The sequence below is a fragment of the Camellia sinensis genome, chromosome 2, assembly GCF_055761805.1.
Source record: "Camellia sinensis isolate YWXY chromosome 2, ASM5576180v1, whole genome shotgun sequence".
Taxonomy (NCBI): Eukaryota; Viridiplantae; Streptophyta; class Magnoliopsida; order Ericales; family Theaceae; genus Camellia; species Camellia sinensis.
The window spans coordinates 27,407,493-27,551,427 of NC_138962.1; the positions used below are offsets into that span (position 1 = coordinate 27,407,493).

The 143,935-nt window shown below is 36.9% G+C and overlaps 3 protein-coding genes and 1 long non-coding RNA gene across 5 annotated transcripts; 3 read left to right on the top strand and 1 right to left on the bottom strand.

The window, feature by feature from the left end:
- The first annotated feature begins 48,150 nt into the window (after positions 1-48,150).
- CSTF77 (Tetratricopeptide repeat (TPR)-like superfamily protein) lies at positions 48,151-65,266 on the top strand. Its single transcript, XM_028237895.2, has 23 exons — positions 48,151-48,251; positions 48,392-48,469; positions 48,569-48,631; positions 49,642-49,751; positions 50,763-50,863; positions 51,868-51,929; positions 52,030-52,170; positions 52,587-52,715; positions 53,164-53,210; positions 53,853-53,916; positions 54,468-54,588; positions 54,814-54,872; positions 54,959-55,027; positions 56,442-56,582; positions 56,787-56,851; positions 60,403-60,499; positions 61,604-61,663; positions 62,014-62,166; positions 63,115-63,181; positions 63,274-63,375; positions 63,501-63,656; positions 64,083-64,295; positions 64,794-65,266. The coding sequence occupies exons 2-23, from the start codon at positions 48,416-48,418 to the stop codon at positions 64,949-64,951; spliced, it is 2,232 nt and encodes a 743-aa protein (XP_028093696.1). The 5' UTR covers positions 48,151-48,251; positions 48,392-48,415; the 3' UTR covers positions 64,952-65,266.
- A 2,875-nt stretch (positions 65,267-68,141) lies between these two features.
- LOC114293772 (LOW protein: PPR containing-like protein) lies at positions 68,142-78,452 on the top strand. The gene is made up of 8 exons (XM_082913973.1): positions 68,142-69,942; positions 74,667-74,725; positions 75,098-75,195; positions 76,210-76,261; positions 76,373-76,436; positions 77,251-77,346; positions 77,630-77,702; positions 77,981-78,452. Exons 1-8 carry the CDS (start codon positions 68,422-68,424, stop codon positions 78,133-78,135), a joined length of 2,118 nt encoding a protein of 705 aa, XP_082770099.1. The 5' UTR covers positions 68,142-68,421; the 3' UTR covers positions 78,136-78,452.
- Positions 78,453-81,762: 3,310 nt separating this feature from the next.
- Positions 81,763-84,312, top strand: LOC114293767 (arabinosyltransferase RRA3). The gene is made up of 2 exons (XM_028237885.2): positions 81,763-82,297; positions 83,066-84,312. Exons 1-2 carry the CDS (start codon positions 82,115-82,117, stop codon positions 84,182-84,184), a joined length of 1,302 nt encoding a protein of 433 aa, XP_028093686.1. The 5' UTR covers positions 81,763-82,114; the 3' UTR covers positions 84,185-84,312.
- Positions 84,313-98,044: 13,732 nt separating this feature from the next.
- Positions 98,045-112,867, bottom strand: LOC114293782 (uncharacterized). Of its 2 annotated transcripts, XR_014360726.1 has the most exons (5): positions 112,597-112,867; positions 99,379-99,463; positions 99,206-99,296; positions 98,820-98,989; positions 98,045-98,415 (listed from the first exon to the last, which is right to left on the bottom strand). It is a non-coding gene; the product is annotated as an uncharacterized LOC114293782 (long non-coding RNA). The 2 variants fall into 2 exon arrangements; XR_014360725.1 differs by lacking the exon at positions 98,045-98,415 and having other exon boundaries at positions 98,434-98,989.
- Between the last annotated feature and the right edge of the window lie 31,068 nt (positions 112,868-143,935).

A 143,935-nucleotide genomic window follows, 5' to 3' on the forward strand; every position in this document is an offset into this window, starting at 1 on the left:
ACGAATCTTAGGGAAAAACTGAAACAAACTTCACTTTACATTGCAAAAAATTTTTACCCCAGCACTTGTTTAGGTTTTGCCGAGGTCTTCTGAGCCTTTACAGAACACTTTATTTCCAATTATACACCTTCCCCCTTGGCCAACGCCATGGGTATGTGGAAACATTGGGTAGATACCCCAACCAAGTTGGGATATTTTAGGCAGGAGTTTTCCATCTCCGCCGACGTCCATCTGAGGTTGGCTGGGGAGGATGACTCCATCATGCCCACAACTGATTCTATGCCCTTTCCCGTTGTAGCTTTTATTAAGTGTGGAATTAGGCTCCCACTCGACGTCCTCTTCCGTGAGATACTCCATTACTATAAATTGAACCCAATGCAGCTCGCCATCAATTCCTACGGAGTCATCAATGGTATAATAGCCTTAGCCAAACAAGAGAATGCTAGGGTTACCTTAGCTGACATTCAATACTATTACACCATGTGTGGCCTCAAATTAGAGAAAGGCTACATTTACTATCTCAAACCGAGGTCTATAGAGTACAAAATTGTTGCCGACCTCCCAGACTCCAACAAGGGAGCTAGAGATGATTACTTCATTATCTCAGGGAACTGGGAGTTCGCTCCAGATGAGGACCTCCACATCTACCCTCTTCCTTGAACAGTTTTTGTCGAGGGTAATGGTAAGAGCCCAGTGTTTATACTTACTTGTTTTTAAAGTCTTCAATACTTCGTTTGTTCTAATGTCTGTTTTTCTTGCAGCTCTTTCTCAACTAGCAAAAGACTTCCATAAGTTCTTTTTCCCTAGCAAGGGCTTGAAGAAGTTGTTGGATCTACCCATTTCGAGGCGGAGAGCTCCTTTGCTACTCAACTTCATTCCTACCTATAAGTCGGCTCTTCCCGACATGCCGAAGAAGAAGAAGAGTCAGTCTCCTCCGTCCGCCACTATTCCTCCCACAACCTCATCATCTCGGCCAGATCAGGGACCAACCTCTAATCCAGCAGAGCAGCCATCTATCTCTGCTCCATAACTGATCCCATCATCTCAACGCCGTTGACGACGCTGAACTGTTTTTGCTGCTGAGATGGGCCGTAAAAAAGCAGTTGCTGAAGATCTCTTGGCCGACATCCCTGACTTAGTTGACGCTCAACCAGCACAAACCCAGCCTCAACCAAAGCCAAAGCCAAAACGTCTGAAGAAGGCTCAGCCCAAGGCAACAGTGACTCAGATTGACACTGAGGACACCTTGCCAATTTCAAAGTTGGCTGAGAGTGAAAAGACCCCTTCTGCTGCTGAGAAGAGGCCCGCCAAGGCCTAATCATCCGAATCTACTAGATCAAAAAGGCCGAGGTCGTCCTCTGCGACCACCTCGGGGCCATTAAAACATGACTCCCCCTGGGCCTCATCAATCACCATCGACGACAAGCCAGTTAAGGCTAGTGATAGTGCAAACGACATTGAGGTCGGCGTTGCCCTATCCACCGCCTTGCTTTTACCCGAAGATCTTAAGCGTAACGCTAAGATGAGCGAATATGAAAATTTTGCTCTGATGCTGCAGCATTCTGTTCAAGTAAGTTCTTCACACTTGGTATCCTTCTTTCTTTTTCTTTCTATACTTAGAGAATTTTCTAGTAACTTCTGCTCTGTCCATTTCCTTCAGGCGATCCAATACGCCCACTCCTTCTCAATGCAAGCTTTCGAAATGAGGAAGGAGTTGGTCAACAAAGTCAGGGAGGTTGGTGGTTTATAGAAGGCCATCAAAAGGGCTGAGGAAAAAATAAAAACCTTGGTAGACCAGGCCGAGGCTGCTGTTAAAGCTAAGGATGAGGCCGAAGAAAAAGTGGATGTCGCTGAGGCCATTAACAAGGTTCTTGAGGTCCAGAAGAAAGAGGCCGAAGAAAAGATGGTCGAGGCCCAGAAAGAACTGCAGGATGCCTTGGCCACAAAAGAGGCCGAAATCAAGGCCGCTGATGAAAAGGCATATGCTGAGGGGGTGGCCGATGTCACGGCGGACTACAAAAGTCAGGTGAAGCAGGCATGCAACAAGAGTTTCACCCTTGGTTGGATGGTTGCCCTGAAAAAGCTCGATGTCCGCGAGGACTCCCCCCTCAGGAACGCCGACGTCCTTGCCCTGCTATTCCCCCTTACTCCAAGCCAATCCAAAGACGATTCTGGGTCTGAGGAGGAGGCTTTGGTGAGGAAATCAAAGGAAGCTACTGGGGCCAAGTCCCCTACTCCAAATGAGCAAGTCGTGGACTTGTCTCAAGATGATGATGAAATCTCCAAAGATGCCACCTCCTAGAAGACAGACTCTGAGGTGCCAATTGCCAAGAAAAGCCTTGATCAAACTCTTCAGGAGATTGATGATGAGCTTGCGGCTGAGAAGGCTGTTGAGAAGCTTTTCCAACTATCTTCTGGGGGAGAGACATAACCTGCAGCTGACGCCGAGTAGATTATTTATATGTTTCCCTTTTGTTTCTTGTACTTTGTACTTTGTTTTACTTTTTGAATCAGTGTAAGCTTGGATCTAGCCGAAGTGCCACTTTTGTAATTTTTGAACTACTCTTTTGGTAGGCTGAAGTGCCCTCTTCTTTTTGAACTGATTCTTCTGTATACAAGTACAATTTCCTTTGTATGACTCTTGTATGATTCTATACTTAGAAACATTTTGCATGCTTTCAAACATACGCCTTATCTGTGCAATTTCCTCGGGGTAATATACCTCAGTTATTCAAACCAACGCTTTTATCTCGGCAAGTACGCAAGTACTTCTTTTGTTTCAATCTTGGCTTTAACTTGTAAATTTAAGATTTCAACAAGTGTTTAAACCAATCTTCCTTTAACACAACCTTAGTTTAACTTCAACTTGTAAATTTTTCACAAATTTCAACAAGTGTTAAACGTAACCTCAGTTCATCTTCAATTTGTAAATTTTTCACAAATTTCAACGAGTGTTAAACATAACCTTGGTTTAACTTCAACTTGTAAATTTTTCACAAATTTCAACAAATGTTAAACATAACCTCGGTTTAACGTCAACTTGTAACTTTAACTTGTAAATTTTTCACAAGTTTCTACAAGTGTTAAACATGACCTCGGTTTAACTTCAACTTGTAAACTTAAGTTTCAACAAGCGTTAAACTAATTTTAGTTTGTAATTTCTACCTTTCCAGGAACAATTTTCCAACTCTCTGCCCCCTAATGTGAACTTAAGTTCCACTTGGGTTCTCATTATGCATGTATTCCAGAAACATCGTCAAGTATTATATCAATCACGAGTGTAAAAAAATCAAGCTAAAAACTTTATTTATTACTTCATCTAATAACAAAGAACAAGAAAGTCTAATGATAGAAAAATTTCAGATTGCAAGTATTCCAGGGCCTTGGCAACTCTTTGCCTTCATTATCTTCAAGCCGATATGTCCCTTTGCCCAATACCGAGATGATTCTATAGGGTCCTTTCTAATTTGGGCCAAGCTTGCCTTCTCTGGGATCTTTCTTGTTGCCGACAACCTTTCTCAGGACGAGGTCACCAACTTGGAAGTCTCGTGGGTTCACCTTTTTATTATAAGCCTTGGCAAGCTGCTGCTGGTATGTCCCCAGCTGAATTACTGCTTTCTCGCTTCTCTCTTCTAGAAGATCTAGATCTCGGGCTAAAAATACATCATTAGTTCCATTCTCCACTGCCTGCGTTCTGATCCCTAGGATGCCGACCTCCAACGAAATGATTGCTTCTGTGCCATAAGCCATGAAAAACGGGGATTTTCCAGTTGATCTTCTCAGCGTAGTCCGATATGCCCATAGTACACTGGGCAATTCATCTACCTATTTTTCCTTTTCTGCTTGTAACCTCTTCTTAATCCCACCCAGGATAACTTTGTTGGATGTTTCTGCTTGTCAATTGCTTTGAGGAAAACTTGGGGTGGAAAAATAATTCTTGATTTTGAACTTGGCACAGAAGCTCTTTATTAGCTTACTGTCAAACTCTGTGCCGTTGTCAACTATTATTGCTCTTGGGATTCCAAACCTGGTGATGATGTTCTTCTATATGAAGTTCTTCACATCCATATCCCGAATCTTGGCAAGGGGTTCAGCTTCTACCCACTTAATGAAGTAATCTGTTGCTACCAGCGGGTACTTCCTTTGTCCAGTTGCTTGAGGTAGTTTTTCGACAAGATCCATGCCCCGTTGGGCAAATGGCCAAGGACTGCATACTGGGTTCAAGTCGGCTACTGGCTGATGTATCAAAAGTGCAAACCTTTGGCACTTCTCACACTTCTTCACATAAGCTTCGGCATTTTTCTGCATATAGGGCTACAAGTACCCCTAAGTGATGGCCCTATGGGCAACTGACCTACCCCTAGCGTGGCGTCCATATATTCCTTCATGTATTTCGTACAGAAAATCTTCAACCTGTGCAGGATGCACATACCTCAGAAGGGGTCTAGTAAATGATCTTCTTTAGAGGTGTCCTTCTGGGGTCAAACTAAATCTTGCCGACTTCAGTCTGATCTTGTGCGCTTCTTTTCGGTCATCGGGCAGCTTCCTGTCTTTAAGGAATGCTATTATTGCATCTATCCAACTTGGTCTCATCTCCACACACATTGTTTCACGCTCTGTGTTCAGTGGTTCTATGCTTGGACCGGGCAAGTAGTCAACCATTATCGTCCTTGCCTTTCCAGGTTGTATTGCACTAGCCAGGTTGGCCAGGGCATCGGCGTGAGTGTTATCATCTCAGCTAACCTGCTGTAGTCAGCAATTCTGAAACAAGGCCACCAGTCTGCCGACCTCCTTTACATAGGCCGACATCCTTTCGTTTTGGGCTGCAAACTCGCCTGTTGTCTGGTTGACTATAAGCTGAGAGTCACAGAAGACTATTACCTCATTTGCTTCTACTGCTACTGTCAGTTTCAGTCCTACAATCAGTGATTCATATTCTGTTTCATTGTTTGAGGCCTTGAACCCCAAACGAATGGATTATTCCGGTATCTGTCTATCTGGAGATACCCGTACTACTCCTGCCCCCGCTCCTTATCGGTTTGCACTCCCATCAACAAACATTCGAAAGGAGTCACCGATGTAAATGCTGTAGGGCTTGAGTTTTTCTTCCTTCATTTGTTCCGTTGCCCTCGGCTGGGCTCCTTTTTGTTCGCTTGGACACCGTTCACCTTGGCTCAACGGAGCCTGATGTACGATGGCTCCTAGTGTGAACTCAGCCACGAAGTCGGCCAAAACTTGGCTTTTGATTGCTGTTCTAGGTCTATATTCTAGGTCAAACTGGCCCAAGGCCACTGCCCATCCGGTTATTCTGCCTGTCAGATCTCCCTGCTACAATAGGGATTGGTTTTTGCATCAGCCAGGGTTTTGCTTACGTAGTAAACAGCCATTTGTTCTCCTTTTTCTTCTCGGATTACCACTGCACTTACCGCCTGTTCCGAAACTGCTAAGTACAGGAATAGCTCCTCTTCAGGTTCTGGATTTGAGAGAACTGGAGCCGTTGTCAAATACTTCTTCAGGTCGGCCAAGACGACTTCGCACTCTTCTATCCATAAGAAGTCTGTGGCCTTCTTCACTAAGCTGAAAAAGGGTTTGCATTTATCAGAACTTCTACTTATGAACCTATTCAGGGCTGCAGCCCTTCCAATCAACATCTGTACTTGCTTCGTCGATGTTAGGCTTTTCCGTTCTAGAATGGCCTTGATCTGATCTGGGCTGGCCTCAATGCCCCTTCTGGTCACCAAGCATCGCAAGAACTTACCAGATCCAACTCCAAATGCACACTTCGATGCATTGTGTCGGAGCCGATATGTTTTGAGGATGTCAAAGACTACCTTTAAGTCCTCCAGATGGTCCTTAGGTTCCCTGGTCTTCACGACCATGTCATCGATGTATACCTCCATTGTTCGGCTAATTAGATGTCTGAACATCTTGGTTACCAATCTCTAGTAAGTTGTTCCTGCATTTTCAACCCAAAAGGCATCACTCTGTAGCAATACAGCCCTTTTGGGGTGATAAACGCAGTTTTCTCCTCATCTAGGAGGTACGTGGCTATCTGATGGTACCCCTTGTAGGCATCTAGGAAGCTCATCCTTCCATGCCCTGAAGTGGCATCCACCAGTTGGTCAATCTTGGGTAATGGGAAACTGTCTTTGGGACAGGCCTTGTTTACACTGGTAAAGTCCACGCAGACCCTCCATTTACCATTCTTTTTCTTCACCACCACTGTATTCGATAGCCATGTCAGGTAATTTACCTCTCAAATGGCTCTGGCCTCCAGAAGTCTGTCTACTTCCTCTTCCACTACCTCAACATGCATCAACGTCGGTCTTCTTGCCCGTTGGATTACAGGTTTGGCCGACCTGTCTATGTTCAGTTTATAGCAAGTGACCTCGGGGTCAATGCCAAGCATTTCGTAAGGTGTCCAGGCAAACACCTCAATGTTTGCTCTCAAGAAAGCCTCCAGTTCTTTTTTCTCTTCTTCGGCTAAGCCCGAGCCGAGAAGGAAGAAGCATTCCTCACCCCTTGCTGGACAAGGATTTTCTTCAGGGCTTCTTCACTCTTCTCGGCTGGCTCTTTGTCGACGTCATCTAGGACTTCCACGTCCTCGCCTTCGATCACTACTGTCTCTAGTTCTCGTATGCTGCAGGTGGATTTTATTGCTGCCATGGAGCAGTTCTTTGCCTGCAACTGATCCCCTCTGACCTCCTCTATCCCATGCTCTGTTGGGAATCGCAATAGCTGATGTAACGTTGAGGGAACAGCCTCCATTGCATGCAGCCATGGCTTTCCCAAGATAACATTGTAGGGAAGGGTGTGTCAATTATGGTGAATTATGTTTTTATCTTTTTGGTGCCAGCCTGCATCTCCAAGCTTGTTGCTCCCGGTGGCCATGTCGGCGTTCCATTGAACTCTACCATTAGACTGTTGGACTGCTCCATATCGTCTGGGTGAAGACCAAGCTCCTTGTAGCACCTGACATACATGATGTCACAAGAGTTGCCTTGGTCAATTAGGATGCGCTTTACTTGGCACTTCCCAACCTGGAGGGATACTACCAAGGCATCGTTATGTGGATGCTGCACCATCTCAAGGTCGGCTTTAGTAAATGACACTACTGGTCCCTGGCACTCCTCGGCCCGAGGTCTTTTATCCCGGACCTGGTACACATGCTGAAGTGCTTTAACTTCTGGGTCTCTCCCCGTATTTCATTTTCGTTATTCTTCAAGTGAATTACATTAATTACCCGAGGTCCGCCTACTTGCAGTTGCTGTGCTGGGAAGGTGGAGCTGCTGGTGCCTGAGCCAGTCTCGCCTGCTCTTCCCTTGTCCTGGCTTCATCTACAAGGTCCCTTAAATGGCCTTGCCTTACCAGGTCTTCCAGGTGTGCTTCCAGGGCTCTGTAACTCTGAGTTAGATGCCCATCTTCATTGTGGTAAGCACAATGCTTGCCAAGGCTTCTTCCCATAAACTTTCTTGGTACCCTTACTGGTGCTCTGAAATAGGGCTGGGTTCGGATCTTCTCCAAGACTTTGTAAACCGGAATTCGGAATACGATTGTGACTGCCTGTGCAGCCCTCAGTTTTATCTCTTGTTTGTTGGATCCATTGTTACCTCGGCCTTATTTCTCAATTCTGGCCATGAGCTCTTCCATGCTTTTTGGCAATGTCTTTGCCAGTGACTTTTGTAGTGGACAGTCATCTTTTAAGCCATTCTTGAAAGACATGACCGTCACCTCTTGGTTGCACTCGGGTATTCGGTTGAATACCTCATAATACCTTTCGGCATAAGCTCTCAGGCTTTCGTCCTTGCCAATTTCAGAGCCATCAGGGCATCTACCCTTAACGGCTGTAGTTTGTTTGTTACGAACCTGGCCACAAACATCTCGGCCAAGCCTTCCCAGGTCTTCACAGTTCCTTTCGGCAGTTTGTGAAACCAATCCGATGCGATTTCCCCGAAGGATGAGAGGAACACCTTGCAAAGCAACGGCTCATTCCTAGTGCACAATGCCATCGAGTTCAAGTATAAACTGACGTGAAAGTTGGGATCCGACTTACCATCGTATATCTGGAACCTCGGCATACTAAATCTTTTCGGGGCCTCAAATTTGTCCAACTCCACCAAGAATGTTGTTCTTGGTTTAATCGGGGAAGTTACCTCGGCATTTTGTTGCTTCCTCTTGAGGTAATCTCTCAAGTCCTCTTTGGTCCCCCCAGGAGCTCGGCTATCTCCTGATTTCAGTCTTTTAGGTGCACTACTTTCAGTTTCGTCGTGAGCCCTTTTCGACCTTTCTTCATTAGTTGCGTCAAAGCACAAGTCCTGCCTTTGAACATGCCGATGTTCTTTGGGGTCTGCTTCCTTGGTGCGATGTGTCCTTCGAGATTCTTCATTTCTCGACTCTCCTCGCCCGACCTCCTTTAAAAGCCGGTGAGAGTGTTTTTCGCTCCTGGTGTGCTGGGGGGCTACAGGGATTATTTTCTACCCTCCCTTCTGGCATTGGCCGCTGGAATCGGTGTGTCTTGCGGCAGGAACGGTGGCTACATGACGTTGTTTTGCATCATGAAATTGACGACCGATTGTAGGTCTGCCAATTTGTTCGCCATCCCCTTCATCTCTTCATCCCTCCGTAGGCATCTATCCTTCCATACCTGGAAGTTATCCTCGTTATAGTACTCATTTCGGTCTGATTTTTTCTGTACGTCGCCCTCCAGGCCAACGTTCTTTCCTTTGTGATTCTTATCACGAGTCTCTTCGTTGCAGTTGTCTCCTTCGACGTTAAGGTTAATAGGTTTTCCACTCCCAATAGGAGTGTCGTCTCTAACCTTCTCTCTCTGTCCGTCGTTGGCCATCTATTCTCCTTTCTTTCCCACAGACGACGCCAAATTGTGTGTGTGAATTTCTAACCACACTACCAAATTAGTACTTAGCTGGAGAGCACAGACATAATAGATTAAGCCCGAACGACCTGTAACAGAAAGAAGAGATTCCGGCAGTGGTTCGTCTACCTGGGGGCACTCCGACGATCAAGTCAGTTATCTCTCAAAGATAGAAAATGTACTTAACTCACTATTCAGAATATAAATTGCGTACCTTAGACCCATGAGGGCGCCTCTCTTTTATAGCCAACACAAACCTAGTCCCAATAGAAGCCTAGCTTCAATGGACTTAGGATTACTGGTAATCTTGGACTCCCAGTAGGATTGGGATAAACTCTCCAAGAGTCTTATCTTTATCCAAACTGAAGTCCTCTCCTATTCTAGGACTCTTGTCCCTTATCCGCTTATCCTGGATTCCGTTATTCTCGCAGATAACCTCGGCCTATCTGAGATCACCTCGGCGTCATGATCAGGACACATGACACCTCGGTTGACACTTCGGCGTCACCTTGACCACGTGTTGGCACTCAAAAATTATGTCCCCACAATACACTACCAAATTAATAATACAATAAATAGTATTAATATATAAAATCAATATTTTTCAATTTCAAGTATTTTTTTAATATTATAATTATTTTTTTTATTCTTAAAAATCATTTCAAAATTTATTAATCACCTCTTCAAATTTCTAATCCTAAACCTCCTATAGCTTTATTAGTCATACACATTGGGGATCACCAGTCTATATATAACTGTTGCATTATTGCTGCCACGTTTTCAAATCTTTATAGTTGACTATTCTCTTCTGAGCACAAGAAAACAAGCAAGACTTCCATTTTTTCTCTGTGTTCTAATCTTTTTATCCTTCTCCACCATAATGTGAGTTGAATCCAACTTCTAGGTTATCTTTTCTCTCTCTCTCTCTCTCTCTCTCTCTCTCTCTCTCTCTCTAATCAACTCTACTATTTAACTCCCTTAAAAAATTTATTCTTGTAAATCATAGAATCTTGAATTTATGAGCGCAAGAAAACAAGCAAGACTTTATTTTTCTATGTGTTTTATTCTTTTTATCCTTCTCCGCCATAATGTGAGTTGAATCCAACTTCTACGTTATCTTTTCTCTCTCTCTCTCTCTCTCTCTTCTAATCTCCTCTACAATTTAACTCCCTTAAAAAAATTATTCTTGTAAATCATAGAATCTTGAATTTATGAAAAAAAGGATAAAAATTTCTGAGATTAGTTTAGTAATTAGAATCTCGTGTACTTAATGAAGAGATAAAGTTTTTTGAAATCGTGTTTGGGAAGCCATGGTTTGGCTTCTTTTGGTTGAAATTTACAAAAAATCAAAATAAGTTAAAATAGTAAATAAGATAAAATATCACATCAAATTCATAATCATTTCATTTTTTTCCTCACAAATATCACATCTAATTATAAAAAAAATCCAACCTTCTTTTCAAATACAAAGGCTCTGTTTGGAACGATTCTGAAAATCGTTTTCTACGATTGAGTTCGCATATGGCGTTTGGATAAAGTTGTGAAATTAATTTTGCACAACTCTGCAGAAAACTCTATCAAACAGAGCGCGATTTTCAATTTTTTTTTTCTCGAAATTTGGCCTAACCGGTTGTCCGGCCGATTGACCGAAACAATGATTTTTTTTTATTTTTTGCAATTAATATGTTAATTTTTATATATTCGAAACAAATATTTTCTGAATATTTTTAAAAAATTTATGTGCTTTAAAATAATTTTAAGTTATATGTTTGGTTATGAGCTGTAAGTTTTTGTATCAAATATCAAATGTCACATCAAAATTCCCCACTCAATTCAAAACTCTTTTCAAAACTATTTTCAAAACTCTTTCACCAAACAAATTTTCCACACTCAAATCATAATTCCAAACCTCACAAACTCAAAATACAATTCATACTCTCAAATCATAGTTACAAAGCTCTACCAAACGCAACCAAATATTTTAGCATACTAAAATAGTTAAAAATTAAAATAACCTACTAAAATAGCTAACTTCCCAAATGAGGCCTAAATATCAAATTAAAGTTTTATTTTATTATTATTATTTTTTAATTTGGAGCCTTTAGTAATGAGAATATCTTTTAAATTTATTAGTAGCTTTAGACGATGAGTTAAATGACCTAATAATTGAACTAATTTAGCTAGATGAGACATCATCAAATTCTTAGGTTTTTGTACCTTTTTTATATAGTAAAAATATGAAATATAGCATTTCAGTAAAACAGTCTTAAAATAATAGGCAAACTTCACTTTACCTCCCTTTGGTTTAGGCCATGTGCAGATTACTCTCCTGACATTCGAATATCACCACATAACCCCTTTGTGGTTGATGGAGTAACATGCACAGTTAACACCGTTAACATCAGAAGTAAAAAGACTATTTTACCCTTATATATATAACCTTTGTGTTAGCATTTCCCATTCAACAATAGTGCATTTGAGAAGAGTAAGAGAGAGAACTTAGGGTTTCACTATTTGAAATTAGGGTTTTGATTTAACAAATTAATTTAAACAATATAATTTTTATCAAAAATTAATTAATGTTCAATTTGCCTTCAAATTTAAAGTTTAAACCAATTATTCACTTTTTTTTCTTAGTTGTAATTTAGTGAGTATTACATGTCAGCGGCGATGTTACAGCTGAGACTAAGAGGCTTTTGTCCTCGAGCTTGGTTAGGGTTTGTCAACGAGGGGACTTTCCAGAATTCGACGAGACTTCGATTCATGGGTTCAAACACCATTTTGAAAAGATCAAAGATTTGCTCTTCAAGACACCTGATACTGATAGTATCAGCACGATTAGCATTGTAGGGATGGGCGGTTCAGGTAAAACTACTCTTGCTCAAATGGTGTTCAATAGCTCTCAAGTCCATAACAGTTTCTCCCCAATTTTATGGGTTAAATTACCTCAATCTCTGATTAAACCCAACTGAGAGGGAGATTCATAATCTGGCTTTGGGCCGTGGTAATGGCCGGGCTAAAAGAGGTTCGAGCGTGTTTGGGTCGAGCTGGCCTGGGCCGATCCAGGGTTGGTTTGTTCGGTTAAAGTCCAGGGCCCATTTGGCTGAGATGATTCTCTGTTATCTCGGGCTCTATTGTTCGCTCGTTTAGCTTGGCGCACAAGGCCCTCCGCAGACCAGCCTAACCTGGAAGGAGTGTAATAACCCTCACCACTGCCTACCGATAAACATTGATTACCGTTAAACTGAATTGATCATGACTGATACTTGAACTGATTAAAGTACTGAACTGACTGACTGAAAACTGGAACTGAATTGACCGAGTATGTATGTTAATCTGTAGTCTATCTGTTTGATTGTTTATTTGATCTGTTCATGTTTTATGTTTAAACTGCTAATTGAAGGCCTTATCGGCGACCGAACTGGGAATTGATTAATTTTTCTCGATCATCATGATTTATGTGATTTTATGGTATATTTATCTGAAAACTGATTAGGTATGATTAAATTAGTTTATATATTGATGGATTGCAAGTTTTGGACTTAATTACGAAACTAACCCTTAGTGGACCACTATCTCACACACATTTGAGCCTTACACCTGATCACATATCACATTTGCTCAGCCATTTCTCTTGAGTGTATAGCCGACTAGAGAAGGGAAATAGGGAGTTAGAGTGAATTCATCTTGAATTGCTTGGAAACTTGATGAATTGCTTGGTAATTGAAGTGTAGATTGCTTAATTGAGCTCCTAGTCTTCCAATTTAAGCCCTAAGGTAGAGTAATTACCCTCTTGTTTGTGAATTGAGCTTGTTCTTACATGATTCATGTCAAATTTAGTGAATTGAGCCATGGATTAGTTCTAGCATGTTGAAATAGAGCATATTTTATGCATGCATGTTAGTATTGTTGGATTTTGAGTTGAGTTCATGGCAAATTGTCACATGCATGTCCATGTTTTGAGTGTAGGCCATGTTTTCATCTTGTTTTGGAATCAATTGGCTCATTAGAGCATGTCTTGAAGCTTGAAAGTTATTTGAAGATCATACATGTCATGTTTGAGGTTTGTCCTTGGAAAATGGTTTGAAATTGGGTTTGAATTAAACACCCTTGGGCTTTGATTTCTCAAATTGAGTTTTGAATCATATTTAACTATGAGTTTATAAGAGTTTTCCAGAAAATGAGCCCAAGAGGATCAGTTTTGATGCTTTTGAACTTGAGTTTGAGCATGGAGGTGCAATCTGGAATTTCCAGATTTTGCACTCCCGCTCGAGCGGGGAGAGTGACGCTCGAGCGTGGAATCCGAGCATCCAGTATCTCTGCACTGTTTTACAATCCGCTCGAGCGGAGGACTGGGCGCTTGAGCGGAGTCTTGTGTCTCAAGCTCTAGCGGGCGTCGAGCGTCCGTCTAGCGGAGATTTCACCCATCCAGTACTTTTGCAGTACGCTCGAGCGGGGGAATTTGTCGCTCGAGCGGGTACCTCTGTCTGCATGACCGCTCGAGCGGATTGATCTATGCTCGAGCGTGAACCCTGTTTTCTGAAAATCTGAAAATGCTTTTAACAGTGCATCTTTGCATCCTCATCCCATTCTAGGCATTCTTAGGCCTAGCTTAAGACATTTTATTGAGGATATAGATGTAGAACACACCGAGGCAATTAGGGATTAAGTTATTATCTTTCCCAGCTGTGTAGCTTAGTGTGTTCAATCTGTTAACTGTGTAGGGTTGGCGACTGGGGAGGCACGCTCTAGCTTACTGTAGCCCAGAACTCTGTAAGTAACGATTGTGTAAAGATATGTTCAAAAATGATTATTTTCTGAACAACTGAACTGTGCTGCTTCTGAATTGAATACTGTCAATTGAATGAATGTATGTCCTATATTCTGAATTGTATTGTGGCATCCTTAGCACCCACTGTTTACTGTTACTATTACAGAGATCTCTATCGGTTCCCTCGTTGGAACCACTACTGTCACTGACTGATGGCCATCATTTACTGCTCGGTCTTTTAAGACCTACTGTTTACTGTACTGACTGAACGACTGAAATACTGATTTAATGAACTGTTTTCATTACTGTAAGGACATTCATTCTTAACCCCTTTACGCATTATGTTATTCACTGGGCTTTAGCTCACTGCTCATATATATATGTAGGTGTCCAGGCACCAGACCGCAGCTAGGAGCGTCGAGGCTAACTCCAGTTTTGTCAAGCCAACCTATGTGTCTCACTGCGAGGTTCCGAGCCTGCCATGCTATGGCTTAGGGGTCTTTTATTTTCCCCTTCTGTCTCTGTATCTGTTTTGTGAATTGTATAGACTGAATGTTTACTGTTCTACTCTAAGGGATTGAGTCTCTATTCTGAATGAATGTAAATAATGTGCATACTGTCATGTACTGGTTATGTATATATATGTGAAAAATCTTTTTGCATACAGACTGTCACAGCTCATTGGACACTGTTTAATTACTGTATTGGCTTCCGCCAGGCCATGTACTCTGTTTTACTGTCTTACTGTTAAGCAGGCCTTCGGTAATCTTGGATTACTGGCCGGTTATAGTGCTAAACCCATAGGGCCGGGTTTGGGTCGTGACAAGGAGCTCGGTCATGATGGAGTGCTACTGAGTGACACGGTCGTAGGAGGCCGGGGTAGTGCCGTCGAGCTGCCCGTTCGCGCCAATGCCGTTTGGTGGTTTTATTAGGTGGTGTTTAGCTGAATTTGCGCTAACACATGGGAGAGCGTGATAGGAGAGTAATTCCACGTGTCAATAGGCGAATGGATGCAAATATGAGCGCAGAAAGTATATAAACGTGACTGCTCCCCCCATGCTGGGGATGGAACATCTTCTAGTGAGAGAAACATCATCATATTGTTTTCTCTCTCTCTTTCTTTGAGTGTGTACTGATTTAACCGTCGGAGGGGTTTTCCGGCAACACACTACCAGGTAGCTCACCGCCGTAGTGTTCGCAGGTTAGTCAGAACGAAGCGGAGCTTGGAGGCGAGGAGTACGGGCGGTAACGGATATCTGCTCCCCGTACAATTGGCGCCGTCTGTGGAAAAATCTTGAGAAGACACAACCTTGCCCCCCAAGCTCATCGGATCACCCACTATGGCAAACAACAACAAAGTGCCACTGTCTGCCATTGACGGCATTACCCCAGAGTCAGTCTGACGGAGAGACGGACTTCCTACCGTTCCGAACATGGCGGGCCTTGAGACTTCCCCAGGAGGTCTTCCTAGAGATGCACGAGATAAACGTGCCAGGAGCTTTGGTCATTCGCGAAGTCCAGACGGACACAAGCGGCGGAGAGAGTCTCACGCTCGACGCTTGGAGCATAAGTCAAGGGACCAAGACGCCGTCATCCAGAGAATGGCAGCAGAGATGAAAGCTCTCAAACGGCAAGTCAAAGGGAAGGGTGTTGCTGGAGTGGGAGACCACAGTGAGCGCACACAACCCCACCGCTCAAGCAGCCAGAACCAGCAGCACACGTCCTCCCTCTCTATCACTAGAAGCTATGGGCCTGGAGACTCAAAGCCGCTTACAGAGAAGTCTAGCACGCAAGATAGTAGCTACCACCCCTCACGTCCGCCGATGACATCGAGATATTCTTACTCCGCTTGTTTGGAGGACTTGAGGGACGTCTTGAAGGAACGAACTCGCCGACGGGAGGTTCAACGGGTGACGGCGCTCCAGCGGTTATCCTACGGAGGTCACGCTAGTGAGAAGGTCATAATGCCGCCACCCTGTTCAGCCGTGCCTGTCCCTCAAGATGAAGATTTGGCAAGGCTGAATGCCACCCCCTTCTCCCTTGAGATAAAGACCACACCACTCCCAGCAGGCTTTCACCAGCCCAAGTTTACACTTTATGACGAGAAAAGCGATCCGTACATGCATGTGAGCCACTTCTGCCAGGTCATGGTTGGACACAGGCGCAATGATGCTCTCATGTGCCTTATTTCCCCATCGAGTTTGGGCGAGTTGGGCTTGAAATGGTTTGAGAGGCTTCCAGAGGAAAGCATCAAAATGTGGCAACAGTTGGCGGAAGCATTCGTGACTCGATTCAAAACCAACACCAAAACGCCAAAGGAGGTGGACCACCTCCTGAGCGTCAAGATGGAGTCGAGCGACTCCCTCAAAGCATACAACGCAAGTTACTAGGAAACCTTCAATGAGATCCTAGATTGCCTTACTAACCTGGCAATCACCCAATATAAGCACGGTCTCTCGGTCGGACATAGGCTGAGGGACTCGCTCACGATGAACCAACCGACTTCCATGGGGCAGTTGATGCAACGCATCAATGAGCACATCCGAGTAGAGGATGATGCGGTGGTGTCCACCGTGAAGACAAATCCAATGGCAACAGACAAAAGGGTGGCTGGAAAAGTGCACATGGTCTGACATGAGGCAAACCGTCCAAATGACCGCGCAAGGGAATCCGACTGTGGTCCGGATTGTAGAAATCGGGGTAAAGGTCGCCGTAATGACCGAGCTGATTATCCCTGTAATGACGCAGCAGATGCGAATAGAAAATTGAACACTCAGATGGGCATTACCACGGTTTTTAAAATTCCAATCTATCACATACTTAATGAAATCCGTGACGAGGTTTACGTCCAGTTTCCCGCCAAGTTAGGCGATGCGCAGAAGGGCTTCAATCCGCGGTACCGCTGCATGTTTCATAGGAAGCGAGGGCACTGGACAGAGGATTGTTTGCCCCTGAAGCAGCACTTAGAGAAGTTAGTCGCCGCCGGACATTTGCACCGTTACATAGATGGGGGAGTCAGGGCCGCGCATCATGCACCTACTAAGCCAAGTGATTTGGTCGACCTGGAAGCACCCCCCCCCAGGGAGTGGTCAATGTGATCCACGGAATAGTAGAACCCGCGCGAGTTTGCAAGCTCCGAGGGATGATAAAAAAGGCGGAACATATGAGGGAAGTTTTGTCAGTCCAGCCGGCGATTAAAAGGGGCAAGACCGAGGAAAAGAATGTGTTCGGCATCTCAAGCAGGGATCTTGAGCGCATTCAAACGCTGCACAATGACGCTCTGGTGGTCACCCTTCGCGTCAAGAACTTTGTTGTTAAACGTATTTTCATCGACCAAGGCAGCTCGGTCGAGATCATGTACTATGATGCCTTCAAGCAGCTCAAGCTCAATGATACGAACTTGGCTCTGGCAACTTCGCCACTGGTTGGTTTTAACTCACAACCGGAGTGGCCCTTGGAAAAGATAATCCTGCCTGTCAAAGCCGGATCCGTGGTGAAACAGGTGGAGTTCTGGGTGTTAAAGGTACCATCCACATACAATTTGATCCTCGGTAGAGGGTGGCTTCACACCATGCAGGCAATAGCGTTAACTCACCACCAGGTCATGAGGTTCCCCTCGGATAAAGGGGAAGTTGAGGAGATTTGGGGCGATCAAGTCATGGCGAAGCAGTGTTTTGTGGCTGTAAATGGGAGCCGAGCAGCCAAAGGCTTCATGCAAATGGTCGAAGGTCCGGAAGACCAAGGTGTCCTAGATGATGTGGGCACAAGGGCCGAGGAAAAGGCTGTTGAGGAGTTGGTGGAGGTGCGGATCGACACGGAAAGGCCTGACAAGTTCTTTTTGCTGGGATCTAGCCTGACCGCCCAGGAAAAGACCGAGATGGTGGAGTTCTTAGTGGTGAATATCGAAGTCTTTTCATGGACGCCATACGACATGCCTAGCATTGATCCAAGCTTTATTTCCACCAACTTAATGTTTTTCCAGATGCGCATCCTGTCATTCAAAGAACGAGGAGATCCGCCATTCACTACGCCGAGGTAGTTGCAGAGGAAGTCAAGAACCTACTGGAAACTAGGGCAATCCAGGAGGTGCACTACCCTCGGTGGGTTTCGAACACGGTCGTAGTACCCAAGAAGAATGAGAAGTGGCGAGTTTGTGTTGATTACAAGTCGGTCAACCGAGCTTGCCCTAAAGACAGCTTCTTCCTGCCCAGAATAGACCAGATAGTGGACCTTACAGCCGGGCATAACCGGCTCAGTTTCTTAGATACCTATCGCGGCTGTCATCAGATCGCCTTACATGCACCCGATCGCGAGATAACCTCTTTCACAACTCCAAGGGGATTGTTCTGCTATAGAGTCGTGCCTTTTGGTTTGAAGAACATAAGGGCAACTTTCCAGAGGATGGTGACCAAGATGTTTGCCTCACTGCTAGGCCGCACGATGGAGGCTTACATCGACGACATGGTGGTCAAGAACAAGCAGCAGGCCGACCGCTTGTTCGACCTAGCCAAGATGTTTGCCATTCTTAAGCAACACAAGCTTCGCCTGAATGCGTCGAAGTGTGCCTTCGGTGTGGGGTCAGGGAAATTCCTTGGCTTCCTAGTCACCAACCGGGGCATTGAAGCGGACCCCTCACAAATCAAAGCCATACAAGAATTAAAGCAGCCCAACTCGGTAAAGGACATGTAACATTTTGCCAGTACGGCAGCCGCGCTTAACAGATTCATAAACCCGTCATCAGATCGTTGTCGCCCTTTCTTTCGAGCCTTAAAGTCCAAGTTTTCATGGGACGAGGAATGTGACAGGGCTTTAGCCGAGCTCAAGACGTATTTGTCTTCCGCCCCACTCTTGGTGACACCCAAGCTCAGCGAAGAACTCTACCTTTATCTGACAGTTTCTCAACATGCAGTTTAGTGCAGTGCTTGTTCGGTCAGAAGGCATCCAACATCTCCCTATCTTTTATGTGAGCAAAACCTTGCTACCAGCAGAGTTGAGGTACTTGCCGCTGGAAAAACTTGCTTTGGCACTAATGATGGCCTCTAGGAAATTGGCGCACTACTTTCATGCTCACACAATCGTGGTGTTGACCGAATTCCCTTTGAAAGCCTTATTTGAGCGGACGGATTTCTCCGACTAGATTCTGAAGTGGGCAGTCGAACTAGGGCAATTCGACGTCAAGTTTCAACCCGAACCGCCATCAAATCCCAGGCCTTGGCCGACTTTGTTGCTAAATTCTCGCCTGGTATTCACCCGGTACGCCCGGTGGATCTTACTACGGCAGCCGGGGTGGCGAATGTAATCCCAACGGGAATTGCACAACAGAGTGATGTTGGCGACGCAGAACTTACGCGCCTGTCCACAGAACCTTTAGTCGGAAGTGTACTTCAGCCGGCAATGCGACGATGGACATCGAAATAACAGATCAATCTGTTAGGTCCGGCGCAGCATCGCCGATGGTGGATGAAGACGTGTTTGTTACAATAGTCAACAGCGAGCCTGTAGCCTAGCAGCCAAGCGACCGTGATCCCATCAACCTTCAAGCCTCCTAGGACCCATCAGAGTGTTAGAAACTCTTCGTTGGTGAAATGTAGAAACTTTTTGTAGATGGCGCCTCAAATCGGCACGGCGCCAGGCTAAGCATAGTTTTGATCTCGCCGGACGATTTAACCATCGAACACTTTATCACGCTCGGATTCCCAGCGTCAAACAACAAGGCTGAGTACAAAGCACTACTTACCGGACTTAAAAGCGCGCTCTAGTTGCAAGCATCTGAGCTGATGGTTTACAGCGACTCTCAACTCGTTGTTAACCAGGTGTCTGGAGTGTACGAAGCCAATGATGACAGAATGGCCAAGTACCAAGCGCTAGTGAGAGAACACATCAAGGGATTCCAAGCAATAAGGGTCCAACAAATCGGTCGTGAAGAAAACGGCCGAGCAGATGAGTTGGCCGGTCTAGCTTCCATGTTCGACAGTTCAACTCCCAGTCCTCTCCTGATCGAATTTCTTACAAGGCCTAGTTTTGAAGACTCCGAGCAGACGAAAGTACTCTGCACCGAGCTTGCCCCCTCTTGGATGGACCCGATCACCATTTTCCTAAAAGAACGGACCCTTTCGGTTGATAAAAAGGAAGCACATAAAGTTTGGGTGAAATCCGAGCGGTTTTGGCTCTCTCCATCTGGCGCTTTATTCAAGAAGTCATTCACCAGTCCGTACCTTAAGTGCGTCCATCCAAACCGCGTGAAAGCTTTCCCTTATGAGATCCACGAAGGCATGTGTGGATGTCACATCGGGGGGAGATCGTTAGCTTACCGCACTATTTTGCAAAGATACTGGTGGCCGTGCATGCAAGCAGATGCACAGAAATATTTTAGAAAATGCAAAAAATGTCAAAAGTTAGCTCACCAAATTCGCCGACCGGCCAGAGAACTCCTCCCCCTCACAAGTCCTTGGCCTTTCACAATGTAGGGGCTAGACATAGTGGGACCATTCCCAATAGCGTCAAGGAACCGAAAGTTCTTCATTGTGGTGACCGATTACTTTACCAAATAGGTTGAAGCCGAGCCTTTAGCGACCATCAAAGAGAAAGATGTCAAACGGTTTGTTTGGCAGAATGTGATAACGCGGTTCGGCGTCCCTAAGCCTTTGATATCTGATAATGGCACCCAGTTTGACGTGCGGCGATTCAGAGGATTTTGTGAGGAATTAAAGATAGAATTTTGTAATTCCACCCCGGCTTACCCCCAGTCCAACAACCAAGCTGAAGCTTCGAACAAGACCATTCTAGATGGGTTGAATAAGAGGTTAGAGAAGGCTAAAGGCAAATGGGCAAATGAGCTCCCTAGCGTCCTCTGAGCGTATCGGACAACCCCAAGACGCTTGACTGGGGAGACCACTTTGCCCTGACATATAGCATAGAGGCTGTCATTCCATTACAAATCGGAATGCCCACCATTCACAGCGAGAATTTTGAGCCGGAGCTGAACTCTGAAGCCATCGCCCTGGAATTGGAACTAGCTGACGAGCGTCGAGAAAAGACGCTAATCCACGTGGCCGCATATCAACAAGAATTGTCCAAAAAAATACAACAAAACAGTGCACCCCAGACCGTTTAAAGTTGGGAACTAGGTCTTAAGGAAGGCGATGGGCAACACCCTGGTGTCGGTCTGGCAAGCAAGGGGGCATACCTGTGATACCCCTGTTCCGTAATGTGTTAATTGGTCCTTAATATTTGTATGATTATGTGTTTAATATGATTTTGTGTGCAATTATGTGAAAATATGTGGTTTTGAATTTCTATCTGTCTACCGTAGGAATATCTGTTTGATCATCTGCTTTCGAAATTAAATTGAGAGCCTTATCGGCCACCGAAACCAAAATTGATTACGCCATTGTGATTGGCATACTTTTTAGAGCCTACGATGAATTTTAATTGAAAATTTGATTTAGACTAGATTAAGTTGATTAAATTAATGAATTAGTGCCCAATTGTTATTATTATTATAATGAAATTAGTGGAGAGTGTTGTAAAAAGGCACTACACCTCAATTCTTCTCCTTAGTTGCATTTTGGCTGATCTTGGACTCAAAATTAGAGATAGGGCCGGCTATAGAGAGGGAGAAGGAATGATTGTGCCATTTTGGTCTTGAGGCTTGGAAATTTGAAGTCTAACTCAAGATTTGATCATAAATTGGGGAGAGTAAGGCTCCTAGGTGAGTAAATTTGTGCATCTTAGTTTGTAATCTTTGTGAATTCAAGTTGAATGTTGATAAGGAACATAAAATGAATTGATCATGATGAAATCAAGTTGGTTTGTTGATTTGGTAGTCTATATGCACATGCATGTGAGAAAGTACCTTGAAATTGCATGTTTGAAAATAAAAATGTATAATCCATGTGCAATTTTAATTGAAACTCATGTTTTGGCCACCTCTTCACCAATTAAGTTGTGAATGATGAGCATCTCCCACATGTATGTACAAATCATGGGGGTGTAAGGCTTGAATGTTTGAATTTGAGCATATTGGTGTTGAGTTGAGGTAATTTGAGTCTTGCATGTGATTAAATATTGAAATTGAGCTCCATTGTATTGTAATTGGGTGTTGGTATCATGTTAGTATATGATTATGTAAAGTTTGAGCCAAAAACATGCATTTGGAGCTTTTGAACATCGTATTAAAGCTCAAGAACTTGATCTAGAAAACCCAAAAATTTGATGTCCGCTCGAGCGGGGAAACCGCCGCTCGAGCGTGAATTTCGTGCTCCCAGTATTTTCTGCCGACCATGATGTCCACTCGAGCGGGGAGCTATGTAAGATGGACTTCCGCTTGAGCGTCCAAGTTCCACGCTCGAGCGTAAAAATGACATAACCAGTACTTTTGCAGACCTCATGGGTCTGCTCGAGCGGGGACCCTACTTTCTGAAATTTTGAGAGTATATTCTGTGTTTCGTTTTCTGTTCTCTTTCACTTCCAAGCACTCTTAGGCATGCATTAAGCATTGTAATTGAGTTCAAGAGATAAGAATGGAGCCTAAAGAGGAATATGTGAATTAAAGAACGGATTGAATTGGTTGTGACCCTTATTTGCTATATGATGTGTAGGATTAAGCTCCAGGGCAAATCTACAAGCCGATCACTGTGAGTAATATCGATATTTGAAACTTGTCATTTGTCCAATTGCTTATTTCCTTATAAGCCTTATGAGTCTGCCAGTTTGAATTATGGACAAATGTTTGATATGAATGGATGGGCCAAAGGCCGTTTTGACACGAATGGATGGGCCGAAGGCCGTTTTGACACGAATGGATGTGCCAAAGGCCGTTTTGACATAACTGACTGGGCCAGAGGCCATTTTGACATGAATGAATTGGCCAAAGGTCGTTTTGACACGAATATATGGGCCAAAGGCCGTTTTGACACGAATAAATGGGCCAGAGGCCATTTTGACATGAATGGATCGGCCAGAGGCCGTTTTGACATGAATGAATAGGCCAGAGGCCGTTTTGACATAAATGAGTGGGCCAGAGGTCGTTTTGACAGGAATGAAAGATAAATGGGCCAAAGGTCAGTATGTTTGAAACCACAGTCACTTGACTTAAATTGCGTCTATAAATGTTAAATAAAAATGTGAATTAGGCCCAAGGCCGTTCGGAGTATGTTGTTCTACATATTGTTTGTATCCTCTTACTTGATATTATTCACTGGGCTATCGCTCACGCTCATTCATGTGTTTGTAAGTGAGCCAAGAGAGGTCCAGACCCAGCCCCAGTGAAGTCTGTGTGGAACAACCGAGTTTTGGAGAGTCAGCCCTCACGTCTCACGCATGAGACCCGTCCTCGATCTTTTGTCGTCTTGTTTATTTTGTCATATTGGCGAGGACTTTGTGTATACCTGTATATACTTTTGATGGGTTGACTTAGACTTATATGATCCTGCCTATACAGAACTTTATGGTACTATTTTCCGTTATGAGTTATTAATGTTTATATGTTTGGTTTATTTGGTGTGCCATGTAAGCACAGCTCCATGGACAAAGTTTTAAATTTTGCTTCTGTTTGGCCCCTTTACTCTGATGAGTAATGTCTGTTTTGGTTTGAGGCCGTAGGTAATCCCAGGATTACTGGCCAGTTATGTCCTTAACTTGTAGGGGCGGGTTCGGGTCATGACAGAGTGGTATCAGAGCACGAGTTAATAACTCACACATTTGTCCAAAAAAGCAATGAGCGTCTAGAAAAGATCTAGGATGCATTCATGTGATAAATATGAACTCGGAAGCATTGAGAATATGCTTAACTGTTTTGATATGTATGACTATGTGTTATAAGTTTGTGAACTGCTTGCATTTCAAATTATTCGATGATGTATGCTCCTTAGTATGTGTATACCTGTGTATCTTTTGTATAAAGTATAATGCAAGTTTAATCAGATGGTGAGAACAAGAGGTGATGAGATAGAGGAATCTTCTACTGCCAGACTGGATAGAATGGAAAGACTGATTTAGGAAATGGCAGAGACATTGAGGCAGCAATAGGAGTGGCAACAACAGTGGCAGCAACCGTATCCGTCACCTCCACCTCCACCTCCACCTCCACCTCCACCTCCACCTCCGGCACCACCCGTGCCAGATAATCAGAATGATGATCGGATAATAGCTCTCACCAAAGAATTCAAGAAAATGAAACCACCACAGTTTCATGGTGGATTAGATCTGTTGAAAGCCGAAGCATGGGTTCTCGGCATTGAGAAATTGTTTGAAGTGTTCCCCTGCTCGAAGACACAGAAAGTGCTTCTAGCCACTTTTATGCTAGAAGACGAGGCAAGAAGATGGTGGATGTTAATGAGAGAAAATCATAGAGATGTTGATTAGGTGAAATTTCTAGAAATTTTCTATGACAAGTACTTCCCGCAGTGTGTTCGGGATAGGAAAGTAGCTGAGTTCATGGAACTAAAGCAATGCAGTATGACTTTAGCTGAGTATGAGGCCAAATTCACCGAATTGGCCAGGTTTGCACCTCATGTAATTGATACTGACTATAAGAAGGCGAGACACTTTGAAGGTGGGCTCCGAAGTGACATCCTAGAGAGAGTGAATGTCTTGAAGCTGGAAACCTACATTGGGGTGCTAGACAGGGCCATCATATCAGAGGCTAACATAGTTAGACAAGCTAAGCCAACAACAGAATGGAAGAGTAACAAAAGGCAAGGCTTCTTCTCAAAGAAGAAATTTTTGAAAAAGCAAAACACGGGCTCCTCGAATACTTCAACTCCTTCCCGAGACGCAGCTCCCATGTGCAACATTTGTAGCAGAAAGCACCGTGGAGTTTGCTACCGTGTGTCAGGAGCCTGTTTCAAATGTCGGAAACAAGGGCATATGGCCCGAGATTGTAATCAGAATGGGGGAAAATAGCTTCTAGTTCCACTGCATCGATCCCGAAACCGGGAAATACTTTGAGATCCGCTACCACCGGGGATACCGTGAGACAGGGGAGAGTTTTTGTGCTTGTTCCGGGCGATACACGGAATGCTAACGCAGTTGTCTCAGGTACTATTTTTATATGTAATAAGGATGCTTTTGTATTAATTGATTCCGGATCCACACACTCTTTTGTGACATATGCATTTGCATCTAGACTGAATAGACCTTTAGAATTACTGCCATATTTGCTATGTGTGTCGGCTTCATCTGGAGAATCTGTATTGTGTGAATCTATATACCGGTTTTGTGATATACGTGTTGAGGATGCTATCGTATATGTAGATTTGATGCCCTTGAACTTTAGGTATTTTGATGTAATTTTGGGCATGAATTGGTTGACCAAGTATTATGCCACCATCGATTGTGTGACAAAACGAGTTGTATTTAAACTACCAGAACATAAAGAGATTGTGTTTGTGGGTAATGGGATAGTGCCTCCACCTTATTTGATATCTGCAATGAAAGCATGTAAACTGATCAAGGAGGGGTGCCAGGGTTATTTGTGCTATGTGTTATCTAAACAATCTGTGAATGTTGAATTGAATGATATCCCTATTGTTAGAGAATTTCCAGATGTGTTTCCAAATGAATTACCAGGGGAATTGGCAGACAGGGAGATAGAGTTCACTATTGAGACTGTGCCAGGAACCCAACCCATTTCTAAAACTTCCTATAGAATGGCTACTGCTGAAATGAATGAACTAAAAGAACAGTTGCAAGACCTACTTGACAAGGGGTTTATTCAACCTAGCCCTTCACCTTGGGGTGCGCCGGTACTGTTTGTGAAAAAGAAAGATGGAGCCCTACGCTTGTGCATCGATTATCGGGAATTGAACAAGGTAACAATAAAGAAAAAATATCCCCTACCCCGTATTGATGACTTATTTGACCAGTTGCAGGGATCACAGGTGTTTTCTAAGATCGATTTGAGATCCGGGTATTATCAGCTGAAAGTTAAGGCAGAGGATGTTGAGAAAACCGCATTCAAAACGAGGTATGGACATTTTGAGTTTCTTGTTATGCCATTTGGAGTGACTAATGCTTCGGCAGCATTTATGGACCTAATGAACCGAATTTTTAAAACCTACCTTGACGAATTTGTTGTGGTTTTTATTGATGATATTTTGATATATTCTAAAGATAGACTTGAACATGAACATTATTTGAGAACGGTCTTACAAATACTTCGGGAAAGGAAATTATTTGCTAAACTAAAGAAATATGGGTTTTGGTTGGATGAAGTTGTTTTCTTAGGGCATTGTGATCAACAAGGAGAGAATTTCAGTAGATTCGCAGAAAATAGAGGTTGTTGTGAATTGGCCTACACCGACAAATGTAACAGAGGTTCGCAGTTTCATGGGCTTAGCCGGGTACTACAGGAGGTGTGTGAAAAACTTTTCCAAGATAGCTGTACCTCTTACCTAGCTGACTCGCAAGGGGCAATTATTTGAATGGAATGACGAAAGAGAAGCTGCCTTTCATGAATTGAAAACGAGATTGGCCATTGCACCAATGTTGACACTACCGTCAGGTATGGAAAATTTTGTAATTTTCAGTGATGCATCTTATAAAGGTTTGGATTGTGTGCTAATGCAGAACGGAAAGGTTATTGCTTATGCCTCCCGACAATTGAGACTGCATGAGAAAAACTACCCAACACATGATTTAGAATTGGCCGCAGTCGTTTTTGCTTTGAAAATCTGGCGGCATTATCTGTATGGGGCAAAGTGTGAAGTCTACACGGATCACAAGAGTCTGAAATACTTCTTTACACAGAAAGAGCTGAATATGCGACAGAGAAGATGGCTTGAACTGATAAAAGACAATGATCTTGAGATTCAGTACCACCCTGGGAAAGCTAACACAGTTACTGATGCCTTAAGCAGAAAATCAACGGGAAGTATGGCTTGTTTGCTCACTGAACAGAGAGAGATCTTGCAAGATTTTGAGAAATCTGAAATTGAAGTGGTAATATGTGAACAGGGCGGATTGATAGCCGCTATTATAGCCGAGCCGGCAATCATTGATGACATTAAGCAAAAACAGAAAGAGGATGAATTCCTGAAGAAAGTGATTAATGAATTCGAGACAAGTCCGAAAGGAGAGTTCAGTATTGTAAATGAAGTGTTGAGATTTCGAAACCGAATGTACGTCCCAGACATTCCGGAACTAAAGAAGAAGGTTTTAGATGAAGCCCACAGATCCGTGTTTTCTATGCATCCGGGCAACAATAAAATGTATCGGGATTTGAAACAAACTTATTGGTGGCCTAAAATGAAGAAAAAGATTACAGAATATGTGTCCAAGTGTCTTCAGTGTCAGCAAGTTAAGGCTGAACATCAAAAACCAGGCGGTCTACTTCAACCTCTCTCTATTCCTGAATGGAAGTGGAAACATGTGACTATGGATTTCGTTGTTGGCCTACCTCGAACTTCTCGAGGTATGGATTCTATTTGGGTTGTAATTGATAGACTGACTAAATCTGCACAATTTCTACCAGTTAGAACTACGTTTAATGTTTATAGATTGGCTACTATTTATGTTGATGAGATTGTCCGTTTACACGGAGTTCCGGTATCTATTATGTCGGATAGAGATCCGAAATTTGTATCTAGATTGTGAAAGAGTTTGTAGGAAGCTATGGGGACAGAACTAAGATTCAATACTGCATTCCACCCACAAACAGATGGGCAATCAGAACGAACAATACAGACTTTGGCGAATATGCTTCGGATGTGTGCTTTGGATTTTCAGGGAAGTTGGGAAGACTATTTGCCACTTGCAGAATTTGCTTATAATAACAGCTTCCAGTCTAGCATCGGTATGGCACCATACGAGGCTTTGTATGGCAGAAGGTGTAGATCACCAAATTGCTGGACAAAAGTCGGGGATAGGGCTTTACTTGGGCCCGAAATTGTGCAAAACACTTCCGAGAAAATCAAGACTATTCGACAAAGGCTCAAAACAGCTCAGGACCGACAAAAAAATTATGCAGATATTCGGAGAAGACCTCTTGAGTATGAGGTTGGTGACCATGTGTTCATCTGTGTTTCTCCGATGAAAGGCCAAGTCAGGTTTGGAAAGAAGGGCAAGTTGTCACCCCGTTCCATTGGGCCATTTCAGATACTAGAAAGGCTTGGCCCGGTGGCCTATAGAGTTACTTTGCCACCTAGATTTGAGCAAATCCATAATGTGTTTCATGTGTCGATGTTGAAGGGCTACCTCCGAGACCCGCTTCATGTGATTGACTATCACCAGGTAGCTATAGATAAAAATATGGAATACGCCGAATGGCCAGAACGAATTGTTGATCGGCAAGTGAAACAATTGAGAAGCAAGTCCATCCCAATGGTGAAAGTAGAATGGAAAGAACACTATGGGACAAATGCCACATGGGAGAAAGAGGATGAAATGCGCCTGCGATATCTATATTTGTTTCCTGACGAAGGTAAAATAAGTTTGAGGGACCAAACTTCCTAAAGGGGGGAAGACTGTGATACCCTGTTCCGTAATGTGTTAATTGGTCCTTAATATGAGTATGATTATGGGTTTAATATGATTTTGTGTGCAATTATGTGAAAATATGTGGTTTTGAATTTATATCTGTCTGCCGTAGGAATATCTGTTTGATCATCTACTTTCGAAATTAAATTGAGGGTCTTATCGGCCACCGAAACCAAAATTGATTGCGCCATTGTGATTGGCATAATTTTTAGAGCCTACGATGAATTTTAATTGAAAAATTGATTCAGACCAGATTAAGTTGATTAAATTACTGAATTAGTGCCCAATTGTTATTATTATTATAATGAAATTAGTGGAGAGTGTTGTAAAAAGGCACCACACCTCAATTCTTCTCCTTAGTTGCATTTTGGCTGATCTTGGACTCAAAATTAGAGAGGGCCGGCTATAGAGAGGGAGAATGAAGGATTGTGCCATTTTGGTCTTGAGGCTTGGAAATTTGAAGTCTAACTCAAGATTTGATCATAAATTGGGGAGAGTAAGGATCCTAGGTGAGTAAATTTGTGCATCTTAGTTTGTAATCTTTGTGAATTCAAGTTGAATGTTGATAAGGAACATAAAATGAATTGATCATGATGAAATCAAGTTGGTTTGTTGATTTGGTAGTCTATATGCACATGCATGTGAGAAAGTACCTTGAAATTGCATGTTTGAACATAAAAATGTATAATCCATGTGCAATTTTAATTGAAACTCATGTTTTGGTCACCTCTTCACCAATTAAGTTGTGAATGATGAGCATCTCCCACATGCATGTACAAATCATGGGGGTGTAAGGCTTGAACGTTTGAATTTGAGCATGTTGGTGTTGAGTTGAGGTAATTTGAGTCTTGTATGTGATTAAATTGTGAAATTGAGCTCCATTGTATTATAATTGGGTGTTGGTATCATGTTAGTATATGATTATGTAAAGTTTGAGCCAAAAACATGCATTTGGAGCCTTTGAACATCGTATTGAAGCTCAAGAACTTGATCTGGAAAACCCAGAAATTTGATGTCTGCTCGAGCGGGGAAACCACCGCTCCAGCGTGAATTTCGTGCTCCCAGCATTTTCTGCAGATCATGATGTCCACTCGAGCGGGGAGCTATGTAAGATGGACTTCCGCTCGAGCGTCCAAGTTCCACGCTCGAGCGTAAAAATGACATAACCAGTACTGCAGACCTCATGGGTCCGCTCGAGCGGGAAAGTCCACACTCGAGCGGGGACCCTGCTTTCTGAAATTTTGAGAGTGTATTATGTGTTTCGTTTTCCATTCTCTTTCACTTGCAAGCACTCTTAGGCATGCATTAAGCATTGTAATTGAGTTCAAGAGATAAGAATAGAGCCTAAAGAGGAATATGTGAATTAAAGAACGGATTGAATCGGTTGTGACCCTTATTTGCTATATGATGTGTAGGATCAAGCTCCAGGGTAAATCCACAAGCCGATCACTATGAGTAATATCGATATTTGAAATTTGTCATTTGTCCAATTGCTTATTTCCTTATAAGCCTTATGAGCCTGCCAGTTTGAATTATGGACAAATGTTTGATATGAATGAATGGATAGGCCAAAGGCTGTTTTGACACGAATGGATGGGCCAAAGGCCGTTTTGACACGAGTGGATAGGCCAGAGGCCGTTTTGACACGAATGAATAAGGCAGAGGCTGTTTTGACATGAATGAATGGGCCAGAGGCCGTTTTGACACGAATGAATGGGCCAGAGGCCGTTTTGACACGAATGAGTAGGCCAGAGGCCGTCTTGACAGGAATGAAAGATAAATGGGCCAAAGGCCAGTATGTTTGAAACCATAGTCACTTGACTTAAATTGCGTCTATAAATGTTAAATAAAAATGTGAATTAGGCCCAAGGCCGTTCGGAGTATGTTATTCTATATATTGTTTGTATCCTCTTACTTGATATTATTCACTAGGCTATCGCTCACGCTCATTCATGTGTTTGTAGGTGAGCCAAGAGAGGTCTAGACCCAGCCCTAGTGAAGTCTGTGTGGAACAACCGAGTTTTGGAGAGTCAGCCCTCACGTCTCACACATGAGACCCGCCCTCGCTCTTTTGTTGTCATGTTTATTTTGTCATATTGGCGAGGATTTTGTGTATACCTGTATATAGTTTTGATGGGTTGACTTAGAATTATATGATCTTGTCTATACAGAACTTTATGGTACTATTTTCTGTTGTGAGTTATTAATGTTTGTATGTTTGGTTTATTTGGTGTGCCATGTAAGCACAACTCTATAGACAAAGTTTTAAATTTTGCTTCCGTTTGGCCCCTTTACTCTGATGAGTTATGTCTGTTTTGGTTTGAGGCAGTAGGTAATCTCAGGATTACTGGCCGGTTATGTCCTTAACCCATAGGGGCGGGTTTGGGTCATGACAATACCATTTAGAAGATTTGGATGGCAAAATCGTGCCCTGGCCGTGGAACATGGCTAACCCCAAACTGTACTATTTTTAGTTTGTCTTTTATATGTAATTTTTTGTGAAGGTACATGTTTCCCGCTTTATCTCTGAATGTAATACTCCATTTGTCAATGTAATAGAAATGAATTATTTCTACTTAGGAAGTTTGTTGTGTTCGAAGTAATGTAGTATGAGTAAACACCCCTAAAGCCGAGATGATTTACCTCGGCTGAACGAGTTGATTTGTTCAACTATGAATTTCGAGCCGAGATGATTTACCCCAGCTAAAAGAGTTGATGATTTGTTCAACTATGAATTTCTAGCCGAGATGACGTACCCCGGCTAAAAGAGTTGATGATTTGTTCAACTATGAATTTTCAGCCGAGATGATTTACCCCAGTAAAAAGAGTTGATGATTTGATTAACTCTGAATCTTCAGCCGAGATGATTTACCCGGCTAGAAGGGTTGACGATTTGCTCAACTCTGAATTTTCAACCTAGATGTTTTATCTCGGCCAATTGAGTTGATGCTTTGTTCAACTCCAGCATTTTTGCCGAGATGTTTTATCTCGGCCAATTGAGTTGACGCTTTGTTCAACTCTAGCATTTTTGCCGAGATGTATTACCTCGGCCAAATGGGTTGGTGATTTATCTCGGCTAAAGGAGTTAATGGTTTATTTTATAACATTTTTTGCCAAGATGTTTTATCTCAGCTAGTGGGTTGATGGGTTGTTCAACTCCAGCCATTGTTGTCAAGAAATGAAAAGTTCAGGATTTTGACCGAGATGCTTCTCTCGCTGGGCAGAAATAGTACGGTTGTAGAATTAACAACAATAAAACATTGCAAGAGTACAAGCAAAATAAAAACTTTTCATTGATAAAAAAAAGGTACATGTAGTGGGGCTTGTAGCCCGATTACAAAAATTCAAAAAAAAAAAAATCGAACTAAACTAAGGGGGAAAGATCAGCGAAATCGTCACCAATGCCGTCCGCAGTAGCCTCCAAATCAACCGTGGAGGAGATTTCTTGGGCGCCCGGCTCCACCTGGTTGGCCTCCTTTGGGCGCTTTCTTCCTCGGCATCATCCTCGGCGTCATGCCCGACCTCTTCATCGGCCTCCGCTTACAACGCATTGAAGACTTCGTTCGCGTATGGCACCATGTAGGCCGGAAGGAAGGTAGTGGGGGGAGAGGTAAACACCTCGATTCCCGATCCTTGGTCAAGCTGGTCACAAGCAGCCTTCCAACCGAACTCAAAGAATATGTCCTTAGTGGCCTCAACTTGCTTGGTGTAGTTGTCTTCGGCCTCCTTGAAACCAAGATTGTTTGCCGCGTCCACTTCGTCTTTCCTTGATCGCTTTAATGCGTCCAGCTTGGCCCGGATAGCGTCTATTTCCTTCTCGGCGGATCCAAGTTAGCCGAGCAATTTAGAGTTGTCCGCGTTTGCAATCTCCAACGAAGCCTTTGACCGCCCTAGCTCGGTTTCCAGATGCTTAACCTGACTGGCGGCGTCGGTCACTTTTTGCCGGAGTTTATAAATCCGGTCCAACACAAGATGTTGTTTCTGGATGGCCTGTAAGAGGGCGTGTTAGAGTTCAAGTAAAAGGATTAGCCGTGCAAACACTTGAAGAAATTTGAGTAAGCGTGCAGAGTTCTTACCCGGGTCATCGACTTAACCGAGGACTTCACGAGCCGGGTGTCGGGCACGTGGTCACTGTCGGTCACATCGCTCGGCAGAAGTAGTGCTTTCGTCAAGTCAAAAGCCAAGAGATGTTCTTTTTCGCCCTTGACCGAGGCATTGGCCGAGATTTTTTTACCCCAGTGTTTTAGCTGTGGTTGCCATGGGGGTGTTAGGTCAGATCCCTCCCCGGTTGCTCGGTTCTCAGTTCGGCCAGAAGCTCGGCAATTTGGTCAGCAGATCGAGGCCTTTTTCCTACTCGGCGACTTTCCTTGCTGGCCTGTGCCGTAGTGGTTGATGCTAAGGCAATCGCAGTCCCAGATGTTTGACCCGCAGTTAACGCCCGGGAGGGATGTTGGGCAGCTCAGTGGATGTGGCGTTGATGAGGTTCTTGATACGGCTCTGTTTGGCCATTTCTTCTTCCTCGGTTAGCCAGATTAGGGAGACGTTCGGTAGTGTTAGATCAGGCGGTGGTGATGGTGCCCGTAAAAAGTCTGTGACTTTGCTTCTGCGTGGAGCTGTGTATTGATAGCTCGGTACGTAACCGAGAAGGTCGTGACAATCTCGGTGACGGTAACGCAATATAACTCTGATGGCAGCCTTGTTTGGGTTGAAATAATTTGCTTACAAGGCTTCGATAGCTGGAAGGAAATGAGCAATTAGTACAACATAGTAAAGGAAAATAATTTGACCGGTTAATGAGCACAGCTTACATGTTGAACCGATGTTCTTACTGGTGTACCAGCCGGGCACATCAGCTGTCTCGTAATTCCCTGATACCCAAAAGAAGTCTTCATCGTGCATATCTTTATCCGGGGTGCTGGTTACAAGCTTTTCCTTGTCCGGTCTAATCTTCAAGTAGTAATTAAGCCCGTCGCCTGTATGGCCGAGGGTGTATTGGCGTAAAATCTCGGCCAATCCTAGGTTCAGGCCAAGCCGATTGTTCAGCTCGGCTACCTCATTTATTATTCTGAAGGTGTTTGTTGAAACTTGTATCGGCGCTAGCCCGGTGCGCCTCAAGAACTCACACATTAGGGGCTGAACCGGGAAACGTAGGCCGCCTTTGATTATGGAAAGCACAGTGAAAGGGCATTGGTCTAGTTTGCCCCATGGGGTAGTGTCCTCTACACCAAGCTCAAGATGTACATCTGCAGGGACGCCATAATCCTCCCGGAACACGACAAGTGCGCCTGGCGTGTCAACTAGGAAGTGGTAACGCCCCATGTGAAGCCGGCCTGTTTTAGCACGACGGTTTTGGTTTGGCAAAGTTTCGTGCGAAGGCTGCTCGACCTGTGAGAGCCCTGGTGTTGGTGTCTGGTTCCCTAGGGCTCTGCAGTAAAAGTCAAGTATAAGTGATAGCGCGGTCGCACAAATGAGCTTGACTTTAGCTCCGTCACATGAAATGCAACAGCATCTCGATCAGTGGTATACCAAAAGCTCGGTCACTCGAGCGACCAGATATTAGCCCAGTCTAGCGGTCAAGCATTTTGTTAGCTCGGTTCCCACCCAAGTCACAAACTTACAGCTTGCCCGATTTTAGTATTTTTGGGATCAAATGAGGACCTGGAGCCCGGTCCGCCCCAGATCCTCGCATGTTCATCACAGAAGATGATGAACAGTTGAGGAAAGAAGGGCAGATAAGGTTTTTGGGGGCTACATCCTAAGTTTACTTTGTGCGAGGTCCTAAGACCTACAGTTCTCATATCCTAAACTCATCTATAGGAGTTGAATTTAGGAACATTGCTTGCCTAGAAACAGAAATAATGACAGAAGACATACGAAGAACTTACAGGTTTGGAGGCGAGAATCAGATCTTCGAGCACGAAGATACTCTTGTGCGACAACAACGAAGCCAAATCCGCCAAATGGATGCTATGATATGAGCGAGAATGGTGTTGGCTGGAGGGGGTTGCACTGTAGCTCCTGGGTTACTAGGTTGTCTGAGAAGGAGGATGAACAATAAGGAAGAAAAGTGAAGGGGCAAACGACGTGCATATAAGAGAAAAAGAAGCGCCAAAATTCAAACGTGAAAAGGCGGCTAGGTTGGTAGTTCGAGGCCAATGAATAAATGACGCGTGTCTGTAATGACGGCGGCATTAGCACTGAAGGGACAGGTTGGCGAGTCGAGGTGCCGACCGAGCAAGTCAAGAGACCGAGCATGGGATTAGCGCGGTTAATGTCTTGTGGAGTAAGGCTGGGCAGAGGATCGACCCCGGTCGGATCATGTAATCCCAGTCACGCTAGCGTGGACGGAATTAAGGAGCAATTAAGAGGGAGATTCATAATCTAGCTTTGGGCCGTGGTAATGGTCGGGCTGAAAGTGGTCCAAGCGTGTTTGAGCCGAGCTGGACTGGACCGATCCAGGGTTGGTTTGCTCGGTTGAAGTCCAGGGCCCGTTTGGCTAAAATGATTCTCTGTCATCCCAGGCTCTATTGTTCACTTGTTTAGCTCGGCGTACAAGGCCTTCCGCAGACCAGGCTAACCTAGCAGGAGCTAGGTCATGATAGAGTGCTACTGAACTCGGTTGTAATGGAGCTCGGCGAAGAGCATTGTTTGTCTCGATGAGTGACACGATCGTAGGAGGCCGGAGTAGTGCCGCCGGCCTGCCCGTTCGCACCAATGCCGTTTGGCAGTTTGATTAGGTGGTGCTTAGCTGAATTGGCGCTAACACGTGAGAGAGCGTGATAGGAGAGCAGCTCCACGGGTCAATAGGCGAATGGATGCAGAAGTGAGCGCATAAAGTATATAAACAAGACTGCACCCCCCATGTTAGGGATGGATCATCTTCTGGTGAGAGAAATATCATCATATTGTTTTCTCTCTCTCTTTCTTTGAGTCTTTACTGATTTGAACGTCGGAGGGGTTTTTCGGCAACACACCGCCGGATAGCTCATCGCCGTAGTGTTCGTAGGTTTGCCAGAACGAAGCAGAGCTTGGACGCGAAGAGTGCAGGCGGTAACGGATATCTGCTCCCCATACACCAACTTAATTGTTTTCGCCATTCTCAAAAGCTTGGTAAGTGATTTTTCTGGGTGTGGCAGTGTTTTTGATCTAAATGAGCTTTTGCACAACATGCACTGTTGTTTGCTTAACAAGAAGTATTTGATTGTGTTGGGCAACATGTGGCATGTGAGTGATTGGTACTTTGATTTGGATTCTAACTCCAAGCTGCAGATGGAAGGCAATATATATGTACATATATATGCAGTTGTGTAATTTGAAACAAACCAATTAATTAATCAATTCGTCAATCAAACAAATCAATTAAATTAGCATACAAACCAATTAAATTTCCCCCTTTCTGGGTAGAGGTTTCCATATCTAGATTTTAAAAAATGAAAAAGAAACGTTGCTTTCAAAATTGTTAATGAAGATGAGGGCATTTTAGTCATTTAATTCGAATGAAAAATCATTTTTTCATGCCCAATTGCACATTACTCGCGTGTATTACACACCCTGTTAGAATAGATGAAAAAGTTAACTATGCACTTTACTCCATCAACCATAAGAGGGTTATGTGGTGATATTCGAACGTCAAGGGATAATCCGCACATGACGTAAACCATAGGGGTAAAGTGAAGTTTACCCTAAAATAATTGCACTATGCACCCACATAGATCAAACATGCATTTGCATAAACATGATATTATTTTATTATCAATGTCTAACTAATTTGAGATATCTACTAATATATATACCTCTCCTTGAATATGTAAAATTAAGTAAATTTTATAATTGAAAAGTTTAAATTGTAAAGTAATATTGATTTATATAATGGGAGTCGTTTGGTATTGGCAAATATAGCCAACATTTTATTCTGAGACTTTTTTAGTCTCGTTTGGTTTTTGTTTTGAGACTTTTTTGACTTATGTGAGAGAAAGAGTGTAATGATTTTAGGTAAAAAATAATATTTTATTTTATTAACTTATATAACTTATTTTATTTTTTTATACTTTTTTAATCTCAAAATCTTAACCAAACGAGCACTGTGAGAGATTGGTGAGTAATTAATCCATCCTATAAAATGCTTAAAAAATATTAAAAGACTATGGATACTCATACTGAGTGAGACGTGTCATAAATCTATATTATCTTCTATATCACTATATTAAGTGAAAGTTATTTGGGTCCAAGCCTTTTGCTTCTCTTTATGTCACGCGCCTCTTAAAGTGAGATTTAAACCTTAAACCTTGAATCTTGAGTCTACAAACAACACTCTTACTACTTAAGTAACATATAAAATACAATAAATAATTTATTTTATTTTTATTTATTTAAATTATATAAATATCACTCATGCTAACGGCTAATATATTTAACAAATGCATCAGCTTGAACTAAAAACCAATCACTTTGTTTGGTTTGGATTTTCTAAAATCTCTTTTCAAAAAATTCTACCTTATTATTTTCCGTATTTTTTTGTTTTTATTGAATTTTTTTAATATTTTAAGAAACTTTTTTAATTTTTAGACACACCTAACATAAATATACTTTAAAAGTATAATTTTCGTGAAATTGTTTTTTAAAAAAATGCACTAAATACCAAAAATACAAAAAAAAAATTCAGTATATTTTTCATATTTTTGTGTATTTATTAATTTTTAAAATATTTTTTTATAAATATTTTATTTTTTAGATATATCTAAGTAAAGTGCATCTAAAAAGTAAAAAAATGCTTAAAATTTTAAAAATATTTACTAAAACGAAAAAAATATAAGAAACAAAAAATTTAATTTTCAAAAAATTTAATTTAAAAAGCTGAAATCAAACGCACTGATATATATTCTTAGATATTTAGAAATTATAACAATTAGTCAGTTGTACATGTACTAGTGTTACTAGCTGAATTGAGAATCTCCTTGATTTTAAGTCAAACATTACAAATTATCTATGATACCAAAACATTATTCTTTCTTCTTTCTCCGACACATTTCCCTATGACTTATAAAAATTTTAAAAATTAAATATTTTAATCTCTAAAAGTAAAAATTTTGTTACAAAAAATATTTAGAGATCAATTTCTATCGTCACGAGGATAGTTGCTAAAAGATCGTCCTGAAAAGTCAAAAATAAGGTTTTTAACGACAAAATTTGAAAATGTCACTAATGAATAGACTTTTAGGGACAAAATAATTTGGTTTCAAAATGGTTTATTTTTTTAGACAAAAAAATTGGTCCCAAAAGGACAATAATTCATCACTAATGTCTAATTTTTGTCGCTAAAAATATAATAACGACACTTTTCGCAACAAAAATTTTTAGTGCCAAAAAAATAATCTTATTCCTAAATTTTGGCCTCTAAAATTTTAATTTTTTATATTTTTTTATTTTTGTAGTGTTTTGTAGTTAGTTTTGAGAAAAAAAATTAATCAATTGAGAATGAGAAATGATACATACATCTCCTATATTAATATATAGCCCCGTCAGTTTGGCTCTAGAGTTTATAAGATGGGGGATTAAGGACGTATTTGATTGACAGGATTAGAGTATGGAATTGAAATTATCAATTCGTAGGCCTATAATTTTGTATTTGTTTTGAAATTTTGTTTCAGGATATTTATCTAATGGATAATTAATCTAACAAATTTGTAGGATTATTAGTAATGAGATAGGGGTGGGATTATATATTCTGAGCTGAGAAATAAAATAAAAAGACTCTTTTACCTTTGACTAAAAATTAAAACACTTATTATTTTTATATAATTTTATAATTTAAGAGGCTAAAAATAATTTATAAAAATTTTAAAATATTTTTTTGATATTTATTTTACCAAATTAATTTATATTTTTTAAAAAAATTAAAAAACAAACCAAACATGGCCTTTGTATTTTTTATTTTTCTTTTATTTATTTATTTATAATTTTTTTCAAAATCACGTTTATGAAATTTTTTTGATAAAGTAAAGATTGTAAAAAAATATTAATGGAGGATAAGATTGAAAAAGAAGATAAATATAGTTGTAATCTTATATTCATATATTTTCTTATCCAATACAAATCAAACAATGGACAATAAGATAATTTATCCTACTAATCCAATTGGATAGTGAATACCATGCTAATTTAATAGGATTATTAGTCTTGCAAATCAAACATGGCCTAAGAGTACAGTGGGATTAAGTGAGGAGATTATTAGTGTGGTGGTATTAAGTTGGAGATGTAGGATAACGAGTGTTTGTTTGTACACTACTAGATTAGTAATACAATAAATAGTATTAATATAAAAAATCAATAATTTTCAATTTTACATATTTTTTTAATATTATAATTATTATTATTATTATTATTATTATTATTATTATTTTGTTCATAAAAATATAACTTTTGCTTAAAAATCATTTCAAAATTCACTAATCTCCTCACTCAATTTCTAATCCCAACCATCTTATAGCTTTGTTAGTCATACCACATGGGACGATTACTAGTCCAAAGGATAGTTAATCCCCTCACTTGTGTTTCCAAACAAACACTCTCTAAGTAAATCTCGTGGACTATTAGAACTTGTGCTTCCTTTCCCAAAGAGCCAAATAAACATGGCTTATATGTATTGCGAGTCAGTTCTTTGTATATAGTTTGGTAATAGATAGCACGTGATAGAACTTAATAATGAAACAAAATCATCAAAACATAAAATTGTATCAAATACACTCCTTGATTACAAAATTCGTACAAATATATTTATTTTGGAGATGGTTTAGAGAAGTTGTAGGGTTAAAAGTGATACAGTTTTGTAATTGATGAACTTAAAAGGTAAGAAGTTTATAAATAATAAAGTAAAGTAATATTTCATAATAATTGAGTGGGTGTTGGTGTAAATAACCTTATCATTTCAACTCAAATTTGTTGGGTTTTGAATGGTTGGGCCAACCGGAAGTAGTGTCAAATCTAAATAAAGCCCAAATTATGGGTTCTTCTAGTTCAGCCCTGATTACCAGGGGTGGTTTGAAAATTTTATTTTACTTTTTTGTTGAGCTTTTTAATTTTTTATGAACGTTTTTTAAAAAATTGAAATTTTTTCACTTTTAAATCTTACTAAACTATAAAATTCTAAAATAAAATTTTAAAAATATAAATTTGTCTTTAGTAAACTAAAAAAAAAAAAAAATCAAAACAATTTATTTTTTAGACACTTCTAAATTAGAATATCTAAAAAATAATTAAATAAATAGATTACATGTTTAAAAAAACCACAAGAGGCAAAAGAAATGTGATTTTTTTTAGAATTTGTAAAAATAGAGTCTAAGGCTTCGTTTGGGAAGCCTTGGTTGGGGCTTTTTTGGCTATTTTAGCCACAAAAATAAAGTGCTATTTTGGGAAGTTGGCTTTTAACAACTTTTTTGGGTTTGTAGCAAAAACCAAAAGTTGGCTTTTTTGCATTTGGGAAGTTGGTTTTAGCTATTGGTAAAATTACAATTCTACCCCTCATGAGTCAAAATGTGCTACATGATTGAAATTGTAAATATTTTAAATTCATGGGGGTAGTTTGATCATTTTATTATAATTTGACATCATAAACAAATATTAACCAAAAAAGCCCAAAAATAACTTTTTACCAACTTCCCAAATCATTTGGCTAAAAAAGTCAAAAGCTTGGTTAAGAGCAAAAAAGCTACTTTTTACCATTTTCGTTTTTTAGCCTAATAAGACAAAACATCACATCCAACCCATAATTATGACATTATTTCTCTCACAAAAAAGTCAAAAAAGCCAAAAGCCCTTCCCAAACCAACTTTTTTAGCCCCAGGTTAAAATAGTTTAAAAAAACCAAAAAACCAACTCACTTCCCAAACGGAGGCTAAGTTCTTTGTCAGTATTTCATTTGGGATCTCACATTGTGATAACTTTACCAGTATGTTTGGGAGCCTAAGAGAGAAAATAAAAGAAATGATTACTTAAGCTATAAGAGAAAAGAAAAGAAATTATTGTAATTCTCTCATTATTGTTTGGATAAGTAAGAAATAAAAGAAATGAAATGAAATAAATGTGATTTATCTCCTTCTTGTTTGGTTAAATTTCATAAGAGAAAAGAAAAGAAATTATTTTATATTATATTATCAAAATAATATTTTTATATTTTGTCAATCATTTTATTTCTTTTATTTTTACGAGGACAAAATTGGTACAGTGTGTTTGGTTTGGGTTTTTTGAATTAAGTTTTTTGAAAATCGAGTTTTTTGGTTTTCGTGTTTTTTTGTTTTTAGTGAATATTTTTAAAATTTTAAATATTTTTTTTACGTTTTTAGATGCATCTTACTTAGATGTATCTAAAAAGTAAAAAAAAAAATTTGAAAAAATATTTTTAAAAATTAATAAATACATAAAAATATAAAAAATGTACTGAATTCTCGTATTTTTTTTTATATTTTTGGTATTTAGTGAATTTTTAAAAGGTTTTTTTCAATTTTTTTTTACTTTTTAGGTATATTTATGTTAGATATGTCTAAAAATTAAAAAAAAATTGCTCAAAATATTAAAAACATTCAGTAAAAACAAAAAAAAAACACAAAAAATAAGAAAGTAGAATTTTCTAAAAAGTATTTTTGAAAAATGATAACCAAGCATAGTGATATTTGGTTTTTTTTCTCTTCCAATCTATTCACTTTTGGGAAGATTGAAAATGAGAGTTATAAGAGAAATGAGTTTCTCTCAATTTCTCTCAATTTCTCTCCACTTAAATTATCCAAATAAGTAAGAGAAATGCATATATCTCAATTTCTTTTCTTTTCTCTCCAAATCTCTCAATCCAAACATAGTTTACATGTTTCATTACTTTCAATTTGGCTTGCTCTTTGACACCGCCAACCCCACAACACTTAAGTCCAACCTCTACAAGCTACAATTTGGCTCCAAGTCAAGGTATCTACTTTCTTCTTCTTCTTTCCCTCCCATCTTGATCTCCTCATCCACCTTTATTGCCCCATCATTCTCCTTCTTACATCTCTTATCCCCTCCACCACTTGACTCCACAAAAAAGAAAAATAAAAAAAAAAACAAAACAAAAAAACTCAATACCTGTAGACTGCCCGGAACTCCGCTCCGCGCGCGAGGGCGCGAATCGTTGTTCTTAGCTACTACAGTTCGGACTCATGTCACGGTTCTGAATCTAATCTCACAAAGTGCAATGTAAGACTGATAAATCACCAAAGAGTCTAAAATCTGGCAAATCGATTTTGAAAAATCAATTTTGAATTAAAAGCGCCAAACATGGACTGTTTTGCCAGATTTCAAAGTCGCCACCTAAATATTTTATTTTTGAAAAATTTAGGAAACCCTGACTCGTGCCTAAGGCCACGTGTCCGTCATCACCAAAGTTGTCTCGACTCGGAAACTTGGGTACGAGAGGGAAATGTCATGCAATGAGCACCCCCGCTCGCCCGATCAAAGGATCGACCTCTACTAACATGATATGTTGTTTTTGAAAACACATGTGTTCTTATTCTGATTTATTAGCTAGCTTACTATATGATGCGCATAGCACACAAGTATAGACTCAATCGCAAGAATTGGAACAAAACATCTCGTGTTTGTTTCTCGAAAATGGTTTGGAAGTGCTACTCGCAAGTAGGCTAAGACGCGGATTTGCCACCCTCAAGTGGGCTTAGAAAACAACATGATTTTGCCACTCCACAAAATGGGCTTAAAATGCACATTTTGATGAATTGTTTCAATTCAAGTAATGAAGCCTTCATCCACAGGCATTCATACAGTTAAAACACTTAAGTAGTTAGCCTCATGGCAAGCATGCTATCATGGCAGTCACTCATACACATGCAAGGATGCTAAAGCATAAACACTTACAGTGTACTCCGAGCCAAAACAAGAAACTAGTTAGAAAACCATACATACTCCCAATTATGTCAAGAATGCCTAATGCAACACATGCAAAATGCAACTAAGATAGGCTCGGCTATTCTAAGATGTCATGTGAATGCAACTAGATAACATGTATTCAAATTGGTATTGAAATACAATGCAGTTTGTATGATGCGATGAGCCTGGTGCATGCAAGACAGATGAATGATACACGCATGCGAAGCATAAGGTATGCTAATCGAAATATGCCCTAAACTAACCATCAAAAGCAGTTAAGTAAAAGGGAGAAAGATGTGGGGTTGGAAGACATTCACACACACACGCATGCTTATTACAACAGTTGTGCCCTCTGACGGAGGGTCCGAATAATAAGCTAAATAGTTAATCTAAGCCAATTAAACTAATTATTACAAAACGAAGCTAATTAACTAATCCTAGTTAACTAATTAGTTATTACAACACAAATTGATTCGTTAAGCACATCAACTACTTAAGTATAGAACCAAATAGCTAACTAAGCAAAGGAGCAAAGTTAAAGCAGTAAAAGAGGAGCCTCGGGGCGAGAAGTGCATGCATGCTTAGTCGCCTCGTTTGGAAATCCATTGCTATGCCCCAACTTGCCTCTATTTGCAATTGTTCTCAAGACACTGCACAAAGCTCCAGATAGCTTCTACTCCACCATGGGAACCTCCAAAAGCATTGCCGACCACTTACACATGCTGCAGACCAGAAAAAGTGGTCGGCCAACCACTTTTACTGGTCTGCCGACTAGAAAATTCTGCACACTTCTAGTTTGCTGCAACAGAGAACAAGAAAGGGCATGGTAATGTATTTGCAAGATATATGTGCATAACCATCCTCCCTATTATTTCATGATCTCAAGGGAGTGCGGTTCTCGACTCTCGGGCCACCAATCGAGCATCGCAATGCACGATGGCCGAAAAGCTAAGATTGCATGATTCAATATCAATGAATGCACAAACAACACGTAAGGGACCTTAACCTCTATCATGATTGATCAAGAGGGTCGGCGACCGAGAATTGAGGCACATTTCATCACTTGAAGTATGAAACGCCCCTCGTTCCTCGTGTTTGGATTGATGTCCAATCCAAACACAATGCAATGCATGCACAAGATTCCAAACATAATGCAAGGCATGCACACACAATTCAATGCAACATGAGCATGCAACAACATGCAAACACTATGCAATGTAACAACACACAAACAACATGCAATGCAAGGGCTATGTAATGCAATACTCAATGGACCAAACTAACCTCAAACAAACCTCATGCATGCCAAGACAATGACCAAAACATGTTGAAAATGAAGTCTGAAAGCAATATAAGTATGCATACACATTGGCCCATCAACTAAGCATAAGAGCACAACTTTCAAACATGATTAAGAAGTGACAAACATGGAAGTGTGACCACACTATATGCTCTGAAATCAGGTTTGAAATGATGCCAAATCATTCAAATACACACAAGTATAGCATGCAAGAAGGCCTAAGGCACAAGGCCACCAAGAGGGACTACACAAGAATCATGTAATACATGGCACAAATGACTGAACTAGCCATGGACAGAGCTCAATTAGGTCAAAACATGGACCAAAATATGCTGAGATGGGAGCTCACAAGTCTAGACATGCAAGCATATACATTGGTTCCCCAAACAAGGCAATAATGCACAACCCTTGAAAGCATTCAAAGAATGAAAAAATGGGAACATGGCAATGCTATATGCTCTGAAATATCATGGTAGATGATGCCAAATCATGCACATGTCACAAATAAAGCATGCTAGAAGACTCAAAGCTTGAAACTAGCATAGGCACTTACACTATAGCTATGCAGTACATGAAGCATATGACCAATGCAACCCAAAATAGTCCTATAACATGTTAAATCAAGGCTAAAACATGTACGGAGTGTAGCCAAAACAAGCTAGCATGAAGAGCCAAAACAACAAGCATGCAAGGCCAACATGGAGGATTACACTACACCTATCAAAACCAAGCATGAGATGACTTAACCAACAAAAATTAGAGTTGCATCATGGCAAAATAGGACCAAATACACACTGAAATAGTGGCCCAAAAGCCTAGGCAAGATGGCATACACATGGGCTCATATTTAAGGCATAAAGCACAAACCCTCCAATGCATTGAATGAGTGAAAGATGCGAGGGCATGACCACACTACATGCACTGAAATCACATATCAAATGATGCCAAATTATGTGAATAGCTCAAGCAATGCATGCTAGTGGCTTGGAAACTCAAAGCTAGTGAGCACGAGTGAACTATAGCTATACAAAGCAAGGCATGCATGGCCCAAAACACTTAAATCAAAGCTTAAGCATGGTAAAACATGAACAAAAGCTTCTTGGAGTTGAGCCAAAACATGCTAAAATGATGGTCCAAAAGCATGATGCATGTTAGGCTAGCACGCAAGATTACACTACAAGTGTAGAATGCATGCAAGTGGTGACTCAACCAAGCTAAAATAGAGGTATGCCATGTCAAAATAACACCAAAAACAAGTTGAGAACAAGCCAACACATGCTAGAAAACCATACTCAAACATGAGGTTAATAAGGCAACCATTCAAGATACATGGAGAGGGGATGACCCCCTCCTATTTAGGACCTCAAAACACACTTTCCACCATTGAAATTCCTCTAAGTTTCAGTGGTGAGAAGGCCCAAAAGAGGTGGTCCCAATAGCTTAAAAGGAGAGCACAAAAACAAGGCCAAACAAAGCACAAGAGGTGGTAGACCACCTCCAACACCAACAAGGCCTTAAACAAACATTTAGAACACTTGAAATTAGAACTTTTTGTAGTTAAAAGTTAGGCCTAAATCAGCATGCAAATAAGGCCAAAAGCTTAAACAAAAACCAAGGTTTAAGGGGTTAGAAACTCACCCTTGAAGAACAACTTCAAAGCTGCAACTCCAGCAGCTTTTATGAGCTCAAACCAATCCAAAAACACCAAAACCAGCTTCTAGGTGCCTCAGCTCCAAGAGTATGGTGTTTCACTATGTGTTTGTGTGAAAAAGTGTGAATAAATTACACTTTCAAGCACAAATATAGAAGGAAAGGAAGAAGTATAGATATAGATGATATATATAGCCCTCAGCCAAATTTCTCAACTTAGAGAAGGGAGAGAGGAGCTCCATTTTATAGAAAAACAAGCCTCAAGCTTGTTGAACAAGCTTGAAGCTAGATGGAATCCCTCCATACACGTGTATGGCGGATGGTTTCGGTCCTCACCAGCTGTCACAGCTGGCAATAAAATATCTGTAGAAAGATGCAGGAAAGCTGCCGACCAGTTGAAGTGGTCGGCCAGCTACTTGCACTGGACGGCCAGCCACTTTTTTTGGTCTGCAAGGAGACCAAGTGGTCGGCAAGGGGGGAGAGGTGGTCTGCACCAAGAAAGCAAGGTGGTGGCATGGCTGCCGACCATTTTTGGTGGTCTAAAGGCCACCAAGACCAGTTGGCCAACCAGAAAACTAGCTGGCGGGGAAGAAAAGTGGTTTTCAAGGAGAGAAACTAGTCTCCAACCCTCATTTCACCCTCCAAGCAAGGAAAACAAAGTTTGTGCCAAAAACAAACCAAAAAGGATGCAAGACAAGAGTCTGGGGGTCGAGGCGCGCAGCCGAAAGCCTTGAAAACTAGTCTACGAGCACTAAAAGTGGTCTACGAGGGAAAAGTGGTCTACGACTACAAAAAGTGGTCTCCAAGACCTCCGTGTCCCTCTAGACCAAGGCAACAAGGCATGGTTCAAAAACCAGGCCAAAAGGAGAACAGTAAGCGGTCCTAAGACAAGGCGCGCGGCTGAAAGGTCCGGAAACCGAAAACTAGTCTCCAAGAGGGAAAAGTGATCTACAGACCTCTCTCTCTCTCTCTCTCCAGGGAAGGTCAACAGGCTTGGTCCATAAACCGAGCCAAAACACAAATAGTTCAGAAGCCCGGAGGCAAGGCACTTAGCCGAAAACTCCGAAAACTCGAAACGAGCACAAACATCCGCGATCACCGAACGCTCAATCGATGACGTCTGAGTCTTAAGGTCGGTCAAAAATGGGGTGTCTACAATACCCAATGGAAAAGAAAACTTTGTAATATTTTAAATTTAAATTATAAAAAGGAGAATTCACTACTACAAAAACAGATAAAGATCACACTTTTTTTGTGTGATGTATGTTATTTAATCACACCTTTTAAGTTTTATTAAAGTGTGATATTTGGGAGTGTGATTAATAACATTTATTAAAGTGTGATATTTGGGAGTGTGATTAATAACATTTAGATCACACATTTAAAGTGTAATTAAAAATATTTAGATCACACTTTTTAAGTGCAATTAATAACATTTAGATGTGAAAAAAAAAATATTACACTCACTAGCTTCTCATTTGAGATTATGGAGATTTGAACCATCAACCCTCTTACATCATAAACCTTATGCAACATACTCTTTCCACTGCAACTCTATAACACCATATGATTATATATGCAACATATATTATTTATATAGTATATAGACTCGTATTAATATAAAAGTATATATATAAAGATAATTATTTTTTATTGAACATAATTTATGTAAAAATAAATTATTTACTAGAAAAAAAAAGACCACTTTTGGCGACTAAACATAATTTTAGTCGCCAATTCTATACTTTTGGTTACTAATTATTTTTTAGTCGTTAAAAAATTTAATTCTCAGGCTAAAATTTCTACTTTTGGCGACTAAATTTCTTTTTAATCGCCAAAAAGCCTCACTTTTGGCTACTAAACATCTTTTTAGTCTCCCAATGCCTCAGTTTTGGCTACTAAATTTTTTTTAGTCGCCAAAAAATCTCACTTTCGGCTACTAAAATTTTTTTAGTCGGTAAAAGCCTCACTTTTGGCGACCAAACATCTTTTTAGTCACCCAATACCTTACTTTTGGCTACTATTTTTTTTTTAGTCGCCAAAAAGCCTTACTTTTGGCTACTAAAAATTTTTTAGTCGGTAAAAGGCATATATGGGCAACCAAATAGATTTTCAGTCGCCAAAACCTATACTTTTGGCTACTAAATTTTTTTAGTCGCAAAAAATCTTTTCTATTGGCTACTAATGCTTTTTTAGTCGCCAAAGTCTATACTTTCAGCGACCAAATGTGCTTTTTTAGTCGCCAAAGATGCTTTTTCTTGTAGTGGAGTGTGATTAAATATATATATATATATATATATATAATTACACTTATTTAAAAAGTGTGATTAAAAAGTAGTAATGTATATATAATCACACTTTAATTAGAATGTGTGATTAAAAAATATATAAATAGTCACACTTTAATTAGAATGTGTGATTAAAAAATATATATATAATCACACTTATTTAAAAAGTGTGATTGAAAAGTAGTAATGTATATATAATCACACTTTAATTAGAATGTGTGATTAAAAAATATATATCTAATCACATTTATTTAAAAAGTGTGATTAAAAAGTAGTAGTGTATATATAATTATACTTTAATTAGAATGTGTGATTAAAAAAATATATATATAATCACACTTAATTGAAAAGTGACATAAAAAATAAATATTATCACACTCAATCAAATTAAGTGTGATTAAAATATCAATTTAATTTTTTTTTATCACACTTTCAATAAAAGTGGGATTTTTTTTTTGTCAAAGTGTGATCTTTAACTATTTTTGTAGTAGTGATTCTATTATGCACACCTACATAACATATGCACCCTTAATTATTTTTTTTCTTCTTTAATTATTATCAATTTTATTATTTAATTATGATATTATTTTGAGATATTTGACTTTTTTGTGTTGGGTTATAATTTTTTTCTTAATTATGATTGAGAAAGTATAAAATTATACTATTTTTTTTTCTATAATTATAAGGTATATATGGTACATAGTCTTTCCCTTACAATAAATTTGAAAAAAAAAAAACAAAAACAAAAACAAAAACAAAAACAAAAACAAATACAAATCCAAATCCAAATCCAAATCCATTTGAATGTTGGACAACAATTGGGCCGGGCCCGGACAAACACGGCCCAATAGGTAACTATTTAATGGGTTTAGTATCAGATCAATCTTCGCGGGCGTAACCAGTTCGAGAGAGAGAGACAGCGGTTTCGAAGCTTCTTCACACTCAGATCACGATAATCTCTTCATCTTCTCTCTCTCTCTCTCCTCCGTAATCTCCTTCTCTCTCTACCACCACCAACTCAGTATCTATTCATGCTAGGGTTTTACACTCACAGAGTGTACAGAAAATTTTGACTTTTCAACAAGTTTTTTTGGGCTGGCGTGTTTATGCAAGACTCGATTTTGCAGGAAAAAGCGAGAAATTAAGACTTCATGGCCGATAATTACAGCGTTGAAGCTGCAGAATTACTTGCAAACGAGGCACTGGTATGTTCTTTGTGAACTGTGTGGCTTACTTCAATTTTTTTTTTTTAACCTAATGATTCATAATTTTTTGTTGTTTTGACATGTTTTTTCTGTGTTCAGCATTTACCAATTTTGGAGGCAGTTCCAATATATGAGCAACTCTTGGCCACATTCCCGACTGCGGTGAGCTCGTTCTTCATGCTTGAATTTTTTCATCTCTTTTAATTTCTTACCTTTATGATGAATTTTATGTTGTTGTTTGTTTCAATTGTCTGATTGATTGGGCTGATGTGAATGCCGCGCCATTTGTTTTGATGAGAATAATTTGTGATATTGTTTGTATAATAACTGGAAAAATTAGACCCATTTGAATAAACATGGGAAATAAATGGGTTTCCGTTGGTTGTCTCCCTAGACAGGTCCAGTTTAGCTTGAATCCCTCATCATTTGGTTTCAATAATGGCCATCGGATGTTGCTAATCATAGAACTTAGAAACATTTTCTGTTTCCTTTTTTATTTTTAAAAAGATAAAATTTGAATATGCTTGATCATATGCTTAATGCTTCTTTTGGTTGGGAGAGTTGGGAAGGGAAAGGAAAAAGATGTGTGAAATTAGGTAAAATGTAAGCATATTTTATTTACATTTCACCTACTTTTTCGCTTTTCCTTTCCAAATCCCTTCCCAAATCCCTCAATCAAACACAACGTGAAGGTTTCAAGGGGTATGAGGGTTGGATTTGATTTTAGCCCTTGTTGCATTGTTGGGTCGTAGGTATCCATCAAGCATGGCATATCGCTGACTTTAGTTTGTGTTTGTAAAGTATTTTTCCTTGTGTTTCAACTTCCATTCTCTATGGAAATAGATATGACTTCAATACCTTATATAGGAGGGTGAAGGAAGTGTAAAGGAAAATTAATGTTGCTATGAACAAGTATTAGTGCATTTCTCCCAGTTAAATTTTTTTTTTTAAAAAAATAAAAATAAAAATTGTATATAAGGGTGTTCAAAGAACTTCTTTTTTTTTATTCTTTTTTTTTTTGGGGGGATAAATGTTCAATGAACTGGGTTCTGTCATACTAGTTCCCTTGTTCTCTCATCATAAATTTGTAATTCAATTTTCTAGGCATAAACTTATTTGAGCTGGTGTGGCATACATATTAGATTGCTAAATCTATCTCCCTTTTTCTCTAGGCTAAATACTGGAAGCAATATGTGGAGGCACACATGGCTGTGAATAATGACGATGCTACAAAACAACTCTTTAGTAGGTGTCTATTGAACTGTTTGCAAATTCCTCTTTGGTAAGTTTTATCTTTCACATGATGATTTTGAATCTTTCACTTGATGATTATTATCAGTTGCTTTATAAATTTGAAGTTGGTGTAAATTATTGTATGAATTGAATGGCTTTCTAGTTGTTTCCCAAACAACTAGTTTCACTCTTTATCCGACCACAATTTGCTGGAAGTTGGTCAATTAAGCATACATTACTTCTTTTGTTATTTGCCTGTCTATCATTCAGTGGAGATGGTGAAACCTACTCCCCCACTACCTCAAAGGAAAAATAAAAAATAAAAAGACAAAAAGAAAGCAAAGAAAATATTTTATATTATTATTAAATTTAAACAAACTGAACCTCACAGAATTGTTTTTTCACTGGTTTTGCATTATTGTCCCCAAGTAATTGAGTTCACATAGGAATGTGGACATTGCTATTAAAGTGTTTTTGCCTAAAGCTCTAATACTCTAACCATATTTGTGAAGTATTTGTTTCAGTTAATGACAGCTATGTGACATTCTGGATATTCTATTTATGGGTTTATTTACGTGTCATACTTCATATTGAATGGGACCATGCACATTTTCCAGTAATAATTTTTATTTTTATGTGGATGGTTGATCTTTTTTGTGTAACGTTTTTTCCCCTCTCTGTTTATATAGTTGCTTATTAGAAACTGGTGGCATACCATTTGCTTTTATATATAGTTTTGAACTCTCAAATGAGGTTAATAGGGGTTGTCTGAGATTTACCAAAAAAAGGAAGTAATATTATGGGGGCTTGAAGGGGCAAACAATATGTATATGTTAACTGGGTCAATATTCAATCTGGTGTGTTTACCTTGTCAAGATCTCAATAAGGGTTGCTAGTGTACAAGATTGGGTTTTCCTTTCCTAACTTCCTCCATGACAATATTAAATTATTGCCTCTTAAAATGCCTTTTTAAGTCACATTTTCATTCCCTCTCTCTCTCTCTCTCTCTCAATTGATGTTGTGAATTTTAATTATGTTCTGGCAAATTTTGGTATTGTAGGCGGTGCTATATCCGTTTCATCAGGAAAGTCAACGAGAAGAAGGGGGTAGAGGGTCAGGAAGAGACTAGGAAAGCTTTTGATTTCATGCTTAGCTATGTTGGTGTGTATTCTTTCTTAATCTTTCCACCATTTTAGTGTTTTATTGTGACTTGAATTTTATTTTTTATTTTCAAATGACAATTGCAATATATGTGTTCTTTATCATTGAAAGAGTTATTAGTGCAAATTTTTTTTTTTTTTTTTTTTTGGTTGGGGGGGGTTCAAGAACTCGTGTACGTATAGATGTAGAGGTGTCTTGCATTCCTAATAGGTCTTGATCTGAGGCATCAACATCAACTTTGAGCCCCTTGGTTTGTGATATCATGCCGAGCGTTGGTTTTAGCTTTTCGTCTATTATGGGATATGGTGGTGTTCAGTTATTTATTTCATTTAAGGGCCATTTGAACTGAAATAATTAAAGAATAATATAAAACATGGCATGGTGGTGCTGCTTCGTATGTTTCAATATGCACAAGCATGGAACCATGTAGGTTTTCTAACTATCTTTTTTTCTGAATATGGCTGTATAAATTAGATATGTTGATGTGAAAAAGAACATGTAAGATGCAGTGCAACTAATTTGAGAAACCATTGTTGATGTGAAAAATGAACATAACCTTTATGGTTTTTGTATTCTTTGCATCATCTGGATGCTTTCTCAATAAAGTCCACATACTTATTTATCAAAAAAAAAAAAAAAAAAAAATCACTTAAGGTGGTTGTCTCATGTTTAATGATGACAAATGGATGCACAACCTTGAAAAGTTAGATTGTTGATTCAAGTCTATAGCACCAACACTGTGAGGATTAGAAGGAAAGCCAAAAGAATGCAGGTCTTGGTGGTGAGGAAATATTTCGTAAGCTTTGATTTAATTAATATTAGAAATTTACAAAAAAAGGTTTAGTTGGTTGGGGGGGGGGGGGGGGGGATTTTCTATAGTAAGAGAAAACATTAACTTGAAGTACATATAAATATTAAAGAATGGTTTTATTAAGTGAACGATTTAATTTGATGTTTTATCAAAGTACTTTAATGATACTTATTTTTTTGCAATGCCCTTACAGGAGCAGACATTGCATCGGGGCCTGTATGGATGGAGTACATTACCTTTTTAAAGTCCATGCCGGTCTGTCTTATGCTTCCTTCTATACAGACAAGACGCGCTGTTAACTGCTTTGTGTCTTTTCACTATTTTCATTTACTAATCTTGCAAGATGAGGGTGCAGGCTCAAAGCACACAAGAAGAGTCGCAGCGAATGACTGCTGTGAGGAAAGCATATCAAAAAGCTATTGTTACTCCTACCCATCATGTTGAACAGCTTTGGAAGGACTATGAAAATTTTGAAAATTCTGTCAGCCGTGCCCTGGTCAGTATTTGGTTCTGAATTTCAAATGCAATGGAAATGTAAGGTGATAAATATTTACATATTTGTTTAGCTAAACCATTTTACATGGGATGATAAGTTTAGTTATAATAAAATCATTGGAAGAATTGTAAAAATTAACCTGATCTTACCATCATTAGTAATTTGTGGATGAATTTAGGTTATGTTCCCATATGGGTAGTAATCAACTTCAGTTTCTTTCACGAGGACAAACGGAACTCAGTTTTGACAATTAGACTTTACATTTTTGCATTTTGAAAGGCACATGCAAGATTAGTTATTAGATATTGGCGGGAATTATTATACAAATGTGGTGTTTGAAGTCTTTGTGGTTATCATATTAATTTTATAACAATTTTGTGTATAAAATTACAATCTGATAATATGATATAATGCAGGCAAAAGGATTAGTATCCGAATATCAACCAAAATATAACAGCGCAAGGGCCGTCTATAGGGAACAGAAGAAATATGTTGATGAAATTGATTGGAATATGCTTGCTGTGCCACCATCTGGTTCTTATAAGGTAATTCTTTGCTTCTTTGTGCAACTTGCATTTAAGATTATTCACCAACATTGTTCAATATTAGTCTGTTATTAGAATCTGCAGTCTTAGTCATTTACTGTACTTGAAGGTGCCTGCTTGAAAGTTTACTTTCTCTTTTGGCAGAGCACTGAGAAATTTTGCAAGAAAAATGTTCTCTTCTTCCCACTTAAATTATGATATTATTTTTTAAAATTCATTTATCTACAGAAGTGTGTTGCATGTAAATAAGAGAACTATTGACCTGCAAATTTGACAATATTACACGTGCTAATTTGTCTGCTTTTTGTTATGGGTATATATATTGGAAAGCTTTCAAGGAGCTACATTGCTTTTGTATTTTTTAACATGTTCATACCACAAAGATAATTATACTTCCTTAATTGTTTACATTAGTGGAAGAATGTAATCTATTATTGTGCTCTTATAGGAGGAACTGCAGTGGATGGCGTGGAAAAGATTTCTAGCATTCGAAAAGTAAGAACCATAACCGATCTCCATTTTACTGGCATGATATTACACTTGCACTAGACAATTTTTAGGCTTTGAATACATTTGGAGGTAATGCCTTTCACTCATGCATTATCTAGTGAGAGTTCTATGAAACTAAGAAAGTTGTATCCCATGGAATTGAGGGGGTTCTTGGAAAGTTTGGTGGGGAAAATTTTCATATGAAGAGATTTTTTCTTCCATTGCATTTTTTGTAGAATTGGGGAAACTATTTTAGATCTTAACAAAATATATGTTTCCTGTAAGAAATGTAATAGATAACGTAATGGGTCACTCTTAATTTTTTTTTTCATAGAAAGCATCATCCAAAAGGAGAATTTTTATAGAAAAATTGATCCATTTGCTTCCAGCAGCAAAATAGTAGTTGTTTCTAACCCATCTCACTATTTTGTTTCGTCTTGCTTCTCAGTTGTCTCACCATCCTCATCATGGGTTATTTGTCTTCTTTCTTCTAGAATTTGATGTTGCATTGTTAAAATGTGACATTTGATGCCATTTACTATTGCCAAGTGCATATTCTTTGCAACCATTAGGAATGGATTTATAGTTTTATATCTGCAAACTTCACTTGAGATATTTCTGACTTGAATCTAATAATGTATGTTTCAGAGGAAACCCTCAAAGAATAGATAGTACTTCAGCCAACAAACGAATTGCTTTCACATATGAGCAGGTACTAAAAATGTAACTATATGTTGTTTTTTGTGCTTTTTAATCCAGAGTAGTATTATTTACTTACTACTGTAGAGCTGTTCTAGCGTAATCCATGATGCATGACATTGTGCCATCGATTATTTTCCTAAAAGTTTGATTGAATAATCTGAATTTTCATCTTGCATCCAGCTTTGACAACTGTGCCCCTGTCCTTTTCAAATGATCTTTTAAGCCTTTTTTTAAAATAAAAAAAAACTTATAATGTGTTTCATTTGTGTCTAAGCGATGGACACACATATCATCTGAAGTGTGTCCAAGTCTATTTAAAAAAAAGAAGTAATAGGACATGTGCGGAAGTTTCTGACACGTGTCGGGAAGTGTTTGATAAGTGTATGTGTCGGACACGGACGTGCTACCTTCTTAGAAGTGTACATGCTTGTTAATATACAATCATTTCATTGAAAAAATGTATAAAATCAACAAGCTCATGTTTATGTTTGGGTGCATTGTTGCCATCTGTATTTCCTATTGCTCGAAATGAATAACTCCCTGATTTGTGTCCATGTCCAGTGCCTCATGTATTTATATCATTATCCGGATATATGGTACGACTATGCTACATGGCATGCAAAAAGTGGTGCAGTAGACTCTGCTATCAAAGTATTTCAACGAGCTCTGAAGGCTCTTCCGGGTATTGATAGTTCTCTACTTTGTCTTTGGTGAATAGACTTTCTAATCATTTGTTGGTTTTTTATTGTCCTTTCTTAGAACTTTATCCTAACATTCCTAATTTAATATTGGTTTAACAATTTACTGGCTCATTACTTTTCCTCTAGCAAGGCTACGGTAGCTTCTGTTTTTTTCCATTTCCTTCTCTCCTCTTCTTTATTTCTTATTTCTGTTTTTTCATGTTTAGATTCAGAAATGCTAAAGTATGCTTATGCGGAGCTGGAGGAATCCCGTGGAGCAATTCAGGTTGAGCAAGTGTGACATATGTTTTCTTTCTCATAGCCAGATTTCTTGGGTGTTTGTTTTTCCAATATTCTTCAATTTTCATGCAGCCTGCAAAGAAAGTCTATGAAAGCCTTTTAGGGGATGGCGTCAATGCAACAGCACTGTCACATATACAAGTATGGACTTTTAATTTTTTACTAGACACATTATTTCATTACATGTGTGATGTACCATAATTAATGTACTGTTACAAAAAAACTGAGACGTCTGTCTTCTATACTCAAACGTGGATGGGTCAAGAGCAATAAATAACCTTTTTAATGGCATAATGATTAATTATTTGCTTAATCATTGAGAGTGGTTGAAAACCAAAGCAAGAGCCATTTTTAGCACAAGTAAATGTTCGTGTGTTCTGAAATTTGTAACTTTATTAGGACATGCCGAGGTAATTGTAGTTTGTTTGCCTTTTCTTAGTCAAGCTGTGCAAATGCAAATGTGTCTCATAGATCTCATAATTTTTTTTTCCCTTCAACTTTGGCATTCTTGATATCTCTACCTCATTTACTTTTTTGCCTCCATATGCCTTTGTTTGATTGCTAAAACCAGGTCAATGCAAAAGGGTATGTAGAAGAACAAAGTGATTTTCCTTTTTGAAACCTTTTGTTATATATATTTATATATGCAAAAATTGCCTTTTTGTTTTTTACAATCCCTCGTATATTTTAACAACAGAGGAAGGTAATGGATAGGCCTAACTTAACTTGAATATAATTAGTAATAAAAAAAGCTAATATGAGCCATATCATGATTGTTTTCGAGCCAAGCTGATTGACGAACACAATCATGTATGCTTTAACTTTGGCATGATAAGCATACTGGGTTGCTTGATCAACCAAATTATGAGGTAAATATAAGTGTTTAAATGATACTGATTACTTCAATTAAGTAATATCTTATTATTTTGTTGGGTTATCAACTGCTATAATTCTGTAACCAGACTGACTCTCTATAACCAATTTAGCTTCTGTTATGTTTAGGTTGCCATGTTGGTTCAGGTTGAATCCACTGTATGGAGTGATTTTCAGTTAATTGGAAATGATGAACATGTAAAGTGAAACATGGAAAATAAGTGAGGTTAAATCAAATAATTATAAAATGGTAAATGTGTGCCGATGTAAGAAATTAGCGGGCAGCACCCCTAACTCCCTCCCCCCACCAAAAAGAAGGGGAAAAAAAAAGAAAAAAAAGGGTAACCTCACCCTTGCCCAATTTGTTTTCACTTAGATTGGTTGCTTGTATATGATTATAGAACTACTTAAAGTTCCCTAATTACCGCCCTCAGCTTCGTCTCCTCTGTAATTCTGCTCTGAAGCAAGTGGCTTTACTTTTTTAATCACTCTGTGTTCCATTTTTAAGGTATCATTGAAACTAGAAATATGTACTTATTTTTCTGATGTTACGTGATTGGAGAAAAGAAATATGACGAGCAGCATGTTTTGAAGCTTATCTTTGAATTTTGGACATTTTAAGAAAATGCATTGTGCTCGAAATTGTAAAAGATTTTGAAGTGTTTATGTGTTGATTCTGTAGTATATTCGCTTTCTAAGAAGAACTGAAGGAGTAGAAGCAGCTCGCAAGTACTTTCTTGATGCACGTAAATCTCCGAACTGCACTTACCATGTTTTCGTAGCTTATGCCATGATGGCCTTTTGTCTTGACAAAGATCCAAAGGTAATTGGTAAATCTATATTGCAGTCTGAGCTTTTTTGAGAAAAAAAATAAATTACAGTATGAGAACCTTTTGCGGCTAGAGGGAAAGCATATAAAGGGTCTCTTGATAAGTAGACATTGTACGGCAACTTCTAGCCTGTTAGTAATATTGATTTAGGGCTCTACTGTGGAGGTTATCTTTTTGATTGCTACATATTCATGCAGGTTGCACACAATGTTTTTGAAGTAGGGTTGAAACGCTTTATGCACGAACCTGGATACATACTTGAGTGAGTTTTTTTTGCCTTTTCTGCTATCTTAGAACTACACTCTTATAATGCTATAATAATACGCATGTTGGCACGGATATCACTGTCAAAGTTGGTTATTGTTAGAATATAATATGTAAAATGTTGCTTTAATAATTAGGTTAGTATAATAATTAGTATGCTTTAATAATGTACCTTTAATAATGTTGTTTGGTTTGTGCTTCTACTTTCGGTTTGTAATTGTTCTCCCTCTCCTCTATAAAGGAGAGAGCTCAACATAACATTCAATATAACATCAATCAATAATACATCAATTTTAACATGATATCAGAGCAGGTTTAGAACCTAGTATTTTTGCTTCACCGGCGGGCGGCAACTTCGCCTTGGCCGCCCGCCGGACCTCAACCTAATCCGCTAGAATTTTCTACACATACCTTGAAATTTTTTCGAGTCCACCACCACTGCCCCTCCTCTCACTGTTGTCCTCCCATACACCACTGTCTCGGTCGTCTTCATCTACCACCACTGTGGACTTTAACCCGTCGCTGCAGTCCTTTCACTCTGATCAACGGCTGGACACTTTCTTTGCACATTTTTCTCCATGACCTGCACACAGCAGCACATGCAACAACGTGCTTGTGAGCAGGCCATGTATTCTCACTTGCCTCCAGCCTCTTAATCACATCACGAAGAAGTTCTGGTGGGAGGCTAGCCCAACAGCTATTCTGGATGACGAAAGGCTGGTCATGCAACTCATGGACGGCACCATGAGATTTCCCCCTGATATGCCCAGGCAGCTTTCTGCTTCCTTCTCGGCCACGCCAACTGTCCCCGCCATCGCCATGTCCGTCGGCGGAACCCTCCAGATCCCTACCACCTCCGCCGGAAGAACCCTCCAGATTCACACACACGACATACATTGGGAGATGAATACATACACACATGCATCTGCTCTCGGGTTCTCTCACTCTCTCGGCAGTTTTGGGTTAGCGCATTCACACACACACAGTTTACAGAGAGAGAGCCCACTCAACTTTCTTTTTCTTTTTTTTATTATTTTACTCCATCTTTTGAAAAGCACACGAAACACAAATTGATTTGCACATGTATCTCTTTTCTCTCTCTCTCCCTTTACACCCTCTCTTTTCCTTTCTTTTTCTTTTAATATTTACCTCCACTACCTTTTGTCTTTCCAATACAGCCACCACCACCTTACCCCAAACCTCTTTTTTTTATTCGTTTTATTCTTATTATCATCCTCCTCATCATGTACCCCACTTTCTCTCTCTCATTTTTTCACTTTCCAATCCCCCGAGGCACATGCTTTCGCCCTTACTCTATTCTTATTATTATTATTAAAAAAAAAAAAAAAAACACATATACAAAAACAAATACCAAACCCATTGCAGGTTTTCACAAAACCGTGGGCCACGAAACCTTTTTTTTCATTATTATTTCTTTGCAAAAAAAAAAAAAAAAAAAAAAACAGCATACGAAGAAGACGAACTGCACACCAAACTCATTTTATTAATGTCGGGGCTCACCCCGATCACCATTTTACACCAAAAAAAAAAAAAAAAAAAACCACCCACACCCAACAACCTCATCCACAGGCGGGATTTTTCTTCTCTACTCTGCCGCCGGTCTTTTTTTCTTGCCTCCGTCCTGGGCGGCCCTTGCCGGTGTTGCCTCCGTGTTTCCCACTCCACTGGGCATGATCACTACTCCCTGCTCCTCCACTGCAACATATGGTGGACCTCCAAATCGGAACATAACGGTGGCCTTCCGCTTCAGTTCCTTATTTTCCGCCTTTAGCACACTTATCTCTGCTCGCGCATCCTTATACATGCGCTGGAGTAGAGCCAGTTGGGCGTTTAACTGCTGCACCTTATTTGTCCTACTCTGCAGCTGGTGCGACAGGTTTGTGACCGCCGTCATGGTCTCCACACATGACTTCAAAGTATACTGATTGGCCTCAATATCAGTTTGCACCGCCATTTTTTGCTCCACCGACCGCATCGGAAAGTTCAACGGAGCAAAACCAGAGGCGCTTGGTTGAGGTTCACTGGCCACCGCACCAGTTATCTCTCTTGTTGACTCGTTGAGGTCGGGAAAGAGAGTGAGCAGACCACGGGACGAAGAGGTCATATTCTGGGTAGCTGAACGGGAAGACGAGGCCATGTTATGGGTTGCTGAGTGTTTCAGAGAAGGGTTGGTTACAGAGTGTTTACAGAGTGTTTCAAGATTTGCAGCTCTTAGCGACAAGCTCTCAGAGAACGAAGAGGTTTCAACTGGTTTGTTATGCTTCCAAGCCTCAGCCTCCGCTTCGGTTTATAAAGACCATGATGAAGAGGCAGACACGCGCATCATGCGCCGCTCGGCGCTAGACGACAACATGGGCGCGCCTTTTGATGGCACGCCTTTTTTTGGATTGGGCACGCCTTTTGATGGCACGTCTTTTGAAAGATTGGGCACACCTTTTGAGGGTGCGACTTTTACAACGGTCCGACATGACCCCATAAACTGTCCCGACATTTGATTCCAGTTAGCTTTTCCAAGGGTCCGACAAGACTCTGTAAACTGTCCCGACATTGATTCCGGTTAGCTCCTTCATGGGTCCGACAAGACTCTGTAAACTGTCCCGACATTGATTCCGGTTAGCTCCTTCATGGGTCCGGCATGACCTCGTAAACTGTCCCGACATTGATTCCGGTCAGCTTCTACAACGGTCCAGCATGACCTCGTCCACTGTCCAGACATTATCTTCAACAACAATCTGACACGACCATACAGTGTCTCCTATCCTATTTTATTTTATTTTATTTTTCTACTCTCTCCAAACTCAAGTTGGTAGGTTCCTATCCCCCTTGAGTTTGAGGGGGGCTGTTAGAATATAATATGTAAAATGTTGCTTTAATAATTAGGTTAGTATAATAATTAGTATGCTTTAATAATGTACCTTTAATAATGTTGTTTGGTTTGTGCTTCTACTTTCGGTTTGTAATTGTTCTCCCTCTCCTCTATAAAGGAGAGAGCTCAACATAACATTCAATATAACATCAATCAATAATACATCAATTTTAACAGTTATGTGGCTTTCAATACATCAGACTTGGAAGCCTCTAAATGTTATGTTGTGCTGAAAAATGTCCAATGCATGTGTTTATATTTGTGAAAATGACCACACCATAACGGAAACAAATAAATAAAAATGAATCATATGATTGCCACGTAATGTTTTCAAAGTAGGGTTGAAACGCTTTATGCAGGAACCTGGATACATCCTTGAGTGAGTTTTTTAACCTTTTCTGCTATCTTAGAAACTACACACTCATAATGCTATAATAATATGGATGTTGGCATGGATATCACTATCAAAGTTGGTTATGTGGCTTCAATGCATCAGACTCGGAAGCCTCTAAATGTTATGTTGTGCTGAAAATGGTCCAATGCATGTGTTTATATTTGTGAAAATGACTACACCATAAAGGAAAAAATAAATAAAATGAATCATATGATTGCCTTGATGATTTGCATGCAGAATCAATTATGTCCTGACCTAATGTTTGCAGATATGCAGATTTCTTGTCTCGTTTGAATGATGACAGAAATATCAGGGCATTATTTGAACGGGCGTTGAGCTCACTCCCACCCGAGGAATCTGTGGAGGTATAATTTATTGCACTTGGTTGTTTGTGCTGTAATTATTGCATTATTGTTGGTAAAGCCTAGCTGTAGCCATCAATTTTAAAAATCCAGATCTCAAACCCATGAGATTATGCTGTTCCAACAAGAAAGTAGTTTAAGAACACACCTCTGCGGCTCTTGTTGCAATTCGAAATCTAAGGCAAACTTGAAGAAGATGTGAAAATGCATAGGGGGCATGCCAGTGTTCACCTTAAAACTTCACTTTGATCTTTGATGAAGCTCTTGATCAGTTCTTGGTGCCCTAAAGCCTTCAATCCAATGTCCTTTATGAGAAACCCGCTGAGGGGGCACAAACCTTGTACAATCCAAATACAATCCAAAAAACCAACACCCAGCAAATGAATATAAATATTTCGCCATACTTAGCACTACTTTTTAATTTTTTTTTTTAATGTATGAGTTTATAATAATGAAAAAAAAAAATTAAGAATTGGAAAGCAGAACATATTATACTAGTTAGCGGTGCACCTTGGTGAATATAATTAAAGGGAGCCTTCTTCTAGTTCAAATGATTAGTTTCTCTACTTCTGTTTGGTCGGCCCTAATTTCACCAAACAATTATTGATGCAAATTTCAGCTATATCTTTGAAGAGGCATACAAAATAATATTTAATATGGAAAATAAAGATATGTATCTATTTATTGCTGAGATTAATAGAGAAGAAATGAATTCCATGACTTGCTTTCACATTTTGTTCATATATTTGTAGTTTTATTTTTCATCATAGAGATTCAAATGGTTGTGTGAAAATTCGTTTGATTAGTTGTCATAAATTAAAAAAATTGAACTAAGTTGTGAATTTCTTATGTTTGGACTCGAGCCATAATGTACGCCTTATCTGTTTTTTAAATTCTGAAGCATTCAATCTTACTATATTCAGTTTTTTTTTCTTTCTTTCTTCTTTAAATGCATATTGTACAATTTGCCTTTGAGGTTCAACCCTCACACACTTGTTACCTTCTCCCATTTATTCATATTTGTCTGTTGAGATCCTAGGCTTTCATCATCTGATTTCAGTTATTGCTAATTGATAATGGACAGCTTTAGTGTATTGTCTCTTGTAGGTTTGGAAAAGGTTCACCCAGTTTGAGCAAACTTATGGAGATCTTGCTAGCATGTTGAAGGTAGTGCCATATCTTGATGCATCATCTTTGTGTATTGTTTTTTCTTTATTTTTTTTGTTAGTTTCTGGATTATTATCGTATTATCTAGATCTATAAATTTTTTAGTGAAGGTAGTTGTCTTCTTTTCTTTCTGCTTTTATTCTCTCCTTTAATTTTGACTTTTGTTTATTCTAAGATTGTTTTACAGAATATGATTTAAATACTATTTGAGTTAATGTTTTTACACGGATTTTTTCTTTAAAGCACGGAATAATTTTGACATTTTTATATAGTTCGGCTCTTAATTGTTCATTTTGAAGTCATTTTTTTTTTTTTAAGGTCTGAGCTTTACAATTGTTCTTCTGACACAGGTTGAGCAAAGAAGGAAAGAAGCGCTTTCCAGAACAGGGGAAGAGAGTCAATCAGCTTTAGAGAGTTCACTACAAGATGTTGTATCACGTTATAGTTTCATGGATCTTTGGCCTTGCTCTTCTAAGGATTTGGATCATTTGGCACGGCAAGAGGTACTTATTAAGTTTTGAATGTTCTCTTGTTAATTATCATTTCTTTTTGTCTTCTCTCTAGTTATTATAGTGCTTGTTTGAGTTAAATTAGTTGTTGCTATGCTGTCCAAGCAAAGATTTATGTCACACCCAAGCATGCATTCATACAGTTTTACGTCGTCTTTGGCCAATATTTTTATATATGTTTTCTCATATTGATCCATTGTCTCGCATTTTACATTGGTCCAGTGTACACAAATTTATGGAAATTGTCATACTGTTCGATACTTGTATATGGAGCGGAAAAAAGGGAATTTTTAATTAGGAATGTTTTGTTTTTTTCTATTGTTAAACATCTATGTAGATCAGATAGAAGAAGTTGGAAAATTTGAGGGACATGAACCAAAAAAATGCATGACAACATAAAATATTTACCATTTGAATAGATTTAGCACGCAAAACAATTTAATAACTTTTTGATTTATTCACTTGTACATTAACTGTTGCACAAATTGCGAGATGAAACTGTTGAAGACAGCCTCTATGTTAAACCTTGAAAGCATGAAGGAAGATTGTACAGGTTGGGTGGGTAACCTTCAAACGTTGGTTGGCGGAGTCCCCTCAAGGTGGTCCAGTGGTCGGGGAATCAGTCTTTTGAACTATGAACTGACTTGTTTTTCTAATAAGATGGAGCGGTAAAATGGGTTGTGTGAGTATGTGTGTTTTGGAGGTTGAAATGAGAGCATTTGGATGTTGGTTTTTGGTTATTATTCCAGAGCCAGAAGGGGTAGATGGTTAGAGGGAAGCAGAAATATTATTTGGATTTATGTCTCGCTTGGGCTCTGCATGTGAAATTGAAAATAAAGATATATGCCATACCATCTGTATCTTTAGTAAAATGTATATTAACATGTTTGGGTATTTTCTCTGGATTCTTATACCTGAATACGAACTCTTTTTTTTTCCCAGTGGCTTTCTAAAAACGTCAATAAGAAGACCGAGAAATCTGCTCTGGCAAATGGAGCTGTTTTTGTAGGTACTAATGTAGCATTTGTTCTTAAAATTTATATTTGGTTGTAATTTCTCTTTCATATCATTTGGTAATTATCTGCTGCTACTTGGGGACAGATAGGGGCTCTTCAGGACTGACAACCAATTCAAATCAATCTGCAAAAGTGGTTTATCCAGATACTTCGAGAATGGTTATTTACGATCCAAGGCAGAAGGCTGGTATGCTGTAATTTTTTTGATAGTTTTTTTTTTTCAACAATTTTTTTTTTGGATGGTTTACTTGACAGTTTTATTTGCCAAGAACGCCTGACATCATTTGACTGGAGGTATTGGGTTCTTTTCAGGCCCGTCTGCACCTGGACTTCCAGCTGTTTCAAGCACGTTGACTGCTTCAAGTGTTGTGTTAACTGGTGGTGGAACACCCAATACTCCCAATGAATTTTTGAAAGCAACACCGCCTGCTTTGTTAGCATTTATAGCAAATTTGCCTGCTGTAGAGGGTAAGTCTCAAACCTAAGAAACATGGACATGCCGACACGGAAATTTTCAAAAAATATAGGACATGACACCTGGGGGGACATGTACAGAATTGTATTTATTATATACATAAGGATGAATGATTTTGGGGGAATATCAAAAAAATAGAGTAGGAAAAATAATTACAAAATAATGAATGCACAAGTGATTCATGCTTAGGATTGTTCAAATAAAACTTGTACCTTTATCATTTTGCAATTATATTTCTTACTCAACACATTTTTGAAATTTTCACAATAGTTATTATGTCGTATTGTGTCTAAAGTGTCCAAGGAATGCCGTATTGTATCGTATTGTACCTTCTCTCTCTCTCTCTCTCTCTCTCTCTCTCTCTTTCTGTGTGCTGTTTGACTGGCTAATGTTTGATGATTCGTTGCTGAAATTGCTAGGTCCAGCACCAGACATTGATTTTGTATTATCAATATGCCTGCAAAGCAACATACCAACAGGGCAAACTGGAAAATCAGTGAATCCCTCAACACAATTGCAGACTGGTCCTGCCCCAAGTACAAGTGACCTTTCTGGATCAAGCAAACCTCATCCTGTTCCAAGTGGTTCATCTTTCAAAACAACAAGAGACAGGAAAAGAAGAGATGCAGACAGTATGTCTAAACCCCTTCCTCCCGTTGACATGTTATATTATGCTATATCACATAGACATTTAGGAACATCATCTCTATACGTGGATTTGTGTTTGTATTGTGATGAGCGTCAATTTTTGCCCACATTACAACTCAAGTACAATGCTCAAACATACTAATTAAATGACTGAAAATTTTGCATCATTTTAAGTGCATAGATGAGATAGCTACACATATCACTGTTTGGGTGATCAACATCCATGTCGTAACCCATTTCTCTAGTCAAGTGAAACACGATATCCATGTCAGATATCTTCATCTTGTTGGCATCCTTATTAGTTAGTTCAATGAGTTCTTCAAGAGTTAAAGAGCTTGACATTTGTGTATTTTTTACTTGTTGAAATGTCGAAGATACTATTTGTTGTCTCCCATTTTGTATGAATTCCGACATATAGTTCTTTTTGTTTTTTTGGGTCTGTGAAAATAGTTCATTATAAGGTGTGTTCTTATCATTTGCAGGGCAAGATGATGAAACTGCGACCGTCCAAAGCCAGCCACTCCCAAGAGATGTTTTTAGGATACGCCAATTACAAAAGGCTCGAGGTGCTGCTTCACAAACTGGATCAACATCATATGGAAGTGCATTTTCTGGGGAGCTCTCTGGTAGCACTGGCTGATGTACTTTGTATTCCTATGTATGTTTATTGGTCTTTTTAAATATTTTTTTTCTTGTAAATTAATTATTTTTTCCTTGAATACTAATGTAAAACTAGATTTTTTTTTTTCATTTGTAATGTAGCACACCCTACCACAAGTGTTTTAGCCCCAGTGGTAGGCAGATTCTTGTTGTACAACCCATCATAAGTTTCTTAACAAGAACCGAAACTCTATATCCACTATTTGATCTCGTAGAAGCTCAATTTTTTATTGATAGGACCTTGGATCTGGGTATTTGCAAGAATGGTAATTGTCAAAATAATTATTTGTAAAAATGGGCATTATTCTATTTAGCAGTGTTTGGGTCATGTCTATTTTCTCTTTTTCTTTTTAAATTCTTACTCAAATTTATGTATTTTTTTTAATAAATTTTTTATTTAAATTCATGATTTACGCACAGTTTTACCATCAACCATGTCTTAAGTGAAGGGAAGAGGAAATTTTATTTTCACATATTTACTCGGCGTATACACTTAATGAAAATTTATTTTAATAACAATTATATTCTAAAATAAAATGATCCTAATGGACGTCAAAAGTTAGCCAACTCATCTTATCTCTTCTCTTCTCTCTCTACCACCACCAACAATAAACAAATTCATAAATCCTTTTGTTTTCTTTACCTCTCTCTCTAGAATCAATTCAATTTGTTTTGGTTATGAATCCAATGGAGAATAACAAAGAAGAAGACGATCTTGAATGGTTTGTTATCAACAACAATCAGACGGTCTCTTCTTTCTTGTCATCATCGCTTCTATTACTATCGTCGCAAAACTGCCAATTTGATTTTCTGATGAGTTTTTCTTTTCAGGAAAGCCCTCTTCAAAGAGAATCGGTGTCAAAAAACCATATTTTTAAGCTTTCGCAGCTAGAATTCTACCCTTATCATCTGATCAACATGCTGAGAGTAAACCCTAGCTTTCACTTTGCACAATTTGAATTCCAATTTTGTATCTGATAACTATTAGAATCAGTATCAAAATCAGCACAATCAAGAACAAAACGGAAGGCGAGATCTTGTTCTGGGAACGAATCGATACCCAACAACAACAACCGGAGATTATATGATTCAAAATGGGTTTCGATTGAATTACAACATGGGTTATGGTAGAGATGAGCCGTTGAGGACTCCCTCTAGAACTGCCCCAAATACCGCATCGACTACCCCAAACACTAATCCCCAGAAAAATACCTCTGCACAAAATTGTTTGGTTGGTTTCTGGTGAGTGTAAGAGATCCATGGCTTCATTCACCGGAAGCTCTAGAAGAGCAGTGAAGGAACTATCAATTTCCAGTGGCTGTTTAGGCGTGTGTTTGGGTGGAAAGTGTGTATAATATTTGAGTTAAGGGTTATAATTGAAATATGTGGTGTGTAAAATGAGACAAATAATAGTTAATCAAATTCATAAGTTTATGCACTAAGAAATGGTGTGTATTGAGGTAAGCAAGTGTGTAGAAATAGAATTTCTCAAAGGCAAAGGATAATATGCTTTAGGGTGATTCTACTTACACCACTCTTTTACCTCCTTACACCCTCCATCTCATTACATCACTTAAAAAAAATTGAATTCTCATTACACCTAATATATTACCAAAACAAACCCTATGATAAAAAACTCTTCAAAACCCATCTCTTTACATCCATACTTTGTGTTACGCCTGTTCGGTAATACAATAATAAACAATTTGAATTACTCTAGTTCCACGTTACCGAATAAAATTTTGTTTCCTACCATTAAGTTACCATTCAATTGGATAATTTCAATACGCTTCCCAACAAAGCCAGTAGAGTCCACATTGAAGTGCTTGTTTGGTCACACAATGCGAAACAATTTACAAAAATTCAGTGCTATAATGCCGAAATAAATTGTTTGTTCCAACCTTTTGTTGCTATACATTTACAGAGCCACTTCCTTCCAAATAATATAGTAATAATTTGTGCTGGGCTTGTTCGATAATAAAATACTAGTGAATTTTAATTACTCCAATGTTATATTGCTGGAAAAAATAGATTTGTCTAGCATTTTGTTGCTATACATTTACAGAGCCACTTTGTTCCAAATAATAATTTGGGCCTGTTCGGTAATTTGATACCAGACTTATATTTTTTGTTCAGTAATTTACTGAAAATGTATCTTTTATTTGGCAATTTGATATCAGACTTATATTTTTTGTTTGGCACTGTGATGCCGGACTATGTTATTTTGTTCAATTTCGAAACACCGAACAAAAGTCGCAGACCAGCCCAGAAAATTGAAACAAAAACCTACCAAACTAATAAAAAAAACTCACCATTCCACTTTTTTGATAGTTTTTCACCACCGTTTCTTCATCCATTGCTTTTTTTGATGATCAAAACGCTATGATTATCACTTTTTCCAAAGAGATGTGTAAAAGAAAAGTTGAGATAGGAAAAACATAACTAGGGATTGAAGATCAACGGGTGTAAGGAGATAATCAAATATATTTAATTTTAGTATTTTGTCCTTTTAAGTAATTTCACACATGAATAAATTTGGAAGAAAAAAATAGTCTCATATGAAGGGTGTAAGGAGGTAAAAGAGTGGTGTAAGTAGAATCACCCTATGCTTTATTGTATCATATACAAAATTAAATTACATAAAAGTATCAAGAATTCACTAAAATTTCTTATTTGATTGATTTCCTCATTAATTTTTTTAATCAAAATTAGGTCCTTTTTTTTCTTTTTTTCTTTTTTTTTTAAAGATTTGAGATTAGATCTTATTAGGATGAGATGTGTACTTTGACTTATTTTGGTGCATAAATTATTTATAAACAAATATTCAATTTGATTTGATGAGTGAAATTATATAATCTTATTATTTTTTTTAAATGAAGCAAAAGTATGATTTTAAAAATGTTTTCATTCATTTATCTGAAACACATATGTAATGAAATTATGATTATCGAATTGATTTAATGTTTTTTTAAATGATTTATAGATAGGAGCTAAAAATGACCAGATCAAATCATTAAAATGAATACTATAATTAGCTCAAAAAGTTGTATTGGTCAATCAACTTTTTAATTTATTTATTTATAAACTCGAGACATTCTAATTCTATTTGGAAATAATTTGACGCGTCATTAAGTATAAAACAAAAACAAAAAAAATGCGTGAGCATGATTTTTCCTAAAAAGTAAGAACTTTTAACAAAAATTGAAAGAAAAAATTATTTGACCAAATAGAGATTTTTTCCTCTTTGCTCACCATAAATAAAAAGTTTAAAAAAAAAAAAAAAAAAAACACTTAAAATTAAATAGTCAAAAAGTAGTTTTTTTTAACCAAACAGAGCCTTGGCGGAGTTCAACGACAACGAGCCATTATTCTGAACTCCATGTATGTATGTACATGTCTCTGTATACATACATGTTTGTTTACATATATACATCATCATTGTATATGTAAATGAGGTCGCTGAAAGAAGGGCTTAAATTCCATGGCCGCGCCATGAAAGCAGGTTTTACACCGACAATCTTCACTTCCAATCAACTCATTACTTTGTATTCCAAACACGGTCTCATCGAAGACGCCCAAAAACTGTTCGACGAAATGCTTGAACGAAACGTGTTCTCTTGGAACGCAATTATTTGGGCTCACATACAAACCCAAAACTTGTCACATGCACAATCACTCTTTGAGTCCACTCCAGAGAAAGATTCAGTGACATACAATTCAATGTTATCTGGGTTTGTAAAAACAGATGGGTATGAAACTCATGCACTCGAACTGTTTTTGAAAATGCAATCGACGCGTGATTGGGTTAAAATTGACGATTTTACTCTCACGACAATGCTTAATCTGACTGCGAAGCTATGTGTTCCGTTATTAGGAAGGCAATTGCAGTCATTTATGGTTAAAACTGGAAATGATTCAAACGGGTTTGCTATGAGTGCTCTCATTGACATGTATTCTAAATGTGGGTGTTTTGAAGAAGTGTGCCGAGTGTTTGATGGAGATAGTGGTGTTGTTGTTGATTTGGTTTCGAAGAATGTGATGGTTGCTGCGTGTTGTAGAGAAGGAGAGTTGGAAATGGCTAGAAATCTTTTTTGGACTCGACCGGAGTTAAATGATACGGTTTCTTGGAATACATTGATTTCAGGGTATGCACAGAATGGTTACGAGGAGGAGGCAATCAAGATGTTTTATTGTATGTTGACGAATGGATTCCAAAGGAATGAACACACTTTTGCTAGTGTTTTGAGTGCTTGTTCTAGTCTAAAACATTTGAAGCTTTGCAAGGAAGTTCATGCGTGGGTTTTGAAAGATGGGATGAGTTCTAATCCATTCATAAGTAGTGGAATTGTTGATGTTTATTGCAAATGTGGTAATATGAAGTATGCAGAGTCAGTTCATGCACCTATTGGGATGGAAAATTCCTTTTCGATCACTTCCTTGATTGTGGGATATTCGTCCCAAGGTCACATGGTAGAAGCCAAAAGGCTTTTTGATTCATTTTCCGAGAAGAATTGTGTCTTGTGGACAGCTATGTTTTCTGGGTATGTGAAATCTCATCAATGTGAGGCTGTCTTTGGTCTTTTAAGTGAGTTTAAAGCAAAGGAATCGACTGTTCCTGATGCTTTGATCCTCATTAGTGTGCTTGGTGCCTGTGCAATGCAAGCGGCTGTGGATCCTGGCAAGCAAATTCATGCTTACATATTGCGAACAGGAACTGAAATGGACAAGAAATTGGTTAGTGCAATGGTTGATATGTACTCGAAATGTGGGAATATAAATTATGCACAAAAAATGTTTGAAAGGGCTATTTTTAGAGATACAATCCTTTACAATGTGATGATAGCTGGCTATGCTCATCACGGATATGAAAATGAAGCTATCCAGCTTTTTGAGGAAATGTTGGAGAGAGGGTTCACGCCTGACGAAGTCACCTTTCTTGCACTTTTGTCAGCGTGCCGTCACTGTGGTTTAGTGGAAATAGGTGAGAAATATTTCCATTCCATGACAGAAGATTATGCCATAACACCCGAAATTGATCACTATGCGTGTATGATTGATTTGTATGGGAGGGCCAATCAAGTAGAGAAGGCAGTCGGATTTATGAGAAGAATTCCTATAGAACGCGATGCTGTGCTTATGGGGACGTTTTTGAATGTGTGCAAGATAAACAAGAATGTAGAACTTGCTAGAGAAGCAGAGGAAGAGTTGCTGAGGATTGGAGGAGACAGTGGGGCGCGATATGTGCAATTGGCTAATGTCTACGCTGCTGAGGGAAATTGGGTTGAGATGGGGAGGATAAGGAAGAAGATGAGAGGGAAGGAGGTGAAGAAGCCTACTGGTTGCAGTTGGGTATATATTGAGAACAAAGTTCATATCTTCACCTCTGGTGATCGATGTCACTCACAAACAGAGGCTATATATTCAATCTTAGTCTGCTTGGCTTCAGAACTAAATGACATGGTCAAGTTGAAATTAGAAATAGGGCACTCGGTTAGTGGGGTCATAATCTGATATGACTGTCAATATGCTTGCGGAAATGGTATTCAAATGTTTTGGGACACAGATTCATCATTTTCAACAAGGGTGATTGAAAAAACTAGGCAAAGATGATTTTTCATGTTAGGCTGGGACCACCACCATTGGTTCATATGGAGGTATATATGTGGTTATATAAACAATCTTGAACTGACCATAGCATGTTGATGAAAGTAGAATAGAACAATGACAGTAAATGATGCTAGAATGTTGTGGTTATGTATACTTTCTAAAGAACTTATTAGCATGGCTGATGATGATGGACATGGTTGACATAAAAATATGATGAAATGTTTGTGAATAAGAGGAGCTTGAACAAGCCAAGAAGCAAAGGAAACAAATTTAGTAGATGGACAGGCACAGATGGCAAGTTTTAATGACTGCAATTGCTGCCTCAATGGGAAGGGATGCAGGATTTGCTAATTAAATTACTGTGTAGTGTTTGTGTTGTCATAGAAGTTAATTTTGATTTGTGGCAAACGATCATCAGCCTTACCTCCCTAAATGTTATGGTTGAATTTGTGCTTTCTTTTTTAGCTTAAACTGGTTAATCAACCCCTTCATAATGCTACTGTATAATCATATTGGATTGAAAATACGAGTTATGAAAACAAAAATCTATAAAAGCAATTTAAAAGTATTTCTTCAAAATGGGTGTCCTTAGAAAAGAAATTTCAAAACAAATTTTGAAAATAATTTTGTATTAGGTTTTGTTTTTTTGGCAGAATCACTGAATAGTGAGATAGAAAATAAAATTACATAAAAATGTGTTTAAGTTGCACTTTCATGTTTTGTTAATTTTTTTTGCTCTTACACTCTGAATTGTAATTGCCCTTTATTTTCTCTGTTTGTGAGGAAAATAAACAAATAAATAAATAAAATATTCACTTTGCTTGGTTTGAGCTTTCTAAAAACACTTTTTAAAAAATTCTACTTTCTTATTTTTCATACTTTTTTTTTGTTTTTACTGAATTTTTTCATTTTTAGATACACATAACATAAATATACTTAAAAAGTATAATTTTTGTGAAAAAAATCTTTAAAAAATTCACTAAATACTAAAAATACAAACAAAAAAAAAAAGTATATTTTTCATATTTTTGTGTATTTATTAAATTTTAAAAATATTTTACTTTTTAAACACATCTACATAAGATGCACTTAAAAAACTAAAAAAAAAAATACTTGGTAACATTTACGTTTTCAATTTTCTGTTTATATTTACAAAAATTTTAAAGACTCAAATAAAAACTTGTTTGGTAAATTTTTTGATTTATAAATCAGTGGTCTCAGTTTATAAATTTGGCCAAAAAATGAAAACACAAAAAATGTGTTTCCATTTTGAGTTTTCAGTTTTTTTTTTTTACCACCCAACACTAGCCACCATACGCCACCATTTTTCACCACCGTCTTCTGCCACCACCATCCATCACCACCACCACCTGCCACCACTACTCACCACCCACCTACCACCACCACCCGCCACTACCACCCACCAGCCACCCGCCACCACCACCCACCTGCCACCCACTCGCCACCACCACCCACTTGCCATCCACCCGCCACTACCATCCACCGCCCGCCACCACCACCCGCCACCTATTTGCCACCACCACTCACCACCTATCTGCCACCACCATCCACCACCTGCTTCCACCAGCCACCCATCACCACCTGTCACCTGCCACTCACCTACCGCCCTCACCTACTACTGCCACCACCACCATCATCCACCACCCACCCGTCACCCACCTGCCACCACTACCTACCACCACCACCACCATCCACCACCACTCGCCATCCGCAACCCACCTGCCACCACCACCCGCCACCACTTCCACCACCACCACTACTCACTCGCTACTACCCGCCACCATCACTCATCTACTCACCATCACCACCCGCCACCCACCACCACCTGTCATCCACTACCCACCTGCCACCACTACCCGCCACCACCACCACCACCACCACCACCACCTATTCGTTACCTCCCACCACCCGTCACTGTCACTCACCCACCCACCACCACCACCACCACCACCCACCCACTCGCCACCACCCACCACCACCAGTTCACTACTTTTCACCACCGTCTTTCGCCGCCACTTACCACCACTTGCCATTTCTCACTCTTTTTTATATTTTTAAATTTTTTTAAACATTTTGTCAATTACCAAACGCATTTGTAGTTTATGTTTTTTTAAAAATAAACAAAAAATAAATAAAAATCAATTTATAAAATTTTTATAAATATAAACTGAAAACATAAACGTTACCAAACATACAAAATTTCAAAAATATTCAACTGTTGTTTTAAATAGTGGGTCCAAAAGAGTGCAAGTATTGGGCGATAAAAGCAAAATGCCGCACTTTGGGGGGGCATAAGAATAAAATAGTTCTTTTTAAGGGATCGAGCGAAACACACTGGCTCCATCGTTCTTCAGAAGCCGCTGTTTCGCGAATCAATTTCAGGTTATCGTCATAAAAAACGGCTCTTTTTGGCTCAACTATGCCTACCGATGTAAGACTGTTGGGGTTTTAGTTTCTCTTCAACGTTTTGTGTTGTAATCAGTACGTAGAAAAGTAGAAAATTTTCAATTTTAGCTTCAATTTGTTGGGAAATCAGATTGCGATAATCACTAGAAACTAAGCTGTTAACTTATTATGAATTTGTTGTATTCCATTGTGCGGCCGTGTGTGTTTTTCTCAGGAATGATTTCAATGATTTGAATATTTGGAATTATCTGATCATGTTATATAAACACACACACACACACACACACACACACACACACACACATAGTTGGGCTAAATCGTATGATTGGTAGATTGGAGCTTATTCTGAAACATCTGTTTTATTGGAAAGTATTTCCATTAAGCATTTATCTCCAATTTCATGCATTGTGAAGTTTCATGCTATGTAGGATTTTCGGAGTTCACGCTATGTCTATGAATGCTAGAGAGAGACCACCCACAATTTAGACCTCAAATTCACCCACAATGACGAGGCAAAGTATTTGGGCCATGCATGACTGAGTGTGTAACAAATCAAGTGTTGACGCCTATCATGTCATGTCATTGTGGGTAGGGGTCTTAAACATTTTCCTATTTATATGTGCTTTCAAGTAAAATTAATTCTGAAATGGCATATGAGAGGATGCCGGGCTACACCCACTACACAGAAAAGGAAAATTGGTCACTAAAATGCACCTATACAACACCTCATGTATCCAAGAGCTTTATAAAATCCAAAAATGTTAACAACCCCTGATCCCAACTATGAAAACACTTGAAAAATATGCCTTCAAACTAGATAAATAATCCTTGATCCCATTTTTTGAATGAGCTAAAAAGAGTTGATTAGTATTTGGTATCATTGAAAAGTCTTGAAGCATCAAAGCATCAGATTTGTGTGTCCCTGTATCTACTTAGGTGACATACCAATGTTTTCGTATTTAGACTGAAGTCTGGACTATTGGGAGTATCAACTTGCTTGCTTTTATAATTCAATCTTATAAAATAATTTTTTGAAAGCTTTTATCTGTAACTATGCATTGTCTAAAGCTTGTTAGCAACTTACCATGAGAATTTCATCAAATTACATAGTGGAGCGTTTTAATTTTTATTTGTAGACTGTAGTATATGTAATTTATGCATTTTCATTTTTAGGCAGATAATTTGGTTCAGTAGAACTGCCAAATTGCTTTACCCACAAACAGATCTCTTCATAATTAGACAAACCATTTGGTTAAGGAAAATTTTTATTCTTCTTTATTTTTATTTGTGGGTTTACTTGCATATTGGAGATTGAGCCATAAGATATGGTGCATCAAAATATAGGAACTCATGCTGCTGGTGCACCAAAATGTCTGCCATGGCTGTGTGAGACGTTTCAGACATAAATACAACACTGTTGGATGCATTTGGACACGTCACGTAGCGTATACAAAATATTTCATAGTTTTTTTGTCCTAAACACGTTTGGGACACAACTGGAACATGTGTCTCTTAAGTGGACATGACTAAACAGTGCATGTTAATTTGAGTGATTGCCATTTCGTTTGTTGGTAACTGAACTCGCCTTCATGTTTCTTTTCTTCTAACTATATACTGAGAAGAAACATTAGACCACTGATTCTGGGTTCCAACAGATGCAGGTTGGATTGCGGTTGCTTCTTTGTCCCCTTGATTCCAATATTGTTGTCAGAACAGCATGGTATTGAGGCTTAACTTTTCTTTTCAAATTTTACGAAGGGTGTTTTGCTCTCATAAGGATTATTACTTTCTTCAAGATTTCTGTGCAGTCTATTCTATTTCTGTTCTTACAATGTCATGTAATGTTTTTGTTAATGACCACAACCATGACTATTAGTACTACAAGTTCTACTTCTCTTCTTTTTCTTTTTGATATAGTTTGGACTGTTGCTAGCCCATCAATGTTGAAGACTAAAACCATTGTGATCTTGTTATCTACAGAAACACTTTGATGGGCTTTGCTCAAAATAACATGTGTTATGCCTACGAGATTTTGAAAGAAATGTAAGGCCTGGTATTTGTTACTAATGTGTCATTAATATGGCTCGTGCAGCTGTTCAGTGGGGGTTGTTTTACCTGTTTACTCTACATTTAAAGCAATTGAGTCAAAAAACCAAAATGAGCAACAAAGGTGGCTTTTGTACTGGGCAGGTAAGCAATGTTGTTGCCACTTTTGCATGCACTAAATGTATTATTTTCTATATGTTATAATTTGCAATGATAAATAATTTTTTTTTTTTCCATTTCATTTTTTTGACATGGATAAATATAATTTAGGAGATTTGTTATTGTCATTGCTATTCTTCTGTTGATCTTTTATGATTACAATTGTACGACCTACTATTCAACATGTTTTCACCAAGGACTTACATGTGAAGTTGGCTATGTGTTTATTTTTCAGTAAGTGATAAACTTTGTTACCAAAAAATAGGATATTGCAATAGAGCGAAGTACACAACCGTAAACGGGCATCGTTATACTCTTCATCCTGTATGCTCCACACCTCCCCTCCCCACCCAACTCCTCCACCGAAAGCACCACACTTAGCTATGATGGTGCCACGCATGGCACACCGCTTCATAAAGTGCCCATCACCATATAAGTCTATTGTTATCTTATTCATTCATACGAGTTATTTTCAAAAATAGAAAAAAGGTTTCTTATGAAAAATGAAATGGTGTAACCATTCATATCATTGAAATTAAAGCAAATGTCAAGTCATGTTATAGTTGTACTCCTCTAACAGAACAATCCAATATATTAAGTTTTTTTTAGCATGTTTCTAATGGATCCTGAGAAATGGGCTCACTTGGAGAGGGAGAATAAAAAAAAGGTTAAATTCTTAATGCTAAATTGTTTGAAATAGAGAACTTGAGGAAGTTAAAATTAACTCGTATGATGAACTACTAAAAACCTTTGTGTATCATTATTTGATGGTTTAGAAACATTTTGGGAAGTGAAGTTAAAATTGGACTGTAGAACCACCAAAGAGGCTTTACCAACTTGTCTAGACATGCAGAAGTAGATTACCAAGCTCGTAACTGAATGCATTATGGGACCTTGGTTTTAGCTTTTTCTCTAATCCATCCTGTATTTTTGTGATATATTTTCTTTGGTTGTTATGTTCCTTTGGATACTTCCATATAAGACTACATATTGATGCAGCATACGGATCTTTTAGCATCGCCGAAATTTTCACCGACAAATTTATCTCATGGTATAGTTTTCAACTTATTATTTTTAAGTTTTCTACTTGAGATTTTTAGCTTTCTCTGTTTAGGTAGGGAGGTATGCAATCTCAGAAGCTTCTTTTATATGGTTTCATCAGGTTTCCACTCTACTACCACGTGAAGTTTGCATTTCTAGTTTGGCTTCAACTTCCTTCTGTTAATGTAAGCTTGAGCAAGTACTTTAAAAAAATAAAAATAAAAATAAAAAATTCTCTTCATCCATTTCAAATTGCTTTAGAGGAATCATTGGTGGTTTATTTTACCTGTTACTAGTTTTTGCATGAATTACTCTATTCATGGAAGTGGACTGAACCTATCACCTTCTTAGCTAAAATATGAAATTTCTCTGTATGTGTTGTTTACTTTCAAATGTTTACCGTGTGCTATGGATGTTGACCTAGTTTCGTAGTTTGTTCTTGATCATCACCCATTTTTTCAAACTTTCTTCACTTGTTGGCTCATCAGCACTGGACAAGACATTTGATTTGTGTTTGGAATTTGCTTACATTATAATTATGCAATTGAACTGCTTTACATATTTAGGCCTCGTTTGGGAAGTTGGCTATTTTAGTAGGCTAAAATATTTGTGTTTGAGAAGAGGGTTGGATTGTTTTGTAGTTGGATATGATGTTTGTGAGAGAAAAGTAAAATGATTATGGGTTTGATGTGACATTTTGTCTTATTGGCTATTTTAGCCTACTTTTTCTTTTTGTGGATTTTAGCCAAAAAAAGTCAATTTTTGGCTTCCCAAACACCCCCTTAATGTGGTTAAGATGATAATAATTTTAGAATTACTGAGCGCTAAGAAAGAATGTAGTGATATTTCTCATAGCAGTATGATATCAATGTTTCTACTTCTCCATGATTTTGCATTTTGAGGTTTGTTCTTTGTGTTGTCTTGAAAAATGATTCCAAACAATCCTGAGATTTTTTTTGTCTTCCGGCATGCTCATACACACTGCTTGCTATTTGACAGGGGGCAAATCATTTGTATATGAACCATCTGCGTCCTTTCCTGTTGAGGCATCAAGCTAAACTCGATCAAATTGTGGGGTTTTTATATAGTGAGATGGTAAAGCCTCTTATTATCTCATGTTGTTGTGGCCGCAAGTATGGATTGTTTAAATCAGTCAATCTTGCCAATCTTTTGCTGTAAATTCAGTTGATAGCCTGCAGAGGCAATAATCCTGTTGCCAAGGTCTTTGATGTTACATGTAATGACTAAGAATGGGCAAGGAATACAAATGTATTGTTGCCATTTTAATGTCCTATGCATTCTATGGTGTCCTTTTGTATTTTGCCAAACATTTGTGAGTTGTGAATTCAGGTTGTCTGATGAATTTCTGGATTTGCAGGCTAAATTTGTGAGTGCACACCAAACAGAAATACAGTTTGCAAGGACACTATTTATGAAGATTTTTGGAGCAGGTAATTGATGGGAACCCACATCAAATCTACAAATATCGTTTTATTGTGAAATTTTGATTTATAATTCTATGTTTATCCCTTCAAAAAATTTTAAAAAATTATGTTTGTTTTATATATTGATTGGTTATTTAATTAAACTATTTTTAGTGTTGTCTTATTTTGAAAATTTGTGAAACATTGATCGTATTTACTCTTTAATTAATAATTTATCATTTACTAAGGAACTGCATATATATCTTTTCTTTTTAACTTTCTTCTTTTCCGGTGCCTTGTTTCAGTGAACCAAGTGGTTGGCGATTTCTTTCACCCAGGCAAGAAGCAAGCCAATCGTGCAATTGAAGGCCCAACAACGAATGTACAGACGCAACCTGACAGTGTGATTGAAAGCCTTACAACACAAGAACAGAATTCAGAATCAGAGAGTGATGAATGATAACCGAGCACAGAATTTAGATAGCTTACAATTTTACAGCGCTTAATAGGCCTGGCATTTGGTGTCTAAATGGCAATGACTAGTCGCGGCAAGTAAAGAAGCAAGTTCATTTTTCTTCTCTTTTTGTTTTTTATGTTTTGTGTTTTGTGGTGAGCATGGATTCAGTTGCTTTGCCAATTTGTTTTTACAAATGTAGGCTTGTAAATGGGAATGCTTTGACTGTAAATTCTTAGCAGTTTGTATTATCTTTTGATGTTCTACCAAACCAGACTTCAAAAATTTATTACTAATATTATGTGAATGCATTGAGTTGCAAATTTGTAAGGTGAATGTAGAAACTCTTTAACGGTTTGACTTTTAGGGAAGATTGCTATAATTCCATAATCAAGATTTCATAATTGATTACAACAATCTCAGTAAAAAAGTATTTCTCCCTTAATTTCCTAATAATTAGCTTATTCATTTATTTTTTTCTTACATTATAAATAGAAGGTATATCAAACATTATGGCATAGATTCTTAAAATTATCCCATTTAAGTTAAATCAAATAGAGTGTTTGATATTAAAATTTTCAAAATAAGGTTTTTTTTTAAAAAAATTTGAGTTAAGAATATTTTAGGAAAATTACATTTGACCTCCTTTGAGTATAAATACATTGATCTCCTTCTTATTAAAGTCGAATAGATTAAAACAAATGCAAATAACAAGAAAAAATATATATATATTAGTATAAGGCAGATAACATCATTTTTTATTCAAAATTATTGAGGATTCGTTTGGAATATGAATTGACTTTTTGATTTTTTTGGTTATTTTAGTCTGGGACTAAAAAATCTCGTTTAGGATAAAGTTTTTGACTTTTTTGACTTTTGTGAGAGAAAAAATAAAGGGAAAATTAGGGATTGTTTGGGATGTCCTAAATAAGTGTACTTTTTGACTTTTTATGAAATATGGGTTGGGTTTGAAGTGATAAGATAGAGAGGTGATGTGACTTAAATAAGATGATGTGACTTAAATAGAATAGTGACTTTTTGACTTTTTGGATTTTTTTGAGGATGCCAAACTTGGCCTTAGTCTAAGGTCTCTCTCCCAATTTTAGTAATAGAAAAGATCCACAATATTATTTTTTAATGTCTAAGGTTCCTAAACCCACACCTATATATCATATCAGAGAAATTTGACTCTCTCTTTGTTTCCGATCTTCATTCTATCAAACCTCCTTTCTCTCTCTACCTCCTTTATTTCATCTCTTTTTCTCTCTCTCTAAATCCAAACCTCAGTTCACTCTTTCAATGCCTGCCGCCTCCGCCTCTACTGCTGTGAGACTGGGTGACCGTAATCGCAACCCCAATCGACAACTCAGAAGACAAACGCTACTTGCCATCCCCTCTACTTGCTTCTCAAAGCTCATCAGCAGCATCTCCTGAATCATCATCATCGTCCTCACCTAAAACCATTATGTCCTCCAATCGTTCGTCAAAGCCCTTTTCTTAATCCTCTAAGGTCCCTGACAAGGGCCTCAACTATGCCCTAGCCAGCCCTAGTAGCAACCCAGGTGTTCGCTCCACTGAGTCCTCAATTAAAAGAGTAAGTTATATTACTCTACTCAATTGTGTATATATATATATATATATTTTATCCCTTGTAGCGGTTGTGAAATAGATCTTCTATTGTTTACATGAAAATTTGACTATCTCGGAAAGTTTAGAACTCTAGATTTAGGGCATTGGTAGTGCGAAATGTATGAATTTGAGCAATTTATTTGTAGTAACTTTTTAAATCAATAGAAGACTTATTTTCTCTAAGTTTCAGTCTCTAGTCCAGAATTTTCTCTGGTTAGCACTTTATTTTGGTTGTGTACTATTAGGCCTCGTTTGGGAACATGCTAATTTAGTAACTTTTTGGCTATTTGGCTAAAAAGGTAGGTAAAAAAAACTTATATGTTTGAGATGACTTTTTGGCTAATTACGAAAAGATGTGCAAAAAGTAGAGAGAAAAGAGAATCTTTGACTTTTTGGTATGAGTTGTTGGCTTTTTGGCTAAAATGGTAACTTTTTGACTTTTTGGCTAAAAATGTAAGTCCCCAAACGAGGCCTTAGTATATATATTACACTTCTCATTCTTTCTCTTCTATTCAACTAATAAATGATTTGATTGGTAAAGGATTTGAAATTTTCTCTGGTACAAGATTTTGAATTTTCTCTGGTAAAGGATTTAAATTTTCTTTGGTTTCACAGAGAAATGATTCTACAGAAGCAAACAATTTTGTTCAGTGAAATTTCAATTTTCTCTGTAGAGAAGGGAAATTTCTCTGGAGATAAGGGAATGCCAGAGAAATTCTCTAGAGAGTGGGTCAGAGAAATTTGAAAATCCGAAGAAATTTTGGGCTTGTTTGGTTTGTTTTTGGGAGAGTTGTTTTTGAAAAAAATTTGGGAGAGTTGTTTTAGAAATTTTTTTGGTTTGTTTGGTTGTATATTTTGAGAGATAAATTTTTTGTGGGAGTTTGGGATGATTTGATATTTTGGAAGAATTTAGTAGGTGTGTGTGAGAGAAAAAGTGATTAAGAAGGAGAGAGGAGAGAGAAAAAGTGATTGATTGATGTGTAAGAGAGAAAAAGTAATTTTAGAATTTTTTTGAGAAAAATATCAATCCAAACAATTTTTGAGAAATTTTTTTCTAAAACTCATCTCTCAAATTCAAACCAAACAAGCCCTTTGTTTCTTGATTGTACTATGTGCAATAATTTTGTGTATGATCTGTCTGGTGTGCACATTTCTCTTTGCATCAGTGCTGGTGGTAGTGGTGGTGGTGGTGTTTTGCCTCCTCTTTTTTTTTTTTTTTTTTTTTTTTGAGTTAAAAACCACAGCTGTTAGTACTTTACATAATCTAGAAATTTCTCTGGAGAGAAACAAAGAAATTTTTTGGGTTGGATAGAATTTCTATGGATCAAATTGAGGAACCTTAGACTTTATAAAAATATTAGATGTCTTTTATATTATAAAATCTTAATACCAGGGAACCTAAAAAAAAAAAACCTCAAAAATAAAATGATTATGGTTTGGATGTGATATTTTATTTTATTGACTTTTTAACATATTTTGTCTTTTTGTTACTATTTTAACCCTGTAGTCTTATGCCAAACGAGTCCTGATAAAAAAATTGGTTAAGTATTATTTGAATTAAAACTTGGGCAAATTAAGTTGATCGTCTTTACATTTTATTCCTTATGTCATTTTGATTCCTACATTTTTAATTAATTCAATTTTGATCATTAATTTTAAATTTTGTGTCAATATGGTCTAATTAATAATGTCGTTAGTATTTTTGATAAAAATTTAATACTAAATTAGTTGAGATTGACTTACTGAGTAGAATAAATTTATAAGTTTACTCTTAAGAATATGATATATGCTACTTTTGTACGTTTTTTTCTTAAAAAAATGTTAAAAAATGTAATCAATTAAATTAAATTAAAACAAAATCATAAATTTATTATGAAAATCAAACCAACCAAGATTATTATGATCAAAATTACAAAAGAATCAAGGGACATGAGTACCGTTATAGTTTGTCATTGAAATTTGAAAAAGATTAATGTAATTATATTAAAAATATATAATTTATTTATTTTTTTCTAAAATCTCAAGATGATAACCAGCCATTTTAAGTTAGATTTAAGTACTACCAACCCTGCCTAATCCCCTTAAATCCTGATTGAAAAAAACTCTGTCAGAGCAATAACCATCTCTCTCTCTCTCTCTCTCTCTCTCTCTCTCTCCATAGAACAGAGAGGAAAACATACTTTATAGGGTTCGTACACCGCCATTAACATAATCATAACTATATGCGAGTATATATCTCTGTATTGGCTCTGTATTTATATCTATATATAGTTTTTTGTGTGCAAATCAGCACAGTAGATAAAGCTGAATCCGGAGACTTTCTCTCTCTAAAATCTTTGGGGTTGGGGTCGCATCCATGGCTATTCGCAGAGAAGGTCCGCTGATGAGAAACGGCGGGTACTCGCTTCGCGGATCGAGACTTGCGGTGGCCATCGCGATCGGAGTTGCTATCGGATGCGTCTTCGCCTTCTTGTACCCTCACGGCTTGTTCGATTCCACTCCGATTCGCACCAGTCGAATCGCCAAATCTGATCTTCAGGTTCGAATCCTTTTGCATTGGCATATTTGATTTTTTTCGATTCAATTGCAATTCTCAGATTGTTGAAAAATCATACTCCATATTTGATCTGGATTTCGTGAATAAAATGAAGCCCGTTGACTTGAAACCATTGTGGTTTTCACTTTGAAATGCTAGTACTGGTTGTGGTTTGATATATTGCATGTGATTTACATTGTGGAATTCTTTTTGATTTTGGAATGAGATTGTTGATGGTAATTATACTTTATTCTAGCATAGTTATTTATTTATTTATTTTTGTTGATATATAGGCAATGCTTTTTCTATTGCTTTGAACTAGAATTAATTACATAGCGGATGTGATTGCACAAGTTTGAGGTCTTATGCAGTGAGTGACTTTACTATATAGATGTGGTTTCTTTCATATTAGTCACAAATTGTCAAATTATTTCAGATCCAGAACTGATATTTACCTAGAATGTAAGTACACTCCATAGTCTACAATGAACTAATTGATATCTTGTTGGCATGGTTATTGGGTTTGGGGGATTTTGATTTTAGCTTTAGTGATTGGCGGACTTTTAACTGAGAAATAGAGGTGTTTTACTTCTAGCGATATTCATCCAACAATCTGCACACAGTTCTCATTTAAATTTTGGGTATTTGTGTCATTTGATGTTAGCTCTTAGCTGTTTCCATTGTTTTGGACAAAGGGTGCTTCCCTATTATAAGTCATAACTATGAGGTCACAGCAGGATATAATTGTTTTTCCATTGATATGTTTGTTAGGTTGATTTATCGTCTTGTGAATCATCCGAACGGGTTAACATGTTGAAGTCCGAGTTTGTAGCTGTTTCAGAGAAAAATAAAGTGTTGAAAAAACAGATTAGGGAATTGACTGAAAAGATTCGGCTGGCCGAGCAAGGAAAAGATCAGGCACAGAAACAGGTTTTGGTGCTGGGTGAACAGCATAAAGCTGGCCCTTTTGGTACTGTTAAGGGTTTGAGAACCAACCCGACTGTTATTCCTGATGAATCAGTGAATCCAAGATTAGCAAAGATACTTGAGAAAGTTGCTGTAAACAAGGAGCTTATAGTTGCCCTTGCTAATTCAAATGTGAAGGACATGTTGGAGGTCTGGTTCTCTAGCATCCAGAAAGTGGGTATACCCAATTATTTGGTCATTGCCTTGGATGAAGAGATCGCCAATCTTTGCCAATCAAAGGATGTTCCTGTGTATAAGAGAGACCCAGATGAAGGAATTGATTCAGTTGCCAGGACCGGAGGAAACCATGCTGTTTCCGGATTAAAATTCCACATCTTGAGGGAGTTTTTGCAGTTGGGTTACAGTGTTCTTCTCTCAGATGTCGATATAGTGTATTTGCAAAACCCTTTTTATCATCTTTATCGGGACTCAGATGTGGAGTCCATGACCGATGGTCACAATAACATGACAGCTTATGGGTATAATGATGTGTTTGATGAACCTTCAATGGGTTGGGCTCGCTATGCTCATACAATGCGGATATGGGTGTATAATTCTGGTTTCTTTTACATAAGGCCAACAATACCTTCTATTGAGCTTCTTGATCGTGTGGCTGGTCGCCTTTCTCGGGAACCGAAGTCATGGGACCAGGCAGTTTTCAATGAGGAGCTCTTCTTCCCTTCACATCCTGGATACGAAGGTCTTCATGCTGCTAGGAGAACTATGGATTTCTATCTCTTTATGAATAGCAAGGTCTTGTTCAAAACAGTTAGGAAAGATGCCAACCTGAGCAAGCTTAAACCAGTGATCGTTCACGTGAATTACCACCCCGATAAGCTTCCAAGAATGAAAGCAGTGGTGGAATACTATGTCAACGGCAAGCAAGATGCGTTGAAACCTTTTCCAGATGGTTCAGATTGGTAACCTTGTTTTTTCTCATTAGGAAAGCTAATTTTCTCTTGTTTGATAGGTTTTTAAGGCTTGTATTTTGTAACACTGGTATATCGTACATGTTTGAGTGTATTTCAGCTTTTACTTTCTTTGTTCCAGAATTGTTGTGTTCCTCTGCTTTTCAAATATGGTTTTTTTTATTTATAATTTATTATTTTCAGCCTATGCTTTTTAAAACTAGCATGTGGAATATGAACTTTTGTTTGCGTTCTTGGAGGGAAAGAAATATGCTTGTTTGGTTTTTGTCTATACCTTGGTTGTCTATCCATCCATTTTAAATTTTCTGAATAACAAAAACGAGCTTCCTAAAAAATAGGAGATTATATTCCAATCCAAAGTATGTCTCAGTAATATGAATTTATTAATAAGGACAATACATATTAAATTTTAAAATAATTTTTTATTTATCATGGTACACCTTAATCAGTTACTCCTATTCAAATCTCTATATTTTCTTTCCCAAGTGATTAAAGTTATTTAGGCTTGGTTTGGGTATTTTAGAAAAAGTCAAAAAGTTATTCAAAAAATTTAAAAAGTTATTACAATTTATCTCAAAAAAATATTAAAAAATTAATTTTACACAATCTTCCTTTTCTTCAAACAATCATAACGGCAGAGCAGGCGGAGCATTGTTGTGGGAAAAATTGCACTTATTTAGATGTACAAACATCACGGTGTTGTTCGGCCTGTGGAGGCCATCACGGGTCCCGTTTTAACAATCTGAACCGTTTAATGTGTAGAACTCGTCGAGTACTATATACTTATCAAAAATCAAATTGATCGGATATCGGTAACTAATGATCAAATCAGTTAAAATTTATAAAATGGATGGTGTTATAGTTAACGGTTGAAAAAAAATTAATCCGATAAGATAACTATCGATATCCGATCAACGTGATTTTTTATAAGCGTATAGTGCTCGACGAGTTCTACACATCGAATGGTTTTGATTAGCAAAACGGGACCAGTAGTAGGCCCTCACAGGCCAAACAACACCTTCAATTCACTGCCCGAAAAAGTAAGAAATCATCTCCCCTCCCCCACTCTGTACACACTATCCCTCGCCGTACAACTATTCCATCACTTCCATCACAATCTTCTCCTCCACACTAATTTATATAATTTTTTAATACACATTTTTCCATAAAAAGTCAAAAAGTTAACCCAAACATTTATATTTTTTTCCTCAACTATTTAGTCCAAAAAGACAAAAAGTGCACTTATTTAGGATACTCCAAACAACCCCTATTCTTTTTCTTTTTCTCCTTCTTCATCCTTCCTTCAAAATTCTAATTCATCCTACCAAAACTCACCATCAACATCATTGTTTTTTATTATTTTGAAACACTAAATCCTTGAAGAAAGTTTGAACGAAATCAAATAATGAATGAGAGTAATAATCAAAATAGTTTTTTGAAAAAACCCATAAAAAAGGAGATAAGTATTCATATAAAGGGGTTTCACAATTTTTGTAGAGTACTATCAATTATTTTCTATATCGTTTTTTTGACAAAAATTAAAGGGTCCAATAATTAGATTAACAATAACATATTATTGGAGTTATTTTTATTTTGTCATTTAAATAATATATTATTTGAGAACTACTTTTTCTTGTTAGTGCTTGATACTTATGTGCTTATAAGTTTGGTTTTAACTTTTCCACGAGTATTCTTGTGGATAATTTATAATGTAAAAGTTTTTTTTTTTTCCATATTGAAAAGTTTTATAATGTTTATGTAAAAGTTTAGTTTTTTCTGTATTTATAATACGTATGTGCTTATAAGTTTGGTTTTTTTTCTTTCGTGTTTGAGAATTATTTTCTGTATTGAAAAGTTTTTGAAATAATTTAATTTTTTTATTATTTATTATTTGGGTTTACCTTGAGAGTAATTTGGAAAAAGTGATAGGGTGTAATGAAAGTAAAATAAAATTTTAAATGGTAAATTACATTCACCTCTTCTGAGATTTTTGACAAATACAGAGACTTCCCCTATGATTTAAATAATTACAAAAACCTCCCATACCTTAACTGACATTGTCAAGATCCCCCATTCTGTCAAATTGACACGAAGGGGTAATTCTATCTACACATCCTTACTTATCTTAGTATACACCATTTACTCAATTTACACTATACACAAATTAAAACATTTAAGTTTGTCTCAATACACAGGGAGCTTCTATATACACACACCTAATCCCTTCTTTGCACATCCTTCTCAAAACACACACCAAAAAAATTAATTCCTAATTAATTTTCTCACTACACACATGGTGAGTTCCAAATGTACCCTCATACACACACACACACACACACACCCGACCCCAAATACACACACCTATTGAATCTGAAGCACATCTTCAACCTTGAAGCATTCCAACACCGCTGAAGCACCTATTGAAGCATTGAAGCACATCTGCAAACACATTGAAGCATTCCATCTCCTTATCGTGTGCAACCCAGGTGTGCGAATATATTGAAGCATTTCATCCACGAAGTTGCATCCCATTGAAGCATTCCATCAGATTTTCAATCCTCATTAGGTGAGTTTACTTTTGAATCATCATTCCTATTCAATCCTCATTTTCATCTGTAATGTAGAGTTTTTCAATTGGAATGTAGAGTTTGTGATTTGGGACCGTCGTTCGGAACTGGTTATCCGAAACATAACAATGTATTCGGACGTAGGAATCCGAAAAAATTCAATATTTTCATCAGTAGATTTCCGAAAGTTTTACATTCATTCGATAGTCAACTTCCGAAAAAATTGAATTTGGACAACAGTCAACCTCCGAAATTATGCTTTTATTTCGGACAACAACTTCCGAACAGAATAGGTATTTTCGGTTGTGAACTTCCGAACAAGTTTTTTTTTTTTTTTTTCCTTCTTAATTATAACACTTATTATAATTTAAAACACTTATTATTTACACACACACTCTCATTAATTTTACACACACTCTCTCATTATAATTTAAAACACTTATTATTTACACACACACTCTCATTAATTATACACACACACTCATTACACACACACTTATAATTTAAAACACTCTCATTAATTTTACACACACTCTCTTTATTTGCACACACTCTCTTTATTTACACACACACTTAGTATTTTTTGCAGATAATATGGATTCTGAATATCAACAACGTGTCCCACCTACTGTTTCAAATAGACGACGTCGTGAATTGGATGTAGACCATGAACGGGGACGAGGGTGTGGGCGAGGACGAGGTCAAGGTCGTGGTCGAGGTCGTGATCCAGTTTCGGTAGATGAATTTGTTTTGGCGATTTTTGTAAGATGATATTGTTGTAATGATAACAGTGGTTAACATTTTTCTTATTACAATGGAATGGCAACAATGGTATTGTAATGACATTGTAATGACATTTTATTTTTAGAATGGAATGGTAACAGTGGTCACTGATTTTGTAAGTGATATTTTCTTATTATCAAATATTTACATTTGGTGAGCAATTCGAAACATAAAATCCATGTGAATTGACATTACAAATTTTTAAACATTTTTAAACATGTGAATTGACATTACAAATTTTTAAACATTTACTAATATTAAAATCCATGTGAATCCATAAAATCCATGTGAATTGACATTACAAATTTTTAAACATTTACATTTTGTATAACATTACAAATTTTTAATGGCATTATAAACATAAATTTGCAATTCGAAACTGTAAATTTAGTTTGCAGTTTGCAAATTTGGAATATAAAATGGAAAATTTTTTTTTACTTCATTCGGAAGTAGTTGTCCGAATTTTTTTTAAAATTTCGGAAGTTGAATATTGTACAAGTTAACTTTGTTCGGAAAACAACTTCCGAATTTAAATACTTTGTTCGGACAACAAGTTCCGAAATTAATAAATTTGTTCGGACAACAACTTCCGAAAGTAAATAATTATTTCGGTTGTAGATTTCCGAACCAAATAATACAATCTGACCCTGGTTATCCGAACGACGCTGGAAAAAAAAAAGTGATGCTCATTTGGATATCCTCCACAGGCAAATCGGACTCTGCTCATTTCCAACGTAAATCCTCCAGAACAATGATGAATGAAGAATAAGTGATGCTCTGTGAAGGTGAGTCCAACTTGATGGATGACTAACTTCGACTCTGTGATGCTCACTTCAGCTTCAACGTGATGGATGTGTGTGCATTGAGACTTTTGAAATGGGTAGATGTCTAAAATAGTAATTTCATTTATGAATAAAATTGTAATAAAATTAAATATCATTAAGTGTGTGCAAAGAGAGTATTTGGTGTGTGTAAATAGAAGCTCCCCAATACACATCAATTATTTTCAAATAATACTAAACTATCCTCATCTTCTCCAACAAATCCTAACCCTAACCATTGTCAACAACCACCTCCTCCCACCGGCGCCATTCCCTTCTCAGCCTCTCTCGATACGAAACATATATATTACTGCTGACACAATTTCTTTGTCAAAATCTTCCAGGAGGTTCAGGATTCACTGGCATTTGATGTACTCCATCAAGCCTCTGGTATGCTGTTTTAACTCCATAAGTTTCTCTGGGTTTGATACTTAAGACCACAAAGTTGGTTCCCTTTGTTCGTATTCATCATATAAGTTTTCCTCAGTCTTTTGTACTTTTGGAAGTTTGGCCTTTTACATGTCCTTCAGACTGTTCCATAGTAAATTCACCTGGTGAGACTTGAAGATGGTTTTAATGGTCTAAGAGATGGTGTGTACCCCATGCAGGACTAAGTGGCAGGAAAGGCCGGCGTGCTTTTGAATGACTTAAATGCTATAAATTGAATAATATATCTTTGAAAATTGAAATGGTGGTTGACATTATACACATTTTTGTATCGAGTGTGCTAGGTAGATAGTTTTGACATGTTTAGTTCAACACACTCGATAGGAAATGGCAAAGGTTAGGGTTGAGCTGAGAGGGAGAGAGAGGACTGCTATGAAGGTGGTGATAATCAGAAGGAAGGGAGGTGACTGACGGTGGTCGGAAATGGCAAAGGTTAGGGTTGAGTCAGGAGGGAGGGAGGAAGGGAGAAAGGGAGGGGTGTATTGGTAATTTGATTGAATGATAGAAATGTAATAAAAAAATTTTAAAAAAACATATGTATTGAGTTAATCAAGTGTTTGGAAATAGAATTTCCCCGAATGATGTTACTTACATATACTAAATGACCTTATTACCCTTGTTTTGAAGGACGAAAAGACATTGTCAATACCTTTTTGATCTTTAAATCTCTCATACCTATCTCACTACACTTTGCTCTTCTTTCTACCTCTCTCTCTCTCTCTCTCCCTCCCTCTTTCGCATCCTCTCTCCTACCCATATTCTTTCCGGCCACCATCAATACAACTGCCTCCAACAATCCCAAACGCCACCGGCGATAATTCTCCTCAACCCCCTTCCTCCAATGGCGACCACTCTCCCTCGCCGCCCTCTTTTCACTTTCTTCTTCGTCACCCATCGTACTTCATTCCTGCTCAATCGCAACCCAGCCATGTCGTTGCCCTTGCTCGCCCATCGCCATCGCCATCGCCATATTTGACAAACATAGGGGTAGAATATGAGAAGGATGAGGGTTATCGTCAGGGAAAAATTCTTATGTTTATGTTAAGGATGTTGATGAGAGAAAATAGAAAGGAAAAAAAGACAAAAAAGAGAGAGAGAGAGATGATAACCCCTTTCTCCCACTGAAGCCACAACCCTGCATTGAATCTGCCATATCCATGAACTCCCAACCACTGCACTTGAACCCAAATTTTATATCGTATCTCTATCAAATCAAACCCAAAACCACCTCTGTTAAATCACACCATTATAGTCTATAAAAAAGACCCCAATAACGACCTTCAAAATCACATGGCTCCACCATAACCACCATCGACAAACCCAAAATGGGAAGCTTTTAATAGTATTCCGGTACCCATAATCGTAAAGTTATGGATACCAATTTCTCTGGACGAGTCTCAGATGCATATATATTCAAACTTCACTCAGACTGAGTTACGCTTGCTCAAGGTATTGATTTCATCTCATTGTAGCAATTGATTTGCTTTCCCTTTGTTTGATCTTTTGGAACTTCTTTGGCTTTAAGTTTTTCATTAATGTTTCTTTCTTTGCCTGGAATTTTTCATTTTAGGGTCTCAATTTATGTGTAAGTGAATAATTAAGCTTTCTGGGTTAGAAATAAAGCTTGAATAGACATTCAGGATTTTGGATTTTATGTTCCATTTTGTGTTTTGATGGCTTAAAGATCCAATTTTGGCTATCATTTATGCATTTTTCTGGGTTTGTATTGTTATATGGCTTTCTTTGGTAATGTTTCATTTGTTTTGGAAGAAGGTAATTTCATAATAATTTAAAGACATTTTATTGGAATTAATGGTTTGAAAATTATGAAGCTTTTGGGGTTTATTGATGTGTCGGGAAGAAACTATTATTGTTGAAGTGGAAGCCAATGGTGGTCGTTTAAGCAATTTAGCCACTCAAACGCCACACCACTGATTTGTATGTACCTATGTATATGTTTTGTATATATAAGATTTAGAATTGGTTTGGGAAGTGGGTTGGTTTTTTGGCTTATTGACTTTTTTGGCTATTTTATCCTGGGCTAAAAAGCTTGATTTGTGAAGAGCTTTTTGACTTTTTTTGTGAGAGAAGAGTGTAATGATTATAGGTTAGATGTGATATTTTATTTTTTGTGGCTAAAATAGGCAAAAAAGCCTAGTTTAGCTCTTCCCAAATGGTGCCTAGAAATTTGTTGAAATTGAGTTTTTATTCTTTGCTGAAAATCCAAACAAGTTCTTATTTGAATTTTAACGTGTGTGTGTGTGTATATATATATATTTGTATCTTAAATTTAGAAGGGAGAAAAAAAAAAAAGAGTTGTTCTTATGTTTGAATGTTAAACATATTTAGAAATTAATTTAATTGGATTTTATTTTCTTTGTTAGAAATCAAAATATGGTTGCATGTGTTTATATATATGTATTTGTTCATATATATGAGATTTGAAAAATCAATTGAATTGGGTATTGCTTTGTTTGCAAAATTTTTTTTACGGCAGCTAAGCTACCAAGGTTTGTTTTCTTAATTTCCTCAACATATGTTGGTAACAACACATTCTGGTTGCCATGATCACCCTCCATCTCCTACTTGTACCTCCTTTTTTTTTTTAAAATACTCAAAGTGAATGGTAACATCCCTGTGTTGTAGTTGGTTTTGTTGTGCTTCTTTCCTTTCACTTCTGGCTGCCTTTTTGGTTTTTCTCTTGCCTTGGAATTTTTGAGTTGTGCATTGTGAAGCTGTGTTATGCTTGGTATATATACATGAGATCAATAGCCATGAGGGCATTAGTTGTATTTTTGGCTTTATTGGTGATGACATCAGCAGGTTCTGTTATTAGGGTTAACAAAGGTTCAAATATGGGGGAATCTTGATAATGTCAGTTAAAGTAGGGAAGGTTTGTGTAATTTTTCAAACCACAGAGGAAGTTCCTGTATTTGTCAAAAACTTCAAGGGAAGTGGGTGTAATTTACCCAATTTTAAATAACTAAACATGGTGTACCTAGAAATTGGGAGTGCTTAATGATTTTTTGGGTGTAAATAGAATCTCCCCTAAAAAGTGGGCATGTGATAGATAAATTCTTTATCCAAACTGATTTTAAGGTAAATATGGCCTGTGGGCTGTCCGAAGCCTGCCCACAGGCTGAGATGGGCCTGACCCAGTTAGATCCTGGCTCAAGCCCAGTCCGGAACTCTAGGCCTGAGTTGTTGTTTTGAAGTCCAGCTCGAACCGTGGCTTGGCCCATCTGCCTGTTGAAGGCCCACTTAAAACTCAGCCCCGAGGCTTGGCCTGCCCGAGGTCCAATGTCATTTTTTATGGAAAAAAATTAAAAATAGTGGAAAACATAAAAAAAAATTATTGAAATTCGGCCTAAGTCTGAGCCCAGGCTTGTCGGTCCCGTTCGAGATATGAATATCTCCTGTCCTTGAGCCTGATTTTCTAGCCTATAATCTGGCTTGAATTTTGGCAGAAGCTTACACGGCACGACATAGGCCAGCCTGAGTCCGAGCTGGATCGGATTGGGTCAAATTTACATCCTTACACATTATTACCCATGTTCAGGGTTGACTTTTCTAGTAACTTTTTTGTTGGTTCTTTTTTTTTTTATAAAAATAAATAAAAATAAATTAAGAAATAGTAAATGTTGAAATTATTAAATCCTTGGAATTATCAAAGTCACATCATCCCAATTTTGGTAAAAATAGTAAATGTTGACTGTCATACAATGGAAGAAACTATCTCATTTTTTTTTCTTTTTTTTAAAAAAAATTAATTATCTAAAAGTCTTATCTATAAATATTTTAAAAAAATTGGTCTAAGATCCGTGCCCAACTTTTGATAGGAGGAGAGGTCTATAATAATATTTTTTGATACCTAAGGTTCCTCAACCTTATTTTACGTTATAAAATACCTAATTTACCCTTCTTTATGACATAAATTTATTTGGATTTTGGCAAACTGAATATTCTATTGCTGTTTTGTAAAAGATTTCATAAGGATGGACTTCATGGTGGAGATTTCGTAGGGATTTTGCAAATGTTTGCAATGGACTTGGCGATAGAGATTGCTATGATCGTGTAGGTTTTTCAGTGGAGTTAAATCAGGTATGTTTTCGATAGAGATTCCACATAGATTTTGATTTTTGTTTTGAATTTTATGTAGGGATTCAAATTTCATATTAGTTTTTCGAGTGTATTTTTGCATTAGGTTTTTGTTTTCAATTTTGATCAATTTACAATAGAGGCTATCTCAGTGAAGTTGTTTACGATTTTTAGAGTTGATTTTTCATTCTCTGTTATTGATTAATTTTAGAGAGAGACTAGATTGATAGAGTTGATTTTGATTTTTGGAGTTAATTTTTCATTCTTTGTTTTTTGGTCAATTTCAAAGAGAATTGACAGTGGAGTTAATTTTGATTTTTAGAGTTCATTTTTCGTGCTCTGTTTTTCATCAATATGCTTATCAATGATAAGTTTTGTTATCTATTTTTTCAAAGCAGAGAAATTTCTTTAAACCAGAGATAAGTGTAAATTTCTTATCATATTTTATTCTCTAATTTTAGTTCTCTGTTTTTTCTACACTTTTTTTGGTATAGTCCAGAGAAAATTGTAAGTTTGTTATTATAATCCAACGAAAATTACAGAGAAAATTGTAAGTTTGTAGTCTAGTGAAAGTCATAGAGAAAATTTTAATTTGTTATGGACATGTTATTATAAGTTTGTTATTTTATTTTATTTTATTCTCAATTGAATGTTTTGTGAACATAACAGATCTTCTCTATGAGTTTCTCTGCGTTTGTGTGGAATAATTAGCATTTTTGTCAATTTAATGTTAATGCGTTTTTGTTTTGTGATCTTGAAAGTGAATATAAGTTCTTAAGTTTCTCTGAACTTTTATTTGTAGTTCAGAGAAAATTATAAGTTTGTTATTCATTTTCAGTTTGTAGTTCAGAGAAAATTATAAGTTTGTAATTTAAAGTGAATATAAGTTTTTGTTTCTCTGAGCAAATTTATTTTTTGTGTTTTTTCTTTTAGTTTAAATGGACAGTGCAATGTTTTTTGTTATCTTGAAGATGTATATAAGTTTGTAAATTTCTCTGGATTTTGATATGAGTGCAATAGTGCACAATCATATAGAGAAAATTGTAAGCTTGTAATTCGGTGAAAATCACAGAGAAGCTTATAATTTTATAACAGATCTTCTGTGTAATTTTTGTCTATGATTGTGTTTAATAGTTAACAGTAAATTTCTCTGTGATTCTCTTTGAGTTCATTAAGTTTTCTGTGATTTTTTTTTTGTTATCTTGAAGGTGAATATAAGTTTATAAATGTCTCTAGACTTTTATTTGAGTCCAGAGAAAATTATAAGCTTGTTATTATAATCCAAATTTTTTTTATAATTATTAGAAATTTCTCTGGACTTTTATGTTGTTCTTGTGAAGTGTTTTTATATTGAACAAATTATTTTTCTTATTTTTTCTTTCAATTTTGATAGACAGTGCAGTGTTGTTACTATGCAAATATGAGAATGATACTATTGTCATTAATGTTTCATGTGAATTGAATTTTGAGGAATTGGTTGGCATTTTGTGTAAAACATGTGAGAATTTGAAACCTGAGACGATTTGTATTTCATATTCTATTGTGGGCCATCCGAATTGTATGGTTCGAAATAATATTGATTTTCTGAATATGCTGAGGGTTGTTTATGCACGTGGTGTTGATATAGTTGATATTTCAGTTATTAGGTGTAGTACTTCTGATCAAGAGGATGAAGTGGGTTCTAATTGGGTAGATGTTGTGCATGGTGAATGTGATAGGCTCGTGGATATTGAAAAGAATTCACTCTTTAAGTTTTGTTCTCACCAAGAAAATGTGTTATTGTCAGCTAGTTGGCAAAATAATATTATGAGTGTTGAACAAAAATTTGAGGGTGGTGTGGTTGAGTTCCGTACTGTTTTATGCAAGTATGCTATTGAGGTTGGTTTTCAGTTTATGTATGTTAAAAATGACAAGCTGAGGGTTACGGCAGAATGTGCATGTAAGGAATCAAGGGGATGTATGTGGCGTGTACATGCTTCAGTTGAAAAAACAAATGGGTTCTTTTACATAAGAACTTTGAACAATGAACATACATGTGATGTGGCGGTTCATACTAGTAAACATGTTAGGATGACTTCCAGCTTAGTTTCTGGGCTGATACTTGAAGAGGTAAGTATAAAACTTTTAATTCGTCTAGTGGATGATGTTAAAGAAATGAAAGACAAGTATGTGGTCTTAATCAGTTATAACTGTCGTTGATTGGGGGTTGAAAAAGAAAAATGTAGTACATATGGGGATTCTTGTTTGTCATTCAATTAATTACGATGGTATTTTGATGAGGCATTGAAGAATAATCCAGGTAGTAATTTTGAGTTAGATTTTGAAGATAACAAGCTTTTCAAAAGAGTGTTTGTGGCTTTTCATGCATGCATTGTTGGTTTCAAATATTGTCGGTCATTGTTGTTTCTTGATGGAACATTTTTGAAAGGACGATACAAAGGAGTTATGCTTACTGCGATGGGAAAAGATGGGAATGAAAGTAATTGTAAATATATCTAATTTTATATAAGTATGTGAATTTTCTATACATGTGGGAATTGAGTGAATTTTCTATTTTTGCGGTTATGTTTTGTGATTTTTCTCTGGCACTTTGAATTTTCTCTGGTTTTGGCCAGTGTGTGAATTTTCTCTGGTTTTGGCCAGTGTGTGAATTTTCTCTGAATTTTGGTCAGTGTGTGAATTTTCTCTGGATATTATCATTGTCTAAATTTTATTTGTAGTTGGTCACTAAGTGAATTTTCTCTAGATATTGTCATTGTGTGAATTTTCTCTGTAGTTGGTCACTAAGTGAATTTTCTCTGGATGTTGCCAATGTGTGAATTTTCTCTAGAGGTTGCCATCGTGTGAATTTTCTCTAGATTTTACCACTATGTGAAGTTTCTTTGGATGTTGGTAGTGTCAAATTTCTCTAGTTGTTTATTGTTCTAATTTTCTCTGCATGTGTATATCTAATATGCTTGTTCCTATTTGTTTTGTAGGTTTTTTTCTATAGCTTTTGCAGTTGTTGATGCTGATAATAAAGACAATTGGTGTTGGTTCCTTAAACATTTATGTGAAGTATTGGGATCGAAAAGGGTGATAAGTTTGATATCAGATCGACATTGTGGTATTGTGGGAGAAATTGCTAGGTCTTTCCCTAATTGCTATCATGGATTTTGTCTTGAACATCTAAAGAGAAATTTGAGGGATATGTTATCATGTAGAAACATAAATTTGGTTAGGGAGACGATTGTGTCCAAATTTTCAAAATGTGCATATGCACCAACAAAGACATCATTCTATTTCAAGTTAAATGAATTAAAAAGTGAGGGAGGAGACATTATGAGTGTTTTCTTGAGAAGTTTACCATATGAAAATTGGAGTGATTCATATTTTGAAAGAAAACGTTATGATGAGATGTATTCAAATGTTGTTGAGTCATTCAATTCATGGATACAACAAGCTCGGCACTTGCCAATAACAAATTTGGTGGACATGATACGGTTGCAAATCATGAATATGGGGCCTGATAGGAGACTGCTCTCCAGTAAATGGAATAAAGTTCTCTGTCCTCGTATGGATATTGTATTGGAGAAGGCTTTCATGGATGGGAGGACATAGAATGTGAGTTTATTATCTGATAATGTGTTTGAAGTGCATTGTTTTCCTTCAATTTTGGTTAATCTTGGGTTGAGAACTTGTTTATGTCGAAAATGGGAAATAAATGGGTATCCATGTCAACATGTTGTTGCTGTAATTTTTAAGAGTGGAAAGAATTTGAATTCATTTGTTGAACCATTTTTTCATGCTGATATATATCGTCAAGCACACTCGTTTTCGATTGGCCCAGTTCCAATTGTTGAAAAATCTGTGTAGCATTGACAATCCTATGATTTTATCTCCATTGAGTAAGAGACCAACTGGGAGGCCAAAGAAGAATAGAATTGCTTCTACTGGAGAGTTTAAAAGGGTGATGAAGTGTAGTGGATGTGAGAGTATTGGTCACCATAATAAGAGGACATATGCAAGGAACATTTGTTAAATAGTTGAGGATAATACATTTTATTGAATGAATAATATATTTGATGATTACTTTGTGTATTTTGTTTTGTGAAATGTATTTTTTGGACAGTGTGTATATAATACCAATCAAATTCATCCAAAGAAATTTTCTAATAGCAGTGAAAATTACTTTTTGTATTGTGTTTTTAGAAATTTACTTTGAGAGTGCCTTTATAATACCAGTCAAATTCATCCAGAGAAATTTGTCAGAAGTAAAGAAATTTACTATGGGCATTGTTTTGGTTGAAATGTGCATTGTGTTTTGTGAGGTCAAATTTATCAAGAGAAATTTGCCAATAGTAGAGAAAATTACAGTGTGCATTGTGTTTATTGAAACATACTATAGGTAGTGTGTTTATAATACCAGTCAAATTAATCTAGAAAAATTTTCCACTAGCAGAGAAAATTCTCTGTGCATTGTGTTTAGTGAGGTCAAATTCATCAAGAGAAATTTGCCAATAGCAGAGAAAATTACTATGTGCATGGTGTTTTTTAAATTTAATGCTTGTTTTGTACCAACACAGTGCATTACAGATTACACGATCATATAGGCACCCTCTTGGCACGATACGAGTTGAATTTCTCTGTGAATTTCTGGTAACTTCATACCAGTCAAATTGTTCCAGAAATTTACCAATAAAAGAGAAATTTACTATGGGCATTGTGTTTGTTGAAATGTGCATTGTGTTTTATGATGTCAAATTCATCCAGAAAAATTTGCCAATAGCATAGAAAATTACAGTGTGCATTGTGTTTGTGGAAACATACTATAGGTAGTGTGTTTATAATACCAATCAAATTCATCCAGAGAAATTTGCCACTAGCAGAGAAAATTCTCTGCGCACTGTGTTTTGAAGCTTTAAATTCATCTAGAGAAATATGCAAATAGCAAAGAAAATTACTGTGCGCTTTGTGTTTTTTGAATTTGATGATTGTTTTGTACCCAACACAGTGCATTACAGATTAAATGATCATGTAGGCATCCTCTTGGCACGATACGAGTTAAATTTCTCTGTGAATTTCTGGTAACATCATATCAGAGAAATTTCTGCAGACAATTTTCTCTGTATGAATTATGTTGACAATCACCACTTAGCATGCATTATAAAAAATATATATATTTAACCATTGATAGCTATGAAATTTACATTAGTCAAAAAATGATATATACATATATGTCAAACATCATCATTCCTTTAATGTATGAAAAAACAAATTGAAGGGTTATTTCTAATTACATTGTTTGCATTGTCTTCTTTTCACTAGTGTGCTTTCACTATTATACTTTTGGTTCTTCTTCTGGTGGTATTTGAATTGGTTCTATCTATGACCAGCCAACTTCGGTCACAAATCTCTCTATGATTTCTGCCCTCATCAACCTTACGTCTTGTGTCGACAATTTCGAGCTAATAGGTTCATGATTGCTATATTGTCTCATTACGTAGCATACAAAGAGGCCATAATCCACACTGTATACAAATTATAGGTATAGTTAGTTTTAAGAAACATTCAAATTAGATTATCTTATTTATAAATGATGTATGGAACTTACAAATCACTATCTTATTGTGGAGCATTGTTGACATATTCAAAGTCATAATTTGTGTTTTGTGAGTCTATCAATTTGAAAGAGGGTTGTGATTGTGCCTCTCTTTTAAGACAAGCTTTCAAAAAATTCTCCACATAATCTTGATGCAAAAAAATAATTTTTAAATGAGAAATTTACACACAAATTAATGAGATTCTATGAAAATTATCATCACATAAACATTATCATGGATTAGAGAAATTTGTACTCGTTACTAATTGCTTTGCCTTTTTGATATATTTGGCTTATGCATTGTCCCTCCTTGGTTTTAGTGAGTTGTAGTACCTCCATAAATTGTCTTCTTTGTCCAAGACTAGCAAGGTCCAGTGATTTTCATTTGTTGACTTCTCATTGCCCTCGGTATTTTTTGGGAAATGGAGGAACCTGTAGTTCTTCCATACTGTTTCAAGATGCTTGTCAAATAATGAGACTCGGAAAGTTTGATTTTCCTTCATCTTGATGAAATTTTGCGATCATAGAAAATCAAAAAATGGTTATGAGAAAGTTGAAATGACAGGAATTTTAGAAATATACATACAGAGAAATTTTAAATGCACACAACTAGTCAGAGAAAATTAGACTAGTGACGCAACTGGCTTCAAGAAGTATCTTAATAAGAGAAAGTAGTAAGTAAATTCCAGAGAAAATCAAATAAAAGAGTAGTAACATACCAAACTCATGCATGTGGAAAAAAAATGAAGTTGATTGTTGTCCTTTTCTTCTTTGGTCAGCAAATAGGATCTCTCCATAGCCGTCAATGACCTGAAAAATATCATTTATAATTGTAACATTGGTTTATAAAGGCTGATGGAACATTGCAGAGAAATTTTGATAAAAGACTTACATTGGTGGCAATTTCTTTTTCCTTTATTAGGTTTCCAATATCTTCAAAAGTAATGAGATTCAACTCACTTGTCCAGATTAAAGCCCTACAAAATGACAAAGAAGAGATTTAATAGTTGTTAATGCAATATAAGTTAGTAAATTGTGTTGGAAATAATTTTGGAAAATATGATTTTTTCTTAACTTTGATCTATTTTTTTGGTGGGACCCATACGTCAAAGCTGGCAGATGTAAGTGGTAACGCGTTCTATACCGCATTGTGATTCACATAGTATATTTGGTTGCTCAAAACCATTATCGGGTGAATGGAAAATTGAAACCAAAAAGAGCTCCATAGAAATTGTGTTTTTGGTGAAATTTCCTAAATGTTTGGTTTAAGGCTTGTCCCACATTGATTTGGTAGGCAAACTTTGAGTGAATTTATAAGGCTTGAGTTTGAAACTTGTGGTAGGCCCCAAGGGGCACCCAAGTTTTGTAGAGGGGAATGTTATGGGTAAAGTGGGTTAGACCCATTAGACCTAAAATAAACACACGCGCGCCGCTGCCGTCCGTCCGAGCCGGCGGGCTGGGCTTAGGCGCGTGGTGTGTGGTTGGGTTGGACTTGTCCGGCCCAATACTTATTTTTTTGGGCCAAAAACATTTGAATTTTATTTTTCTAAAATTAAATTCTAATTTTTTGGAATTTGAATTTCGAAAATTAATTTTAGAATTGGCTCCGGTTTTTCCCCCATTCAAACAGATGAATATATGTTTAAATTTAAACCAAACAAATTCATGTCTGTTTGAATTTAAACCCAACAGCCACATTACTAGTTCATTCAAACCAAAAAGATATAATACCTATTCAAACAGGTTTTGCACTTGTTTAATTCAAACTGTACAGCCACCTTTACATCTATAAATAGGCAGTCCCTCACTTGGTTTTTTCACTCTAATTTTTGTCCTAAATTCTATCTGCTCTCTCTGTGTTTTGCTACATTATTTTCCTCGTGAGAAAGAGTGTAAACACTTAATGTGTTCGTTGTGTGAATAGTTTGTAGTGCTGCTACTATTCACTGTTGATCATTTTATCTTGGAAGATAGACGTCCACAATTTCAAAGCACCGTGGAGAGGACGAATCTGTCTTAAGGACACAGTGTTAAACCCTGGACTTGATTAGAATTTTGTTTAATAAATATATAATTTTAGTAATTAATTTACTTTCTATTTTATTTATTTATTTATATCAGATTCTAATTTTGTTTTTGTAACAAAATAAGAATCTATTGTTTTATTTTATTTTACTTACTGGTTTGATTTTTGTAATCAAACAATCTCTTTCATTTTCTTTATGTCTTCTGTTTGTTGTTAAGTACACAAACAAAATTTATTCGTAATTGTAGCTCAACTTTTCGCGCTCATTTTCGGAAGAATGAATAGCCCTTACAGTTCGGACTCCACTTGTGTTGGTTTTGATTCTGATTTCACAAGTGCAATGTGAAACAGTGGAAACACAAAAAGAGTCCAAATCTGGCAATTTCTTTTGAAAAATCGATGTTTGAATCAAATGCCAAAAATGGACTGCTTTGTCAGATTTCAGAGTCGACACCTAAATATTTATTTTTAAAAAATTTAGGAAACCCATGACTCATACCAAAGGCCGTTAGTCCGTCGTTACCAAAGTGTCTTGGTTCGGGAACTTAGGTATGAGAGGGGAAGATCAATAATTGAACACCCCACTCACCCGATCAAAGATCGACCTCTACTAATCATGATGTGGTTTTTATGTACAGTATATGCTCTTGTTCTATATGTAACATACAAGTATAGACTAATTTCACGAAAAGTTGGAATGTTTGATTTCATGTTTGTTTTGAAAAAAAAATGTTTTGAATATGTATCACTGAAAATGGTGATCTCATATATACATGAATCAAAGTATCCCAATTCAAGTGATTAGCCTTCATCCACTAGCATTCAAATAGGTATATTAAATAAGCAGTTAGCCTCATGGTAGTATGTTTGATATGACAGTATTCACACTTATGCAATATGCTAAAGCAAAAATGCTTACCTTAATGTCCAAAGGCGAGTCCAAAAAGAAAACAAATAGTTAAAAAAAAACGCATGATCCTAATTTAATGACTAATGCAACACATGCAACGTGCAATTAAGGTTTGTCACGCCCCACTTTTTATTACTCGAAGTATTACCAATTTCATTTACTTAATTCCATTTCAGAGATAACATGCGGAAATGAACTCGTATATTCAACTCGTAGCAGTGAATAACATTGCTCTCATTCGTATGCAAGTAAATACAACATAAGTATAATAAATAAATTGCCCTTGGGCTTACATCATTAACAACAAATCAAGAAGAAGGGTGCAACCCTTTTACACATATGGCATTCTGCCCATATAAGAGAGGCCCCGTGGCCAACAAATCAAAAGATCCAAATCTTGCAGCACATTCAGCTCAACACCTGAAAAAGATTCAACAGCGTGGGATGAACATATAGTCCAGTAGGGATCTCAACATGGCCCTCAACAATAACAACTTACAGATAGCTATGATCATGAACACTCTTTCTCGTACTAGAATAGTAATGTGACAGTTTATACAAAATATATATATGTATGAACTTTTCTCGAAAACAACCATTTCATTCAACGCTATAAGCGATTCTTCTTTCTTTTCCTTTCATTAAATCTCGTTCCCAATCCTTCATAACATTAACAATTACTTAGGAAATAAATTCACCAAGCCCATTACCCTCTTCCATTTTCTACACATACACTAGATGTGCTTTTTCAAAACATATCTCTAAAATGTTCGATTTACTTTGCATTTCCAAAAGATAACAGAGATTTCGGTTCAATCCCAATTCTATCATAACTAAGCATGCACACCTCTATTAAAAGGGAGATAACAACTCAACTACATGCATAAGATAAACCAATGAGGCAACTCGGCCTTCCAAAACTGTAACCAACACAATCCACAATGTTCCCAGATACACTGAAACAATAACAACAAAACTTTGCTCTACTAGCGATGTGCGTAGTAAGCCAAAGATACACTTCTCACAACAATCTACCAGTTTACCAGGCGCTAGCTGGAAGGGTATGGTGCCTTCGATTATCAGCGCAGTCAGTTCTCCAGGCGCTAGCTGGAAGGTAACGGTACCTCTGATTATCAGCGCAGTGTACAATACCAAATACCACAATACAATCGGGTACAATCAACATGTGTCACATACACATAAACCATCAAGGTACAAGCAATGTGTTAAAGTATATGAACACATAAGTGTGTGGAGTCCACTCCCTATCTTCTCACACACACAGGAGTACAACCCCTCTCTCCTCCCTAACCAGTATACATATATAATGTATCTCAGCATTTCATCACATACAATGCTTCATCAACAGTGGTGTAATACACACACGACAATTCAATACAACCATGTCATCCTCCACCGATGACCAAGGACAAACCTCTAGATGCAAGTATTTAGTACATCTATTAAAAGATCCAATTATCATGAGATCACAAACCCAACAATAACATTAACATGGTAGTTAAAGATACAACCCCCACATGCGTGTGTTCGACACTCAAGGAACAACAATCCAATTTTCATACTTATATCAAAGATATTTTTCTCATTTCACAAAACAAATTCCGGTTCCTTTTGTTTTCACAAAACCGACTCCATCCCTTTTGTTTCCACAAAACCAATTTCATTCCTTTTGTTTTACAAAACCAATTCCGTTGATAAAAAGCCATAACTCACATTAGTCCACTACATTCATTTCAAACCCGTTCCAAAACCATGGTTAATCCCTTAGGCATTAACACCTTCACCCAACTCACATTAACAATAGAGATTTACAACATAGGTTAACCCCCCTCCATTTTAATTTACCAAATCAAAATATAATTTAGGGCTTTTTCTTCTTTCAACTATAACATGCTAATTTACACTCCACTTAGCCCAAAACAACCATCAATGATAAATTAACCATTTTCAAACAACCAACCCTAGGTTCGTTCTCATGATTTCAAACAAATCCAACGTGGATATGATTTTCATGCAATACAAAACTACCACATGTCTATCTATAGACGAAGTATTGAAAAAGAACAAGGAAATCCCTACCTCAAGCTTAGGAGAGAAAACCACCCAAAAATTACCGGCGATGAAACCACGAACCACTCGGACCAAAAGGAAGCCCTTGACAAGCTCTACATTTTATCTCAAAGGAGCAAGGTGAGTAGAGGTCTTCAAACAAGTAGATCTAAGGATCTTTGAGTAAAAAGTGCCTTTTGAGAGAGAGAGAAGGTGTTTCACGGTTTAGAGAGAGGAAAGGGAAGAAAAAGTGAGAGAAAAGGTCAAGTGAGGGCCTTTATATAGTACTAGGTCAAAAATAGATATAAGCCCCAAAGTCAACCCAAAATATCTTAGTCAAAATATCCCCAAAAAGTAGGTCCAAACCGTGAGAAAAATCTGGGAAAAAGTCGCAGGTGTCGACCCTTCACAACACAGGTGTCGACACCTAAGAAGAAATCTGGAACACTAAGTGTGACTGCACTGCAGGTGTCGACCCTTCCCAAGGCTGGTGTCGACACCAAAATGCAGTGAACAAATTCAGAACAAGGGTCGACCCTTCCCAGCTTTGGTGTCGACCCTTATGGCGAACAAAAGAGAAGGTGTCGACACCACCAAGACTGGTGTCGACCCCAGAACATGATTTTCAAGTTTCCAAACAACTTTTCAACGCGAACAAGCGTGAACGAGCCATCCCAACAAGTTTAAATAAATTTCACTCATCCAAAACCAAGGTACAACAACACCGAAGATTCCCAAAACATAATACATGATTCAAATACACTTCCCAAAAGTTTTAAAAGGGCCCAAGTTCTACAACCTCCCCACCTTAGGAAATTTCGTCCCCGAAATTAAGGAAACGCCAAAACACAAGGCCAGCTGATCACAAAGCACTCAACACTCGGGCACCAAGGAAGGAAATACTCTCACAACAAACCTTCGATTCACTCTTGCCAAGGAAGAGACTAATTAAGGGAACACGTTCCAAACGACAACACTGTAGGCCTAAAAGCCACAACAAAATCAACCCTTCTGAAACAGTTTACTCACATCTGACCAGCGCTTCAAGCTAAGTCACTATGCAACAACAATTACTTCCAATAAAAGGATACTCAAGGCAAATCTTTCACATTAATATAAGGAAAACATTTTCTTGCTCATGAGACATTTCTCAAAGATGGTCAAATTTTCAATGCTGACATTTCAAAATAAACTTTGCATTTTCCATGCGAAACTAAAAAAAAACGTTGTATACGTTTTTCACCCACACGGTGTTATCCAAAACACAATCATCCACCGTTTATTTGCCAAAATCATTCATTTGAAAATCCTCAAAACCCTTGAATTAAATCAATTTCTCAACAACGCCTTTAGGTGGCCCAACCACTAGAAAAATTTTGTTTTCCATTTTCTTTTCAAAATAACACCATCAACAACCATCACTCACACAGTGATGCCACAACCAACACGGAACAACACTTTTCTATAACGATAGTTAATAGAAATAATAACAGTACTATCAACACAAAAGACATAAGAAATTCATGGTTTTGCAATTTCATGTTGCCTCCCTTTACTTAACCTGTTTAATAACATACACCTGGCTCAGAACCTGGCCAAACAATTAAATGAGATAGTAACTCATATAAAACATTTTTTTTCACTTCACCATAGATAAGCATATGAGCTATATCAATCTTTCAATAGATACACATTTTGGTGCTGTATCATCGGAGTCCATCCCCTATCTCCTCCCAAACAATATACATACATAATGTATAAAAAAAAAAAATCCAATCATTCATAATGATCATTCAATACACAAATTTGCTGTATTATTATAACCGTCATATTCAATGACACAACCGGATGATTAGTTTCAGTTTTCCTTAATCAACACACAAAGTCTACCACGAACGAGACTAACCTCAAGGTGACAAATGTCAACCCAAAACCCAATACCAAAAGCTGACTAATCAACTCAATAAACCACCACTCTCAGTAAACCACACACTGAAGTGCCACTAACCCCAAACACTGAGTTCCCCACACAAACCTGCAAATTTTGGAATCTCACTAGATCTCCTAAAATCAAACCACATCAACACTGTGTCTAAGGGAATTACTATCTCCTCGACTGAAAACCGACTTGGTAAACCTCAATTACAACAACCCAATCACGAAGGACAATTTGACAGACGCTAATCTCGTCACCCTAGAACACAACCTGTTCTTCCTCTTAAGAATGCTTCCAGAATCCACTCATAGACCATACCCAACAACTGATAGCCAATCACAATACGAACACTACCCTCATACAATCGATGGGGTCACCACGGACTCCTTAACTAGCAAAGCCCAGAACATTAATCAACATACAGGTACCAAGCAAGCAACAACAACAGGATCATTGATCCCATTAACAACTTCTCAATAGACATTATAGGGGTTTCGAAATTCCATACATACTCCCCAATACATGAGGATTAAACGAACAACACTATGCATACATATGCGATACATAAACATGGTGCCTCAGCATCCAACAGTACACCGGTCAACAACAAAATGATTCATATAATACATCACCGGTCAATAACACAAAAGTTCCCCCTCCAGGGTAATAATACAGGGCTAGCTAATAAGTCGCCCCTCGCGAGGCTCTTGAAGCCTGGCCTGCCCGTTTCTGGTACCGATAGCGTCCTTGACTGGACGGGCACGACTGAGTCTGACTAGGTTTTGAAGCACTTGCAGAATTCACACGCAAAGGGCAAAGACGTCTACCATGGCCCTGCTGGCCACAAACGAAACAACCACCAGACCCCCTATTCTGAGACTGGTCCGAAACTTGCACCTCCCCGGACCTCCCAACCGAAGTGTCCGAAACCCCTGACGAAGAAAAGGAACCAGCCCCCGACAGAGCATGTTTCCGCCTCCACCCCTTACTGAGTCTAGAGTATTTAGGAACCGCGGGACTTACCGAGACGGTCTCCTCCTTAACCCCATCATCACTCGCCACCATGACCTCCACATGGGCCGCTGCCTCGACTAAATTATAATAATCCTTCCAAAAGGATCCAGCTACCTTCTCCCGAATAACGAAACACAATCGCCTTTCAAACTCATAACAACGACGCTCCTCTGTTGCCACCAACTCTGGAGCAAACCTCGACAAACTAGTAAACCGCATCTCAAATTGTGCCACAGGAGTATCATCCTGACGCAACTCCAAAAACTGATCCCTCAACCTTTCCCGAGCAGAAGGAGGGAAATACTTGGCCAAAAAGGCCTCGGTAAAAGCAACCCACGTGCTACCCACATTATTCTTAGCATACTTCCACCAATAACTCGCATCACTCTTCAACTGAAAAGTCGCCAAAGAAACCCTCAACTCCTCATCTTCGACTCTGAGCATATCAAGAGTCTTGGTAATCTGCTCTAACCAACTCTCTGCCTCCAACGGTTTAGCCTCCCCCACAAACTCTGGTGGGCCAGAGCGGAAAAACTCCTTAGTAAGTTTGAGAGCATGCCCGCTACCGCCCTCAGTACGAGCTAGGGCGTCTTGCACCGCTCTCACAATCTCACGTGCGACATCCTCACCGACAGCCGATGCTGCAACGGCGGGTGCTAAAGGAACTGCTGTGCCCCTACCGACACTCCTACTATTCAACCGTCCTCTACTTCCTCGTGTAGACATCCTATAAAGCACAAAATAAATTACACTTAGTGCACAACACAATAGCCTTCTCCGAGGCACACACTACCGCCAAAAGGTCACAAGACACACTTAGTCTCAAAACATACATTTCTATTGTATATAATCATCTAAACATGTAAACACATAATCGAATCAAGTCCACAAAGGTAGCCACTCATCTCGGAACTCTCAAGGAATTCCCATCAGAAACCACGTTGATCAAGCGTGTTTCCGAAAGGACCTCAAAGCAAGTTTACCGGCTATGAATACTATCCGAGAGACTGAATCCCATGCTCACATAAATGCAACACACAAGTCCTAACTTTCATGATATCTATATGCAACGTCCTCACTATACGTAGTAAACCCACTGTGGTAAAAACCACTTCCCACGAGCCCAAAGTTTTCAAACCCGGCTGGCTCTGATACCAAGTTGTCACGCCCCACTTTTTATTACTCGAAGTATTACCAATTTCATTTACTTAATTCCATTTCAGAGATAACATGCGGAAATGAACTCGTATATTCAACTCGTAGCAGTGAATAACATTGCTCTCATTCGTATGCAAGTAAATACAACATAAGTATAATAAATAAATTGCCCTTGGGCTTACATCATTAACAACAAATCAAGAAGAAGGGTGCAACCCTTTTACACATATGGCATTCTGCCCATATAAGAGAGGCCCCGTGGCCAACAAATCAAAAGATCCAAATCTTGCAGCACATTCAGCTCAACACCTGAAAAAGATTCAACAGCGTGGGATGAACATATAGTCCAGTAGGGATCTCAACATGGCCCTCAACAATAACAACTTACAGATAGCTATGATCATGAACACTCTTTCTCGTACTAGAATAGTAATGTGACAGTTTATACAAAATATATATATGTATGAACTTTTCTCGAAAACAACCATTTCATTCAACGCTATAAGCGATTCTTCTTTCTTTTCCTTTCATTAAATCTCGTTCCCAATCCTTCATAACATTAACAATTACTTAGGAAATAAATTCACCAAGCCCATTACCCTCTTCCATTTTCTACACATACACTAGATGTGCTTTTTCAAAACATATCTCTAAAATGTTCGATTTACTTTGCATTTCCAAAAGATAACAGAGATTTCGGTTCAATCCCAATTCTATCATAACTAAGCATGCACACCTCTATTAAAAGGGAGATAACAACTCAACTACATGCATAAGATAAACCAATGAGGCAACTCGGCCTTCCAAAACTGTAACCAACACAATCCACAATGTTCCCAGATACACTGAAACAATAACAACAAAACTTTGCTCTACTAGCGATGTGCGTAGTAAGCCAAAGATACACTTCTCACAACAATCTACCAGTTTACCAGGCGCTAGCTGGAAGGGTATGGTGCCTTCGATTATCAGCGCAGTCAGTTCTCCAGGCGCTAGCTGGAAGGTAACGGTACCTCTGATTATCAGCGCAGTGTACAATACCAAATACCACAATACAATCGGGTACAATCAACATGTGTCACATACACATAAACCATCAAGGTACAAGCAATGTGTTAAAGTATATGAACACATAAGTGTGTGGAGTCCACTCCCTATCTTCTCACACACACAGGAGTACAACCCCTCTCTCCTCCCTAACCAGTATACATATATAATGTATCTCAGCATTTCATCACATACAATGCTTCATCAACAGTGGTGTAATACACACACGACAATTCAATACAACCATGTCATCCTCCACCGATGACCAAGGACAAACCTCTAGATGCAAGTATTTAGTACATCTATTAAAAGATCCAATTATCATGAGATCACAAACCCAACAATAACATTAACATGGTAGTTAAAGATACAACCCCCACATGCGTGTGTTCGACACTCAAGGAACAACAATCCAATTTTCATACTTATATCAAAGATATTTTTCTCATTTCACAAAACAAATTCCGGTTCCTTTTGTTTTCACAAAACCGACTCCATCCCTTTTGTTTCCACAAAACCAATTTCATTCCTTTTGTTTTACAAAACCAATTCCGTTGATAAAAAGCCATAACTCACATTAGTCCACTACATTCATTTCAAACCCGTTCCAAAACCATGGTTAATCCCTTAGGCATTAACACCTTCACCCAACTCACATTAACAATAGAGATTTACAACATAGGTTAACCCCCCTCCATTTTAATTTACCAAATCAAAATATAATTTAGGGCTTTTTCTTCTTTCAACTATAACATGCTAATTTACACTCCACTTAGCCCAAAACAACCATCAATGATAAAATAACCATTTTCAAACAACCAACCCTAGGTTCGTTCTCATGATTTCAAACAAATCCAACGTGGATATGATTTTCATGCAATACAAAACTACCACATGTCTATCTATAGACGAAGTATTGAAAAAGAACAAGGAAATCCCTACCTCAAGCTTAGGAGAGAAAACCACCCAAAAATTACCGGCGATGAAACCACGAACCACTCGGACCAAAATGAAGCCCTTGACAAGCTCTACATTTTATCTCAAAGGAGCAAGGTGAGTAGAGGTCTTCAAACAAGTAGATCTAAGGATCTTTGAGTAAAAAGTGCCTTTTGAGAGAGAGAGAAGGTGTTTCACGGTTTAGAGAGAGGAAAGGGAAGAAAAAGTGAGAGAAAAGGTCAAGTGAGGGCCTTTATATAGTACTAGGTCAAAAATAGATATAAGCCCCAAAGTCAACCCAAAATATCTTAGTCAAAATATCCCCAAAAAGTAGGTCCAAACCGTGAGAAAAATCTGGGAAAAAGTCGCAGGTGTCGACCCTTCACAACACAGGTGTCGACACCTAAGAAGAAATCTGGAACACTAAGTGTGACTGCACTGCAGGTGTCGACCCTTCCCAAGGCTGGTGTCGACACCAAAATGCAGTGAACAAATTCAGAACAAGGGTCGACCCTTCCCAGCTTTGGTGTCGACCCTTATGGCGAACAAAAGAGAAGGTGTCGACACCACCAAGACTGGTGTCGACCCCAGAACATGATTTTCAAGTTTCCAAACAACTTTTCAACGCGAACAAGCGTGAACGAGCCATCCCAACAAGTTTAAATAAATTTCACTCATCCAAAACCAAGGTACAACAACACCGAAGATTCCCAAAACATAATACATGATTCAAATACACTTCCCAAAAGTTTTAAAAGGGCCCAAGTTCTACAAGGTTCGGCTACTAGTATAGCATGTGAGTCAATTCAAGGTATGTGATAGGGCATGTATGCAAGTAAGGAGTTTGAATTTGACATTTGAATAAGATGATGAGCCGAACTTTTATGCATGTAAACGAATGGATGCAAATCGTGAAAAATGCTAATTAAACATGATGTCCCTAATCTAACCATCATAAGTAGTGAAATAAAAGGGAGAAAGAATAGGGGTTGGAAGACATACAACTTATTACGTATTTGTCCTCGCAAAGAAGGGTCCGAATGTCCAAGTGTCCGAACAAATAATTATTACAAAGCCGAATGACTAATAAATGAAAGGGGCTATCTAATTTATTACAATAATAATATGCAATGATTGCTCGATGCTCCTTAGGAATTATTTTGTCTGCCTTGTTGGGATTTGTTCTGTTTCACCCCTAGTTACTGCTTTCAACCAAAAGTATATTGTTTTGCAATTTATTGGAGCCTTGTCGACCCCAAAACGCGACTTAGTCGAGCCCCAAATAAATCCAATACTTTGTTTTCTTGTGAAAATCTTTTTTTTTTTGTACCCGAGGTGAAACAATGCAGACAGGGTATTCCTAGCCATGTTTGTCTTTTTTTTTACCCTTCTCTATCATAAAAATACTCAAGAGAGGGTTGAAATCATCTCCAAAACCATCAATTAGCAAGTTGATTGCTTGATGATTTCGGATACAATTTGGACAATGATCAATAAATGCAATGAATAAACAACCACCCCTCATTCCTATCATGAAGTGAATTCAAGAAGGGAACTAGAGACACTTCAAGGTTCATCAAAATCATGAATTGATGTAAGGCAAGCCTTGACACAATAAACTCGGTATAACGTCCGACCGAATTCAATTAATCATATTGGTTCTTTATGTCGGTTGTAATCCAATTTTAACCAATTTCATTAGCTTTTTTTATTACCTTTCCATTTCTTTATCTTTTCTCCTGTTTGTGCAAAAATGATATTTACGTCCACTAAGTCCAAAACGCAATAAAGAGAAACAAGCATCAACTTAACCCGAGAAACAAATCTTATTTTTTTCGGGAAAAATTACAAAGGAAGAGTCAAACTTATTTACAAGCGATAAGGGATTCCAAGTCAAACTCAAGATGTGCAACAAGGACTAGTCAAACTCAAAAAAGTGATAATGACTTAGAAAAACCCAAACTTGAGTGATAATGACTTGAAATCTAAACTTGATAATAAGTGATAATGACACTTTTCTTGGTGATTTTCAAGGGTCAATTAGTCCCTTAAAAGTAAACACACTGATGAACAAAGAGAAATGAAAAATAAAAGATTGTGCTTTAGTATAAGAACATGTATACATTTGGGGTAGTGAACCTCCAAAGAATTTAAACCGTTAAGTATAGAACGTTTTATGCCTTTGGTAGTAAATCCCCTAAGAGATTAAATCAGTAAGCATAGAACATTGTATACTTTTGGTAATGAACCTCCTAAGCACTAAACGTTTTATGCCTTTGGTAGTGAATCTCCAAAGAGATTAAACTATTAAGCATAGAACGTTTTATACCTTTGGTAATGAACCTCCTAAGCATAAAACGTTTTATGCCTTTGGTAGTGAATCTCCAAAAAGATTAAACCATTAAGCATAGAGTGTTTTATACTTTTGGTAATAAACCTCCGAAGAGATTAAACCAATAAGCATGGAAGAGTTCCTTTCTTATACTTGAACCACAATCTTAATTTTTCACAACTTTTTAATTGAAATAAGCAAAGAATGGAGGGAGGTTGCAGAGATGATTATGCGAAGTTGATTAATTGGTTAATACAAACAAACTTGATATTTAAAACATAAATCATTGAAATAAATTAAACAGCCCCCTAATAGCATACAATAGTGCTGAAATTAAGTTATAAAAAGCGAGCAAAATTAAATAGGATGAAGTTAGTAAACAAGTAGAAGGAAGGGCGGCTAACCCCTCTACTTTTACAACTTCAAATCACATAGTTTAGATGTTGAAAAATAGCCCAAAAACAGTCCCAAATCAGCCCCAAAACAGTGGGAAAAATTAGCGAAAACAAGTGGGAAACACAAGTATTCAAGCTTGGAATAAGGTTCAAAGAAGGGTGATTAACCTCTCCACCTTTGGGTAGCTTTTAATCACAAGTTTCAGCCCTCAAAACAGTCCCAAAATAATATGAAAACACAAGAAAAAGGTGAACAAAGATTGAAATGAAAGTAATGAGGATTTACCTTTTGTAGAGAAGTGTTCTTGTTGTAAATCAAACTTGATTCCAAAGCACCCTCAAGTTTGAGTATGATTTTCAATTCTCAAATCAAGATCCAAGTTCAAGCTCTTGTATGGTATGGATGGATGGAAGAACAAGGAAGAACAAAGATGGTTTCAACTCTTGGATATTGCCTAACACCTTGATATTTCTCTTTGTTGATATTTATAACTTGATATTTCTCTTTGATATATAATATTTCTAACTTGATATTGTTTTCTTAACTCTTGATAATGTTTTTTGTCCCCCTTAAAACATCACTTTGAGCCTTGTATTTATAGGCCTTGAGCTGTTGCTCCTCAAAATATCAGCACATTTGGACAGCTTTGAAAAGTCAAAAGGGGCGGCATGACCTCAGTGAGGTCTGATCGGACCTCAGAATCTGCATTCAGGCCCGGCTTCAAACAGGCATATCTCCATCATCTGGACTCCGTTTCAGGTGATTCTTGAGTCTAAAATGAAACCCCGGAAGTCCTCTTTCCGATGGAGGTTGCCTCACATATAAATTATAAGTGTGCTAAGAGATATTCCTATTTTAGTGAAGGTTGTTCAGTTTTGACCTTATCGAATTTATGCCTAACTTCAAATAGCCATATCTCCCTCATCTGGACTCAGTTTGAGGAGATTCTTGAGTCTAAAATGAAGCCCCTGAAGTCCTCTTTCCAATGGTGGTAGCCTCACAACTAAAGTCTAAGTGTAGAAAGAGATAAGCCTGATTTAATGAATACTGCTAAGTTTTCTCTTAACGATTTTATACCCAACTTCTCCCCAACTAGCTTTCTTCCCTTTCCTCCAATTTTCTTCAACTCCAAACCTTTAACCAAAATGTTTTAAAGATTTTTTGGTTTTCAAAGAGTTCACCTTCCTTTCATTTATTTCCACTTCGTTCTTACTCGGTTTACCGACAAGTGCAGTTTTAAATGAAATGCGAGCCTTGGAACATCGGAGAAACTTTTAGACAAATATTTTGAAAGAGGGTTTTGGTTTAAAATAGTTTGGCCAAAATGAGGTGCAAGGTTTGGGATTAGAGATTGAATCCAAATTTCTTCGCTGAGAATTCAAAAGATTGCACAGTGTAACTTTCATCATCGGGTGTTTGGAATAAAGCGCCTAAGTCTTACGAGCGGTCAAAATTGGGGTGTCTACAGTAATATAGTGAAGACTGTCCAACAAATTGTTGTTTGCTATCTTCTATTTTATTTGTTATACTTACTCGAGTCCAGACACATTTGATATGTGCTGCAAGATGTCTTTTACATGTTCTTTTACCAATTTTGAAACCGGTAGAGTTTGTGGAAAAACCCAAGATTTTCTGATGCTTGTTGGTTGAGGCAAGACATACTTATCGACATCAAGTACTTTTTTGTCTTTGATGGTTTGCTCTATTTTCTTTGTAGCTTGCTTTGAACCTCTAGTCACCTTCACAACTTTAGGATATTAAAATTTTGGATCTTGCTGCCTTTATTTCCTTTTTTTTGCCTTTAAATTCTTTATCATTGATGTAGGATCTTTTTTCCCTGTAGACAGTGAAAATATCAGTATAAGTTAAATTTCTCTGAAGTAATAGATCATATTTCAATATGTAAATTTATTTGATTCAAAAATTTTCAGTTACCTTAGACTTTTGTCTTTTGTTTTGGTTGTTATTTCTGTGCCACTTGTTCTTGCTAGGTTGTTGGTTGTTGTTCCACTTCTATTCCAACTATACACAGTGAAAATCAAACAAGCTCCAAAAATTAAATAAGCAAATAGACAAAGAAAATCAAATAAGCAGCAGAAATCAAACTGGCCAAACTAATGTAGTCAGAGAAATTTAACTTCCAGAGAAAATTACCATTGACAGAGAAATTGTAATAAATAGAAATTTCTTTGAGTTATGTTGACACAAGAACGTAACTTTTTGTGGCTTAAGATTTTCACTGACTTTGTGGTTGAACTTGTGTTGGTGTTTAGTAAGGTTGTGTTGCTAGTTAGACGGATAGTTCTTGAATTAGTTTACGCAATCTAACATTTTCAGTTTCAAGCTCTGAAATTGAATACTTCAACTATTGAATTGTTTTTGTATCATTTTCTTTTTGAACCTCCAACATCTTTAGATTCATTTAGTTTGCGCTGTCTCTTTCTTGCAGTTCCGAGTTATATGATGTCAAGATTCTTATTGCAATGTCCTTTTCTGCAAGTAATTCATTCCAATTTTTCTTTTCTTTTCTTTTGTTTTGGATTTAGAAAGTGCCTTTAGTCTTTGATGTAGATTAGCAATTTGAGAGTCCTTTGATTCCTCAGATTCTTAAGGCTGATGCATTGTTGAGCCACAAATGCTATCATGATGTTGGTCCATTGGCTCATTATGTTCTTTTTCATCCATTTCCTCATTGTTTTCTTCTTCCTCTTTAGATTCAGTGCCTTCATCTTCTTCTTCATTGCCTTCTTTTTCTTTTTATTCATTTTCTTCTTTATCTTCTACTTTTTCATTTTCTTCTCTAGCTTCCACTTCTACACTGCTTGCTTGATCTTCATCTCCATTGCTTGCCTTTTGTTCTTCTGTGTTGCCTTCTCCTTCTTCATTCCCTCCTTCTTCTTCAGATGAATCTTCTAATGTCTCCTTGAATTTGACCAATGCCTTTTTTGATTCTTTCTACTTCTTTTTACCAAGACAAAACTCCTCTGACGGGTTTTTAACTAGCTCATTGTTATTTATCTGTAACAGAAGGTTCTTTTATTAGAGAAATGTTAAAAATTCACTGAGAGACAAATTCAAATAAGGCGGATAAAATTCATCTAAATCATACTAATGGAAAACAAACTTCAAAGAAAATTGTGTGGGCCAGAGAAAATTACACACAAGAAGACATAATTTTATGGGTTAGAGAAAATTATGAAACAAGCAACATAATTTAGATATCAGAGAAAATCAATCAATGCAGATAAGTTAATGTCACTATAATTGTGGTCAGAGACATTTGGATTCCAGAGAAAATTCATTATAAGGGCAGAAATAAACAGTGTTAATCAAAGAAGCAACATAAATTAAAATTTTAGAGAAAATTGATGTCAATCAGCCAAGGCACATAAGTTATAGGCCAGATAAAATTACACACAAGGAGAAATAATTTTATGGACCAGAGAAAATTATGAAACAAACAACATAATTTCGATGTTAGAGAAAATCCATCAAGGCATATAAGTTAATGTATTACAATTATGGTCAGAGAAAGTTGGATTCCAGAGAAAATTCATTACAAGGGCAGAAATAAACTAGTGGTAATCAAAGAAGCCACATAAATTGAAACTTCAAAGAAAATTGATGTCAATAAGTCAATACACATAAGTTATTCAATATAAGATATTGCATCGTAAAGAAAATTGATCTCAATCAATCAAAGCACAAGGAGGTAAACAAGCCAGTGGTCAGAGAAATTTTGGAATTTCACTGAGAATGCAGTGGCGATATAAATCTAACCTGTCGAGGTACAAGAGAGTGGACTGGTGTCTTCTACAACTGTTTGGTCAAGCTTTGCAGGTTCCACTTGGTACATCTTAGGAAGTCAGTTGTGTTACTGTCCTCCTAATCAATCACTACAAGAAATGTCACTTTTGGCTACCAAAATATTGGTCGCCAAAAGTCCAATATTTAGTCGCTGAAACGATTTAGCGATTAAAATATTTGGTCGCCAAGGTCGTCGCCTTTGCCCTGTCGGCGATAGTATTGGCTACTAAATTTCGTTTGGTCGCCGAAAGTGACCACATTTGGCTACTAAAATTAGTTTAGTCGGCAAATGTTATGTTTCCGCCACTAAACCTTTAGTCGCCGAATGAGGCTTTTTGGCTACTAAGTTGTTGTGGTCGGGGAAGGTGTCACCTTTAGCTACTAAATAATTAGTCGCCGAAAGTACACTTTTAGCTACGAAACATTATTTAGTCGGCAAAAGGTGTATTCCGTGACTAAAAATTTAGTGGCCAATTGTTTCTTTCTCTCATTCTCAATTGTTTTAGCTACTAATTATTTGGTCGCCAAAACTTTTTGGGTTATGTTTTGCTACTAAATTATTAGTCACCAATACATTTGATTACATATTTGGCTACCAAAATATTTGGTAGCCAAATGCTTTAACGTGTTTTTTTTTTTTTTTTTTTTAAATTTCTAAACAACCGGTATCCATTATGAATACAACCTGTACCCTGTATAAACAATATAATCCATCAACACTAAATATGTTATCAAGCATTCAACAATGTGCACACATTTTAGCTCCAACCATCCAAAACATTAATATTGAACGTCCAATTCTATATATAATACAAATTCCATACGAACCAAGTCTAATCCAACGTCAATAATTTCATTTCATACATAATACAGGACTAACCAAATTAATTAACAAAAAGGACATATGTACCACAACCTAAATTAGCATATATGCTAATTTCTACCATGCCAAATTAGCTACCATTTACCACACCAATGGTATTTCTTCATTTGCAGCCTGTTCCCATTATCCCAAGTTTCAAGAGCCGCAATATTATCACTGTGCTTCTCAAGCAAATCAGCAAACCGCAACATTATTCGTGATCTTTCCTGAAAAAGTTTAACAGGCGGTGTGATTGGTTCCTCAAATGCAACAGCGGTACTAAACCTATTGATGCCTCTGCCCCAGTTAGAGTACCGACCTGAAATTACAATTTTTTGATTAGTGAGCCATCAATCAATCACATGCCTCATAATACTTACAAATACAGACTATCATCCGTGTTTAACATATGCATTTTTAAAAGAATGCCACAGTTCAATTTTCTCATACACACGTAATGTAACCTATTATCTATTTGCTAATAAGTCCTTCGAGTCTGAGCAAAAGATCATAAAGTAACCAATGAATACATATTCTCAGGCAAATTCTAATACTTTACCCGCATACAGAAAGCTAACTCAACTTTCCGTATGAAAACAAGCATTACAGATACATAAAGAAATGCTACACCAACAAAACATTTGGTTTTCTCTTCTAAACAGAGTTAAGATCATGAATACAGCACAATCAACATTACTTAAAACACCAACCAGCCGAATTTTCCTGCAAGAACCAAAATAAGTTGTAAAAAAACAAGAACCAGCAGAATTCTCTTAATGTCAGCTTCTTCCAACCAGAACAATCTCCATGAAAGCAGGAACAATCCAATTTTAGCAATACAAACCCAAAACTTCAAATCTATCTCAGGTTGTCTATAAAATCACCACATTTCAGTCCAAATTGAAGGCATGCCAAGAAATAGTAAGCAGCCTCTTCAGCTGGACCCAGATGAACTTTATACATAATTGATTATATAATTGAATACCCCTGCAACAAAGAAGAGAAAATTTAAGTTGAATACAGCTTAAATTTATACATAATTGATTAAATAAAATTCATTACTTTGGTGCCTATAAAATGTGTAATAAATAGATCCTACAAGATAGATCCTCGTTAAAACAACAAGGTTGTAATAAATAAATAAAAATGTGTCCTATAAGGCCTGAATATAGAAGAAACATTATGCAAGATGCAGCCAACCTCAAGTAGTTGTCACTGTTATTTGTTAAGTAGTAAGATCAAAATTGTTAAGTAGTAGGAATTTTAAGAACTATGTATTTGAACCCAAATGAAATAAATTTACTCAATCTGGACCAATAAATTTAGAAGAGAACATTTTTGTACCACTTAATTGTTTTCTTTGCACTATGTGGACTTCTAAAAGGATAGCTTGTCGGGCAAGGAGTGAGGACAATTTATCTACATCACAAGAACAAAAGAGTGGACTAACAGTGGACAATTTATCTACTCAATCTGGACATTAAAAGGAATCACTGAATCACTGCATTGTTAGTCCAATCCATAGGCAGGAAAAACATCTTCCAAACTTCCCACTTGTAGAAAGAAATAAAAACAATGACTATGCTAACCTTATAGCACATGAGTTACAAATTAACTCCACATTTTAGTTAAAATAAGGAGAGAGAAACAATTTATAAAATTAAATAATGATATTCACACAACACTTTTAGCCTCATACTCCACTTGCGATAAAATATCGTCAAGTCAAAACATGAGGGACATTAACAGGCAAGCATTTAAAACATTTACATCTTATTGAATAGTTAATTTAATCCATTGTTTAAGAAAAAATTATAAATTTCTCATTTAAAGAACAAAAATCAAAGAAACAAAAAAGTGAACATTGAAAGTCTTACATTTGAAGCACTTTGACTAATAGGTTTTCCTGAAGAAACAGAGCTGTTAATGCAGTACTCATCTGCTGGTGGTGGTAGAACATTCCCTGAACGCCTTTGCATATCATTTATAGCACCAGTGATTTGTTGAACTCTACTCCTTTAAAATCACTATGCGAGTTAATTAGTTATCCAAAAAAAATGTCAAAAAAAAAGAAAAACAATGCATCCTTTCCTTCAGGTATACATAAGGACATCTAACCATTTCAATTGAGATAAACCACAACATAGAGAATTTAAAACCAATTGAGTGGAGACAAAAGGTTTGATCATAGATTTTGATACAATTTCAGCAATGTTCATAATATATTGCAGGAACATTAAACTGCTAGCTTTCACTTTCAAAACTTCAACATTTGGGCACTTCAAAGTTCAAACCCCACTAACATTTCCCAATGATTCAAGAAGTCTAAAACATGTTTTCCAAACAAAATAAATACATGAGGTTACAAGAATTTCCTAAGATTTCAAGTGATGGTTTAGTCAACTTTCCATTTTGAATTACATCCATCCAGCCATCCAGCCCAAAGACAACTGCATAAACCATGGTGGAGGGGGGAATACAAAATGTTTTATTCCAATAGATGTAGTAAATAAAAAAGACAACTGCATAAACCATGGTGGAGGAAACAGATGTAGTAAATAAAAAAGAAAACTCATCAATATTAAATAATGAAAGTCATTACTATTCATTTATTCCAATATAGAACATGCATATATGTTGTTATGAAAGAAGTGTTGTGAAGTATCAATGATGAGAAAGTGCTGATGTAAATAGAAACTTGTGAGAAATATATTACTATTCACCTCCTCTTCCTTAGCTCTTCTTGCTTTCTCTGCCTCCTCAAAGGCATCCTTTTTATATATTAACAAATGAATTCATACGTAGGGATAAATACCTACACAATGAAATAGAAGCATAATCATTAATTCCTTGAGGCAAACATCAGCAGGAAAAGTAGCTCACAAACATAGGCACAAGTTTGTGAGACTTCTATTAAAATATATATATATACGAATAAAAGTCAACAATAAGTGTTTATTTGTGGACATTGGAACTAGTTAATAAAAAAGCCAACATCAAAAACAAAGATAAATGACAAATGTAAATACTAATATTATTCATAACCAAATTCAACTCTCACAAAGTTTTCAATTCCCAAAATTTTGGGTGAGCTCCCACTACCGAAAATTCAGAAATATAACAAAAGGGAAATGAAAAAATTGAATGTATATTTAGTGGAGACAGAAATTGGGTGCAAGTATAATATGTGAGGGGTTCAATGATTTTCCACTATTGATTTTTCGCTTAGGCATTTCATCGAACAACTGATGGGCATAGAAAAACAATACAAACAACACAAAGGTTATCAATGTCAACAATGGTGAAGGTGAGAGAGATAGAGAGAGTGTGAGAGAGAGTGATGCATTACCTTCAAATTCAATGATTGGCCTTCAATTTCGACTTGCAACGTTGGCTCGGAGCACAGAAGGAGAGTGGAGAGAAAGGCTACCGGCGTAGGGTTAGGGCACCGAAGGAGAGTTGTGAATTGACGGAGGGAGAGAGAGTAAAGGGAGACAGGAAATGCGCGAGAGATTGAGACAAAGTTACAGATGAGAGCAGAGGAGAGAGAGACCTAGAAATAGTGAACAAAGTGAGAGGGGGAAGAATAGGGGAAAATGATGTCGCTTTGTGATCTCATCTTCGTCTTCATCTTCGTCTTCTTGAGTGATCTCACCTTCATCTTCATCGTTGTATCTTGGATCGTACTCTTCTTCCAAGTCCATTCTAGACAAAAAATTTACAGTTGGGACCAAGGAGAGTGAAAATCGGAGATGGGTTTTGGAGGGTTAGCTTCGTTGGGGAGTCTCCAAGGGTCAGAGTGAGAGAGAGAATGAAATGTGTTGAAGATTTAGGCGCTTTATTTCCCTCCAATTATTTTAATTTTTTGGCGACTAACATTATTATTCGTCGCTGAAAATAACTTTTGGCGACAAAAATTTTAGTCGCCAAAAGGTACAAATTAATTTTTTATTTTACATTTGCCGACCAAAGATTTTAGTAGCCAAATGTACACCTACGGCGACTAACATTATTTTTCGTCGCTGAAAATCAACTTTTGGCCAAAGGTAAAAAATAATTTTTTATTTTACAATCGGCGACTAAAGATTTTGGTAGCCAAATCTCTACCTACGGCGACTAAACCTTCCAATGGTCGCTGAAAATAAACTATTGGCGACCAAAATTTTGGTCGCCAAAGATAAAAAATAAAATTTTTAAAATTCATTCGGCTACTAAATAATTTAGTAGCTAAAAGTAGCTCTACGGCTACTAAAATTTATTTTAGTCGCCAATTGTGATATGTTTAGCTACTAAAAATTTTTTTAGTCGCCAATTGTAATGTTTTTAGCTACGAAATTTTTTTTAGTCGCCAATAATTAACATTCCCCTACTAAAAAAAATTAGTAGCTAAAAAGTTGACTTTTGCCGACCAAAATTAATTTTGGTAGCCAATTCCCACACTTTTGGCGACTAAATTTGTTTTGGTAGCCAAAAGTGGTCGCCAAAAATGTATTTTCTTGTAGTGAATGATATTCGCATGTTCACATAGCCAATACTGTGATGGTAATTGAAGTAATTAAATTGTGCTAAACACACAAATTTGTAAGTATCATAATTGTAAATTTGAATAGAAATTCTACTTACCAGCAATGCAATGACACACCCTGTAACTTTTTCTGGAGTCTTGTGCAATGCTGTTATAGAATCGATCAATGTTGCTGTGATTGCTTCTAGCCAATCATACTGCTTCATTGATTCAAGAGGTTCCATATACTTGATAAAAGCCCACTCTATTGAATTCTCACTTGTTGCAAAAAATAGGGTAAGACACAAGTACAAGGTAACAATGATTGCTACATCTTTGAAGTCAGTCGGTTGCTTGCGTTTCATTGCCTTGACTAATGCATTCTTAAGAACAGGACCAGTGAGCCTTGTGTCCTTTGGAAATCTTTACCTTAGGAATGCAGTCTTTGGCTTTTTTGAGTATCTTAACGACATGGCTTCTTTACCACCTTGCAAATAAAAAATTAAGGTCATGTCATTGGTTATAAAGGTCAAGTTCTTTTTACCAACTGTGAATGCTTTCATTTTTTCATTGTAACGTTAGATTATTGCAACTACATCATCATCAAATTTCCTAGACTTCCATGGATCCATCCTTCCAGTGGTTAGAGCTTGGATCAAATACTAGAATAGAGTCTTTTGAAGCTCTTCAAGTTGGTTTGAATTGAATTTAAGGGTTTGAAAAAAGGAGACAATAGATGAGAGGTTGGATCGGTATTGGATGTTGTAATGAGCTCTCTTTCTTTAGAGTTTAACAGCTTTTTTCCTCCTTGAGCTCGAGTCTTTTGAAGTTGGGGTATTCATCTTGACGCTTGTTGCTTCATCACCTTGGACTTGTGTTTTTTGGCGAGGAGTTTGTGGTGTTTTGCTGCTTTTTGATCTAAGATCATAAGAAGACTCAGAGAGTTTCTATTTCTTTTGTGGTGTTTCTGGTGTTTTGCTGCTTTTGCGTTTCGCCATTTCTAGACAATGAAAACATAAAGATGTCAATATTAAATCCTAAGAAAAAGTTAAACATGCTACAGAAAATTGAACATGTTTGAGAAAATTACACCCAAGGGAGAAAACTAAGGTGGCTACAGAAAATTAAAAATGTCAGAGAAAATTATACACTGAAAATTAAACGTTAGAATACTAATTGTTTTCCTGTGGAATACATCTAGCCAGAGAAAATTTCCATTTCCAGAGAAAATCAAAAAAAAACATAAACATGCCAGAGAAATCAACAACGAATTAAAGTAATGTGGCCAGAGAAAATTATAAATTCCAGAGAAACTTAGACATAAACAATAGAATACTACGTGTTTTCGTGTGGAATACATGTTGCCACAGAGAATTTTCATTCCCATAGAAAATAAACAAAGCAACATAAACATGACAAAAAAATTTAAAAAAATTAATAAAAATTACATATAGATGTAAAATATAACCAGAGAAAATTCAAGAAAAAAACATAAATTTAGCAACGACAGAAAATGAAAATGCTAGAGAAAATTCAGAACACATTCCAGAGAAAATTTCCATTCCATGATATCAAAATGTCAGAGAAATTTACATACACAACCAGAGAAATTTAAACATAACAGAGACACACAAGGGAGAAAAGTGATGTGGCCAGAGAAAATTATAAATGCCAAAGAAACTTAGACACAGACAATGTGACACCCTGAACGTTTAATTAAATATCACATAAATATTTATAGTTATATATAATTGTGAGTGTATGTGATAATATATTATTAAATAAATAATAGTAAATACAGAATCTAATTTGGTATTGGATTATCAAATATGGGAATAATTAGGGATTATTATTTGGGGCCAAATTAACAGAAATATGAAATTATAATACTAGTTGGGCTAAATTAAAATTAAAGATAGTAAATAAATAAATATAAAAGTAAGAGTAAATAAATAAATAATAATAATAATAATAATAATAATAATAATAATAATAATAATAATAATAATAATAATAATAATAATAATAATAATGGGTGTGGAAGTAAAATAAATAAATAATTAGGGATTAATTTATTTATATAGTTATATTAGAAAACTGAACCAAAGTGTAATTATCTTAAATATTTATTAAGATAAGTATAAATCCATGTGATTTATGATCAATTCTGGGAAGGGATTTAAGCTGTCACGTGTTGCACTCAGGAGGCTTTTACCTCCCTGTAAATAGGGAGAAGTTGATCAAACCCTGTGGAAAGAAAACGAAAACAGAGAGAGAGAGAGAGAGAGAGAGAGAGAGAGAAGAGAGAGAGAGAGAGAGGGAGGCATGTAAGTTGCTAGAAGTAGGAACTTATATTAGGAAGGTTATGATAGTGGAGTAAGGTTAAGGGTCAATACTAAGGTGAGTTATAGTATACATTGAGTTACCATAATATATTTTACGTATGTTTTGACTTACCATAGTTTATTTTATACAAGTTGTATTTTATTAATTATATTAATACAAGTTATGTTTTATAAATATTTCAATTACGTAGATTAATTTCTGAACTCTATTTATTTAAAATGAAACTCATGGATATGTTTGTTTAAATTTTAAAGAATATTTGACTATAACCTTATAAATAATTATGTTTTGTAAGTATTACCACGGGAGTCCCATGCCTTGAGGGACTTAAATAACCATTGGCCTCTGTTTGGCCACTTTTTGGTCTTTTGTTTGTCATGGATCCATTGACTTCTGTTCTGAATGTCACTTTTGTGACCTCTATTCTGTTCTGTTTTGTGCCGTGGTTATGGTAATTTGTTTACATAATTTATATATTTCAATTTCTGCCACTTAAATGATTTATTTACGAAATTGAGTTATGTAAATGTTTTGGCTTAACTAACTATCCATGGTTATTTTGTATTCTCTATACTCTTAGTATAATATTTCTCACTCTGCTGTGTGCTTATAGCTATTACCCTTTCAGGTGATGAGATGTAGAGAAAACCTTTAACCTCACATAATGGAACCCGCACGAGGAGTGATGTTGAACCACTATTTTGTCTTTCTTTTCTTTTTTTTAATATTTTTGCTCCCTTTTGTTTCTACTTGGGGCCGGTCACTGAATAATAAAATAATAAAAGCCCTCTAGATGTATTTTCTCTTATTAAAATTGTAAAATAGAGTAATTTCCTGTTTAATTATTTTTATTTCCGCTTGCGCTGTTTATTTTGCTACGAATAGAATAAGTTAGTAAGTTGCGATTCCAACCCTAAGGCTGGGGTTGGGTCGTGACAAAAGTGGTATAAGAGTAATGGTTCAAAAAAAAATGCTATTTTAATTTGATCAGGAAGTTCAAAAAGTTATAAATAAATCTATAAATATAACTATATAGCTAAATAAACATAATAAAATAAAATAAAATAAATAATAAATATTTGCCTGCAACGTTAGTCCTTTTGTGTAAAATCTCACATTTATTCTGATGATGTAAGAATATCAAAGATTAACCTTGATGATGCATTTTGGGATGAGCTCAGGGACATTAATTTAGATGAGATTTAGCCGAGCACCCCGCCCCCGCCTCACCTGAGGGTTAGGGAGATTTAGAGGATATAATCAGACGACTACATCTAGGCCTTACCCAATTGATGGGTCGGCCAATCTATATACAGGCTGATCCTACCGATGTCCCACATTTACTATGAAAGCAAATCTGTGCCTATACAAGCGGACGTTTTCTTGGACCCACTCGTATCCTTAGCGTTACCCTAGGACATGACCGCCCGTACTATATCATAGGCCCTCTACCCCCAGATTTTGTGGCTAGAAAGGGGAACGTGTATCCCGAGGACTATATTTTCACCACTATCCCTAACCTGCTGGAGATAATTAATATTCAAAATATTGACTTTAATAATGGCTTGTCATATGTCGAGACACCCGGCTGGATTGTCAATCGAGCATTTTTGGGATACATACAGTCCGTCTTTATTTTCACAGTCCAAGCAACGTGGATGTGTTTTGGTGTAGTCCAGTTAGGATGGGAATTTGATCTTTTTATGCAACACTATTTCCCATGGTTGTTTGGCCCATTTGACCTACCACTCTAGATTTGGTAGAAAAAAAACCTTTTTGTATACTGACCATGATGTGTTATGATCCCTTTTTGTTGTCTTTTTGTTTTTGTTTACCACAGGGATGAGACACTAACATATTCTGACTTTTGAAACAAAGATGTAATATTAATTGTAAAAATAATAAAGTTGGCATTTTATATAGATATATATTGCGCTACATAAGCTTACATATATGTTGTGTTGTGAATGTAATGCCTCGTTTATTACTTTGTAGAATGGCCAATAATGGTAACGGAAGTGAGTCATCAGTTAGTGGCACTGAATCGATGGAAAGAATAATGGAAATAGCGGTTACTAGCTTTTTGCAAGCCTTGCAGACTAACATCAACAATGGGATGCGGAACGGCGAGAAAAGCCGGTTACCATAAAACAGTTCCAGGATTTGAAACCCACCACATTTACCGGCGACCCAGACCCAATTGTGGCAGACGCTTGGGTTAAAGACATGGAAAATATTTTTCGCGCCCTACCCTGTACCGAAAGACAGAAGGTAACTTTTGCCACTTTCACTTTCAAAGACAATGCACAGGAATGGTGGCTTCCCACTCTTGAGAAAGAAGAAATTGCGACTTGGGCAAGATTCTTGGAAGTATTCTACGAAAAATACTTCCCAGATTCATTGCGGGAATAGAAGGCATCAGAATTCATACATCTAAAGCAAGGAACCATGACGATGGCTGAATACGAAAGCAAGTTCATTTAACTCGCTCGGTTTGCAACATACGTCATCCCCACTGAAACTCGAAAAGCAAGAAAATTAGAAGCAAGATTGGATGCTGAAATTAAAGATAAGTTCGAGGTCTTGAAACTGTCAACTTATGCAGAAGTGGTAGACCAGGCGTACATTACAGAAAAGGGGATTAAAGCCTCACGTTTCGGGGAATCAAGCCAAAAGAAGCGATTCTGGGAAAGAGATAACAGAAGACCCGGTGTTGCACCTACCAAAAAGGTGAATACGAGCACAACCAATTTAGGCCATCAAGGCCCTACCAACCCCTGAGGTGGCACTGTTCCAATTTGTTCCAATTGCGGAAAGGCTCATTGGGGACAATGCCATCGAGACACAGGAGCATGTTTTAAATGCGGTCAAGTTGGCCATTTGCTGAGGGATTGTCCAAAGTTGACTAATCCTATAGCCATCCCCTCTGGCCCAGTCAGAAAACCCGCAGGACCTGGAGGAGAGAGGAAGGACCAAAAAGGCCAAAGACGGGCTTTCGCCTTGGTATCTGGAAAACCAACAGTTACCGAAAATGTTGTGTCAGGTACACTTTCTGTCTTTGGTCATTTAGCTCATGTCTTCATTGACTCTAGGTCAACTCGTTCTTTTGTTGCACCACACTTTGCTGCCAAGTTGGCATCAACACCCGAACCATTAGGATATATATTGTTTGTGTCTTTTCCTTCTGGTCAGTCTGCTTGTAGTACTGGTGTGTACAGATCATGTACTATATCCTTAAAAGGAAAAACCTTATATGTAGACTTGATTCCCCTCCGCATTGGGAACTTTAATGTGATCTTAGGTATGGATTGGCTGGCTACCAACCACGCCTCTATTGATTGTAAAGCCAAAAAGGTCTCCCTCAGGTTACTAAACCAACCCGAGCTTGTCTTTGATGGGACTGGAGTTTCTAACCCTCCTTGTATTATATCCTCCATGACAACCCAACGACTTCTAAGAAAGGGTTATTGTGGCTATATCTGTTATGTTATCGATACACAAAAAGAAGCCCCCACCGTTGATGCAATCCCGTAGTTCGAGAATTCCCGGATGTTTTTCTTGAAGATTTACCCGGTATCCCGATTGATCGGGAAATCGAGTTCACCATTGAAACCTAACCTGGCACACAACCAATATCAAAAGCTCTTTATCGCATGTTGATGTCAGAATTGAAAGAGCTGAAGACTCAACTCCAGGAACTACTGGACAAAGGTTTCATTCAACCTAGTACCTCACCCTGGGGAGCTCTAGTATTGTTCGTAAAAAAGGATGGCACGATGAGACTATGCATTGATTACCGATAGCTGAACAAGGTCACCATCAAGAACAGGTACCCTCTACCACGAATCGATGACTTGTTCGATCAACTTCAAGGTGCCCAAGTATTCTCCAAAATCGACTCGCGTTCTGGCTACCATCAACTAAAAGTCAACACGGAAAGCATCAAAAAGACTGCCTTCAGAACCCGTTACAGGCACTACGAGTTTCTTGTCATGCCTTTTGGCGTCACAAATGCTCCAGCACCCTTCATGGACCTCATGAACCGAGTGCTCAAACCTTATCTTGGTGAGTTCATCATCGTCTTCATTGATGACATCTTCATATACTCCAAGTCACCAAAGGCCCATCAGCAGCACTTGCGAACGGTTCTACAAACATTACGTGATCACAAACTTTATGCCAAGTTGAAAAAATTTGAATTCTGGATCACTAGTGTACACTTTCAAGGTCACGTCATTAACAAAGATGGCATCTCGGTTGACCCCCAAAAAGTTGCAGCAATCGTAGACTGACCACGACCTACTAATGTATCAGAAATTTGAAGTTTCTTGGGTCTAGCTGGCTATTATCGACGGCTCGTGCAAGATTTCTCAAAGATAGCATCACCCTTGACCCAGCTAACTCAGAAGAACACACCCTTTGAATGGACTGACAAACAGGAGCGTTGCTTTCAAGAATTAAAAAGTCGACTTGTGTTAGCCCCTATACTAGCACTCCCTACAGGAGTAGATGGGTTCGTAATTTATAGTGATGCCCCATACAATGGTTTGGGTTGCGTTCTCATGCAAAACAGAAAAGTCATTAATTATGTGTCGCGACAATTAAAAACTCACGAAAGGAACTACCCGACTCATGATTTGGAATTGGTTGCGGTAATCTTTGCCCTCAAAATTTGGCGTCATTATCTCTACGGTGCAACCTGCAAGATTTACACTGATCACAAGAGTTTTAAATATTTGTTCACACAGAAAGAACTGAATATGAGACAATGGTGATGGCTAGAATTTATGAAAGACTATGATGTAGAGATCCATCACCATCGAAGCAAAACTAACGTGGTGGCAGACGCACTGAGCCGCAAGACGACCAGAGGTTTGGCATGTACTCTCATTTCCCGCAAGATCAATGGACTACTCGCCAACATAACCGTGGAACCTGCATTAATTGAAGAAGTTAAAGCGCGCCAATGGAAAGATAAACTTTTGAAGAAAAAGTACGAGGAACAAAAGAATATGCCTGATCTTGATTTCACTATAAGCGATGGGATACTGAAATTTCAAAATCGAATTTGCATACCCAACATCCCGGAACTCAAGAAAAAGATACTGGTGGAAGCTCATAACTCGAGATTTGTAGTCCACCCTGGCAACACAAAGATGTACCTTGATCTGAAGGAACACTACTGGTGGACAGGAATGAAAAGAGACATAACAAGCCATGTCTCCAAATGTCTACATTGTCAGCGTGTTAAAGCAGAACATCAGAGACCTGCAAGACTGCTGCAACCACTCCCTATTCCTAAATGAAAATTGGAGCACATTACTATGGACTTCGTGGTCGGGCTACCACAGTCATTTTCGAAGAATGATGCAATATGGGTTATAGTAGACCGACTGACGAAGTCGGCGCATTTTCTACCAATCAAAATCATGTACTCCTTTAATAAGTTTGCCACTATATACATTAAGGAAATTATTCGTTTGCATGGTATCCCAGTTTCGATCGTGTCTGACCGAGACCTCCGCTTCGTGTCTTACTTTTGGAACAAATTGCAAGAAGCTTTGGGAACCACACTGAAATTTAGCACTGCTTATCATCCACAAACTGATGGACAATCTGAAAGAACAATCCAGACGTTGGAAGACATGTTACGTGTGTGCATGTTGAACCTTAAAGGTAACTGGGATGAGCACTTACCTTTAATGGAATTCGCCTATAACAACAGCTACTAAGCAAGCATTAGAATGGCACCGTATGAAGCTCTGTATGGAATGAGGTGTCGATCACCTCTATGTTGGGCGGAAGTCGGAGATAGGAAACTATTAGGCCCCGAGATCGTGCAAGTCACAAGTGAGAAAATCCAACTCATCCAACGACGAATTCGCACTGCTCAGAGCCGCCAGAAAAGTTATGCAGATACACGAAGACGGGACTTGGAATTTCAAATAGGGGATCATGTGTTCCTCAAGATCTCACCAACAAGAGGAGTTATCCGATTTGGAAAGCGAGGAAAGCTAAACCCACGTTACATCGGGCCATTCGAGATACTAGAAAGAATTGGTCCTGTAGCTTATCGCCTTGCACTACCACCTGAACTATCCAATGTCCACAATGTGTTTCACGTTTCAATGTTTCGACGGTACCTCCGAGATCCAAAACATGTCGTCGACTATGAGAACCTGGAAGTTCAAGAGGATCTCTCTTATGAAGAGCAACCAATGCAGATTCTCGATCGTCGTGATCAAATTCTTCGAAACAAGACCATGCCGCTGATAAAGGTCTTATGGCGAAATCATCGTATTGAAGAAGCTACGTGGGAAACGAAAAGTCAAATGCGAGCCAAATACCCACACTTCTTTGAAAATTAAGGTACGTCAAGTTTGGGGACAAACTTCTATTTAAAAGGAGAGAAATGTGACACCCATAACGTTTAATTAAATATCATATAAATATTTATAGTTATATATAATTATGAGTGTATGTGGTAATATATTATTAAATAAATAATAATAAATACAGAATCTAATTTGGTATTGGATTATCAAATATGGAATTAATTAGGGATTATTATTTGGGGCGAAATTAACAGAAATATGAAATTATAATACTAGTTGGGCCAAATTAAAGTTAAAGATAGTAAATAAATAAATATAAAAGTAAGAGTAAATAATAATAATAATAATAATAATAATAATAATAATAATAATAATAATAATAATAATAATAATGGGTGTGGTAGTAAAATAAATAATTAATTAGGGATTAATTTATTTATATAGTTATATTAAAAAACTGGGTCAAAGTGTAATTATCTTAAATATTTATTAAGATAAGTATAAATCCATGTGATTTATGATCAAATCTGGGAAATGATTTGAGCTGCCACGTGTTAGACTCAAGAGGCTTTTACCTCCCTATAAATAGGGAGAAGTTGATCAAACTCTGTGGGAAGAAAAGGAAAAAAAGAGAGAGAGAGTGACAGGCACGTAAGTTGCTAGAAGTAGGAACTTATAGTAAGAGTCAATATTAAAGTGAGTTATTTTATACCTGGAGTTGCTATAATATATTTTATGTATGTTTGGACTTACCATAATTTATTTTATACAAATTGTATTTTATTAGTTATATTAATACAAGTTATGTTTTATAAATATTTCAATTACGTTGATTAATTTCTGAATTTTATTTATTTAAAATGAAACCCATGGATATGTTTGTTTAAATTTTAAAGAATATTTGACTATAACCTTATAAACAATTATGTTTTGTAAGTACCACAACGAGAGTCTCATGCCTTGGGGGACTTAAATAACCATTAGCCTCTGTTTGGCCACTTTGTGGTCCTCTGTTTGTCATGGATCCATTGACCTCTGTTCTGACTGTCACTTCTGTGACCTCCGTTCTGTTCTATTTTTTACCGTAGTTATGATTATTTATTTACATAATTTTTGTATTTCAGTTTCTGTAACTTAAATGATTTATTTACCAAATTGAGTTATGTAAATATTTTGGCTTAACTAACTATCCATGGTTATTTTGTATTCCTTATACTCTTGGCATAATATTTTTCATTCTGCTGTATGCTTATGGCTGTTACCCTTTCAGGAGACGGAATGTAGGGGAAACCCATAATCTCACGTTATGAAACCCGCACAAGGAGTGATGTTGCACCCCTATTTTGTTTTTCTTTTCTTTTTTTAATATTTTTGCTCCCTTTTGTTTCTACTCGGGGCCGGTCACTAAATAATAAAATAATAAAAGCCCTCTAGATGTATTTTCTCTTATTAAAATTGTAAAATAAAGTAATTTCCTGTTTAATTATTTTTATTTCCGCTTGAGCATTTTAATTTGCTACGAATAAAATAAGTTAGTAAGTTACGATTCTAACCCTAAGCCCTTGGGGTTGAGTCGTGACAGACAAGAGAGTAATATTATATACAGATATAAAATATAGCTAGAGAAAATTCAAACACATTCTAGAGAAAATTTTCATTCCATAATATTAAAATGTCAAAGAAATTTACATACACAACCAGAGAAATTTAAATATGACAGAGACACACAAGGGAGAAAAGTGATGTGGCCAGAGAAAATTATAAATGCCAAAGAAACTTAGACACAGACAAGAGAGTAATATTACATATATAGATATAAAATATAGGCAGAGAAAATTCAAGAAAGAAACATAAATCTAGTAAGTACAGAAAATGAAAATGACACATGCTAGAGAAAATTAAACATGGCAAGCCAGAAAAATTTATAGAGCAGAGAAATTTGAATGAATTGTATTTGAAAATTACACAGAGAGATACAGAGAAATTAACCATACCAGAGAAAATTGGGAAATAAACATGCTAGAGAAAATTCAAAGAAGAAACATAGATCAAGTCAATACCAGAGAAATTCAAATGACAGAGAAATTTACAGACAAAATCACACAAACATCTTCAAGATTAAATTCAAAACTTAAAGAAATAACATTTTTCAAATTCATGTAACTTTTTATTACGAAATTGAAACCTTAATAAATGGAAGGCTAATATAATATGCAATTAACTGTGTTTCCAGAGAAAAACTCATTGAATTATAGAAAACTTACCAGAGTAATGATGAAACCCTAATTACGAATTGATATCCCCTGAGACGAAGATGCAATAAGATGAAGATGAACTGAGATGACGATGAACAGTGAAAACGGGTCAGAGAAATTTGTGAGAAAGGAATGGAAAAGATTTTGGCAGAAGATTATGAAACCGTAATGTCGATATTGAAGATGATTGTGAAACCCTAATTCTCCTGTTCTCTTGCTTATGAAGATGGTTGGATTTTTGGAATGGAACTGAGTCGTTGGAAGCGGAGTGTTCTCAGTTGATTTGTGAAGGGTATTTTGATTCAAGAAAGAATTAAAAATGCACGCGTTCCAGCTGAGGGACCTGATACATCATCCCTTTTTTTGGTGTTCTCTATCATTTAAATTACTATTATTAGGGATCTTAAAAAAAATTCCCCCTAAATATTATGATAGCTTAGGTCTTATCTAAATTTTTTTGAAATAATAAGTCCTATTTAGTAAAATTGAAAATATTATCAGTTTTTTCTAATTTTTAAAACTAAGAACATTATCAATTTTGCATAGTAATGTTTCAAATAATTATTTCACTAACTGATAAAAAAAAAATAAAGTATGAGATTAAACTGTTTTGTTAATTTGATTCAACTATTTAATAAAATTGAGAAGATTATTAATTTTTTTCAGTTTTAATATTGAGATCATTATCAGTTGTTTCATTTTTAAAGTTTTTTTTTTTTTTTTTTTTTTTTTTTGTCTATTTGCACATAAATATTCCATCATCATACTCCTTTATAAACATAATTTTCAGTTTTACACAAAAAAAAAATAATTCAATTTTTTTTACACAATTTTTTTTTAGTTTTTTCAATTTGAAAATTGATGTTTTAAAATTTTGAAAATCAAAATAAATATCAAATCATCATATTCCTTTATAGATAATCATAAATGATGAATAATCATTATTTAAAGGACAATTTCGACTATTAAAAATTTAACGAAATTTTGAAAATCCAAAATTTTTTAATTAAAACTTAATAAAATATAAATTTATAAATTAAAATTTGTATTTTTTTTTGTTTAATATTTCGGAATGAAAATTACATCTAAGAGATGACATCCTTTCCGTAGAAAGGCCTATCATATCAAAAACTTTGAAGCTCTCCCGGTGGATCGTTCAATACAACGGAAGAAACTATCACCATAATACAAAAATGAAAACAGCTATACAATTTATAGGGCCAATTTCCCTCTTTGTGCCGTTTTGAACATTTTAGTCCCATTTTAGGGTGTACTTTTATCTTTATTCCCAAAGTAGGGTAAAACGGTTTTTGTAATGCCGTTTTTTAGAAACCGGCTTTCACAAAACCGTATTCATTGATTAAAATAATAATAAAATTTGAAAATGGAAACCGGCTTTTCTAAAGCCGTTTTTGATTAAGATTTTAATTATTCTGAATTAATTAAAAACGGTTTTCGTAAAACCGTTTTCCCATTAATTTTTTTTTAATTTATATTTTCAACATAAAAATTTTTTGTTCTAAATTTTTTTTTAATGAAAACCGGTTTTAGAAAAGCCGGTTTCAACATTAATTTTTTTATTTATTTATATTTTCAACATAAATACTTTTTGTTCAAAATATTTTTTTTCATGAAAACCGGTTTTAGAAAAGCCGTTTTTCAACATTAATTTTTTTTTATTTATATTTTCAACATAAATATTTTTTGTTCAAAATTTTTTTTCATGAAAACCGGTTTTAGAAAAGCCGTTTTTTAACATTAATTTTTTTTATTTATATTTTTAACATAAATATTTTTTGTTCAAAATTTTTTTTTCATAAAAACCGGTTTTAGAAAAGCCGTTTTTCAACATTAAATTTTTTTTTAATTTATATTTTCAACATAAATATTTTTTGTTCAAAATTTTTTTTTAATAAAAACCAGTTTTAGAAAAGCCGTTTTTACATTAATTTTTTTAAAATAAATATGTTATGACCAAAAATATTTTTTTAATAAAAAACGGTTTAGAAAAATCGTTTTTCACATTAATTTTTAATTTTTTAAAATTTATATTTTCAACTTAAATATGAAAACTACCAAATTTTTTTTAATAAAAAGTGGTTTTAAAATATAAAGTTTTTACATTAATTTTTTTAAATTTAAATTTTCAACATAAATATTTTTTGACGACAAATATTTTTAATAAAAAATGGTTTTAGAAATATTTTTTTTTAATTATGTTTTCTCATGTGGGAAGGTTGGACTTGGGAATGAAAAGATGAGTAAGAGAGCAGCAATTTCAATGCATTCAAAGATGGGTTTCTTTAGAAAATTACAGCACAAATAAAAATAAAAATTAAAACGTAATGCTTGCTTTGAGTTTTCTAAAACATTTTTTAGAAAATTCTATTTTCTTATTTTTCAAATTTTTTTTGTTTTTGTTGAATTTTTTAATATTTTAAGTTTTTAAACATACCTAGCATAAATACACTAATTGCCAAAAATACAAACAAACAGAAAAAACGAATTTTTGTAGTTCAAATTTGTTGAAAAAAAAATTCCAAAATCACTTTTAAAAAATTTTCAAAATTTCAAAGTGTTTACAAAACCCACCCTAGAGTGGGAATAAATATTTTATGTTTTAAATATTTATTTATTTTTTTAATGTGCACTATATTTGGAGGCTTTTCCCATATTAAGCCAAATTATTATCTTAATTCCCAAACTAGGCCTAGTTTGGACGGAATTTCCAAATTAGGCTAAAGCGCTATTACAAAACACGCTTTCACTATTTGGGGCCGAAAATTTGATGAACATTGAAAGCTTAATACAAATAAAAGTGTATTTCTCCACAAATAAATTTTGTCAACATATTTGTAATAAAAGTTAATACATAATATAAGAAGTCACTAATTTACTAAATACTCATACATGCGTGAAAACAACATAACTGAAGTTGCAAATCTAACAGTTTTCAGTTACATAGGTAGTACAGACATAAGTCTCCCACAAAAATACATTCTGGACACCATGAACTGAACACACAATACATACATCCTAGACACGATGAACTGAACACACAATACATAAACATAATAGTTAGACAGACAAATATTAGGTAGACAATCTGACAAACTCATTAGGGAAACACTTAGTCTAACACAGACATTACATATTAATGCAAGTTGTTATATTGCCAAAGTGTAGACATTAACACCTAATTTGCGCTTAAATCGGCAGGTGGCTCAGAGTCTGAACAATCCGAAAGCTCAGCGTCAGAGACAAGTTCAGGATCCTCCATGATACCCTTGATAGCCGCAACATTTGGTTCTGTTCTGTTCTTCTGGGCATCCTTCTTAAGTATGAGTAGCTGCATATCGCGGGCCAATCTACGACCCATTTGAGAAATCTCACGTTGTAGTGTTTGACATAGTCGATCAACATTATCAGGATCTTCCTTTTGGATCTCAACAGAATGTGCTTTTGGCACCTTCAGTCGTCTTTCCCGACATAATCTTTCGTTTTGCACTCGCTCTATAAATAGTGCGGGCCACTTAAGAAGTCTAGCCTTTGCATAACCATATCCTGTTTGATTTTTTGATGGATCCTCCACCAAACCACATGGATCTCGATAGTACTTGGGCATGACAAAATGTCGCTTCCCAAACCTATCATGATAAGCACAAGAGGCATCCAACAAAGGAAATGGTGGTTCATCTTCAGCATCGCCACTTCCCCTTCCCCCTCCTCGTCGTGAACTTTCACCCATTTGCAAGTTCCTACCACCTCTGCTACTCCCACTCCCTCCCACGAACCATGTAGCCATGCTAATTTTTAAAACAAATGAATGATAATTTCGTAGGGCGAATTAAGTTGTAAGGTTGTGTCTTCACCTTTAGTTGTTTATATAGTTGGTTATGAACAGCTTTAGGAAGATGCCTCTGCATGGCAGTCCCACATATACGAACAAGGTATGAGTTGTCACTAGAATGGAAAAACAGACTAAATCAAATATTGTGTGCCAAGTCATGTGACTTGACAATGCATCTGCATATACTGACAAAGTAATGGTATGCTCACTATAAGGTAAATCGGTGAATTCACTGTTGCCATGTGACTTTCTGATCTAAGAATCCCACATATATCAATAAGAGATGAGTTGTCACTGTAATAAAAAAATTGAACAAAAAATCGAGAAAACCAAAACCTGTGCACCAAGTCACGTGACTTGACAATCCATCTGCATATACGGACAAAATAAGGGCACGCTCACTGTAAGGTAAATCAGTGAATTCACTGTTGCCATGTGACTTTCTGAATTCAGAATCTCACATATATCAATAAGAGATGAGTTGTCACTGTAATCAAAAAATTGAGCAAACCAAAGCCTGTGCATCAACTCACATGACTTGACAATCCATCTGCATATACGAACAAAATAAATGCGTGCGCACTGTAAGGTAAATCAGTGAATTCACTGTTGCCATGTGACTTTTTGAATTGAGAATCCCACATATATCAATAAAAGATGAGTTGCCACTGTAATAAAAAAAAATCGAGAAAACCAAATCCTGTGCACCAAGTCACATGACTTGACAATCCATCTGTATATACGGACAAAATAAGGGCATGCTCACTGTAAGGTAAATCAGTGAATTCACTGTTGCCATGTGACTTTCTGAATTGAGAATCCCACATATATCAATAAAAGATGAGTTGCCATTGTAATAAAAAAAATCGAGGAAAAAATCGAGAAAACCCAATCCTGTGCACCATGTCACATGACTTGACAATCCATCTGCATATACGGACAAAATAAGGGCATGCTCACTGTAAGGTAAATTAGTGAATTCACTGTTGCCATGTGACTTTCTGAATTGAGAATCCCATATATATCAATAAAAGATGAGTTGCCACTGTAATAAAAAAAAATCGAGGCAAAAATCGAGAAAACCCAATCCTGTGCACCAAGTCACATGACTTGACAATCCATCTGCATATACGGACAAAATAAATGCATGGTCACTGTAAGGTAAATCAGTGAATTCACTGTTGCCATGTGACTTTCTGAATTGAGAATCCCACATATATCAATAAAAGATGAGTTGCCATTGTAATAAAAATAAATCGAGGAAAAAATAGAGAAGACCAAAGCCTGTGCACCAAGTCACATGACTTGACAATCCATCTGCATATACGGACAAAATAAGGGCATGCTCACTGTAAGGTAAATTAGTGAATTCACTGTTGCCATGTGACTTTCTGAATTGAGAATCTCACATATATCAATAAAAGATGAGTTGTCACTGTAATCAAAAAATCGAGTAAAAAATCGAGAAAACCAAAGCCTGTGCACCAAGTCACATGACTTGACAATCCATCTACATATACGGACAAAATAAGGGCATGCTCACTGTAAGGTAAATTAGTGAATTCACTGTTGCCATGTGACTTTCTGAATTGAGAATCCCACATATATCAATAAAAGATGAGTTGCCACTGTAATAAAAAAAAATCGAGGCAAAAATCGAGAAAACCCAATCCTGTGCACCAAGTCACATGACTTGACAATCCATCTGCATATACGGACAAAATAAATGCATGGTCACTGTAAGGTAAATTAGTGAATTCACTGTTGCCATGTGACTTTCTGAATTGAGAATCCCACATATATCAATAAAAGATGAGTTGTCACTGTAATCAAAAAATCGAGTAAAAAATCGAGAAAACCAAAGCCTGTGCACCAAGTCACACGACTTGACAATCCATCTGCATATACGGAGAAAATAAGGGCATGCTCACTGTAAGGTAAATCAATGAATTCACTGTTGCCATGTGACTTTCTGAATTGAGAATCCCACATATATCAATAAAAGATGAGTTGCCATTGTAATAAAAATAAATCGAGGAAAAAATAGAGAAAACCAAAGTCATGAACTACGTGTTCTGTTTTATGTGTTTTAAGTATTCACATAATTCAACATACATTAATCCATTCATTAATTCAGAACATTCATTAACTTATTGTAATTTATTAAAGAAAGTCATGAACTAATAAATGTGCAGTTATAAATGTAGTTATTTCATAAACTTTAGGTTCATAAAACAAATACTTGAAATACATCCGTACGTTAGATGAACAACAACATTGTCTTACACTCCAGTAACGAAGATACGAGAGAACATACAAACATATATGAAAGATAAAGGTGTTTGATTTCTCATTCCTCATCTGACATGTTGTAGTCAGAGAGATATTTTTCATTGTTTAAGACATTATTTCGCTCAATCACTGTCAAATCTCTGTTGCTTGCTTCTGCCATTTCGGTGGCTAGCTGAAGCATGAAATGTCGACATCTCCGCATCAACATTCTGTTGTTCTCCTTCTTAATTCTGCTAACTGCTTTTTCATAGTCACTCACATTTCGTCTAGCCATGGTTAATGAACGACGATGAGGTACCAGTGACCCAAAGTTACGTAGATCATTAAACAATCCTTCTTGCTCTGTTACCCTAAACGCCCATTCTGCTCGGATACCACTATAATAATCCTTCGGACTCGAGTACTTTTCGCTCTTGTAGTCATAAGTAAATGGAGGTAGCAGCCACACTTTCTGATTTCTTTGTTGGCGTGAACTTCCTGCACCTCTTGAAGACATTGTTCATAAAATGAACAAACAAATAATAATAGTAATTGTAGATATATATTACTATTGTTATGACTTGAACAAACACCATACTAGGGGTATCGGTATTTATAGACATCATAGTGGGGGTTAACTAGAGATGATCTAGTGACGTTAATGCATGCTGTGGCACTATAGAAGAAGTGATACCCGTGATATTATGACATGTTATGCATTTCATGCAATCCTGAGTACTCGTGACGAAGTGTACCTGTGATGTAGTCACGGACGTGGTTGTCAGATAAAATCATATGCATCAAGTGACATGCATCTATGTATCACTGCACAAAGTCACATGCATCACTGTATCACTGCACAAAGTCAGATACATCACTGCATCGCTGCACAAAGTCACATAGCATCTGAGGAAAAAATAAAGCATCCAAATTATTACGCCTGTTCAAGCCACTGTCGAGCATCACTAAGAAATGTTGGACGTATCACTGCGCCGAAGTACAATTTATTATCGTACCATACCTACTGTGTCCATGTGAATTATGCAATTCATAAAAATTTTGAGAGGGTGTCAGAACAAAATAACAATAAATTAATAAATATTTCAATACACCTAAAAAGTAAACAAATTTTGCTCGTAAAATATTTAAAAAAATTAATAAATACATAAAAGTAAAAAAAATTGTAGAAAAAGTGGTTTGAACAATGGGTAGAAAAATATATTGTAGAAACATATTGTAAGAAGACAAAAAATACACTTATTTAGATCATCCCAAACAACCTCTTAATTTTCAACTTGCCTTTGAAAGAAGGTAAAGTTACATTTTTACAGTAGCCAGGCTGACACCATTTGTGGCACAACAGCCGATGCTACATGCCTTAGATTCGTTCATGACTTGACAACAGTGGAGTCCTGGCATCCGAATGCACTGTATAAGGCCAGTGGCATGCATGTGATCGAACAGGAAATGCTCTATTAATTTTTTGCACTCGCTCTATTAATTTTTTGAAATAATTTTTCACAATTTTTTACTTTTTGTTTTGAAATAGCAATAAATTATGCAATTCATAAAAGTCGATGTGACAACTCCTATCAAGTTGATGCATAGTTGTTTACAATAATTTCATACATACACCTACCATGTATATATATATGGTATAAATATCGCATCATACCACAACAAAAGTTTTACAGCTATTTCGAGCGATATCATCATGAGATATACGGTGGTTGATCTATATTCAGCAATGGGTCGCTATTGGGTTGCAGATGGAGATGAATTTCAATACCCATTAAATCCAAATTTGCGTTACTCGCGTGCCACCATCAATACCATGAGAGCTGAGTGGGAATTTCGCATAACTCGAGCAAACGTTCTCGTTGAGTTATGTCGTGAAGTTAATATTAAATTTCCTCGCCGGTTAGCCATGCGTATGCCAACTGACACTCCACAGTTGTTGCAAAGGGCATTGCATCGTATCCGCGACGAAGTTAATCGCATGACCCAACGTTTGCAAAGGTCCTCACTAATGAAGACCGCAAATGAGCGTGCCGAAGATGGGTTAATGGATGATGCACACCAGTACTTCGCCTGGAGCATGGATGTTATGTATGAATCTGATGTTGAGATGTCAGATGATGATGATAATGAATGAAATTGTTTGGATGAATGACCAAACCATTTATCTTGTAATGGATTTGTAATGCTTATTCTCTATGTTATCAATGAAAGGAGATATTTCAATTGTTTTTGAATAGTTCTTGTAATTCTACAAATAGTTCAATGAATGGATTTGTGTACTTATAGATGTAGTTATTTCATAAACTTTAGGTTCATATAACAAATAGTTGAAATACATCCGTACGCTAGATGAACAACAACATTGTCTTACACTCCAGTAACGAAGATATGACACAATATACAACCTAGAAGTCGGACTAAAATATTCAAAATGCCCCAAACAGGGAAATTGGCCAATCAATCCCAACAGCCGCACCATTATCAATCAATCTTCCATCATAAACCCTAACCCTAATTTTCTCTATTCAGCCTAACAAAACTTCTTCAATCCAACACACTTAACCCTACTAGTTCAATAAAATATAAACTACCCTTAACAACAACTACTCAAAACAAAAACCCTATTAAATCGGACTTCAAATTACATGTGCTATATATAGCAATGTTTTCTCAAGGCTGATTTCCTCTTCCTCTTGTAATTCCTGGTATGATCTGAGAATTCAAAAAAAGTTTGAACTTGGAATTGGAAATGAGAGATCGGATTGGATTGGATTGGATTGGATTGGTCTTACAAAGGATTTGAAAGTCACTGCTCAACATAAAAACCAGAATAAAAGAGCTCAAGATAAATAAGAGGTGCAACCATAAAGAAATGAACAAGCCTTTATCATTATACACAAAATTGTTAATAGACAATTCTACTTCATCAAGTTATGCTGCACAACCAATAAATTCCTCCGCTTGTTCTTTAAAGGGTTGAGAATCAACAAACAGAGCATCTAACAAAAAATGAAACAGGCCTCTAGGATCATAGACTCATGATCATGAAAATCCTTGGACTTCAAAACATTGAGAAGATCATGCTGAAGGCACACTGCAGCCTGCTTGAATACCTCAACAATTGAATTTGTCATGGTGTTTCCTTGTAAAATTTTAAGGGGAGGGCTGAGACCTGATGGCCCCGAAAGAGAACCTAAAGGCTGACCAAAAGGAGTAAGCAAAGATTATTTGTTAGATTGAGCAGGTGACAGACTCGGCATTGCAATGTATGCTGCTTCAACATCAAATGTGTCGACATCTTAAGGGACAAAAATGGGATGAAATGCAGGGACAACACCTGAGAAGAAATGCAAAATAAATTTGAAACTTGGTTGCCAGACGTGAAGAAAAAGCTAACTGAAATGTATATTCAGACTTACAACAAAAGAAAGGCTTAGGAGTAGGAAATATCAGGCATTGAGATGGTGAAAACACAAGCCGTCCACACCAGCCCTTAACATTAAACCCTAAAATTTGACATATGGTTGTTCCCTTCAAACAGTTATCTGTTAGGGCCACTGTGGTCGTAGGCAAGGCAGAATCATTGTGGTAGTAAGTAGAACCTACACAAGGTGAATTCATATAAGAACCACATTAACAAAATTATTTCTCCACAACCATTCATTCATTCAATTATTCATCCAAAATTATTTCTCACCTGTAACCTGTGCATATACAAAATTATTTCATTCAATTATTCATTCAAAATTATTTCATACAATTATTTGTCACATGTAACCTGTGCATATACAAAATTATTCATCCATCCATTCATTCATTCAATTCTCAACCATTCAATAAAAATATTTCTCCACAGCCTGTAGCATTCAATTTTCAATCATATACACAACTTAACTATTAACCGTACATATCAAAGAAAATAAGAATCCATAAATATAGTATAATCTAACAAATACATATACTATCCGAACCAACAATTACAATTCAAACTAAAAAAAAAAAAACTTAATAACAAAACATATCAGCTGTACATGTTTTCCATAAAAAAAAAATATATAATGTAAATTGCGCCCATGCAAACATCATCAATCTGGCCCAAAAACATCACTGTATCCATGCCAACATTATCAATCTGCAACAAAAACCAGTGAGGTAAGTAATAAAAAATGCAGAGCTTGATTTTTTTTTAAACAGAATATGGTTAAATTTATTTAACAAGTCGAGTTAGCTTATGGAGAAGGAAAAAATTAGATAACTAACTCAGATGATTTTAGATGAATAACACAACGAATATACTAATTGATATACCAAGACTATATTAATAAAAATCAGTCAATGATTCCTTTCAGCTTAATATATTGTTATTTCAACTAAAATAGGCAAATAATGATTTATGAGGATAGAACACACAATATCAATTATACAACAACAAAGTGAGTTTATCAATTAGCTTTTTCGCACTGTTAACGCCCTTTTTGCTTGTTCGCACCCTTAACGCCATTTTTCGATTAAGTTTAATGCATTTTCAGCTCTAACTCCCAACCTGCTCGTGCTAATTACATTTCGTCTGTTGTCACAGGTCCTATTTGTCACAGGCAATGTAGCCGTGACATCCGTAACGTGGTTCGGGGGCTGTTTCGCAGTTTCGCCCCTTTAACGCCAATTTTCGGTTAAGTTTAAGGCGTTTTCGGCTCTAACTCCCAACCTACACGTGCTAATTACAATCCGTCTATTGTCACAGGTCCTATTTATCATGGGGAAGGTGGCCGTGACATCCGAATGGTGGTTCAGGGGCTGTTTTGTATTGTCGCTCTCTTAACGCCCTTTTTTGGTTAAGTTTAACGCGTTTTCAGCTCTAACTCCCAACCTACACGGACTAATTAAATTCCGTCTGTTGTCACAGCTCCTATTTATGATGGGGAAGATGACCGTGACATCCATATGGTAGTTCGGGGGCTGTTTCATATTTTCGCCCCTTTAACGCCCTTTTTCGGTTAAGTTCAACGCGTTTTCGGCTCAACTCCCAACCTACACGGGCTTATTAAATTCCGTCTGTTGTCACAGCTCGTATTTATGATGGGGAAGGTGACCGTGACATCCATACAGTAGTTCCGTCTGTTGTAAAGTTTTGCAAATCAGAAAGAGCATATATGAGTAAAAGTAGTTCCGAGTACAAAAATATCAAAGGATAGGTTAAGTAGATAAATGATTCCCATCTTTGGTTGGGAAGTTAAATTTTGTTCTTTTGTTCTATTGTTATTTCAACTACCTGCATGTCAATGGAAGTGCCAGTAGAAACAAAAAATAACCCAAGCAGCAAGCCTCTAAATGGCCTTATATCAGCTTCAATCTGTGTTCGGAAATTTGTTTCTG

Bases quoted from the DNA above. Each gene is read 5' to 3' on its own strand.
- CSTF77 (XM_028237895.2), top strand. From the start codon at position 48,416: ATGGCCGATAATTACAGCGTTGAAGCTGCAGAATTACTTGCAAACGAG. The intron at 50,864-51,867 runs GTGTGTATTCTT...ATGCCCTTACAG, and splicing joins TTTCATGCTTAGCTATGTTG to GAGCAGACATTGCATCGGGG. The intron at 53,917-54,467 runs GTACTAAAAATG...GTCCATGTCCAG, and splicing joins TTGCTTTCACATATGAGCAG to TGCCTCATGTATTTATATCA.
- LOC114293772 (XM_082913973.1), top strand. From the start codon at position 68,422: ATGAGGTCGCTGAAAGAAGGGCTTAAATTCCATGGCCGCGCCATGAAA. The intron at 75,196-76,209 runs GTAAGCAATGTT...ATATTGATGCAG, and splicing joins GTGGCTTTTGTACTGGGCAG to CATACGGATCTTTTAGCATC. The intron at 77,703-77,980 runs GTAATTGATGGG...GCCTTGTTTCAG, and splicing joins TATGAAGATTTTTGGAGCAG to TGAACCAAGTGGTTGGCGAT.
- LOC114293767 (XM_028237885.2), top strand. From the start codon at position 82,115: ATGGCTATTCGCAGAGAAGGTCCGCTGATGAGAAACGGCGGGTACTCG. The intron at 82,298-83,065 runs GTTCGAATCCTT...TATGTTTGTTAG, and splicing joins TCGCCAAATCTGATCTTCAG to GTTGATTTATCGTCTTGTGA.